General features: G+C 41.9%; 1 protein-coding gene across 7 annotated transcripts; it reads left to right on the top strand.

Annotated features, from left to right (window-relative positions):
* The first annotated feature begins 83,822 nt into the window (after nucleotides 1-83,822).
* cxxc5a (CXXC finger protein 5a) lies at nucleotides 83,823-119,516 on the top strand. 7 transcript variants are annotated; one of them, XM_080201546.1, is made up of 4 exons: nucleotides 83,823-83,865; nucleotides 84,073-84,341; nucleotides 106,526-107,485; nucleotides 116,246-119,516. In XM_080201546.1, exons 3-4 carry the CDS (start codon nucleotides 106,703-106,705, stop codon nucleotides 116,288-116,290), a joined length of 828 nt encoding a protein of 275 aa, XP_080057672.1. In that variant the 5' UTR covers nucleotides 83,823-83,865; nucleotides 84,073-84,341; nucleotides 106,526-106,702; the 3' UTR covers nucleotides 116,291-119,516. The 7 variants fall into 7 exon arrangements, with proteins under 7 accessions (XP_080057672.1, XP_080057673.1, XP_080057676.1 ...); XM_080201547.1 differs by lacking the exon at nucleotides 83,823-83,865 and adding an exon at nucleotides 97,989-98,055 and having other exon boundaries at nucleotides 84,009-84,341; XM_080201550.1 differs by lacking the exons at nucleotides 83,823-83,865; nucleotides 84,073-84,341 and adding an exon at nucleotides 84,639-84,713.
* Nucleotides 119,517-144,179: the final 24,663 nt, after the last annotated feature.

The raw sequence follows: 144,179 nt of genomic DNA, 5'->3' as shown, positions 1-144,179 counted from the left end.
TGGTCTACTACAGAGGCAGCTTTGAGACTGATAAGGAGGATGCAGCTAGCAGAGAAGGTTCCAGGCAAGAATAATTTAGAACAGGTCTTCATATTCTAATTTATTTGTATTTGTTGCATCAACTTGATTTATTTTGTTTACATTTAGCTCAGAATTGAGGAACAAAATTATTCAGATAGACAGTGGCAAGTTCCAGAAGGATGTATCAAAAGTCAAATTTGAAGGAGGTTCTGAATAAAAGTTTTGACTTAAGCCTAATGGCCATGATGGAGACTTGAAGCCAACCAACATCCAAGCAAACTACCTCACATCTTCAACTTCATTTTCCCCTCCAAGTTTACGAACATGTTAATGCCTTCCAAATCCGTGCCGATCTTTTCCAAAAATCCATTTTGAAATTTTATTTTCATCTTGTTAGAGTTCCTAAATCGCTCTTATCAAAATTACAAGTGATATCAAATATGACTTTACAAAAGGCAAAACTATAACTCCACCTATCTACAGTATTTCATACAGTTGACCAGAACATCTTCCTCCAACACCTCTCATCATCATCTAGCTGGAGTGGGACTGCACTCGCTGGTTTCATTCTTATCTGTCTAGTCATAGCAATAGCTTCTCCTGGCTCCTGCACCATTATCTTTGGTATTTCCCAAGAATCTATCCTTGGCCTTCTCCTATTTCTCAACTATATGTGACATTATCTGAAGGCACTGCATTAGATTTCACATGTACACCCAGCTCTACCTCACCGCTATATCACTTAAATCCCACACTGTTGCTAAAATATCAAATGGTTTGACTGACATTTTGTGGTGGATAAGCAGAAATTTTCTCCAATTAAGTGTTGGGAAGACTGAAGCCATTGTTTTCCGTTTTATTTAATTAGCAGATAGATATATGTGATTGTATGTATTTGTGTTGATCTTGACCAAACAGGGGCACAGTATTCTGCTACTGAGTATGAGAGTGTGAATGCTGAAGTTTGGAGGATGGTGGTAGAAGCATCCCTAGTTTGGCACTCAAGTTGTTTCAGGACTCAATTGTGCCTTTAGGTGTTTTAAGGTGTTTCCAGAACGTCAGTGCCCTATCGAGGTCATGTTGAATTAACTTGTAGCCATCATTGGGATGTTGAGCCCTTTACTGACTTTTGCTTTGTGAAGCTGGATACCATTTTAATTCTCTTAATTGTCGTATAGATTATTATGCCCACAGATGTTAATTGACCAGGAAAACTGGAAGCCACATATTAATGCAATGATTATGTTTAAAGGCTACCAATGTACAGCCCATTTGCATGTTAAAATGCCTTTTGTTGGCATTTTCTGCACCCATCAGAGTTGAGAATATCGCAGGAACGCCAAAGTCATGTTTTACATTGGTATGAAAGCTTGCAGCAATTGTCCCCTTCCCCCATTAGTGTCAGGCCATGTTTCCCGCAGTTCAATGGCGAGAACCTCATTTGAATACACTTGTATTTCAGTATCAGGTCCATAAGCCTAAATAACTCCTTTCTTCCCCAAGGGACTGATTCTAAGCAGAGACTTGCTCAAGCTGAGGAAGAAATTATGTTGCTTAAATTGGAATTACTTAACTCAAGGACTGCATTCAAGAAGTGTTTGAAGGAAGTGATGCTAGACCACTCCCACTGTGATTCAAAAATCTGAGAGAAGAAGAGTTGGTGAGACAGGATGCTTCCATCACTCTAATTCGTCATAGAAATCCAGTTCCAGGTTTTCCATCAGATCCTAAAGCTTGCGTGTCAATATCGACTGAGACAGACCTGCTGTCACCGATTGAATCGGATGGGCTTGTAGAGGATGCGTTAGATCCCCATCCCTCACTCCTTTTAGTCAATGAGTCAGAAGGAAGGCATTTTGTGAGAAATCTTATTGACCAAACTGTAAATGAAATATAGGCTTGTGTCAAACATTTAGGGAAAGTCAATACTGGAGGTGATTCTCTTTCTGTGAAAAGGCATTTTGTAAACTTTAATCAAGGTCATTCAGAACTGGAAGGTAAGTTGGTAAGGAAAAGTACAGTTCCTTCTGCAGTTATAAGGGGAGAACTTGTCAGTTTATGCCCCAAACCAGAAATAGAATCCAGCTCTGAGTCAACTTATGACACCTCTGTAATTTCCATGGTCCCTACAGTCATGTATTTCCCCCCCGCTCTCTGAGAAAACTCCAGCTTCTGCCTCTATAGCGTCTGGGGATGCCTGTGAAATGGTAAATGAGGAAGAATGGAATGTTCCTCTTTCTCAAGCCATGGGCAAACTTGTGTTATGGAGTTAGGAACAGTCAAAGACAATCAATCTCTTTAAGTGCATTGGAAATGGGGATACATCAGTTGGGGTGAATCAGGATTGGAAGATATTGCGTTTTAAACGACTTGGAGCAATACTGGATAAGTTGCAAAAGAACCTATTTGTATTTATGTATGAATGTAATTATAGAGTCAGTTAAAGTTAAAACATGTAAATAGGTTTACTTTTTTTTGGTTAGTAGTTTAGGTTTTTTTAATGTGACCTCTTACAAAGAGGAAGTTTTTGACAGCTATGATTGTTTATGTATAACTCATTGGGTTCCTGACCAGAGCTACAATAGATTTTTTTTTCTTCAGGTACCAATAAATCCAGTTCAGTGTAACAAATAGAAGAACATATTCAAGTTTTCCTTAAATATGCCCAAAGCCAATAAAGATATGTCCACACCTTTTCTAAGAGTGGTTTCAATTATTTATGAAAAAAAGTGTTTCTTTTGGAGAAAACTACTTTAAACAAAAACAAAACCGTAATTTGAATTCTGAATAATTTTGAATGCAAAATTAGCCAAGCATAATTTAATAAATTGCTTTTAAGAAATGGAAATGTAATCTAATATAAAGAATAAATAAGCAACATAGCAATCTGTGATTTCTGCTTCAATGATGTTATGAGGATATTTTATTGAAGTATAAAGTTTTGTCAGGGCTCAAAAATGAAATAAAATGGTAACTGTTACATGTGTAAAATAGTATAAGGAAATAGAGTTAGGGAAAATGGATACAGCATCAAATGGGAGTTGGAATAATTCAATTGGGTGTTGTTTAATATATCAATTTGGTATTGATGTATATTCTGGTGCAAAGAGAGTGTAGATGAGATTAATTAAATTAATAGATTCCCCTTGTGTCCTTGCCTAGGACAAGTGAGAAGTGAGTTTGATAGCATGACCGCTACCTGAAACATTGGGGCTACATATGGAGATATGAACAAAGACTTCAAGATCTTTTGACAAAATCATTTGAGAGCCAAGAATGTGTTGGCGTGGTATTGAGACATTGCATTATTTTACATGTGAAGTAATCAACAGAGTATGAAAAAAATCAGTTCAAAAATGAGCTGGCTCAAAGATCAGGAGATACTTAGTTGAATGCTCTGAAAAACAGGTCTCAGTCATGTGTAACTTTCTGACAAATGGCATGAAATGGTTAATGTGGTCAGTAGGTTGAAACTACATCCTGAATGATCAAAGCACTGAAACATACTCCATCGGGAAACAGACTTTAAAACAACCAGAATGGTATATTCTATGATTCTTGTCAAGGGAGCCAAATTTAAAGTGAAAAGAATTTTGGATTGGGACAAATGAAGGCTACAATGCAATGATATTAAATAAATATTCGTAAACTGAATATAGTTGTAAAGAGCTGGAGGATCTTTTAAGTTTATTTCATTTGATTTGGTAGTTAAGACATGAATACTGATAGGTAAATAACTTTGAATAAGTAATTTTTACTTTTTGTAAGGTATCTTATTGATCGTCCCCACCTTCAGATTACTTCAATCTCTGAAGATACATAGTGGTCAAGGGTCCAATTTCACCTGAAAGAGGTCACTTAAATGCTAAAATTACTTGGAATCGTGTACAAACTTTACATCAAGCACCATCCATTGTCTTCTGGGATGGTGGAGAAAGGGAACATAACTTTAAAGGCAAAATTGGAAAACTGTACACAGATTATTCCACTCAATAGGCAGAGAAAAGAATTGGCACCTCATTAATCAGCTAAAATCTGTGAAAGATTAAATATTGTCCTTCATTTTGTTGCAGATGTATGTCCTGATATTTAACATTCTGGTACACATGGCCTGCTTAAACTTCTCCTCAAGGATCAACATCAGCAGGAACGAAAGACTCGGAAACAATGTCACCTCCCAAGAGACAACGTGAAGGATCAATTTTGCTAATTTCACCAGACATCGTTATAACTATTGCAACATGATTTTACACTTTAAAAACTGTGATAAGACAATAGATGAAGTTTCATGTGTCATCTTGATGTTAGAATCCAGGGAAATCAGTTCATGTGTTCACTTCAGATCATCGGTCACTAACCCGCAAAATGTGTTTGCAGAATTCAAGTGGCCCTGATTGGAAGTGAGGTTCCAATCCTGATACCAACTCACAATGTCACTAAACTAAGAATCAATTTTGGAATGTAGAAGTGTAATGAAGCATTAACGCAGACTTCATTAGTAACACGAGCCATTTATTAACAAAAAAACAGCAGCTTCATGGCTGCAGCCAGCTCCCAAAATTTTTGTTTGCCTACGGGGCTTTCTCACCATGGGGTGATTCCACACTGAGTTCCAATTGGTCACATGGGCCATGTGACCCTTACTCTGCTGTGTTTCCCTTAAAGGGACAATCACTACATCCCTCCCCCTTTGTACAAACTACAATAACTAATTTACTCTCTTAAATAGTAACTAAATATTATGTACCTGAGTTGGACAATTATAAAAATCATAAGAATTAGAAGCAGGAGTAGGCTATTTAGCATCTTGAGCCTACTCCACTATTTAACATGATCTTGACCTCAACTCCACTTTCCTGCCTATTCACCATAACCCTTCAAACCCTTAATTATTGAAACAAGAATCATAAATTGAGTCTTTGAGGGTGTTTTCTATTCCTTATAGGGTGTCACAATTCTGTTGTTTGAGATGTTTCCACGGGATCAATGTTAACAGGAACTGCAATATGGGTATCTCTTTGTTGAATAGCATCATTGTTCGCACTATAGACTAACCTATCCCACAACATGTAATTTAGCCACGTGTAGTGGCTCCAAAATCTCAATACTCCGACAATTGCTTTGGTTTAGCAATGTATGTTATGTATGTATGTATGTATAATAATGTAACGTATGTTCATCTGGGGCTCTCACCCTTGAATTAAGTCTGAATCGCTGGAGTTTGATTGATGGTTGAGGTTGGAAATGAGCCTTCACTAAATCCACAAGCTCGCTAAATGATTTGGAGTTGGGCGTGCTTTGGACTGTAGGACTCTGTGGAATACCAAAGACCCTTGACATATTTGTCCTCTGCCCTCTCTGCCCAAAAACGGGCATTTTTTAGACTTTGATTAAAACAGGATTCCCACAGGTTGGGATATCCTCATTGCCAGGTGTAATGAAGCCCTTTCACAGAATTTATTAGAAACTCAGAGGTATTTATTGACAAAGAAATAGCAGCCTCATGGCTTTAGTTTCCTCTCAAAATGTTTCTTTGCCTAGAAGGCTTTCTCAGCATGGGGCAACTCCGTACTCTGATTCCTAAATGGTCACACATGCCATGTGACCATCTGTGACCATTACTCTGTTGTATTGTCCTTAAAGGAACAGTCGCCGGGAAGAGCAAGCATCAAAGGCCATAATTCAGCTAGGTTGGCCCAGAAACTTTGTCCATGAATTGGAAATACATTGCCAAAAGAACTGAAGTTTCCCAAACGTTTGTAGTTAAGAAGCAGCAAGATAATGAGAGACAAAGAAAGAAAGGAATTTGGAGATAAGAAAACTCACTGCTGGCAAACTGTGGTCAGTGCAAGTGAACACCTCCGATTAAAAACTATTTCCACCACCTTTGTGATCATACAAATGTAAACCACACTTGTCATTCTTCTCATCCTTTTTTGCTTGAGATTACTCACCGTTACAAATTCATACAGCTGATTTGGATTGGAAGACAGTTCTGCTGCCCGTTCATTGATATGAAGGATCAATATATGTTGACAATATATATTTCACCCTCAACCCAGAGACTGTTGTAGTTTCAAAATCATCAGTTTTATTGTGATTATCATTTTGTAGTTTGAGTTAGTGTGTTAAGCATTTTCTGCTAAAATTGATGGAAGCCATTTTAGTAAAACTAAGCCCGTATTATTGGAAACTAGTCAGGTTAGTTAAGTGGGCAATTTTAATTTTCTAGGCAATTAAAAAATAATTCATTAATAGTTATGTCAGAAAGGCTAGAAAGGTATTCTGGAACACAAAAAATTATAACTTTTATATTTAAAATAATTATTAAAACTTGATTATTGATACAAAGTCTTAAAAATACTGTGGGAATTATAAGCTTGTGCCTTTCTCAGGCAGAAAAAAAGATAACATGACTTGTTAAGCATGACTAGAGGGAATGAATAGGCTCCTATTAAAGGTGTTGCAATTATTGGTTGACACTCAGCCCAACTCAAAATAAGAGATAGTCTAAGAAGAAGCATTGTGTTAAAGATGAGACAGCATGCATAATTAATAAGAACATAAGAATATAAGAACATAAGAACTAGGAGCAGGAGTAAGCCCCTCAAGTCTGTTCCACCATTCAATGAGATCGATGCTGATCTTTTCATGGACTTAGCTCCACTTACCCACCCACTCACCATAACCCTTAATTCCTTTACTGTTTAAAAATCCATCTATCTTTGCCTTAAAACATTCAACGAGGTAGCCTTAACTGCTTCATGGAGCAGGGAATTCCTCAGATTCACAACTCTTTGGGTGAAGAAGTTCTTCCTCAACTCAGTCCTAAATTTGTTCCCCCTTATTATGAGGCTATGCCCCTAGTCTGGTTTCACCTGCCAGTGGAAACAAACTCCCTGCTTTTATCTTATCTGTTCCCTTCATAATTTTATATGTTTCTGTAAGATACCCCCCTCATTCTTTTAAATTCCAAAGAGTATAGGCCCAGTCTACTCAATTTCACCTCATAAGCCAACCCTCTCAACTCTGGAATCAATCTGATGAATCTCCTCTGCACTCCTTCCAGTGCCAAAATATTATTTCTCAAGTAAGGAGAGCAAAACTGTACACAGTACTCCAACATCTTATACAGTTGCAACATAACCTCCCTGTTTTTAAACTCTATCCCTCTAGCAGTGAAGGACAAAATTCCATTTGCTGCTTTAATTATCTGTTGGACCTGCAAACCAACCTTTTGTGATTCATGCACAAGGACACCCAGGTCCCTCTGCACAGCAGCATGCTCCAAATTTTTACCATTTATATAATTGTCCATTTTGCTGTTATTCCTACCAAAGTGGATGACCTCACATTTACTAACATTGTACTCCTTCTGCCAGACCTTTGCCCACTCACTTAAGCTATCTAAATCCCTTTGCAGACATTCAGTGTTCTCTGCACACATTGCCCTACCACTTGGTGTCATCTACATTTGATATTACACTTGGTCCCCAACTCCAAATCATCTACATAAATTGTAAATAATTGCGGTCCCAACACTGATTCCTGAGGCACACCACTAGTCACTGATTGCCAACCAGAAAAATACCCATTTACCCCCACTCTTTGCTTTCTGTTCATTACCCATAATGCCGTGCATCTTTATCTTATGTAGCAGCCTTCTGTGTGGCCCCTTGTCAAATGTCTTCTGGAAATCCAGATACACTACATTCACTGGTTCTCCATTGCCCAATGTGCTCGTAATGTCCTCAAAGAATTCCACTAACTTTGTTAAACATGACCTGCCTTTCATGAACCTATGCTGTATCTTCCCAATGGGACAATTTGTATACAGATGTCTTGCTATTTACTCCTTATGATAGATTCAAGCATTTACCCTCTACAGAATTTAAGCTAATCACCCTATAGTTACCTACCTTTTGTCTATCTTTTTTAAACAGTGGTGTCACATTTGCTGTTTTCCAATCTGCTGGAACCGCCTCAGAGTCCAGCAAATTTTGGTAAATTACCACAAGTGCATTTGCTGTTTTCTCCTCACATCTCTTTTAGTACCCTGAGATGCATTCCATCAGGTCCAGGAGACTTGACTACCATTAGCCTCATTTGTTTAGAGTTTAGAAGAATGAGGGGAGATCTCATTGAGACGTATAAGATGATGAATGGGATGGATAGGATAGAGGTGGAGAGACTATTCCCGCTCAGAAAGGATAGTAGGACTAGGGGGAATAGCCTCAAGATAAAGGGGGGGCGGTTTAGAACTGAGTTGAGGAGGAACTTCTTCACTCAAAGGGTGGTGAATCTCTGGAATTCTCTGCCCGTTGAAGTGGTGGAGGCTGCCTCGCTAAATATTTTTAAGACGTGGTTTGATGGGTTTTTGATAAGAGAGGGGATTAAGGGTTATGGGGAGAGGGCGGGAATGTGGAACTGAGCCACGACAGATCAGCCATGATCTTATTGAATGGCGGGGCAGGCTCGAAGGGCTAGTTGGCCTACTCCTGCTCCTATTTCTTATGTTCTTATGTTCTTATTTCACTGCTTCTTTAGTGATGATGATCGTTTCTAATCCTCACCTGCCATAGTTTTCTTGTCATCAATTTTTGGCATGTTATTTGTATCTTCCACTGCGAAAACTGACACAAAATACCTTTTCCATGCCTTCAATTAATTAAAAACCAATGGACTAACTTTTATTTAATTATTGACAAGTTATAGACTACGGCTTTTTGCCAACAATTGTCTAAGGTGGGCTTTCAACACTTTTAAAATATTAAAAAAGAAGATTTGAAAAGTCATTTTGATAGAGAGTGATATAAAGTCTAAAGTTTATTTCATTAGTGTCACAAGTAGGCTTACATTAACACTGCAATGAAGTTGCTGTGAAAATCCCCTACTCGCCACACTTTGGCACCTGTTTGGATACACTGAGGGAGAATTTACTATGGCCAATGCATCTACCCAGCACATCTTTTGGATGGAAAGGTGTTGAAAGCTGTTGGCTTTACATGTTATCCATATTTTTGGAGACAACACTTCTCATCCTGGTCTGAGAAGGGTACTGAAAAGTCTGTTCAATTGTTAAAGTTAAGCTTTCTCCTCTTACTTTAATTGCTGTTATTTATTGCTAACTATTATTAATTGACACTTTTCTTTTTATCTTTCTGACTTGTTCTTTTTAAATGGTTAATAAGCTTTCTGAATTTACCATTTAAAATGTCCTTTCTTGCCATATGATTAAGTCTCTAGAACTTGATGTGATTTATGTTTGGGGGCTTATTGCAAATAAGGGAATGCCATAAATCTTAGTTCAAATAAATCAAGCTTCTTAAAAACCTTGTTGCCTTATAGTGTTTCTTTTTGTCCTCCTTTTCAGGTCTCTGCAGTCCAAACCCCAGGCCGAAGACACTCAGAGATTGGAGACTCCACCTACAGGACAATGACACCAGTGACCCAGAGGATGCACATTGCCTGCCTCTCCCCCATCCCACACCAGAACAAGTATCCTAATCTAGGACTGCATTCTCGAGTCAAGGCTACATTTTTGTGAACACAGCAGAGACACATCCTAGCCTCTAAGGGAGGTTCTGATAGCTGAGCCCCCAGAGGAAGGAGCCATTAACAGTGCTATCAAGTGACACTTACTCAGCAATAACCTGCTCATTGACACTCAGCTCCTAACCCCATTACAGCCGTGGTTCAAACATGAAAAAAAAAGACCTACATGTTGATTTTGAAAAGGGGGGAACTTAACAGCTATTGAAATTCTAGATTTTGCTAAGGTCAACTTTCAGGTCATGTGACAGACTGACAGCAAATTGATCAAAACTGTCATTGCGCAAAACCACAGCTGAACAGTGGGAGGAGTTTAAAAAAACAGCTTAAAAAATGATCAATATGTATGTTGCTAAGAAGGAAAAAATAGACCTACCTCATAAAACAGCCATAGTCAATAAAATGAGAAGTGAAAGTGGATATAAACCTAAAAAATAGTGTAAGAATCTAAAGAACAATGCAGTTCCAGGAGAGTATGAAAGAAGCAAAGTAGACAAAAGTGGATAATAAAGGCTGCAAAACAAGAATTTGAAAAGAAATTTTTGAGGGATGCCAAGATTAACACAAGAGGTTTTTACAATTATAGTGAAAAGATAAGGGATCATCAAGGATAGTGTGGCTCCTTCAGTGCAGATTGTTATTTATTAAGTCATAATTAGGCTTACATTAACACTCCAATGAAGTTACTGTGAAAATCCCCGAGTCGCCACACTCCAGTGCCTTCAGATACACCAAGGGAGAATTTAGCATGGTCAATGCACTTAGCCAGCACATCTTTCGGACTGTGGGAGGAAACCGGAGCTCCCAGGGGAAACTCACGCAGACACGGTGCAAATACACATGCCACACAGACAGTGACAAGCCGGGAATTGAATCCAGTTCCCTCGTGCTGTGAGGCAGCAGTGCTAACCGCTGTGCTACAGGTAAAACTGTAAATGAAAATAAGGAAATGGCAGACTTTGAGTAATTACTTTGTGCAGTTTTAACAGTAAAGAAGGCGGATAACATACCTGGTATTCAAAGGAAATTAGTAACACATCACGGATTGGAACTCACTGAAGTTAATGTGAGCAAGAAAACAATATTTGGAAACATGCTGGCACGAATTGTGCACAGTTCTGGACCCCACACCTGAAAGAGGATACAACAGCATTGGAAGGAGTACAGCACAAATTCACCAGAATAATACTACAGATTCCAGAGCTAAATTGTGAGAAGTGATTACATAAACTAAGTTTGTCTTCTCTGGTATGGACAATGTTGTGGGGTGATTTGATTGAGGTAATATAGAATTTTGGAATAATTTGATAGGGTAGATAGAGAGGAACTGCTTCAGGTCATAGGTGAATCTAGGACACGGGACCATAACTGTAAAATCAGAGCCAGGCTATTTAGGAGAGAAGTAAGGAAATAATTCTTCACATGAAGGGCATTGAACCTTCACTCTCACAGATGCGTAATGCATAATTTTAAAGCTGAGATCGATAGTTCTTTTTCTAGAAGGGATATGGAGCAAGGCAGGTGAATGCAGTTAGATTACAGATCAGCCATGACCTCACTGAATTGAGGAGCAGGCTTGACAAGTTGAATGGCCTACTCCTGTTTCTGTGTTCCTACATTCTTGTGTGTGTGGTTTTTATTATCCCATGGGGCAGCAAATCATCTATTGCAATGCGAGCATGGGCTTGACATCACAGCTGCTCTGCTTGCCGATGCTTTCCTCATTGCTTGTATCTGATGCTTTTGTTTTCCGACTGGATTCTGTGCAGCAGGAGTGAATTTTAACTGAATTGGGGATCTCCGCCTGCAGCACATGTGCAGAATTGGTCTAAAGGCAAAGCAACGGTATAAGGCGCATCCTTGAGTTGGAATCGACAGTGTAAAAAATGTTCCAGGAAGGGACAGTAGTGTGAAATGAACTAGGGTGAAGAAAAAGAATTGGGGCAATGTTAACCCTTTCATTCTGGGAGGAAAAATTAAAATGGCTCAGGTACTTACCTGCTGATTTCCCAATTGCTTTGTGCTAATCATGATTTTAATTTGACCTTTTGAACAGGTGACAAAGGCGAGGCTTCCCATTTAAACTTATAGATCAGAGTTTGATGATGTCTTTGGGTCTTAGTTGCAATTTGAATTCTGCCTTGGCCCACATGAAATTGGTGAGGACAGGATCTGGAATCAGAATTCTCTTTTAACATTGTCTTCTTTTAAAAACTTTATTTGTGCGGCTAGGTACATTCATACAGACAGAAAAATTCTGAGCAGGGTTATGCTCTTCAAGCCTGTCCGGCTGTATGATAAGATCATGACTGATCTGATTGTAATCTCATATCCACGTTCCTGCCCAGAAGAAGGAGAGAACTCCTTTGAATAACAGTGGCACGGTGGCACAGTGTTCAGCACAGTGCCAGGGACCCAGGTTCAATTCCCAGTTTGGGTCACTGTCTGTGCGGAGTCTGCACGTTCTCCCCATGTCTGTGTGGGTTACCGCCCACAGTCTGAAAGATGTGCTGGTTAGATTCATCGGCCATGCTAAATTTTTCCCAGTGCACTCGAACAGGTGCCAGAGTGTGGTGATGAGGGGATTTTCACAGTAACCTCATTGCAGTGTTAAGGTAAGGCTATTTGTGACACTAATCAATAAACTTCAGTAATGTTTAGGCCTCCCATGTGAGGAAAACACATTCTTTTTAAAAGAAGTATCTACTTTGATGTAAGTAAAAAACACAAATAATAGGGAAGAAATAAGAGAGGCAGTGGCACAATGACATCATCACTGGACTAGTAATCTAAAGACCCAGGATAATCCTCCAGGTTCAAATTCCGCTGTGGCTGATGGTGAAATTTAAACTCAATAAAACATCTGGAATTAAAAGTCTAATGATGACCATGAAACCATTGTCAAGTGTTGTAAAAACTCATCTGGTTCGTGAATATCCTTTAAGGAAGGAAATCTGTCATCCTTACTTGGTCTGACCTATCTGTGACTCTAGACCCACAGAAAGCTGGTTGACTCTTAAATGCCCTCTGAAATGGTCCAGGAAGCCACTCAGTTCAAATGCAATAGGGATGTTAAGTCAAGGCCAGGTAAAATAAAATAGGATAAGTGAACCAAAGTAAAATACAGTTAACCTAGTCATGTGGAATGCATACCATGTCATATCTGGGAAATCATAGATGTTACTGGTGTCCTAGGTTGCTATATGTGCAGGAAATATTAGCAGTCACAGAAACTTGAGTTCTGGGTATCTGAGCTTGAGCAAAAGCTGGATTCACTGTGCCCCAACTGTGAGAGTGAGAGCTACATGGGTAGCTTGCTCAGGGAGGTGGTCACACCACAGTTTAGGAGCCTGGATGCAGAAAGGGAATGGGTGACCATCAGGAAGTCCAAGAGAACTAAGTAGGTAGTGCAGGAGACCCCTGTGGTCCTGCTCATGAATGTTGTTTTTGCCTCGGATCCTGGTGAGGGTGTTGGTTCCTCAGAGAAGTACAAACCCAAGAGCAGCAGTGATAGAAGATTCTTTAGTTAGGGGAGCAGACTTTAGATTTTTTTGATTTGATTAATTATTGTCACATGTATTAGTATACAGTGAAAAGTATTGTTTCTTGAGTGCTATACAGATAAAGCATACTGTACATAGGGAAGGAAAGGAGAGAATGCAGAATGGAATATTACAATCATAGCTAAGGTGTAGTGAAAGATCAACTTGATGCAAGATAGGTCCATTCAAAAGTCAAAAGCAGGGAAGAAGCTGTTTTTGAGTTGGTTGATGTGTGTCCTCAGACTTTTATATATTTTTCCCAATGGAAGAAGGTGGAAAAGAGTATGTCTGGGGTGCATCGGGTCCTTGATTATGCTGGCTGCTTTTCTGAGGTAGCGGGAAGTGTAGACAGTGTCAATGGATGGGAAGCTGATTTGAGTGATGAACTGGCTTTGTTTATGACCCTTTGTAGTTTCTTGTGATCTTTAACAGAGCAGGAGCAATACCAATCTGTGATACAACCGGAAAGAATACTTTCTATGGTGCATCTGTAGAAGTTGGTGCGAGTTGCAGAGGACATGCCAAATTTCCTTAGTCTCCTGAGAAATTAGAGGTGTTGGTGGGCTTTCCTAACTATAGTGTCCTCATGGAGGGATCAGGGCAGGTTGTTGGTGATCTGGATACCTAAAAACTTGAAGCTCTCGACCATTTCTACTTCGTCCCCATAAATGTAGAAAAGGGCATGCCCTCCACTATACTTCCTGAAGTTGATGACTCTCTCCTTCATTTTTTTGACATTGAGCGAGAGATTATTGTCATTGCACAAGCTCACCAGATTCTCTGTCTCATTCCTAAACTGCATGTCCTCATTGTATGAGATCCGACCCACAACAGTGGTGTCATCAGCAAACTCGAAAGTCGAGTTGGAGGGGAATTTTGCCACACAGTCGGTGGTGTATAAGGTGTATAGTAAGGGGCTGAAGACAAAGCCTTGCAGAAAACCGGTGTTGAGGATGATCGTGGAGGAGGTGTTGTTGCCTATCCTTACGAACTGCGGTCTGTAGGTTAGGAAGTCTAGGATCCAGTTGCAGAAAGAGGAACTGAACCCCAGGCCACAAAGTTTGGAGATGAGTCTTGTAGGAATAATGGTGTTAAAAGCTGATCTGTAATCTATGAATAGGAGTCTGACATAGGTGTCTTTGTTATCAAGGTGTTCCAGGTTTGAATGTAGGGCCAAGGAGATGGCATCTGCTATAGGCCTGTTGCGGTGATAGGCGAACTGCTGTGGATCCAGGCATGTGAAAGACAAGAATTGATATGTGCCACAACTAACTTTTTGAACTATTTCATAATGATGGATGTTAGAGTCACTGGATGATAGTCATTAAGACACACTGCCTGGGTTTCCTTTGGTACCGGGATGATTGTCATCTTCTTAAAGCAGGTAGGGACCTCCAATTGGTGTAAAAAGAGTTTGAATTTGTATTGTCTTTTGGCATTTTTCCATAAATCATATCTGGATTTTTTGTATGGATCAGGGTCGCCTGACTTGAATGCCTCAGCCCTAGACTTCAGCAGTCAGTGGATATCCCTGTTCATCAATGGTTTCTGGTTGGGAAAGATGCAGATTTGCTTCTTTGGCACACAATCTTCTACACACTTACTAATGATGTCAGTTGCTGTAGTGGATTACTGGTTCAGGGTGGTTGCAGAGTTTTTAAATACTGACTAGTCTACTGACTCTGAGCAGTCCAGTAGGAGATCATCTGATTCCTCAGACTTGGTGTCAGGTGTCTTTGTGGCTGTAGACATGACTCCAGGTTGGTATGTTCCCTCCCTGTGCTAGGGTCAAGAATACCATGGAATACCTGCAGGATGTTCTTCTGGGAAGGTGATCAGTCAAAGGTTGTAATCCACATTGCTATCAATGACTTGGGTAAGAAAGGGTATGACATCTTGAAAACAAATTTCAAGGAGCTGGCAAACAAATTTTAAACTAGGACTTCAGAAGTAGTTATCTCAGGTTTTATCCCAATATCAAATGCTACTGAGCACTTGAGTGATTGAGCATGAGGCTGGAAAGCTGGTACAGGAGAGAGGGCATCAGATTTCTGAGGCATTGGAACTAGTTCTGGGGAAGGAACGCATATATTAATATTGGAAATTACGTATGTTATATTACTAGATCTCATTCTTTGTGGACAGAAAGAACTCATACACTCATTGCACCTATTTCAACAAAACAAAATAAGTGATAACCATGTGCTGGTTCATGCCACAGGCAATGCTATAATCAATCTGAGTCAAATCTGAAAGACGTACTGGTTAGGTGCATTGGCCATGCTACATTCTCCCTTAGTGTACACGAACAGATGCCAGGGTATGACAACTAGGGGATTTTCACAGCAACTTCACTGCAGCATTAATGTAAACCACTTTGTGACACTATTAAATAAACTTAAATTTCAAACAATGTTTGGCAGTTAACTACCAGTCACCATCACCTGGTGCATTCTTCATAACACCACCTCTATCAGTTAGAGTTCACTTGCCAACCAATCAGCGCACTCTCCTCATGCTGTGTAGGTTTTTGGTTCCCCAGACATTTGTATTTGTGTGAATATCTTAATGACTGCAAGATGAAAAGCTTTGACAAAATGTATTTTTTTCAGCAATACACAAATTCTGTACTAGTGACTGAATATTACATATGGATTTGTTAAATTCTGATTTTATATTCACTGTTGCCCATTTTTGCAGCAAATTGTAATAATATTGCTTATAGCACCACCATGTGGATTAATGAGTTAAGTCGCAGTATTTTAAAATCACCATTAGGTGGCGCCTAACGTGCTATGATAGTTAACGATTTTCCATACTATGAAAGGAGAACATCCACTAATAATCATTGGGGACTAGGTGATTTAGCTATTTAGCAACTTCAGTGTGTTGTTTACAGTTCATCAAAACAGGGAAGAATATTTTTGACAATTAACCATTCTGCCTTTCTTGTTGCAATATCAAAAAGAGTTGCTCAAATATTGGCGTTGATTTCAACCTGCAACAGGTCTTGCATGAGGTAAGAGCAGGCATAATTTTGAGCCCTGGTATACTTTTAACACCCAGGCTTCATCTGCATGACACCAATCAGCTACCCGAAATGCTTGCAAAGTGTCATTTAGTCAGTGGACAGAAGCAAAAATTCACAGAGGAGAAAGCTGCTGGTTGGCACAAGAGGAAGCTTTGCCAGTAAGCAGGTAAGTTCCATGGTAGTTCACACTAGGCTAACTGGCGAGGTATGAGGCAGGCAGAGACGGGGGCATGACTTTCCTTGTGGAGTCCAGAGGAGTACTCTTAGTTTTCTGGGTGGACAGCAATGACGACAATAACTTGCACTTAAAGACTGCCTCTAATGTAATAAAATGTCTTTAGCGACCTTGTTCTTCTCACAGTGACTGCTGAACTATCTTCACCTGGCAAGAAAGCCTTGACAGTTCTTCACTTGGAACCAGGTTAAAATGAAATTGAGGCCCCATTGCTCATACATGTCCATGACTTACATAAATTTATGAATCTCCCACCAGTGTCTCAGCAATCTAACTGCCGTGAGCAGTTAATATGATGGCCAGCAGGATTCCAAGAGGAACAGCATGAGAAAGCTGATCACCACATTTTAAAAGGCCTTCCCAACCAGGCAAGGTGGGTCAAATTGTCTTCCCATCAATATTCACAGTGTGGCAACAAATCAATCAGACAGCATTTTGCAGTGCACAGACTTGACACACTAAGAAGATTGGAGCAGCTCTGAAACAAGGACGGAAATTTTGACATGGAGGAGTACGTGCTTTCGGGTATGAGTGGGAGTTGCAATCATTGAAATTGACAACATGTCAGGGATCAACTCTAACTCACCAATTTCCACATTTCAATGTATGACGCGTGCACAGAGGCCCCTCATGACAAGCAGGTTGTCAATGATCACATTTTGTTCACTCAGAGTAATATTTCCGTGCACTTTTGAGTTTAACACTGAACATAATTCTGAACTAAACATTCAAGTGACCCCTCCCAATCTCCCACCTCCCCCCAGCTACAACCACGCCCCATCATAGTTTCTGCTCCCAATTATCCCCTCACCTCCCACTGCCCATCAACTACCACACCCACCCTGCCCCCAACAGTCCCATCTACTCTCCCAACTACCCTTTCAACACCAAAACATTAAACTGTAGCCGGAAGAGATTGCAATAAGATGTAGAACACACTGCAAGTGAATCTTCCTTTACCTGTGCTTTCTGCTCAAAGGCAGGTCTGACCCAAAATGCTTTGATCTCCAGCATGGCTCGGACAAGGGGGCAGATCCCAAATCCAAATAGCAATGTGATGTTGACCAGATAAGCTGATTTTTTTTATATGATCGTGAAGAGATAAATATTGTCCAGGATACCAGGGATAACTCCCCTGTTCTTCTTTGGGAACTTTTACAGCCACCCAACCCAAACAGGCAGATAGTGCCTTAGGTTAATCTCTCATTTGAAAAACATAAAGAAGTTTATCTTGAGTTGTCTCTTGGATTTATTCATACCTATCTTGTACTTACGACGCCTAGCTTTGGTCTTACTTACAAGTGGAAATGTCCTTATGTCCAAGAGGTGGCTGGATATAGCATTTGGGATGAATATGATCAAAGGTTATGGGAAAAAAGAAGGATTAGGCTATCGATTTGGATGATCAGCCATGATCGTAGTGAATGGCAGGGCAGGCCTGAAAGGCCAAATGGCTCCTCCTGCTCCTATTTTTTATGTTTCTATGTTTCCACCCTCTCGACTATTCCGCCAACACCCGATAGCCCCACACACCCCGTCTACTCTCCAGCCCCTCCACTTCTCCCCCACACTCCCAACTTCAGTCCACAATTTCAGCCCCCCACCCCACTGACCAACCGACCTCCTGCCCCTTTCCTGCCCGCTTACCATACACACTTACCTTCTTCCTGGCTTCTGAAAGTGGCTGAGGCCGTTAAACTTACTGGTTCACAGCAGCTAGTGTTGTAAAAAGAAGGCATGGGTTCAGTTCCCCCAATGCTACTGCCTTGCACAGAGGAGTTCTAGGAGCCAGTATGCGGCACGTGGAGTCGATGGGCTGAATGATTTCCTTCCGTGCTATAATAACCTATCACTCTTACAACATCTAATTGTCTCAATAGCAGGCTTTTTCATCTCCCTGTTGGGGAAGAGTTTATTTCCCTGCCTCCTCACAGCCCACAGCAGCAAATCCGGGGAGATAGCTGAAAAACAGTGCACAGTCTTTGCTCATAGTTCCTGCCGGAATCCTTTATTCACAAAGGAAAGAAACCAGAGGTCATGTGACTCCAATCACATGACAAGCCACAGTATATAACATGCAGCAATGCACAAAGGCATCTTTCCAAACATCCCCTTTCATAAAAAGAAAAGCAAAAAAAAATGTTGCATGCAGGACAATGCCTGTTACAGGTTACCCACTAGACAATCTAGAAAGAAAGTCATCAACCACAAACAGGAAACTGTTCATTCTAGTCCTCCTGACTTTTGTCTCTCTTCACTTGTACAAAGCATAATCTTTTCAGGTCTTCTAATGGTACATTTGTGGGTTATTGGTTTTTCAACTGGTGTTTGCATGTTCCTGGTGTGCTGTTGCCACTCTGGGCAATGTCATTGCCATGGCAATTGTTACGGCTGATCCATTGCATTTGTTAGGTAGCAGTTGACCTCTGGGACTGATAGTCATTCTATTCTTTGTTCATTTGGTGAAAACAGCTGCCTGCTGTGAAGGAGCAGCTTCTCCAGTCTGCAGTCATGATAATATATCTGGCCATTCAGTTTCACTACGTACATTCAAGGTGGCAACCTTTACACAGCTTCCAAGTTGCAAAACGTGCTGTCTTTTTCGTTTTTACTCTGACCTGCTCGCCAAGTCTCAACTCTGGCAATGATTTGGCCACTTCAAAGTGAAATTTGGTTGTTATTTCACTTTGATTTTGTCATTCACTTCTGTTACTACTTCTGGCTTAAGTAACCTTTAGATATTGGAGGAGTAGGTTAGGTGCAACGTGACATTCAATGTTGACTGGACAACTTCCCATGCCTTCAGTAGGTGTGTTTCTCCACTCTAAGATTGCCTGGTACACATCTGTGCTGGATCTATTTAATTTATTCAGATCCCTTTGGCAATTTTCACCGCTGCTTTAACTTTTAAACTTGACTTGCAGCAGTGTGAAGTTGATGTGTGTTGATGATTTTCCCAAGCATTCAAGAAGTGCCTGAATTCTTCACTTGTGAACTGAAGACTATTGTCACTCTTCACAATATCAGGAATGCCATGACGACTGATGTGTACTTTCAAGCATTTGATTTGATATCAGCTTGCCTAATTCTTTATCATCTGAATAGTAGCCAATGGTGACAAGGTAGTCAGTTGACTGCTAATTGGAGATTTTGAGGAAAGAAGAAATAATGATCAGCTCACTCCCTTCAGCAAACTGTACACGGAAGGTGGTGAGTAACAGTTGACGCCTCTACTCCAGTGTCAATTAAGCATGACACCTCCACCATACTGAATTTCCAACCCAACTATTACTCTGCATAAAACTGAGCGTCTTCTTGAAACAACCTCTCTCTCCCACCTGTGGGAGAGCCAAGTAGTTTAACATAGTTTAGAAGGGGAGGCTGTTGCATTGGATAGAATATCTGTGTCTGAAATCTGTGGTGGCTGTGATTGTTGATCAGTCTCACTTGAAGTGTCCAGTCGTTTTACAATTCTAGTACTTCTTTGGAGTATCTATTGGGTGAATTGGCCATAAGACGTGCCATGGAGGTAGGACAGTAAAGACTGCACATATTCTGCAACAATCTATCGCACTTTCCTCCTCAGCCTGAGGTCTATATCCTGGTCCACACCCGCAGTCATTTCCTTAACATGGGGACATGGAGTTGGGGGTAGGGTGTTAGCGTGGATAGAGGATTGGTTGTCAAATAGAAGGCAGAGAGTGGGGGTCAATGGGTGCTATTCGGATTGGTGATTGGTGACTAGTGGAGTGCCCCAGGGGTCGGTGCTGGGGCCTCAGCTATTTACCATTTATATAGATGATCTGGAGGAGGGAACCGAGTGTATGGTGTTGAAATTTGCTGATGACACCAAGATTGGTGGAACGGCAAATTGTGCGGAGGGTGTGGAGAGTCTACAGAAGGATCTAGATAGGCTGGGCGAATGGGCCAGGAACTGGCAAATGGAATTTAATGTTGGCAAGTGCGAGGTGGTCCACTTTGGTAGGAATAATGGTAGGAAGGATTATTACTTACGTGGCGAAAAACTGCAGCAGGCGACGGTGCAGAGGGACCTCGGGGTCCTTGTGCATGAGTCGCAAAAACTCAGCTTGCAGGTGCAGCAGGTGGTCAGGAAGGCTAATGGGATGCTGGCCTTCATAGTGAGGGGGATTGAATATAAAAGTAGGGAGGTCTTGCTGCAGCTGTATAGGGCATTGGTGAGGCCGCAGCTGGAGTACTGTGTGCAGTTTTGGGCGCCGTACTTACACAAGGATATTTTGGCCTTGGAGGGAGTGCAGAGGAGGTTTACTAGGCTGATGCCGGAGTTGATGGGGTTGAGCTATGAGGAGAGGCTGAATAAACTAGGCTTGTACTCGTTAGAGTTTAGAAGAATGAGGGGAGATCTCATTGAGACATATAAGATGATGAATGGGATGGATAGGATAGAGGTGGAGAGACTCTTCCTGCTCAGAAAGGACAGTAGGACTAGGGGGCACAGCCTCAAGATTAAGTGGGGGTGGTTTAGAACGGAGTTGAGGAAGAACTTCTTCAAGCAAAGGGTGGTGAATCTCTGGAATTCTCTGCCCGTTGAAGTGGTGGAGGCTACCTCGCTAAATATTTTTAAGTCGCGGGTTGATGGGTTTTTGATAAGAGAGGGGATTAAGGGTTATGGGGAGAGGGCGGGAATGTGGAACTGAGCCACGACAGATCAGCCATGATCTTATTGAATGGCGGGGCAGGCTCGAAGGGCTAGATGGCCTACTCCTGCTCCTATTTCTTATGTTCTTATGTTCTTAATGGTAGTCGCTTTCCTCATCATGTGAGTCCCATCTTTTCCCATAATCCAGAAGATGTGGTCCCACCATCAAAGAAGCACAGCTGGGATTTGTCATTATTAAGCCTTCTTAATTCTATCTGGACAGTGCCATCCCTCACTACTTCAGTGAGGTGGTCCTTCAGCTTTGTGTCTATGGTTGATCTGAGAGATTGATCGAGGAGGACAATGCAGTTGAACAAGTTCACTAGCTCCAGGGGCATGGAGATCAGGTCCACTCAATCAGCTTGCTTGTACTTTGTAGTAACTGAGACAGGCTACTGCTGTCTCCTCAAACCAGCGCCTCGTCCTCAAAGATCTGCTGCGGATTTCTTTGAATGTCCATATCTCATCCATATGTCCATATCATGTAGGACGGATGTCAGAGGTAGGTTCTTTGCTCAGAGGGTAGTAAAGGCGTGGAATGCCCTGCATGCAGCAGTAGTGGATTCGCCAACTTTAAGTGCATTCAAATGGTCATTGGATAGGCATATGGATAATATTGGAATAGTTTAGGTTAAAGGGTCATTAGATTGGTTCCACTGGTCGGTGCAACATCAAAGGCCGAAGGGTCTGTACTGCACTGTAATGTTCTATGTTTTATGTTCTATATCTCTTCCCAGCATTTCCCAACAGATCGTCCCACAAGTAGTTCTATCATGAACTCCACTTGCTCGATCGCATTGAAGTCTTTGGATACCATGACCAATTACGTACGCATCCTTGACCCAGTCTTTAGATGCTGCCTCATTGGATGTCTCTGGCCTCACCCCAAATCTGTCCAACTTCTTACCCATTGGCAGATAGAATATCCAACCAGGATACCATGTTCTTCCTTTGCAGAGTCAAGGGAATGCACCTTTAGGCCTCATTTTGGCCTAAAGATTGGTTTTCCTTTGCCATGCCTGAACCCCACTTTGGCCTCCCTTGAAGACATCACCAGTCTCAATTCTTTCACTATATGCCCATCCTAGCAGACACCTCTCAGTTTTTCCTGCATGGCCTGATGCTATGAAATCCGACTGACTGCAGCAAAATGTAACATGCAATTAAAGCACATGGACTGAATGAGGGTTAAAAAAAAAAGGGTTCCTTTATTCTAATGACATCAAAACTGCAGAAAGTGTCAAGGGAAAGTACAGCGCCAAGAAACAACTCTTGCAATGAATATTCATTGCTGACCCTAGTATCAGGGAGATTAGCAGGATAAATGTGTGGGGGTACAGGAATAGGGTCTGGGTAGGATTGTGGGCTGAATGGCCTCCTTCTGTATCTGTAGGATTCTATGATTCTATCATATGATTCTGTAATATTCCAGATCTCTATCCCAGTCAGGGCCTCGACTCCTCAGTGCTACATTCGCCAGGAATATTAAGACCTGTCCAGCTGCCCAGCTCCTGGCTGCAGTCCTATTCCCCTCTCTCTCCATGAAGCTTCTCACATTCAGGCATACTGCCAGTCAGTCTGACTAGATCCCAATTCCCCTCTTGGCTCTTCAGCCAATCTCAGGAGTTTCAAACTGCTCTAGGCTCCTGCCACTCACAAGCCCTGCCTTTCTCCTGGCTGCTTTCTTTTTGCCTCAGGCCTACGGCTCCATCCCTCAGTTTATCAAAGACACTGCTCTCTGCAGGGAAGGGCCTACAGTGGCTGATCTGATCCCTGCTCGATGCTCTCTTCTGTCATGCCACCTGCTGCTAGAGTCCACGCTACAGAATGAAAAGGAAAGCTTAAAAAATCTTGTGAGACATTGAACAACAATTACTCCATTTCCCCACTTTGATTCCTGAGTCTGCTTTGAGCAAATAATGACATAATTCAGATTTTGTTGCAGCCAAAATAAATTGCTGATAGGATAGATTGAAAATGGGAAGACCTTTGGAAAAGTTAAGGCAATTTAAGACTGATGGTCATACTAACAAATTAATTCTGTAATTACATCCTGACCCAGGAAACAAATTTACTGTAGGCGAAGTGAAGTTTATTGTCTCTTTTTCTTCTCTTCTTTATTAATAAACAAGTAATCCCTAAAAATTAAATAGATGTGAGATATATAAAAATAAATCCATTGCTGAATGCATGATGGTGGGGTTGAATGAAAGTGAAATGATCTATCCTTTTCTCTGTTTTCATTTCAAAGACCACCGGGAACTATGAATGGCAAAGCTCCAATGGAAATGCTTTCCAGGTAAAATTTCCCAACATTGGTTTCATTTGGGAATGTGGAACTATGCAGTTAATAGAAATACTATCATCAGGGTACAGGTACGAAGACATCATCAGTTACCCTTGCTAAGGCTGAAGATACAGTCTATTAAGAAGTGGCAGGTCAAAGTGAAGGTATCCTTGACTTTAGGCATAAATCGAGAGACAGGTTACAGAGCAGCTCACCTGAGCACAGTTTGAAGACTGCTAAAATTAAGCTGCTGCTGCCTTAGCAATTAGCTGCCTTCAGTGTCATTACACAATACCAACCCAACAAAGCAACATGACAAGAAAGATGCAGATAGTTTAGCCACAGCTAATAGTCACTACTGTGCTATTCCTATGCAGAAGAAGGTCAAAAGAAAAACAGCAGACACTGGAAAAGAGAAATAAAAACACAAAAAGCTAGAAACCTGCAGGTCAGTCTGGGCAGACTGCACTTTGCCAGCAAGTGCAGCAAGCCAGTCTAAAGTCCAATGCTTTGAGTGAGGCCTCGATCCCTCCTCATTAGAGTCATGAAGCTTCCACTTGTTTTGGATAGTATCTTCAAATACCACAAAAATCCTTTCTCCTGCAAAAAAGTAAGAATGCTGATAAATGCACACTCATTGGGTGCAATTAATTTCAGCCCAATGTCTTTTTCAAGGCGGTAACAAGACAAAGATCAGCCCTAATATGTTCTACATTTCCACTCGATTCTGGGCAAACCGAGGCAGGTTTGTTGCACTGCCACTTTGAACATAACATTTTATTGCCATGGTGATACACTGTTAAGAGGAGTCTTCCAAAATCTGACTAGCCAACCGGATAGACAAGCAATCTCTGTTTTCAGACAAACATTAACAATAAAAACCTAGGTATAGTCAATGATATACTTTCAAATCACTTCTCTCTTCTCCACTTCAGTGGACACAGTTCAGATGCCCAAAATCCACAGCTTGCGAACGATGTGACAACAAGGCACTTTTGTCACAGAATTGGTATGGTGCAGAAGGAAGCCATCTGGCCCATCATGTCTGCACTGACTCTCCAAATGACTTTGTGCCATTTCCCTGCCTTTTCCCCATAATAATGCATACAGTTTCTATTCAAATAATCGTCCAATGCCCTATTGAATGCCTCGATTGAACCTGCCTCCATTATAGTTCCGGGCAGTGCTTTCCAGACCCAAACAATTCACTGTGTGAAAAGGATTTTTCCTCACATCACATTTGCTTGTTTTGTAAATCACTTTAAATCTGTTCCCTCTTGTTCTTGATCTTTTTACAGGAGGGAGCAGTTTCTCTCTACCTATTCTGTCCAGCTTCCTCAAGATTTTGCACACCTCTATCAAATCTCCTCTTAGCCTTCATCTCTCCAAGAAAAATAGTCCCAACCTCTCCAATCTACGCTCATAACTGAAGTTTCTCATCCTGGAACCATTTTTGTAAACATCTTCTACACTCTCTCCAAAGTGTTCACATCCTTCCTCTAATGTGATGTACATAACTGTACACAATGCTACAGCTGAGGTCTAACCAGTGTCTTGTATGAGTTCAGCGCAACCTCTTTGCTCTTATACATATCAATAAAGCCCAAGGTACTGTATGTTTTATTAGCTGCATTCTCCACCTGTCTTGCAAACATAGATGATCTATGCACATATACTCCCCCAGATCCCTATGCTCCTGCACCCCCTTAAGATTTATACCCTTAGTTTACATTGTCAGTCAGGTTCTTCCTGCCAAAATGTATCACCTGACAATTCTCCGCATTGAACTTCATCTGCATCTGTCAGCCCACTCCACAAAATTGTCTACATCCTTTTGAAGATCTACACTGTCATCCTCAGTTTACAGTGCTTCCAAGTTTTGTGTCATCTGCAAATTTGAAATTGCCACCTGTTTGCCAAGATCTAAATCATTTATATATATCAGGAAAATAAAGGATGCCAATACCAACCCCTTCGGAATTTCACCACAAACCTTCCCAAGCCTGAAAAATTTCCAATGACCATTATTCTTTGTTTCCTGTTACTCACTCAGCCAATTTTGTATCCATATTGCTGCTACCTTTTTTGTTCCCTGAGCTATAACTTTTCTCACATGTTTGTTGGGTGACACTGTATTGAATGACTTTTGAAAGTCTGTGCGCACCACATCAATAGTATTACCCTCATCAGCCCTTTCTGTGACCTCTTCAAAAAACTCCAGCATGTTAGTTAAATATGATTTCCCTTTTGGAAATCCGTGCTTTCATTTGAAGCTATGTGTTTCTATTTGACTACTAACTCTATCTCAAATAATTGTTTCCAGAAGTTACCCCATCACTGAAGTTAACTGACTGGCCTATAATTGCTGGACTTATGCTTTGTAACCTCTTATGAACAAGGGCATAAATTCCTCAATTTTCTGGTCCTGTGGCACCTTTCCTGAGTATAGGGAAGACTGAAAGACTATGACCAATGTTCCTACAATTTCCACCCTCACTTCTTCCAATATCCTTAGATTCATGTCATCTGGTCCCAATGCCTTGCCAATTTTAAGGACCGACAGTCTTACCAAAAACTTTCTCCTTATAAATTTTGAACCCTTCCAGTGACAAGGGGCGGGATTCTCTGGCTGTTCATGCCAAGGGGATTCTGAGCATCAATTTCTCTGTCCTCACGGGGAAGCAGCGGTAGGCATGAATGAGCGGAGAATTCTAGCCAATGTTTCCTCCGCTATCACCATGGCCTGGTTAGCATCTACATCCTTGGTAATTCAGGTGCAAAGCATTCATTTACTACCTCAGCCATGCTCCTTGCCTCCATGCATAAATTCACTTTTAAATCCCTGAGTGGTTTTACTCCTCCCTTTACCACTCTTATCATTTATATGCCCATAGAAGACTTTGTGATTCCCTTTTTATTGGCTGTCAGTCTTTTTCCATTATCACTTTTCGCTTCTCTAACATTCATTTTCACCACCCCATTGAACCTTCTGTATTCCTGTTGGTTCTCAATTGAAATTTTTACTGCACATTAGTCATTAGCCCACTTTTTCTTCTTTATGTTAATTTCCATCATTTTTTTCATTCAGGGAGCTCTGTTTCTTTTTCCACGACCTTTCTCTTTTGAGAGGATACCTTGACTGTGCCTGAACCATTTCTGTTTTGAAGGTAGCCTATTTTTCAGGTAAAGCTTTTCCTGCCAACCTTTAGTTTCAGCCTATCCAGTCTGTGTTAGCCCCATTGAAGTCAGCTCTCAACTAGTTAATTATTCTACCTCTGGACTTCTCCTGTCTTTCTCTATCGTCATCTTAAACCTTACGATGCAATAATCACCGTCTCCTAAATGTTTCCCCACTAACATTTGATCTATTTGGCCCACCTCACTTCCAAGAACCAGGTCCAACAACGTATCCTTTCTTGTTGGGCTGGACACCTACTACTGTAGAAGATTCCACTGAACACAATCTTGGCACATTTGCCCCCCTCCCCCTTTGCACTGCCACTCTCGGTCCACATTCTGCTAATTAAATTCACCCAATATAGCTACACTGTAGTGTTTGCCGCTCTCTGTAATTTCTCTGCAGATTTTTTTTTCCCCTTTACATCCTCCCCACTAGTTGGTGATCTATAGACTACACTGACCAATGTAATTGCACCTTTTTTCTTCTTTAGCTCTAGTCAAATTGATTCTATCCTTGAACCCTCTGGGACACTCCCCTTCTCCAGCATTGCAATGATCTCCTTAACCAATAACTTCTCCCCTCTTTCTATCTTTCCTATTTTTTATGAATTTAGGGACATTTAACACTCTGTTTTTGCTCTTCATCAAGCCAGGCCTCTAATATAGCCACAACATCATATTTCTACATGGCAATCTGCACCTGTAACATCCCAGTCTTATTGACTATACTCCATGCATTCACATAAATGCCCAGAAACCCTGATTTGCATTTCATTATTTTCTCTCTAACAAGGCTCCATCTATTAACTTACTATTCTCAATACTAGTGTATATGTCTCTCTCAGCATTTTGTGTGCCCTGGTATTCCTCTCTAATGTTCTATCTTGTTTCCCACACTCATGCCGCATTAGTTTAAAGTACCCCCAGCAGCACTAGCAAAATACTCCACAACGAACTTAGTCCCAGCTCTGTTCAGGTGCAATTCATCCGGCTTGTATGAGTTTCAACTTCCCCAGCGCTTGTTCCAGGTTTCTAAAGCCTTTACTCCTGCACCATTTTTTCAGCCATACATTCACCTGCCTCATCCTTCTATTGCTTTACTCACTTGCATGTGGCACAAGGAGTAACCTAGAGATTACTACATTTGAGGTCCTGCTTGCTAATTTTATACCTAGCTCCCTAAATTCTGATCGCATGGCCAAATCCCATTTCCTAATTCATTGGTACCAATGTGGACCATGACTGCTGGCTGTTTAACTTGTCCCAGAAGAATATGCTGCATGGTTTGCCATTGATCTCTGCAGCCCCGTTCCTGTCCCTACCACGGGACTTGTTCCCAGATGAGAGAATTCTGATGTGCAATGCATATGCAGACACTGACTAGTAGAAAAATGGTTGCTAATGCATGAAAATGGTGGGTAACTTGGGCAACTCACAGTCACACAGGATCTTGCATACAAATGTGTTATTTGTTAGCTAGTAAAGGCGGATGTTATGTGAAAAAGGGGATGTTTGGGTTTGGAAAATGCAATGTTACGAAGTGTACTACCTAGCTTACCCTAGTCATATGACTATGCCATGAGGCTGCCTCTGGAGGCAGACACCTTCAGTTCAATAAGACCTCTAGCTGAGAACACACTGATGAAGGCTGCTGTCCTTTACCATGAAACACTGACTAAAATGATGCCAAGTGGGCCTTCTATCCCTAGACTTAAAAATACTGATCAAATCGCAGAGTAGAGGGAAATGCCGGTACGGACACAGATGGCTTGGTTTTGGAAACTGCATTGCATGATGCCTAACTTTAGAGCCTATCATTCCAACCTTGGCTGTGTGTGGGGCTGGGTTGCGGGTGGGGTTGGGGCGGGTAGGTGCAAAGGTGCATAATATCAGCCCTCACTGTGAGTTTGCAACTGGGGAGTCCAAAAACTTCAAAAATGTTTCCCATCTAAAGTAATTGATCCCAGAGGATCTTTGGAAGACAGGCATGGTTTCTTCTCAAGCTGAAGAAGGAACAATTTGCATTGATCTTTTAACCCAATTAGTGTCTTTAGCTTCCACCTTTGTGGTGGTTGTGTGTCACCTGATTTTTTTAAAGAGTACACCTCTTGAGTACCTGTTGTTAGTTAAACAACCCTGAAAGTGGAATGGAGTCCACATCTTCTCCTACTGGTGGCCAGTGCTAGGGCAGGAAAACTAGAACTTTACACCCCAGAATTATTTTGTTCCATGTTTCAACAACTATTCAAATTCGCTGAATTAATGGGTCATAGAAAAAGTTTATATTTAGTTTTGATTAAGAAGGAGGTAGCCTCAATACCTGTATATAATATCACACATGCCATCTTCTTCATAATGCCACTGAAATTGCAGTCAACAAGTTAATCGTGCATTTGAAGAGTACTTAAATTAACACATTATTATTCACTCTGCATTACTTTTGTACTATTGTGTAGAAAATCTCAAATTTAAGGAGCATGCCAGTGTGCTATTGATAAATAGAATTACACCCTCTGTGAAACAGGTGATTAGCTCTGATCAGTGAAGTTGAGTTTTTTGTTGGGGTTGTTAGAAACACATTAGCTGGGGAAGAAATGTGTTCTAAGGTTCTGGAATTTGAAAATGTGTCCATTGGCCTGGAATGTCTAAAATGTGTTCTTTGTGTTTGATGCACATCCAAAAGTTTATATACAGTGGCTTCCCCAGAATGGCAAGATGTTTCCGCCTGAAGAAGATGATACCATTCCCTTTTTTTTCAATTAGAGCAGAATCTTGTTCTGCATTACAATTGACTTTAGGTTGGTTTGTAACGATAGAAAAATGGAACGGTTACAGCACAGATGGAGGCCATTCAGCCTTTCATATCCATGCTCACTTTCTGCAAGAGGATTTCACCGGGTACCACATCCTATCTTCTCCCCATAACCTTGCAAAATTTTACTTCTCAGACAATGATCCAATTCCCATTGAATGCCATGATTGAATCTGCCCCCATCAAACTCTCAGGCAGTGCATTCCCAATCCTAACCACTCACTGCATAAAAATGTTTTTCCTTTTGTTGCATTGCTTTTTTTGCCACTCACCTGAAATCTGATTCCTCTGGATTTCACCATTGGCAATAATTTCTCTCTATCTTGTCCAGGCCCCTCATGATTTTGAATACCTCTATCAACCCTTTATTCAATCTGCTCTTCTCCAAGAAGAATAGTGCCAGCTTCTCCAATCGATCTATGTGATGGAAGTTCCTCATCCCTGGAATCATTCTCATGAATCTTTTGTGCACCATCAGTAATGCCTTCACATCTTTCCTGAAGTGTGGGTCCCAGAATTGGACACAAAACTCCAGTTAAAGCTGAACCTCATTGCTTGAGTATTCTATGCCCCTTCTTATAAAGTCCAGGATCCCATCTTTTATTACCTGCTCTCTCAAACTGTCCTGCCATCTTCAATGATTTGTGCAAAATGCACCCAGGCCAACTGCTACAACCTCTTTAGAAGTGTGTCCCTTATTTTATACTTTCTCTCCAACTCTTCTGACAAAAATGAATCACTTCAGGTTTACGTTCATAATTTTGATTTCTAAGTAAGAAAAACCTTGTAAATCTGAAGATACCACAAGGCATTTATAAGCTTTTGTATCTGATGAGTTAAGGTATGGTTGGAGATGGACAATGTTACAAAGGTGAAATGAGTTGATCTTTGTGATGGAGAGGCTAATGGGTTGAAAACTCAATGTAGAATTGACCAGGGAGCTGGATTGCTCAAATAGTAGCTAGGAAAGAGAATAGAAAATTTATGATGAAGTCAGAGATGACAAAGGTTTTAGCCATCACAGTACTTGTGTGAAGGAAACTATGATTCATCACATCTGGATATTAGAAAAGCAGCTCAGTAGAACAAAGACAATAGGTAGTCGAGAGAGGTGATGAGGGGATTATGACCTAGTGGTATTAATCCAAAAACTCAACTAATGTTTTGGCGACCCGGGTTCAGAATCTAGCTAAGGTAGATGGTAGAATTTGAATTCAATTAAAAAAATTCTGGAATTACTAATTGAATGACCATGAAACCATTGTTGATTGTCAGAAAAACCCGTCTGGTTCACTAATGTCCTTTAGGGGACGAAATCTGCCTTCCTTACCTGGTCTGGCCTACGTGTGACTCTAGAGCCACAGCAATGTGGTTGACTGTCAACTGCCCTCCAAGGGCAACTAGGAATGGACAATAAATGCTGGCCAACCAGCAACGCTCATATCCCATGAATTAAACAAGGAATAGCTGACCCCCATGCCTATGAATGATGTTGCCAATGGACAGCATGAGAAAAAGGAGTGGACAAAGGATCTTTTATGATTCTGGAGGTGATAGTGGTGATTCATTACTCTATTGGAAATGCCAATTTTTCTAATGTTCAGTATGCTTTCAGCTTTAGGTCAAGCTTTTATGAGCTTTCTAGATTAAGAAGTATGAAGATGCAATCTGACCCAAAGCCTCAATTTCCTTCATTCTAGTTTATAAATGCTGATTATAGGACTGGGAGTTAGAATTCCATTTTACTGCACATTTCCTCTTGACGTATAACTGTCTGACTCCAGAGAAAATTGTGAATTTAAGGCACAAATGTAATTAACGTAAAACCAAGATAATAAATCCAGATTTACATTTGTATATGATACTTTTGAAATATTGATTTATGTTCTCCCATCACATGCAATACATAATTTTATTTTATGTGCTTCACATCACCACTAGATTGTCAAGTTATTTATGAATTATTTGCAGATAACTTGTACTTTGTGTCTGTTTGCAGGTGCTATTCAGCAATTGTCTGTGGCAACAGTAACATATATTTTCCATGGAGTTATGCAGAGAAACAGCACATAAAATTTAATTCAACTTTGCTGAACAATCATATTCCAAAATGGCCCATGTCTTCCTGTTTTCAAGGCATAGAAACCCAGGAGAACACATTCTCAGAGGAATTACAGACAGCAAATTTGTACAGACCTGTCAGGTACTCACTGCTCCTGCAAATTAAGATTTAATAAGCAGATGCAACAGAATCTGTGCAAGTAGATAAAAGGGGAATTAATCACTTTCCCACAAATTTTGTCTTGTTACGATCAGAAAAGGTGACTGCAACAATCACCACTCTGACTACTAATACTTTATTGATCCCTGACGGTCCCATTACAGGCATCAGTTGTCATCAGTGTTAACCTACTTTTCTCAGATCATTTCTCTATTGCTGTGGAAAGTTGATTTCTTTGTCTATATCTGTCCCATCTTACAACTGCAAAATTCCTGTGCAATGTTGGCTATAGCAGGTGCCTCTTTGAATAACGGTGTTGAATTCAGAAATTGTAAATTTTTAATGCTGTGATGCTATAACAGCACTATTTGCAGTTTCCCTGGCTGCATCTTCACTATGCAGATTATTTAAGCTCGGAGAAGTATTTAATGTCAGGTTCTTTGAGAAATAATCACTTATCCATATGTTCTATTTCTTTGCATAAGTAGCAAAGTTACAACGTGAATCAGTGGTTTATAAGTTAACAAACCTAAGTCCAATTGTCAAACACATTAAGCAATCTGTTTCTACATTATCCAAAATCAAGTCATAAACAGTTCAATGTTCATGAAATACAAAGGCCAAAATCTTATCGCTTGTTCAAGCCAGCAGGAATTTCCTATTCTGCAGAAATGAATGGAGTTTGACTTGTTGCCAAATTCTCTGACTTCGCTGCAGCAGAAATGAGGCATGAATGGCAGGTAAAATCATGCCCAAAGTCAGCAATAGTGAAGCTACAATCAAGTCATAGGTGGCTCAATGTTCATGGAACACATTGTCAGCAATAGTGAAGCCGTCCTCTTTGGTTATACCTCTAACTCCAGCTTTGATAACCTCTCACCTGCCAAACATTAAGCACAATCTCAGCTCATTGCTATAATCCTTAACTACACCTTCAACCCTTGAAGAAGTATTTATCAAATGCTGTCCTTATACACCTTCATTGCATTCCCACCCCTACTCCATCTTTACCACTGTGCTGTCCTAAACACCAACTGATCCAGAACTTCAGAGCTCCAGACATCTTCTCTCACATCGATTCTCTTTCCACCTTTGTCTTTATGTGATCATAGAGTCATACAGTGCAGAAAATGTCCTTCAGCCCATTGAGTCTGTACTGACAATAACTACCAATAAAGTTGTGCAATTCGCATTTTCCAGTACATGTCCCACATTCTTGAATGCTATGATGTTTCAAGTGGTCATCCAAATACTTTTTAAAGGTTGTAATGTTTCCGGCCTCCACTACCATCTAAGACAGTGCATTCTAGATTCCCACCACCCTCTGAGTGAATTTTTTTTTCAAATACCCTCTGAGTCTTCTGACCCTTACCCTAAAACTATGCCCTCTTGTGATTGACCCCACAACCAAGGGGAACAGCTGCTTCTTATTCACCCTCTTCATACCTCTCATAATCCTATAAAACTCAATCATGTTCCCCCTTTAGCTTTCTCTGCTTTACAGAAAGCAATCCAAGCCTAACCAGTCTCTTTGTATAAATCAAATGCTCCATCCCAGCATCCTGCTGAATCTCCCCTGTACCCCCTTTAATGCAGACACATCCTTCCTATAGTCAGGTGAACAGAACTGCGCTCAGTACTCCAGCTGTGACCTAACCAACATTCTGTACAGCTCCAACATTACCTCCTTGCACTTTTACTCTATGCTACGACTAATAAAAGCAAATGCCCCATATGTCTTCTTAACTATCCTATTGACCTGTTCTGCTGCCTTCAGGGATCTGTGAATAAGTACCCCAAAATCCAATTGTTCCTCTGAGCTCCCTAGTGCCCTGCCATTCAATAAGTAATTCCTTGTCCTGTTACTTCTTCCAAAATGCATCACCTTGCTATTATCAAAGTTAAATACCATTTGCCACTATTCTGCCCATCTGACCAACCATGGTTATTTTCCTATAATCTACAGCATTCTTCTTTACTATTAACCACCCTAGCAATCATGGTATCACCTGCAAACTTACTTATCATTCCCCCACTTTATCAACTGTATCATTTATGTATATAACAAACAATAAGTGTCCCAGCACTGAACCTTGTGGTACACCTCTGGACACTGACCTCCAGTCACTCAAACAACCTTCTACCACTGCCTTTGTATCCTATTACTAAACCAGTTTCAGATCCATCTTTACAAGTTTCCCTGAATTCCATGTGCTTCAGTTTCCCATGTAGGACCTTGTCAAATGCTTTGCTAAAATCCATATAAACTACATCAACTGCATTATCCTCATCCACACACTCAACCACATTTTTAAAAAATCAAATGTGTTAGGCATGACTTCCCTTTAACAAAGCCATGCTGACTATCTCTAATTAACCCATGCCTTCCCAAATGGAGTTGAATTCTTTCCTTCAGAATTTCCTCCTATAGTTTCTCTCCCTGACGTGAGACTCATTGGTTTTTAATTTCCTATTCATCTCTACTAATCTTCTTGAAAAGTTGAATCATGTTTACAGTCCTCCAGCCCTCTGGCACTTCACCTGTTGTCAGACAGGAACTACAAATTTGTGCCAGATCCCCTGTAATTCCCTGCCTCAACCCCCAGCAGCCTGGAATACAGTTTATCTGGGCCAGGAGATTTGTCCATTTTTAAGCCCTTCAGAGCCTCCAATACCTGATCATTTCCTTTGTCAAACTGTGCAGGTTCCTCACAATCCTCTTTCCTGAATTCTGTACCTACATTTTCTTTTTTGCTGACCGATGCAAAGTATTCATTTAACGCCCTTCCAGTGTCTGGTGATTTCACAGACAGATTTCCCCTTTGGTCTGTAATGGGCCCTACAATTTCCCTGGTTAACCTCGTCCCCTTAATGTATTTTTTGAATATCTTATCCCTAATCTTGTTCGCAAGTCATTTTTAATGCCTCTTTTTACTCTTCTAATTGTTTCTTAACACCTACAGGTGCCAACTGCTCAAGTGATTTGAACATCAGTCTTATTTTCAAACTCCTGCACGGAATCTCCCATTCCTTTGAAATCCTTTTTTTAAGATCAACTCATTTTTTTTTAACCTCTCCATGACTTCAAAGTTCACCGAAAAAATGACCCATTTGTGTCTTCTTCAGTTAATCGTGGGAAAGTTACTGGAATCTATTAACAGAGACAGAAATGAGTGAGCATTTAAACAAGTATAAGCTGATCAAAGAGAACCACCAAGGATTTTGAAGGGTAGGTCATGTCTAACTAATCTAGTTTTTTTTAGGAGTTTTCTTTTATGGTGGATAGAAGTGCATTTACGTTGTCTGGTCTTGCTGAAGGTGTTTCATAATGTTCCAAGGCAGAGACTATGAGCAAAAACAAGAAACTGGAATTGGATATAATCTTGCAACATGAATTGGTAATTTGGTAGGAAGTGAGGGATAGGGAACAAAGAAAAAGGGCACATTTTATGATATTTGGTTTGGAAGTGGTGTTCCTTTGGGTTCAGTATGAGAGCCTTAGCTCTTCAGTGTGCATATCAATAACCTACATGAAGAAATACATGCCAACATCTTGCTGCCGTTTATGCTTGCATGATCTTATGGTCTCGCCAATGATGCATTCCTACCATGGGTTTCCTGGCAGCAAGGGGTACATCAATGTGAAATCCCATTGACAATGGTGAGAAACACATTGCACAGTGGGAGGCAAATACCACCCAGGGAGCTGGATCTCCAAGCTTGCAGGTGATATTAAATCAGGAGAAACATTAAGTTGTGTAGACAGGAGCGGGAAGTACAATGACTGGGATTTTGCACCCTCGTTCACATTGAGCACGAATGGTAGCAGGAGCACAAACTATCTTGAGGCCCAAATCGCGTTTGATGTTGATGGGATTTCCCACTGTGATTGTCCCTGCTCCCCCGCCAGTGACATAATGGGGTTCCCTCCTTGCTACGTTGGAAACCCCATTATAACATATTAGCATCTCATTATCAGACCTACCCGCAGCAATCACCCCTCCCCCCACATTCAAATGTTCAACTTTGACGGGCAATCTCATTATGGCATTTAAAATGATAAAGGAATTTGATGGGAGAAACTAATTCTCTGGTGTGAGAGTCCAGACTAAGGCAGTATAATCTTTAAACTAGAGTCAGGCTATTTAGGAAATTATCTCATAAAGGCCAGTTGAAATCTGGAACTCTATCCCTCAAAAATCTATAGATCTTGGCTCAGTGAAACATTTCAGGATGGAGCCTGATAGGTTATTTGTTAGTTAAAGATTTCAAAGGAAGGGAAATGGAGTTATGATACAGATCAACCATGATCTAATTGACTGACAGAACAGGCCTGAGAGGCTGAATGGCTTAGTCCTGCTTCAATGCTTCCAATGTTTTCACTTGTCCTTTAATTTTTTTCACTTCCACTTCTTTGGTCACCTTTCCCCTGTGAAGCACTTAAACACTTTTACACAAGGGTGCTATGAATAGAATTATTAATGCTGGCTATGTTAAAAGCACACTTTACGGAATTAATGGTTCATTTCTGTTTATATTTTCCTTATTATTTTCTGTAATAGGTAATCAAATTATTAATAACTGTCGATTTATATTGTGTTGCATATTAAATTGTCTGTATGGCTATTGGGAAATTTTTAGCACTGGAAAATGCAGCATGGTGGTACAGTGGTTAGCACTGCTGCCTCAAAGTGCCAGGGACCTGGGTTCTATACTGTATGTGTGGGGCTTGTATATTCTGCCTGTGTCTGCACGGGTTTCCTCCGGGTGCTTCAGTTTCCTCCTACATTCCAAAGATGTATGGGTTAGGTTGATTGGCCATGGTAAATTTGTGTTAGGGGGATTAGCAGGGTAAATATGTGATGTTACGGGGGCCCTGGGTGTGCTTGTTGTCAGTGCAGGCTCAATGGGCCAAATAGCCTCCTTCTGCACTGAAGGCATTCCATGATTGTATGATTCTAGCTTGCCATGTCCATTCTGGTTCTTTGCTAGAATAAAATTAACGTCCACTGTCATTCCTTCTGGTTAACCCACATCATACTTAGTTTAGTATTAGTTGATTTCTTAATTTGCAGCATACAGGAGCTGCCATTTTATGACACATTGGTGGATCTGTCCACCAGCTAGAAAGTCGGGGCAACTCCTCCTCAATTGGTTGTGGAAGCAATGACTGGATATTCTAATACTCAGATAATGAATTGCTTGCAGTCAGGGCTTCTTTCCTTTTACAGGATGTGTTCCCACCCTCCGGAACTGCCAGCCAATTGAAGGTCAAGGGGATTCTTTCTGTGGAAGAGCCAGAAAGCCCTCAAAGGATGTCCAATCAGCAGGCCACCACTGCACCATTCCCCCATCCATGCCACTAGGAGCCCACAGGGATGTCACTGGGGCACATGTACTTGTCTCCCCATGTGGCAAAGTTGCCACCTGCCACAGATAAAATACCATTGGAAACATAAAAAGGCCCTTAAGTGGCCTTAAATGTCCCTGTGGCTCCATAAATAATCATGTCCAGTGACTTGAAACTAACTCAAGTCTTCAGTGATGCAGAGGGTCTCAATAATTGAACCAGGGCAACATAATTTAGACCTCATTTTAAGTCATAGGTACCAATATTAAGTGAAAGGTGGGTACTGAGTGGGATGGGTACCCCAAGTGCCAGGGAAAATCTTAAAAGTGTTGGGTTCTCCAACTGACACGGGCTGATTCAAATGTTCCTTTTGCATTTTGCATCTCCAGGTTGCAGATTCAATGTGATGTCATCTCACATGATGTGATCTCAAGTAGATTATTTAAAGGATCAATGACAAAGTGGAGTTTTAAGAATCTAGAAGGTATCCAACATTTATTCACAAAGGTCAATACCAGCACCCAGATACAATGATGGTCCCTTCAGTTACTGCTGCATGTTATCAGCAGGCACAGGGACATAGTTTTCCCCAGCAATAAAAGGAAAGTTGTTGCCAAGGAAGTGTGGCTGGCAACAGTTAAAAAGATGAACAGCTGCATTCTGTACCTGACCTGGATGCAGTGCAGTAAGACCTTCAATGATCAGGTCAGGAAAAATAAGTACATTTGCTGACTCGCTACATCCCTCGATCAATAACATTTCCCCCAACCCACATTCTATCCTACCATGCATGGTCCCTCAGTTAACACCTCAAGCCCACAAATTTCAGCAACATCCATTTTTCACTTTGTTGGTACTTTCCCATCAGCCTAAGTATCATCCAGCACTTCACTCACTCCAAACCTTTGAAATATTATTTATTTGTCACCTGCAACAAATTCGATGCATCCACCAAATGAATATGTGATCATCAGTCAACAACAAAAGGAACAACTTGTAATTACATAGCATCTTTAACAAGATAAAATGTCCCTCAGCCCTGCAAGAGGCATTATCGAATGAAATATGATACTGATCACAGTAGAAGATTTTAGGCCAGACGACCAAGAACCAAGACAAATAAATCCTTTTAATTGAAAATCTTAAAGGATAAAGAGACAAGTAAAGAAGCAGAAAGGTTTGGGGAAAGAATTTCAGCGCTTAAGGTAACTGAAGAGGCAGTCACAAGTAATGGAGCAATTAAAATGGGGGATGTTCAAAAGGCCAGGATCAGAGGAGTGAAGATATCTCACAGGGCTGAAAATCTACAGGCGAAAATGAGGAAAGCGAGAATAAAGTGAAGGTATTTCTTAACCAGGAGCCAGTGAACAAAGGGTTGAAGGTTGTTTGGGACTTGATGCAATTTCAGAAACGGACAGCAGAGTTTAAGATGACCTCAAGTTTGCTCATGGAAAATGTGTGAGGCTGGCCAGGCAGCCATTGGAAACCTAGAGGTAAGAAACACATAGATGAAGTATTCAGCAGCAGATGAGTGGAGACAAGGATCTTGTCGGGGGTTGTTATTGAGGTGAAAATAAATGGGTTTTGAAATGTTGTGGGCAAGTAGTCAGATGTCATCTCAAGGACATGGGGTTTGCAATGTAGGATAACCTGCTTCCATCCTTTTTGATTCTGGCAGCAAGAGAACGGTGCTGCCTGCTAGTTTAAGTGTTAGCAGCATGCAGCCCAGCGCTGAATACACTGCTAAGTGGCTGCACTCCTCCATGGGGAGCCTAAACATGTTTGAGGCTAACAACAATTAAAGCTAGCCTGCATTGCTTAAAGACAGCCTGAACCTTTTAAAGAGAAGACATTCTGAGCAGAAAAGAGTGAGAATGGTGAAATAAGGCAGACAGCATGCTCCAAGTTTCTCTGATGCGGCATTGAAAGCAGTGGTGCAGGAGTTGGACAGGAGGAGAGATCCCACTTCCCAGAGGAGGCCAGGAGACTCTGAGACAACAATGGAAGCAGATGGCCATCAAGGTCAATGTCAGCAATTTAGACCTGATGACCGAGAGGCAGCATTAGAGGAACTTTCATGATTGGACAAATCGTAAAGGACAGAGTAATAAATGTCTCTTTAAATTCATTGTTTGGGACTTACTGTGAAATGCATTAACTGTGTTAATAGATGTAAAAGATGGCACACACCACCCAATGGCTGCAACAACACGTTTCCATATTGTATCATGCAGTAACTTGAAAGGATCAATCGAACCAATCAACAGTTCACGCAAAAGTCAAACAATCACCCTCCACCTTCTCTTTATGCTTTTGCCTGGGCCCTTAATGTCCAAAGATTTCTAGATTAGGAGGATTAGTAGAGCAAATATGTGGGGTAATATATAATCTCAATCAAAGGTCATGCAATCTCAGTTTTCTGTCATGCAAACTCAAGACTGATACCATTAGGGCTGCAAATACCAGTGCACAAAAAGGTTCTCACAGCAGAACTGCAATTTGTCCTCTAACAAATTACTCGGATTGCTGAGGTGCCAACACAGGGGAGTAGCAGTAGCTCCATTGTGTGCAAATCTGCTGTCCACTCTCAGGATGAGATTATTTGTTTTCTTACCACTGTCACTCTGCCAGTGCCCTGCTATTGCCCATGAGCCCCACAGACCAAACTGTTGCTATCCATGCAGAGGCGGGACAGTCCAGAGCTGGAATTTCTAGACCCAGAACAGCTCAAGGCCAACATCTTGAAAGGCCATTTGCAGTCTCCTGCACTTCTGCCTAAGAGCATTGGGCCAGGCAAAGACATTAAGGAGAAGTGAAGGATGATTGGTTGATTTTTGCATGAACTATTGAGTAATTTGTTTGATAAGGTTTGATTGGAATTGTTGATTTGTGGTCAATTTTATTCCAACATTATAGCTGAGAGGGTGCTGGAAAAGTCCATGAGGGATAGAAAGTAAGGTATGCGATTGTTGAGCAATGGGGATTTGAGGTAGCTGGATAAGGCAATCATGGATATCTGAGCCAGGAGGGGCTGTGTTGGTTGCCTCCTTACTTCCTCCTGCTGCTCTGCTTCCACCTTCTCCACATCATCATCTTCAGCTGCTCGGTGTTTCCATGGTGACAGGGGCCGGTGTGGTGGCAAGGTTATGCAGGATGTAGCAATGACACATCAAGAGACACACTTCAGAGTAAGATTCCTCTAGAGCAAACTAAGCAATCCGAATGCTGCTTGAGCATCCCAATGATCTACTTGACGATGTTTTGTGTGGCAGCATAGCTATCATTGTACGCTTGCTGCCCATATTTGCTTGGGTTGTTGAGTGCCAACTCCTCAGTGAATTGTTTCTGCTGCCCAGTAGTCACCCTCTAGTTTGGCATGGTGATTCAAATATTGAGGTAATAGTGGAATGTTGAAGAGTGAATGCATCAGGATATCAGACATTCACCAGGATGATATGTTGGGCATATCCTCACACCAAATGCACTTCTAGGCAGTGAAACACTTTGCAGCTGTGGTACATCTTTGTATTTAGATACAGTGCCCAAAAAGCCATGTCAGTGCAGTTAATGAAGCCTGCAGCAGAGGAAAGCCTGTTATCTTGGCAGAGCCATGAACATGCGCTGGTTGGAGACTCTCTTCTGGTGTAAAGAACATCAGTCACCTCTCTTCTACAGCAGCGAATGGCAAACAGGAAAATGTTAACTGATATTGCCTGTTGTGACTTGAAAGGATCGTGAAGTGAAGGAATTCATGGCTACACTAACCTTCTGGCAATGCTGTTCTCACCACTCTCTGATGCTGCAGTTCTGCCTGCAAGAGGTAAAATTTTAATGAGCACCTCCTTCGTAAAAGAAAGACAATGCACGCTATGTTCCTAGCTTAGTTTGAGATGAGAAATGTTCCCTGAAGACTCTGGGAGCATTAAAGTTCTGCTGTCAGTCTTCTCCCTCTTAGCCTTCACTCTTCTGACTCCGCTAAATCTCCGTGCAAGGCAAGGAGGGTGGAAATTATGCTACCTCAGGCTGGGAGCAAGCAGTCTGACCAGAACCCTTGAAGTCTGGCTGTCTCATGGGCAGCACTACTCACTCATAATATGAGAAAATTATGTAATACTGAGAAAACACAAAGCATTTCAGCAAACTCAGAAAGGACTCAGTAGAAATCATAAAATCCCAACAGTGTAGAAGGTGGCCATTTGGCCCATCAAGCCTGCACCGCAAATGCACCCAGATCCCATCCCCATAACCCTATGCATTTACCCTGCTAATCCCTGGCACGAAGGGGCAATTTAGCATGTACAATCAACCTAACCCAGATATCTTTGGAGTAACAAATGAATAGCAACTCATCTCAAAATATTCAATGATCCCTTCAAAAAGCATGGTGGTGGGGGTGGGGGGGGTGTCATTTCTGTTCTTGAACACATTTGCCGCTTTGTTTGTTAAAGAGAGGACATGAGCTGGAGCAGTGTGGTTAAAAATCACTGTGAGGTGCCAAATCAGTGTGCACACTGATAAACATCAGAATCTACCTACTCTGCATACTCTGGTATACACTCCTAACATCCAAGTTAATGGACATCTGCAAAATGGCATATGGTATTAGCCACACTAGAAGAGAGTAGAGAGCGTGGCCACCATTTTTGGAGCCCTTAACATAAGAGCAGGAAGGAATTATACAAGACACAAGTTAGACTGCAGCTAAAATACTGCATAAAGTTCTAGTCACCACATTACAGATAGGGTGCAATCACATTAGAGAAGGTACAGAAGAGATTTTATCATCATCATCCAGCCATAGCACAAAGACATCTCTCTCCATTGAAAAGAGACAACTTGGCTACTCATAGCTTGAGGGATGCCACTCTGCAAGTGTGGAACATTGTGAGGCCACAGGACATCCACAGCTGCTATAGGGACTGAATGAATGCTGTCAAGCCAACTGAACTAACCAATCCTACACAGAAGAAATTTACAAGTATATCAGCAGGAAAAGTTTAGTTATGAGGAAAGATTGAATAGGCTGAGATTGTTTTCTTTGGAATAGAGGAGGCGGAGGGAAGATTTAATTGAGGTATATAAAATTATGAGGCGTGCAGACAGCGTGGATAAGAAAGACCTATTCTCTACAGCAGGGATGTTAGTAACGAAAGAGCATAACTTTAAAATAATCAGTAGAAGAATTAAAGAGGAGTTGAGGAGAATATTTTTCACCCAGAAGTTGGTGGAGATCTCAAATCTGTAGCCTGAAGCGGTGGTAAGGGTAGAAATCCTATTACATTTGAAAAGATACTTGATTATGCACTTGAAGTGCTGTAACCTGCAGGGCTACAGACCAAGTGCTAGATAATTCTTCTTTTGTTGGTATGTATGTGTTAGGTAGAATTGTCTCCTTCTGTGTTCTATGAAACCGCAGACACTACCAAGTCGAATTTTGCATTTTATTCAAAAACCTGAAGTCATGATGCTTTGAGGATTCATGTGATTGTATCATATGTGAACAGAACTATGTTGGATGTGTTCTTTCCCTCCCTTAGGTATCGCTGGCCAAATTATTTAATCTGATGCTGACAGCCCACTTACAGTGAGAGCTTCATTTGTGGTACAGTAAAGTTGAGACTTCAAAGTAAATCTCTAGGCTCTCGGCAACTTAAAATTAATATACACTTCTCTAAAATCTAACCCTTAGCAATAATTTAACCTCTATCATTTCACCTAGCAGAAACAAGTTCTAAAGTGATTAATTTTCATTTGCAGAGGGCAGCCACTGATTGCGGCTGAGAGAAAATGCTCTTCACCAATTCATGATGTGACTCATCTTACTGAAACTGGAGTTCAGGGAGCAGGAATGGCTGAAAAGGACGGGCACAAAGCTTCCAGCTGCTTTAGCCCAGCTGTAAGGTGAGCCATGCTTGTAAAGCCTCTCGCTAGAAGCATGCAAGTTGGACAAATTGTGATATTTCTCAGGCGCGTTGTTGGCACAATATACCGATTTGGACTGTGCAGTTATAGTTAATGCCTTCTCTTTATCAGTCCCGGAGGAGCGGTGGCGGGGTGGGGATGGTCACAGGTACATGTAGGACACTCTGACTAGCACAGCTTTAAAGGGCTTGGCCTCAAGGTGTAGCTTAGGTGCTTTTGACTTACTAATGCTGTTGTGAAGTTTGTGGAAGCACATTTCTTGGAATCTGTGGAAATACCGTCTTGTGTTCTTGGATGAGTTTGATGATTTGTCGGACTTTTGAAGGTACTGTTACTGCATCATTATAAGAAAGCCAGAGGAACTTTCTACTTGTGTGAAGTAAGCTCACTGAGGCAGCAGTGCTAATGACTCTGCCAACATGCTGCCAATTTTTTTTTAGAATCTCTTCAGTACAGAAGGAGGCCATTTGGCCCATCAAGCATGCACCGACAATAATTCCACCCAGGCCCTATCCCCGTAACCCCACGTGTTTAACCTACTAACCCTCCTGACACTAAGGAACAATTTAGCATGGCCAATCAGCCTAATCCACACATCTTTGGACTGTGGGAAGAAACTGGAGCACCTGGAGAAGATCCACTCAGACACAGGGAAGAACGTGCAAATGTTTGTATATGGTGGAGTCACCTTCATCAGCCTTAGTAATAATCTGATGGAGGACAGATTGCTGGATTGCTGTGGTACCCTGCTTGCCCCCGTGAGCACTGAGACTCACAGCCATGATGGCAGAGACTCAGCCTGTACGGACCTCATAACTTCAGTCTGAGTTTCCACCTGTGATACAATAGTAATTAAGCTCTGGGGACTTATGGGGATTTAGTTGCAGTTCCCTTTGGGCTACAACACAAAAGGAGCGGTGGGGGGTGGGGGTGGTCACAGGCTGCAGGGAGAAGAAGATGCATGCACATAGAAACTGAGAGCTCTCATCGCAAGGCCAAACTCACCAGATGTCTTCAGGGAGAACTTCTGGGAGAACTCCATCATGGGCAGCACGGTGGCACATCGGTTAGCACTGCTGCCTCATAATGCCAGGGACCTGGGTTCAACTCCTGGCTTGGGTCACTGCCCATGTGGAATCTGCATGTTCTCCCCATGTCTGTGTGGGTTTCCTCCGGGTTCTCTGGTTTCCTCCCACAGTCTGAAAGATGTGCTGGTTTGGTGCATTGGCCATGCTAAATTCTCCCTCAGTGTACCCAAACAGGCCCAGAGTGGGATGACCAGGGGATTTTCACAGTAACTTCATTGCAGTGCTAATGTAAGCCGACTTGTGACACTGATAAATAAACTTTAAACTTATCTCTACCTCAGCCAGGAACAGTGTCTGAGATGACCTCACTAAGATGGTGCTAACTGAAACTGTGCCACTTCCTCTAACAGGCCCTATAGCTGCACAGCAGGGTAAAGACAGCATCTAGATCACCATCACCCTCAATTTCCTTGCAAGCAGATCCTTCCAGAGTAGGCGACATAAACAATTTTTTACAATTTGTCCTCCATAATTCCACGAAAGAGCTGACAGAGGATCAGCGCATCAGAAATGGGCACTTACTCGCCTTCTCTCTTATCAGAAAGGAACAGGAGGAGTGGGTGTGATGCTTTGCCAGGATACTGGGTTTCCAATAGTATAGGGCACCACGGCAGCTGGCAATGTTTAAATTCAATGAATAAATCTGAAAGATAAAGGTAGTCTCAATAATAGTGACCATAATAGCTATCATCAATTGTCGTAAAATCCCATCTGCTTCAATAATGTCCTTTAGGAAAGGAAGTCTACTACCCTTATCTGTCTGGTTTACATGTGACTCTAGATCCACAATAACAGTGTTGACTCATAACTGCCCCCTGAAATGGCCTAGCAAGCCAGTCAAGGGCATTTAGGGGTGGGTAACAAATGCCTACCTTGCCAGCAAATCCCAAGTCCCATGAAAGAATAAAGGACAGAAAGTCATCATCTACATTGCCCATGTCTCTACGACCATACATATAAACAGGGAGATGTACTAGAGCTGCATAACTATCAGTCCATTAACATGCAGTTGGGCGTGCAGCATGGCCAAAACATCAAATCAATGAATGTTCACACTCCCAACAGCAGCAATAATGCCTTCAACCTGATGCAATTAGGTGTTCCTACCATCTTTGGACTTGCATGACATATTGGAGACTTGCTGTTTGATGACAGGGATACTTGTTCTACACTTAGATTTAGGATTTCCCATGCTGGCTGACCACAAGATAAATCACACCAATATGAGAACTATACAGCCACAAAGAACATTGTTGAACAAACTATTGTCCTGAAGTAAAGGTTTCCCTGTTCAGATCACACAGGGTGAGTGTCTGCCTAAGTTTGTGGCAGTTTACTGTGTCCTCCACTATCTGGCTATCATAACGGCACAGCTATTGCTGCCAGGCATTTAGAGGCCACTTTGGGAGGAGGAAGAGGCAAAGAGAAGACTTCCAGGTTCCCTTTACTCCAAACAGCTGTTTAGATATTGAGACTCCAATTCTGCTAAGGTTTTTTAAAAGTTTATTTATTAGTGTCACAAATAGGCTTACTTTAACCTTACAATGAAGTTACTGTGAAAATCCTCTAGTCGCCACACTCCAGTGCCTGTTTGGGTACACTGAGGAATACTTTAGTATGGCCAATGTACCCAACCAGCTTGTCTTTCAGACTGTGGGAGGAAATGGAACACCCTGAGGAAACCCACGCAAACCCAGGGAGAATGTGCAGATTCTGTACAGTCAGGGACCCAAGCCAGGAATCAAACCCAGGTCCCTGGCACTGTGAGGCAGCAGTACTAACCGCTATGCCACCGTGCTATCCCATTATCACCATTGCTTCCTTACGTGTCAATCCATTTCCTACAAACCATCACAGTGCCCTCTTGGCCAAGATCCTGCAATAAGAACCCCCAATCAAAACCATTCTATAAACCTTTACGTCATAGCATATCTAATAATCTGTATCAAACTGAACTATTCATCCTTTTACAGTCCTTTAGTGCCTGCCCTACTTCTGCCTCATCCATTTTCCCGCTCAATACAATGCAGTCACTGGATCATGGTTGATGAAACGTAGCTGCCTTTCATTGGGGGATGCAGCTGGCATTGCAGAATGTCCTCAAGAAGATATTTGCCTTGAGGGCTTGGCTCTGACTGCAGCAATCTGGGCTGGCTAGCTAACACGCAACAATATAGGCATTGGTGAAGGGCCAGCAGTGGGACCACAAATGAGGTTATCCCGAGAGAGATCTGCAGGTTTGAATCATAGAATCCCAACAGTACAGAAGGAGGCCATTTGGCCTGTTGAGCATGAACTAACACCCAGGCCCTATCCCCATAACTCCACGTATTTACCCTGCTAATCCCCCTGACACTAAGGGGCAATTGAGCATGGCCAATCAACCTAACCTGCACATCTTTGGCATTTGGGAGGAAACCAAAGCACCAGGGGAAACCCACGCAGACGGGGGAGAAAGTGCAAACTCCATACAATCACCCGAGGCTGGAATTGAACCCTGGTCTTCGGTGCTGTAAGGCAGCAGTGCTAATGACTCTGCTTCCATGCTGCCAATTTTTTTTAGAACGCCTACAGTACGGAAGAAGGCCATTTGGCCCATCAAGCATGCACTGACAACAATTCCACTCAGGCCCTATCCCCGTAATCCCACATGTTTAGCTACTAACCCTCCTAATACTAAGGAACAATTTAGCACAGCTAAACAACTTAATCCACACATCTCTGGACTGTGGGAAGAAACTGGAGCACCTGGAGAAGACCCACTCAAACACAGGGGAAGAATGTGCAAATGTTTGCATATGGCGGAGCCACCTACATCAGCCTTAGTAATAATCTGATGGAGGACAGATTGCTGGATTGCTGTGACACCCTGCTTACCCCTGTGAGCACTGAGACTAACAGCCATGATGGCAGAGACTCAGCCTGTATGGACCTCATAACTCTCAGCCTGAGCTTCCATTTCAGCACTGAGACATTGGGTGGCTTCTACCTGTGCTACAATAGAAATTAAAACATTGACCACCAGACACTGCTTCACAGGTAAGTCTGCAAGTGTTGTCATGCTGTTGTCTTTCTATACAGTAAAAGATGGGCACCAAGCTCTATGTCAGTTTGGAGCTGGACTCCTCCTTCACAATGACAAAATGCTGTCTGGTAGGCCTGCGAATGCTGCAAGCATCTTGGTGTACATGCCTGTCAGTGTTCTCCTGTGCACTGCTCCTTTCAAGTCTTTATCTGAATCCCCTGTAGCCAAACAGTCTGCAACTTTATCTTTCAAGAAGCTGATCTGCTTAAAGTTTAAAGTTTACTTATTAGTATCACAGATAGGCTTACATAACACTGTAATGACATTACTGTGAAAATTCCCTAGCCACCACACTCTGGCACCTGTTCGGGAACATTGAGGGAGAATTTAGCATGGTCAATGCATCTAACCAGCTTGTCTTTCAGACTACCAGAGGAAACCCATGCACAGTCAGGGAGAATGTGCAGAGAGTGACCCAATCCAGGAATCAAACCCAGATCCCTGGCACTGTGAAGCAGCAGTGCTAACCACTGTGCCATACTCATGATTGGTGATTCACCAAAACAAATCCTGAAGTTATACTACTCCCTACAGTATGCACAATGCCATTATCTGAGCTGGAGGCTGCTACTGTTATTTCAAGTGATGGAATTCTTCATCAAAGGTTTGGTGTAGTTCTTGCCCTTCCTCATGAGACTGAGTGCCATTTCTTGGGGTATCTGGAAATTAAATGGGGAAGGGGAGGATTAGAGTTTGGGAAAGCAGTTGGGGTGGAAAACCCAAGGATCATGACCACACCATCTGCAGCTTGCATTTCATGCTTGATAGCAGCATGAGGTGAGGTCAGATTTGAGGTGGAACACAAGGCAGGAACATACCTTGATCCTAAATATTCTTGGCCAGATGTAGTACTCTCTGTCACAACTTTTACCATGAAACTGATCACCATTCCCTCCAGAGGTGGATCTATTCCCCTCAGCTTCTGCTCTGCTACCTCCTATTATAATTAATCTTGTCCTGCAAAAGAGAGAGAAAGATGTTAATCTTTGATTTACAAAGTGCCTGGCTGAATGGACTCAAAAGAATGGAAAAAACCATAGAAGATACGAGCAGAAGGAGGCCATTTGGCCCTCCAAGCCTATTCTGCCACTCATTATGATCATTACAACTTAATAGCCTAATCCTGCTTTTCCCCATAACTTTTGATCCCATTCATCCCAAGTGCTATATCCAGCTGCCTCTTGAATACATTCAATGTTTTGGCATCAACTACTTCCTGTGGTAATGAATTCCACAGGCTCATCTCTCTTTGGGTGAAGAAATGTCTCCTCACCGCCATTCTAAATGGTCTATCCTGAATCCTCAGACTGTGCCTCCTGGTTCGGGACTCCCCTACCATTGAGAATATCGTCTCTGCATCTCCTTGCATCTGCATTAGTGAAATGTTGATGTGAGGTTGGCTTTATTGGTGTGTTAGTGAGGATGAGACAGAATCTCTGAACATTTGGTATAAATCCTGATTGTTGATGGTTGACTGATGGGGCTGTGGTACATTGAGCAATGTGAGAGATCACTGGTGGGTGGATATGAAATTTCCTTTGAAGGTATGTTCACTGATCTTGATCACTTGTGTGGAGTCATTGAACCTCTTCCTGCCCAGTGCCAAATTCTTAAGGTCAAACTTGGGGACTCCCTGGTTACTCGCACCAATTTCTTTCTCAGCTTGTGCCTTGAGGGCCTCCTGGTCCCAGGCAGAAACATTGCTTCACCCATTCTTTCCACCGCCTCCACTACATCTGAAAGCTCTCTCTCTCTCTGTGTCTCCTTATAGCCACAGTCAGCAGCAACTCCTGTAATAATGAATGCGGTTCTCCTTTAAGAGGGGCAAGCTGGATGTGCAGGCTGACTGAAATATACGTTGGCCGTGCACACTATTGGGCCTCCTTCCATGCGTGCAGCCAGCGCACACTGCAATCATTGAAATGAGGAGGTAGCATGAAATTTGTATGCTGTTTACCTCAAAGGAATGAGATGTGTGGTAATCACACATCACGACCACCGTGTCTGAAATTGGATCTAATTCATTTCCCCCCTTTCATAGACTCTCAAATAAAATAGACCCTGTTCCTAATGTTTATAGTTTCTTTATGCTTTAGTTAGCAGTAACAAGCAGTGTGTCACACCATCTGGTGACATGGGGCTTTTAAGCAAATGTTACGACGCTGTTACATCTATTCTGGTTTAATGAAAAATAAGCATTTTGATTTATTTATTTTGACTTTTTTTTACAAATTAGATGAAATTATGAATTAAGCTGGTACCGGGGAACCAGGCATTGAACGAGTTTGTTTTATTAAAATGCAATCTTTCAGACCTAGTTTCCCTTAAAATAATGAAGGTACACTGGATGGTAGCAGTCAGTTGCTGCAAGCTAGTGAGGAGAACCTGAAGAAGCTACATGCATTAATTTGTTAAGGCTATGTAACAACAATTCGAGAAGAAGAATTGTGTAATTAATATATATTTAATATATACATATATGTCTCTGTTAATAGGAGATGAAATAGCACTCGTGATATCTCTTACTGCAGTGCACAGTGTCTGGGAATGGGGTCAGTCTGCAGGTGGGTGGAAAGGCACAGCTGCAGTCTACTGCAGCCTGCCCATCTGCAAGAAAAGCCGCACAATGTGTCTCCACTTCTATGAGGAGATTTTTATTTGTAATTTTTATCTGGTTGATTCTTAATGGTATGATAACAAAATGATTTTATGCCCTGCCTCCTAAAATTTACATCTGATTAATATCCATGTTTTGAACGTTCATTTATTTTCCTTCCCTAGTCCATCTCCCTCAGCCAAGAGCTGTTCCCAAGAGCTGTTTGTAATCAGATGCCTGGAGGTGCGGAACAGTAGTGCAGATCTCCAGATTTTCACTTCCTTTCAGTGAATAAGCACCTGATCTGCGCTTCCCCCAGATGAAATTAGTAAGGCGTCATGTTTGGAATTTGAGCCCGAGCTCTTTCTTGACAGATCATGACAGCAGTGAAAATACCCCATGCCCTTTAAACAATAGTGCCCCTTTTAAATAATATTGTTCATGCACAGGTAGATCCATAGGGAGGTTTATTATAATGCTTCATCAGACAGCCTAGAACAGCGAAGAGGCTTGACCCTTACTACAATGTTGTAGGGAACAGTGGAGGCCAGGATATAAATATACTCATTAGTTCAGTGCATTGGTTAACAGCAGTGAAACACGACAGATAATGCTGAGGGAAACGAGACAAAGATCAATTAGTGGCTGGCCAGTACGTGATAAAAGAAAATAGAATTGATCTGTACGATAAGGAAAAAGGTAGTTTAAAAAAAACTGGATGCAGGAAGATCATTATCTATTTTCAAGCCCATAGAAAAGAATACAAGGAATCCAGATTTTAAAAACCATTGTGACACAAATCTAGCAAAATTTAAATTGCACTAAAACTCAAAAAATGTAAACTATTCTATATTTTGAGTGTGTGTTGCACAATATTCCGAATTCAGTTATGGGAGGGAGTGGGGGAGGTGGAGCAGATGGGGAGGAGAGGTTATCTCTAAACTCAGGCATACTGATTGGAATCTGTCTTATGGTGTGTGGACCCTACTGTGCAATTTCAGCTCTAATACTCAGGACTGAATCATATATAGATAGGGTACTGAAAGCTTATTGATTTTGACACGCAAAGACCAATGTTGCCAGTGTAGCTGCCAAATCACTGATAAGGTAAGGTAGCGCAGCTTGTGTGCAGAAAGAAAAATGTACTTTCTACCATATAAGGAATGGTTTCAGCAATGGTCTGTTTCTCACAAAGAAGTATCTCCTGCAATTATTAATCATCAATTGCATTGAAAGGTGCAGCATAATAAATACAATTGATCCTGGTGGTGCAGCATGTTAGTGTGCAAGCAAGCTGTTTCACAGAGTGGCAGGATTTCAGTTTGAACACTGATTTCCTTCACAGCAGGTAGCCTGGCCTCAATTAGTCTGCCAGGAAGAGCTGTTGAGGTGTTATCAGGTACTTTCTCTGAAAAAGAAAAAGAAGTGAGGGAACAAATTGCAGCCCCTGCTCATTGGTAATGAGCAGCATTCATGCAGAACTAGAACAGGTGACTCACTCATCTTCCCACCAGCAGAGTAGTAAGCATATTTTCATAATTATGCGAATATCTATATTTTGCTGAAAAACTTTTGTGTCTAAAAAGACAATCGGGTAAGTTATAAATCTAATCTAGATAGATGAGAAGACCAAAGTCTGTAATCACCTATCATTAATAAGCCACTGGCAGTATGTGGTTTTAGAAAAAGAGGGACTAGGATTGTGATAATCAAAGTATCCTCCAACAAATGAAAAAATAAAAACTTTAATTAAACAACAAATTAAATTAAAAAGATGCCTTGCCCATTCAGAGTAAGGCTTGAATTTTGATTTGAAGAATCGGTATCAAAAGTTGTCTGGTCTGTGTTGTTTTTCTTCTCTGATGATATGGGAGATTCCTCAAGGGTCCTTTCGATCGACTGTGAGAGCTTATGGTAGAAAACTGGCAGCAACCTACTTCCCTATATATCTGGGTTTTCACTTAAATGGCTAAAATGGGAACTCTGAAGAAATGCCCAATGCTTATGTCAGAATGTCAACATCTGCCCAGTAATGCACTGGTTAATTTTCAATGCATTGTAGGGAATTGGAAAAGCAAGTTAAAACCTTTCAATTTATGAAATATTTTTATTATTAACTTGAAATATTATGTGAACACTAATTTAATTTTATAAGTAACTTATGTTGTTTTAATCTTGTTGCTGCTAGCTTTAAACAAACTAGTAATTCACATTGTCCTGGTTACCAACTGGAACAAAAGCCTGACCAGTAAGACTTAATTGGCGAAGAGGCAGCAATGTCTGTATGCATTGATGAGCTCTACTTCATTGCAAACCTTGCATGAAGTGGTGAGTTCAGCTCTTTTATCTCCTATAAATCTGAAGACCATATCCTCACCTAAGCATGTTATGCCCGAACTTTGAAGATTAACTTTAACTATAAAGCTATTGCTCATGGTTCTTGTGGAACTCAGCACGAACTGGATGTAACTCATTGATATCAAATCTGCTATTGACTAATCAATTGGCAAAATCGGCCTCAGTGTCTCTGGGTTCAGTTAGCTTGAGTTCCTGACTATTGTCAGATAAGGACAGGATTTAACTCAGCTGTCAGCAGCTTGATGCCATTCACTGCATAGCTATGTCTCACCCGTCTACAATAGCCTTTTGGACAAGGCATGGGTGAACAAACAAACATGCGGAACAATACCAACATAAAGGGCCCAATGTTACCATCAAGTTGCGCCTGGGCATGAAAACTTGGTAAAATCGGGCGTGAGACGAGTCGCGCGATCCACGCCCGCCTCCACGCAGTTTACCCTTTACCAAGACCTGAAAATGGTCGCGATCGGGACCACACCCAAAACGGGTGCGATGGCCATTTAAATGCATTTGCATGCGTTTAAATTGACATAACGGGCTGCATGCCCAATCTTACTGGCACTTCCCCCTTTACAACCACACTCGTCCATCCAGAATTGGTGTGAAACAGACATGCCCCACAGAAGTCCGATTTGGGCACTCCAGTTAGTAAACAGGTAAGTGCCGAGCATCTGCCAACTCGCGGCTTGAGATCAGTGTTGGAGGGTGGGGGCACTGCCACTCTGCTTGAGATCTGTGAGAGAGAAGGGGGGCCTGATGCCACTTTGCCTGAGATTGGGAAGGGGGAGTCCGCTGCCACTCTGCCTGAGATTGGTGGAGGGGGAAGGGGGGCCGCTGCCACTCTGCTTGATGTCAGTGAGGGGGAAGGTGGGTCCACTGCCACTCTGCCTGAGATCGGTGGAGGGAAAGGGGGGAGGGGTCCGCGATCAGTCTAGGTGGCGGAGGGGGTTGTGGGATAAGGGGGCCAGTAATGTTGTGAGGGTGGGAGAATGTCTGTGAGGGCCAGGGGGACCCATTATCTGGCCTGGGAGCAATATGGCAAGGGAGCCGCATTCTACCTTTTTTTTCTAGAAGTCTAAAAATTGAATCTGAAACACTGTCAGTTTCAAGTCCACCCAGCACTTAGAATCAAAATGATAAATAGGGCTCAAAGAGTAATTCTGAAAGCAAAAAAGGAGGGAATGGGAACATTGTGGAGGAAGATATTTTTCCCAGCAGTAGCACAATTCGCAAATAGATTTTCAGGGAGTTAGATTGGATAGCCTCTGGGAAAAGGCACAGGGATCACAACACATGATTGTCAGTTGTCCCTTCCTTCCAATAGACACAGCACATTAACTTTGTGCTGCCCACTGTTTTGAGTGATTTCAATGTTCTGCAAACATTGACCGCACTGTTTGTTGCCTGGATTCATCAGCAGGAGGCCAATATTTTGAGTGTCTAGCCCTACTTAAAACTAGCCTGCACTTCTTAAAGAGAAGATGCACTAGTTGGAGCTGGAACTGCTGCTGGCAGTTATGCAGGAAGTTAATCTGACATGGGAAACATTGGAGGCCTACAGTGAGCCTGGAGGCTCTCCACATTTCTCAAAATTAAGCAGAAGATAATCAAGTTTGTTAATGAATCAAACCCTAAGGAGCTGGATGCAGTGCCGCAAGAAACTCAATGATCTCTGTGAACACATGCCATATACTTACCAACTTGCAGCAGCCATAATCCCAAAATTACATCCTATCTGACTGTGACAAAGGTAAACTTTCCCTCTTTCTCCTTCTCAATCCATCTGCAAACTTTTACACAGTTGATCAAACTCTTCTTCAACACATCTCCACTGTTATCCAGCTGGATGGGGCTGATCTCACCAGGTAATTCGATTTGATTTATTATTGTCACATGTATTAACATATAGTGAATATATTGTCTCTAGCATGCTATACAGACAAAGCATACCATTCATAGAGAAGGAAACCAGAGAGTGCAGAATGTAGTGTTACAGTCATAGCTAAGGTGTTGAGAACGTTCAACTTAATGCAAGGTAAATCCTGACAGCAGCAGGGAAGAAGCTGTTCATGAATTGGTCGGTACTCAGACTTTTGTATCTTTTCCCTGATGGAAGATGGTGGAAGACAGAATGTCTGGGGTGCATGGGGTCCTTAATTATGGTGGCTGCTTTGCTGAGGCAGCATAATTCATTCTTATCTATCTAATCAGAGGCAGCGAATCATTTACAATGGCTTCTCTTCTATTCCCACAATGTTACTTCTGGTATTTCCAAGGATTTACCCATGGCCACCTCCTATTTCTCATCTCCATGCTGCCTCTCAATGATATCATCCAAAAACACAGCATTAGTTTTACTATGTACACTGATGACAAGCAGCTCTACCTCACCACCACCTCTCTTGATTCATCCTCTGTTGTTAAAATGTCAGGCTGCTTATCTGACATCCAGTTCTGGATGAGCAGAAACTTCCTCCAATTAAATACTGGGAAGAATGAAGCCATCATTTTCAGTCCATATTCCAAAATCCATTCCCTCCTGATTCCTTCCCCACCCGGCAACAGTCACAGATTAAATCCATCTGTTTGCAACCTTGCTCTATCACATTTGACCCCATGATAACCTTCTGACCTCATACAAGCACATCATTTCTGTGTATTTTCACCCCTGCAACATTGTTTGACTCCACCCCATCTCAGCTCATCTGCTGTCAAAGCTCTCCTTCATACCTTTACCTCTGAACTTAATTATTCCAATGCACTTGTAGCTGATGTCCCACACGCTATCCTCTGTAAAGCTGAGGTCATCAAATACTGCAAGAAATGTGGAAAGTGGAATCACTTCACAAAATGCTGCAGATCAAAATCGCAGCTGCTGTCCTTTGGAAGAGCCACGCTGCAGCGGATCAGTCCTCCAAGGTTATGAGCATCAGCAAAGTGAATAAACTGGAGCTCAGTTTATTCCAGACCACTGAACCTCCAACAATTCTCTATTGTGAGAAAAGGATGACATCTTCACCATCCTGAACGTGCTTTGCAACAATGCAAAACTGAAGATACAGACAGGCATTGGAGCAAAGTGCAATGTATTGCCCAGGTGGATGCTACATGAACTAAACCCATGTGCAACATCTGATTCTAGTACCTTTTGGCCTATGACGAACAAATGACTTGCACTGAAGATGTGGTCACTCTCCATTGCACAGGAGGCAGTTTAAGTTTCATGTAGTTGACCAGAATGTAAGGCCTTCGGAACAGCATCACACTGGAGCTCATCCAACACAGTCTAGAGGTACATTCTCAAAAAACACCAGGCCCTAGAAATAATACAGTATAACGGCCTCTTCAACTGTGACGTCTTTGGTAAGCTACCAGTAATATACCACATGAGACTAGATGACTCAGTTTGTGCTCCGGGCGGCATGGTGGCACAGTGGTTAGCAGTGCCTCACAGCACCAGGAACCCAGGTTCAATTCCAGCCTTGGGTGATTGTCTGTGTGAAGTTTGCACATTCTCCACGTGTCTGCATGGGTTTCCTCCGGGTGCTCTGGTTTCCTCCCACATGCCAAAGATGTGCAGGTTGGGTTGATTGGCTATGCCAAAGTGGCCCCTAATTTCAGGGAACTAAGCTTAGGGTGGTAGGGCCTGGGTAGAATTGTGATCAGTGCAGACTTGATGGGCCAAATGCTCTGCTTCTGCTCTGTGGGAATTCTATGATTCTAAGAGAATCAATAGCCATAAAACAAAAAGTAGTCAATGAGCTGCATTGGATGACGACATTGGGTATCAAAACTCCCATAGATGAGGCAACATTATGAGATTCAGCAATGGTGGCTGCAGTAAAGAAAGATGGCATGGCCGGGATATGCATTGACCCAGTTCACTTAAACAAGGCACTGCTCAGACCTCATCACCTGATGAAGACATTGGAACAGGTGATAGCAGACATGCTTAACGCCGAAGTTTCAGCATCCTGGAAGTGAATTGCAACTTCTGGCAGATTCAGCTGGATGAAGAATCTTCGAAACTTATAACATTTACATTGCCAGTAGGTAGATATCATTTTCTTTGCCTACCCTACGAAATCTCCAATGGCAATGAGGTCTTCCAACAGTGCATGGAGCAACTCTTTGCTGGCCAACCCTGTGAAATCATTATCAATGACACCCTGGTCTGGGGTCATACTGAGCAGAAACACGATGCACATCTTCGTCTTGTCTTCGACAGAATCAGGACTATACAGCTAACCCTGCTTATTGCAGATTCAGGGTCAACCAGGTTGCCTATGTGGGTCACTTACTTATAGCTGATGGCGTGAGGCCAGATCCAGACAAGACATCAGCTGTACCACAAATGGCCATCCTTGTGGACAAGCAAGCTTTTTAATGTTTCCTTTGTATGACAAATTATCTTTCTATGTTCGTCCCTTACTACAGTTCAGTCACTGAACCTCTTCATCAGCACTTCCATGTTGAATGGTATTGGCAGAAACACCATACAGCAGTTTTCAATTAACTCAAACAGACACATTTTAGCTCCATTTTGACATTTGAGAATCCATACTCATATCAGAACAGACTTGGTGCAGACGAATAGCCTTTGCCTCAAGCGTCCTTCCTAAAACTGAGACTCGTTATGTTCTGAAAGAAAAGGAGCTCCTTGCTCTAGTTTTCACTTGTCAGAAATTTCATGACTTCATATATGGTCGTCCCACAACTGTTGAAACTGACCATCAGTCACCCATAACTATCCTAACAAAAGCCTGTCCACATTACATCTGCATGACTGCAGTGCATGATGCTTAGGCTACAATGCTACAATCTCAGCGTTGCCTATAAACCTGGTAGAGAGCTGTACTTGGCTGATGCCCTTTCTCGTATCTTCCTATCCATTACCAGACAAATTGTGAGGAAAATGTAGACATCATGACAGTAGAGGTGCTGTCCTTTCATACAATCCAGAAACTCAAAGATGCCTTACATGCAAATGTCACATGAAGCCAGCTGCACAACGTCTTCACGAGGGGCTGGCCACAGTCCTCAAGGGAACTTCTTCACAAGCTCTGAATGTTCTTCACCATCAGAAATGAATTATCCACAAAGGATGTCTGATATTGCGTGGCTGGCGATTCATCATTTTGATTTCTCTTCAGAGGTACTATACTCAGGAATTTCACCAGGGGCACCCTGGTTTGAAAGCAGCCAGATACAGGGCCAAGGAATCACAGTACTGGCCTACATGTACACAGACATAAAAAGGAAATTCTCCAGATGTGCATCATGCAATGCACTCAAGCCACATGAAGCAAAAGAATTGCTGCACCTACATGAGGTCCAGAATCGCATAGTCATTCACAGTGGCTAACATTTTCAAATGGAATGGTAAGAACAACATTTGGTCTTAGTTGACTCATATTCTGGGTAATTCGAACTCAGCTTCCAGCCGAACATGACGATTAATACAGACACCGTCAAGACCAAGAGACGCTTCGCGACACACGGTATCACTCAGAGACTCACAACAAACAACGTTGCCAATTCATCTCCACAGAATTTAAAACTTTGCACACACGGGACTTTGAATGTATAACAAGCAGCCTCTGTACCCACAGTCCAACAGCTTGGAGGAATGGGCGGTACGGTCAGTTAAGCATCTCTTAGAGAAATGTGCCCAGGGATCACACAGATTACTATGCTGCACTCCTCAGCCTACACAACAAGCCCTGGACCCATAGGCATACCAATGGAGTGCTGTACATTGTCCATACTGAGGACACCAGCCCAAGAGCATCCAGAGTACAGACAACTGGCACAGTCATGTGCACAGGACGTATGACTAAACCAAACACATGGTTCCACGATTACATAATGAACTAGTCTACAACTGGCCTTTGTCTTTCTTTTTTATACACAAAACAGGGAGGGGGAGGAGATGGGATGGGCTATGCACTAGCTGCTATGGATTAATTTGTGTTTCACACTCCGTAAATAGTTATGTATTGTTAGCCTGTTCAATCTGTATGCTATAAAATGGTTTTGCACACAGTTATTGCTTCCACACACAGTTACATCTCAATACCACCGGGTTGGCCCAACTTAAAGGGGGAAGACGCAGACCGGGTGGTCACATGATGATGTGGTTACTTAAGAGGTCACATGATGTAAGCGTGTGCGTTCTCCCAGAGGGCAGGCAGCATACAAGGATGTAAGAGCTGCTCAGTCTAGTGAATAAGTTATTGCTTGTTGTAAGTCCTTGGTCTCCAGTCTTTGGGAACTGAACACACCTACAATATACATGCCTCACCTGTCTTCGTTGGTTATGCACTGAAGTCATCAACCCTTTGTCACCTGGTAGGTATGCTTTAAATTGTCACCTTGGCTCATATACAGCTGGTAATATGAACTGACACTGCGGTACAGTGTTTAAAAGTGCTGCCTCACAGTGCCTGGAAAATAGATTCAATTCTGGCCTTGGGTGACAGTCTGTGTGGAGTTTGCACATTCTCCTGTGTCTGCATGAGTTTCCTCCTGGTGCTCCAGTTTCCTCCCACAACCAAAGATGTGTGGGTTAGGTTGATTGTGCCTTACTGTCAGGGGGATTAGCAGGGTAAATATGTGGGGTTACGGGGATAGGCCCTGAGTGGGTTTGTTGTTGGTGCAGACTCAATGGGTCGAATGGCCTTCTTCTGCACTGTGGGGACCCTATGATTCTATGACACAGAGTAAAGGCATCTGTAAAGGTGTCTGTGGCCAAGGTACCAGACATGAACCTTCATGATTCTCTATATTTGATCACAGGCCAGAATGCTGACGATCAGAAATCTCTCTCTGTTCTGGTATATGACAGTGTTGTCATGTGCCTCCCACAAAGTGATGCACTTGCAGTCATCGGTACCTTGCACCATGGGGAAGCCTGCAATCCCAGCAATCTCTTTTTCTAAATTTTTCCTCTCTTCCATCCATTCCCCACCCTCTCCTTATATCTTCATCTGTCACATCTTACCCTCTGATTTCAGCTTCTCTGCCATTTGGCCATTGACACCCATTATTCTCTTCATGGATAGCCATTAGCAACATTTTCCCCTGACTATGACTCATCTTTCATCCCCTCATCCTGCAGTATAAATATCTCCCACTTTCTATACATTTTAGCTTTGACAAAGGGTCATCTGGACTGGAAATATCAGGTCTTTTCTCTCCTTACAAATGCTGCCAGACCTGCTGAGATTTTCCAGCATTTTCTCTTTTGGTTTCAGATTCCATCATCCACAGTAATTTTCTTTTATACTATATTCTGCACCCACTCCTTTCCTTCTCCTTGATGCACTCTATGAACAGTATGTTTTGTCTGTATAGCGCGCAAGAAACAAGACTTTTCACTGTGTCTCAATACATGTGACAAAATAAGTCAAATCAAATCTGCTTTGCGTGGGATCTGTGCATTTGCCAAGGGGAATGTTAACCAATGCATCTATGCCTCGAAGCAACTGGTTTGCCCATTAGCTTTGAAGTCAGCCAACATTCTTTCAGCATCTACCATAGCACTTCTGTGACTTGAAATAATGATAGAAAGCAGTAAACACTGTGGGACCATAGCAACAGCCAGAAGAAATCGACCAGCAGCTCACTGGCAAACGGTTGATGATAAATGTTCTCTCTTAACTGTGTGTATGTGCACAGCCATGCAGCAATTGGCAACCCGCGGCACACAGCAAACAGGCCATGTGCAAAGTTCCCTTTAAGATGCGTAATCATGCAACAACTTTCAAGGAACCGCCTGATGCAATGAACAGGTCACATGCAACAAAGAAAGGTTAAAGAGGACCCAGGACTGATGATTTCTTTAAATAACACTGGTGGAGTTCTTTTCTGTAACTGTAGATGTGTTCAGCTGTGTGAGATTAAATGACGGTGTTAGCTGGAGAATTGAGCTTCAAAATGGCACCACTGGTGTCAAATCAGCGTTTCATTGATCTGACTATTCTTTATGCTTCTGGCAGACATTTACTGTGCACACACTAACACCTGCACTAATATGGTTCTGCTGTAGTTCATTCCAAAGAATGCGTGTGCCACAGACAGCATTTTGGAGTTCCAAGGGCAGTTATAGCACCCGAAAAATGGGTGCTAAGGAGTCAATTTTCTCACCCTCACACATTTTAAGATTATATGGATCAAGTGGCTTATTAGCCACTTCAGATGCAAGATAAGATCATTATTACAGGGTATTCCTAATTGACTGCTACTTTCGCTTTGACACTAAGGAAATCACATTTATCACAGTCAGTTAAATACTCCCATTCAAGGTTTACTGTTTCACTAAAATATATTTGATTTTAAGCTAATTTTGTTGAATAGAAGAATGTAAGTCCTCATGGCACTGCTTATCTATCCGTGTTCATTTTATTCATTTTTAAGTTTTTCAAATGTTAGTCTTTAGTTGGCCGAAGTGCTATTTCAGATCCCTGATGATTAACTTTTTATTATCATAATCACTCACAGCAAAATATTCAACAACCCATCACTATGGCACAGCTGGTTTCATTCCTACCATCCAGACCAGAGTATTTTCAGCCATGGTGTTGGTGGTAATGCTCTCGGCTGAGTGAGCTGGTTGTGAGCTCAAGTTGTGGTTGGCGATTGATTTACTACTGAGGGACTGCTGCACTGTTGGAGTTGCTGCCTATTGGGTGAAATATGAAACTGAGTCCCCGTTTGCCCTTTTGAGTGGCTGTAAAAAATATTTTGAAGAAGAGCAGGGCAGCTATCTCTTGTCTCTTGGCCAATCATTTTCTGTCAATTAATATCACAAAACAGATTATCTGGGCATTATCTTATTATAGTGGGAGCTTGCTGTGTGCTATTAGATTTCTACATTACACCAGTGACTACACAACATAATAACTTCATTGACTGTAAAGCGCTCTGGGACAGCCTCAGGTTATGTGAGGTGCTATATAAGTGCAAAACTTTTTCATTTATGTTAGATTGCTGCCAGCAGCTTCTTTACTCCATTCTTGGCTCCGCCTCCTCGTCATCTACATCTTAACCATTTATAACATCACCTAGAACTACTTCATGAAAGTTAATAATATTCCCTTTCCACCTTGATCAGCAGTCTCGATGCTATTGTTATTTCTCCAATTACTTATCCACTGTTGATTCCAGATGAGCCAGTGCAGTAAAAATCAAAATAATTCTCTTCAATTCTCCAAAACAGATACATCACTCCAGTCTCAAATTCATCAGCTTGCCCAGCTGTCATGACAGGCAGAGCCAAAAGGTGCAGAACCCTGGTGTACTGTTGCACCCCAAGGGAATGCTGCATCATCTTTCCTTCTCATTTCAATCACACACTTGCCTATTGCTGCTACCCTCACAACAGACATGACCAGAATCCTATATCTGCCTCGTAGCTCCTGCAAAGAATGGCACTCCTTTGCTGATTGCTTTCAGATTCCACAGTGGAACCACTTCCGTGCACATTACCATCTCCCTAATCGACTCACAATTTTCCATTCCTCCCCCTCACATCTGTAAGTCTCTTAAAAGAACCTTACTCATTTAAAATTCTTTCTGCAGGTCAAGATGGGACACAGCTGACAGAAGGCCAGAACCGGGTTAGGGCCAGCCTTCATTAATGTCCTCATCCAGATAGAAGAGAAGTCCTGCTGATCCTATCTGTTGGCATCAGAAGGAGCAGCTGGCAGTCACTTCCAGCAGCTGTCTGCCTATTACTCTTTAACAATTCTGTTTCCTCAAGCAATCACACATAGACAAGCAGCATGGCAACCTGGTGGAGTCATTCCACCCCAATGTTACCTGGTGGATATAATGCAATTTGGCTCCTGGCCTCTCAAACATCATTTGAAAAAAAAATTAACATGTGACAGGTACCTTTTAGAGTCATAGGGGTTTACAGCATGGAAACAGACACTTCGGCCCAACTTATCCATGCTGCCCTCTTTTTAACCCCAATGCTAATCCCAATTGCCTGCATTTGGCCCATATCCCTCTATACCCGTTTTATCCATATAACTATCTCAATGCTTTTTAAAAGACAAAATTGTACATGCCTCTATTATTACCTCTGGCAGCTTGTTCCAGACACTCACCACCCTCTGTGTGAAAAAAATTGCCCCTCTGGACACTTTTGTATCTCTCCCCTTTCACCTTAAACCTATGCCCTCTTTTAGACTCCCCTACCTTTGGGAAAAGATATTGACTACCTACCTTGTCTATGCCCCTCATTATTTTATAGACCTTTATAAGGTCACCCCTCAGCCTCCTACGCTCCAGAGAAAAAAGTCCCAGACTATTCAGCCTCTCCTAATAACTCAATCCATCAAGAACCAGTAGCATCCTAGTAAATCTTTTCTGCACTCTTTCGGGTTTAATAATATCCTTTCTATAATACGGTGACCAGAATTGCACACAGTATTTCAAGTGTGGCCTTACCAATATCTTGTACAACTTTAACTTGTGTATTCAACTCCTGTATTCAATGTCCTGATCGATGAAATCAAGCATGCTGAATGCCTTCTTCACACTCTGTCCACCTATGACTCCACTTTCAAGGAGCTATGAACATGTACCCCTAGATCTCTTTGTTCGTAACTCTCCCCAGCACCCTACCATTAACTAATTATGACCTGCCCTGGTTCAATCTACCAAAATGCATCACCTCGCATTTGTCTAAATTAAACTCCATCTGCCATTCATCAGCCCACTGGCCCAATTGATCAAGATCCTGTTGCAATTGGAGATAACTTACTTCAGTGTTCATTATGCCACCAATCTTGGTGTCATCTGCAAACTTATTAACCATGCCCCCTAAATTCTCACCCAAATCATTAATATAAATAAAAAAAAACAGTGGGCCCAGCACTGATCCCTGAGCACACCGCTGGTCACAGGCCTCCAGTTTGAAAAACAAGTCTCTACATCCACCCTCTGACTTCTGTCAAGAAGCCAATTTTGTTTCCATTTGGATACCTCACTCTGGATCCTGTGAGATTTAACTTTATGCAACAACCTACCATGTTGTACCTTGTCAAAGGTCTTGCTAAAGTCCATGTAGACAACATCAGCTGCACTGCCCTCATCTACCTTCTTGATTACCCCTTCAAGAAACTCAATTAAATTTGTGAGACATGATTTTCCACTCACAAAGCCATGCTGACTGTCCCTAATCAGTCCTTGCATCTTTAAATTCCCATAGATCCTGTCTCTCAAAATACCTTCCAACAATTTACCCACCACAGATGCGAGGGTCATTGGCCTGTAGTTCCCAGGCTTTTCCCTGCAGCTGTTTTTAAACAAAGGCACAATATTTGGCACTGTCCAATCTTCAGGCACCTCAATCATGACTATCGATGATTCAAATATCTTGGCTAGGGGACCCGCAATTTTCTCCCTAACCTCCTACAAATCCTTTAGAAAAGGAAGTTTTAAACAGATGTAACAGTGGTAGGCAACATCCACTTCTATCTGACCAATATCTCGGTGTGGGGTTGTGAGGCAGGGGAAGTTCTTTACTCAAACTAAAATGCTCTCACAATAAAGGCCCACATGCCACTTGCCTTCCTAATTGCTTTTTACACCTGCATGTTAGCTTCCAATGCCTTATAAACAACGACACCCAGATCCTTTGGACATCAGCAGTTCTGAATCTCACACCATTTAAGAAATAGTCTGTTTTTTCTGTTTTTCCTGCCACAGTGGTTAACTTCACATTTTCAACATTATACTCCATCTGCCATCATGTTCTTCCCCACTCCCTCTGAAATCTCTTTCCATCCTCCTCACATTCCCACCTAGTTTTGTGTCATCCCCATATCCGACTCATTGATATATATTGTGAATAGACGGGGCCCGAGTATTGATCCTTGTGGTACCCCATTAGTTACAGCCTGCCAACCAGAGAATGACTTGTTTATTCCTGCTGTCTGTTTTCCATCCATTAACCAATTCTCAATCCATGTCGGTATATTATCTCCAATCCAAGCGCACTAATTTTGCTTACTACCTTCTCTGTGGGGCTTATTGAAAGCTTTCTGAAAATCCAAATGCAGCACATTAACTGGTTCTGCTTTATGCATTCTGCTAGTTATGTCCTCAAAAAAATTCCAACAGCTTTCTCAAACATGATTTCCCTTTCATAAATCCATATTGATTCTGTCCGATCCTACCATTATTTTCCAAGTGTCCCCAGTTATCACTTCCTTTGTAATAGCTTCTAGTGTTTTCCCAATATTGATATCAGGTTAACAGGACTGTAATTTCCCATTTTCTCTCTCCCTCCTTTTTTCAGTAGCAAGGTTACATTTTCTATCTTCTAATCTATAGGAATCTTTCCAAACTCCATGTAATTTTGGAAGATGACCACCGATGCCTCCAATATTTCTGCCGCAACCTTTCAACACTCAGGGATGTAGATCATCAGGTGAAAGAGGATTTATCTATTTTCAATCCCATTCATTTCTCCAGTGCTACTTTTTACGAATACTAATTTCTTTCAGTTCCTTATTCTGCTTGTCCCTTGGTTTTTTATTTCTGAGAGGCTTTCTGTATCTTCCTCCAGGAAACAGATACAAAGTGCTTAGTTTCTCTGCCATTTAATGTCTAGGAATGCCTAGCATTCGATTAGCAGATGTTTTCTCCAGTTAAATATTAGAGGACTAAAGTCCCTGCTACAAACTCCATTCCCTGGTCATCAGCACAAGCGTGACCTCAAACGTAATAATCTCTGGGTTAGAATCCTAGAATCCCTACAGTGCAGAAAGAGGTCATTCGGCCTTGCACCAACAACAATCCCACCTAGACCCTATCTCAGTATTTACCCTGATTATCCCCCTGACACTAAGAATCAACTTAGCATGACCAATCCATCTAACCAACACATCTGGACTGTGGAGGAAAGCAGACCATCCGGAGGAAACCCATGCAGACATGGGGAGATTGTGCAAACTCCATACAGACAGTCACCCGAGGCTGAAATTGAACTCGGGTCCCTGGCACTGTGAGGCAGCAGTGCTAATCACTGTCCCACCATGCTGCCCAATGCCGCATGAAGGTGAGCACATAGATAGGAGGATAAAGCAGATGAATGTGTAGTGGAAAGATGGTGCAGGAGAGAGGACTTTAGGTTCCTGGGACACTGGGACTGACTCTGGAGCAGATGGCACTTGTACAAGCCAAACGGGTTACATGGGTTGCACCTGAACAAAGGTTAAACATAAGAACATAAGAAATAGGAGCAGGAGTAGGCCATCTGGCCCCTCGAGCCTGCCCCGCCATTCAATAAGATCATGGCTGATCTGTTGTGGCTCAGCTCCACATTCCCGCCCTCTCCCCATAACCCTTAATCCCCTCTCTTATCAAAAACCCATCAACCCGCGTCTTAAAAACATTTAGCGAGGTAGCCTCCACCACTTCAACGGGCAGAGAATTCCAGAGATTCACCACCCTTTGAGTGAAGAAGTTCTTCCTCAACTCCGTTCTAAACCGCCCCCCCTTTATTTTGAGGCTGTGCCCCCTAGTCCTACTGTCCTTTCTGAGTGGGAAGAGTCTCTCCACATCTATCCTATCCATCCCATTCATCATCTTATACGTCTCAATGAGATCTCCCCTCATTCTTCTAAACTCTAACGAGTACAAGCCCAGTTTATTCAGCCTCTCCTCATAGCTCAACCCCCTCAACTCCGGCATCAGCCTAGTAAACCTCCTCTGCACTCCCTCCAAGGCCAAAATATCCTTGCGTAAGTACGGCGCCCAAAACTGCACACAGTACTCCAGCTGCGGCCTTACCAATGCCCTATATAGCTGCAGCAAGACCTCCCTACTTTTATATTCAATCCCCCTCGCTATGAAGGCCAGCATCCCATTCGCCTTCCTGACCACCTGCTGCACCTGCAAGCTGGGTTTTTGCGACTCATGCACAAGGACCCCGAGGTCCCTCTGCACCGTCGCCTGCTGCAGTTTTTCTCCACGTAAGTAATAATCCTTCCTACCATTATTCCTACCAAAGTGGACCACCTCACACTTGCCGACATTAAATTCCATTTGCCAGTTCCTGGCCCATTCGCCCAGCCTATCTAGATCCTTCTGTAGACTCTCCACACCCTCCGCACAATTTGCCTTTCCACCAATCTTGGTGTCATCAGCAAATTTTGACACCATACACTCGGTTCCCTCCTCCAGATCATCTATATAAATGGTAAATAGCTGAGGCCCCAGCACCGACCCCTGAGGCACTCCACTAGTCACCAACCGCCAATCCGAATAGCACCCATTGACCCCCACTCTCTGCCTCCTATTTGACAACCAGTCCTCTATCCACGCTAACACCCTACCCCCAACTCCATGTCCCCTGACCTTAGACTGAGCGCTGTTAGAACAGCTTTAATCTAACTCGGCAAGGGTATGGAAACTAAGAAGAAATATTAGAAAGTTACACCAGGATGCACAAAATACTGGGAGAATAGGAAGGACTAGTACACAGAATTGTGAGTTACTAAGTGAAACCAGAGTTACGGAGAAAGTAATTACATCTAAATCAGTGTCACTATGCATGTATGTGAATGCACAATTGTAATAAATAGATTGGGGAGTTACAGGCACAGATTGTATTTTGGAAATATGATCCTGTGGCGATAATAGAAACCTGGCTCAAAGAAGAGCAAGACTAGAGTTAAATATTCCTGGATACAAAATGTTCAGAAAAGATAGAAATAGAAAGGGGAAGGGGTGTGGTATTGGTTAAGGAAAGCATTGAAGCACTTTTTCTTCCTTATCTTAACTTCTATCTCCTTTTTCATCCATGGAGCTTTGAATTCATAGTCATCTCTTTCCATTTTAAAGGTTGACTGTGTTCAAACCATTTCTGTTTTGAAAGTAGCCCAATGTTCAATTACAGTTTTTCCCTCCAACCTTTAGCTCTAATCTAACTGGCCCAGTTCCATTTGTGCCCCATTGAAGTCAATTCTCCACAAGAATTTTTACTCTGGATTGCCTGCTGTCCTTTTCAATCATCATCCTCTGGTTTCACTTATTAACTTACAACTTTGTGTATTAGTCCTTCCTATTCCTCCCATTATTTTGTGCATCCTGGTATAACATTCTAATATTTCTTCTTAGTTCCCATACCCTTGCTGAGTTTGATTAAAGCTGTTCCAACAGTACTCAATCTAACCTTTGTTCAGGTGCAACCCGTGTAACCCATTTGGCTTGTACAGGTACCATCTGCCCCGGAGAAAGAGGATGGCCCAGAGGATTCAAAGACAGAATCAATTTGGCTTGAGCTAAGGAACAGAAAGAAAGGATGCAATTACATTGCTTGGTGTTGTCTATAGGCTGCCAACTAGTGAGAAGGATGTAGAAAAACAAATCTGCAGGGAAATGACAGAGTGACGCAAACATTATAGAGTAGTTTTAAAGGGGGACTTTAATTTCCTGAATGTAGACTGGTCAGCGTTAGCGCAAAGGGCAGATTGGTGCAAAAGTTCCTAGACTGGGCTCAGGAAATCTTTTTACAAGCGTATTTGTCCAGTCTAACAAGAAGGATGTATTGTTGGACCTGGTTCTTGGAAATGAGGTGGGCCAAGTAGACCAAGTGCCAGTGGGGGAAATTTAGGAGATAGTGATCATTGTATTGTAAGGTTTAGGATGATGACTGAAAAGGGCAGCAGGCAATCCAGAGTAAAAATACTGAACTGGAAGAGAACTGGCTTCAATGGGCCAGTTAGATTAGAGCTAAAGGTTTGAGGGAAAAACTGTAATTGAACACTGGGTTACCTTCAAAACAGAAATGGTTTGGACACAGTCAAGCCTTAAAATGGAAAGAGAGGATGATGAATCCAAAGCTTCATGGATGATAAAGGAGATAGAAATTAAGATAAGGAAGAAAAAATGTGTTTATGACAAGTATCAGGTAGAAAATACAATTGAGAAACAAGCTGAGTTCAAAAGGTTCAGAGGGGAGTTCATAGAGTCATAGACATTTACAGCATGGAAACAGGCTTGTCCAGACACTCACCACTCTCTGTGTGAAATAATAGCCCCTCTGGACCTGTTTGTATCTCTCCCCTCTCACATTAAACCTATGCTGTTTAATTTTAGACTCCTCTACCTTTGGAGAAAGATGTTGACTTTCTCACTGATCTATGTCCCTCATTATTTTATAGAGCTTTATATTATCAATCCTTAGTCTCTTGACTCCAGGCAAAAAAGTCTCAGTCTATCCAGCCTCTCCATCCCAGAGCACTTCACAGTCAATGACTGTAAAGTCAGGGGCAACTTTTTCACACAGAGAGTGGTGAGTGTCTGGAACAAGCTGCCAGAGGTAGTAGTAGAGGCGGGTACAATTTTGTCTTTTAAAAAGCATTTAGATAGTTATATGGTAAAGATGGGTATAGAGGGAGAGGGATATGGGCCAAATGCGGGTAACTGGGACCAGCTTCGGGGTTTAAAACAAAAAGGTCGGCATGGATAAGTTGGGCCGAAGGGCCTGTTTCCATGCTGTAAACTTTTATGACTCTATGACCAGATTTTATGCATCCAAGGATATTGAAGAAAGTGAAAATGGAAATTGCGGGGGTGCTGGCAATAATATTCCAGTCTTCTCTAGACTCAGGGAAGGTGTCAGAGGACATGAGAAATGCAAACGATACATCCATGTTTAAGAAAGATTATATTCATAGTCCAGCAATTACAGATCAGTGCGTTTAACATCAGTGATGGGAAAGCTTCAAGAAACGATTATTTGTAATTTGATTTTGGATCAATTCCTAAAAAGAAAATCATGTTTAACTAACTTGTTGGAGATTTTTGAGGAGGTAACGGAAAGGATTGATGAGGCTGTTGATGTTGTGTACGTGGATCTTCCAAAGGCATTCGATATAATGATACACAGCAGACTTGTGAGAGAAGTTATAGCTCATAGAATAAAAGGGACAGTAGCAATATGGATACAAACTTGGGTGAATAATAGGAAGCAGAGAATAATGGTCTATGGATATTTTTTGAGCTGGTCTGGAGTCCTTTGCTTTTCTTAATATATTTGATCTAGATCTTGGTGTACAGGGAATAATTTCAAAGCTTGTAGATGACACAAATCTAGGAAGTATTGTAAACTGTGAAGAAGACAGTGTAGAACTTCAAAAGGACATGGACAAGTTGGCGGAGTGGGCAGAGAGGTAGTAGATAAAGATCAATGCAATGAAATTTGAGCTAATTTGATAGGAAGAACATGGGCACACAATATAAAATAAAGGCTAAAATTCTTAAAAGGCTACAGGATAGCAGGATGTAGAACATAGAACATCACAGCGCAGTACAGGCCCTTCGGCCCTCGATATTGCGCCGACCAGTGGAACCAATCTAATGACCCTCTAACCTAAACTATTACAATGTTATCCATATGCCTATCCACTGACCATTATTTACGCCCTTAAAGCTGGCAAGTCCACAACTGCTGCAGGCAGGGCATTCCATGCCCTTACTACTCTCTGAGTAAAGACATCCGTCCTATAATTACCACCCCTTAATTTAAAGCTATGTCCCCTCATGTTAGCCATCACCATCCGAGGAAAAAGGCTCTCACTATCCACCCTATCTAATCCTCTGATCATCTTTTATGCCTCAATTAGGTCACCTCTTAACCTCCTTCTTTCTAACAAAAATAACCTCAAGTCCCTCAGCCTTTCCTCATAAGACCTTCCCACCATACCAGGCAACATCCTGGTAAACCTCCTCTGCACCCTTTCCAATGCCTCCACATCTTTCTTATAATGTGGCGACCAGAACTGTACGCAATATTCCAAGTGCGGCTGCACCAGAGTTTTGTACAGTTGCAACGTGACCTCACAGCTCCGAAATTCAATCCCTCTACCAATAAAAGCTAACACACCGTACGCCTTCTTAACAACCTTATCAACCTGGGTGCCAACTTTCAGGGATCTATGCACATGTACACCGAGATCTCTCTGCTTGTCGACACTACCAAGGGTCCTTCCATTAGCTCTATATTCTGTACTCCTGTTACTCTTACCAAAGTGAATCACCTCACACTTTTCCGCATTAAACTCCATTTGCCATCTCTCAGCCCAGCTCTGCAGCTTATCTATGTCCCATATGGATGTGTATGTGCATAAATCCTTGATGGTGTCAGGACAGGTAGTGAGCGTAGTTAATAAAGCATACAGTATGCTGGGCTTTACAAGACATGAATTAGATCTCAGCTGGAATAGAATGAAGAACAAAGAAAATTACAGCCCAGGAACAGGTCCTTTGGCCCTCCAAGTCTGCATCGACCATGCTGCCCAGCTGAACTAAAAACCCCTATCCTTCCCAGGACCATATCTCATCCTATTCACGTATTTGTCAAGACATCCCTTAAAAATCACTATCGCATCTGCTTCCATTAGCTCCTCTGGCACCCACCACCTTCTGTATAAAAAACTTGCTTCGTACATCTCCTTTAAACCTTGCCTCTTGCACCTTAAACCCATGCCCTCTAGTCATTCACTCTTCTGACCTGGGAAAACGCTTCTGACTGTCCACTCTGTCCATGCCACTCATAATCTTGTGCATTATTAAACAGTTCTGGATGCCACACTATAGGAAGAATTTGAATGCTTTGGAGAAAGTGCAGAAGAAGTTTACAAGAATGGTTCCAGGGATGAGAAATTTCAGTTGTAGCAATAGATTGGAGAGGTTAGGACTGTTCTCCTCGGGGAGAAGGCTAAGAGGAGATTTGATAGAGATGTTCTGTATGATGTGGGAACTGGTGGATCCCAGGGTCCTTCCCAGTGACCATGTCTGCAGTAAGTGCAGGTTGCTGGAGGAGCTCCAGCTCAGGGTAAATGAGCTGGCCTCTGAGCTACGGACGCTGAGGCTCATCAAGGGGAGAGAGGGTGCCATTGTCAATGGGGTGCAAGTGACATCCACCCCCCCTAGACTGGCTAACTCTAAGGGTCAGGAACAAGAGGGGGCTGCTGAGAGGAGGAAGGAGGGTGGGGAGAGGAGGAAGGAGGGTGGGGAGAGGAGGAAGGAGAGTGGGGGGAGGAGGAAGGAGGGTGGGGAGAGGAGGAAGGAGGGTGGGAAGAGGAGGCCTCAGCCTCTCAATCTGCATAACACGTTTGAGGCTCTTGCTTCCAGTGTGGACGAGGACGAGGGAGGTGAGGTTGGTGAGCAAACTGCACACGGTACAGTGATGCAGCAGGACATAGGCAAGGACAAGGTGAAAAGGAACGTAGTAGTGATTGGGGATAGTGGGTGAAGGGTTTTGACACTGTCCTTTGTCACAATGACAAAGTGCACAGAAGGGTGTGTTGTCTGCCTGGTGCTCGGGTCCGGGATGTCGCATCTGGGCTGCAGAGGAACCTGGAGTGGGAAGGTGACAATCCGGTCGTTGTGGTACATGTGGGTGCCAATGACGTAGGCAAAATGCGAACTGAGGATCTGGGGAGGGAGTATGAGAAGCTGGGAATGGAATTAAAGAGTAGAACCGACAAGGTAGTTATCTCTGGGCTACTGCCTGAACCGAGTGCAGACGGGTGTAGGGTAGATAGGATTAAGGAAGTGAATGGGTGGCTCAGGGATTGGTGTGGGAGGAATGGGTTTGAATTTATGGGGCATTGGCATCAGTATTGGGGTAGGTGGGACCTGTTCGGGCGGGATGGGGTTGGTCTGAACCGTGCTGGGACCAGACTGCTGGCGAATAGAGTAAAGAGGACTGTAGACAGGGCTTTAAACTAATTGGGGGGGGGAGGGTGCGAGGGTAGGTGACGTTACGGGGGCTAAAGTTGAGGAGAGGGTACAGGTAAGGGAAGAGGCCGAGGATGTCCCAATAATAGAGGGAGTAGGGGGCGTGAGTATGGTTGGTGGCGTTATGGCAAATAGGGTCCAGGTGAAGGCTGGGATGAAGGCACTTTACCTGAATGCACGAAGCATTCGGAATAAAGTGGATGAGCTGGTGGCGCAGATCGACACAAATGGATATGATCTGGTGGCCATTACAGAGACATGGCTGCAAGGTGACAGGGACTGGGAGCTGAATGTCCAGGGATATCAAGTGTTTAGGAAGGATAGGCAGGAGGGAAAAGCGGGGGGTGTAGCTCTGCTGATTAAGGACAGCATCAGGGTGGTAGCAAGGGATGATATTGGATCCAAGGAGCAGACAGCGGAATCGTTGTGGGTAGAGATTAGGAACAGCAAAGGGAGGAAGACGCTGGTGGGTGTCGTCTATAGACCCCCAAATAATGATCTGGAGGTGGGGCGGGCTGTTAACGTGCAAATAAGTGCGGCGTGCAGGAATGGGACGGCCGTAGTTATGGGGGATTTCAATCTACATATAGATTGGTTGACCCATGTTGGACGTGGTGGGCTCGAGGAGGAGTTCTTGGAATGCTGCCGGGATAGTTTCCTCTAACAGTGTGTGTTGGAGCCGATGAGGGAGCGAGCTGTCTTGGATCTGGTGCTATGTAATGAGGCGGGTAGAATTAGGGACCTTGCGGTGAAGGATCCTCTTGGGGAGAGTGATCATTGTATGGTGGAGTTTCTGGTGCAGATGGAGGAGGAGAAAGTGGGTTCCCGGACGCACGTCCTTTGTTTGAACAGAGGGGAGTATGGTAGGATGAGAGAAGAATTGGCGAATGTGGACTGGGGGAGTGCGTTGGAAGGTAGGTCTGCTGAGGAGCAGTGGAGGATCTTTAAGGAGATCTTTCTTGGTGCTCAGCAGAAATTTATTCCGATGGTCAAAAAGGACAGTAGGAGGAGAGGTAATAAGCCGTGGATAACGAAGGAGGTGAAGGAAAGTGTTAAATTAAAAGCGGAGGCGTTTAGAGTAGCAAAGAGTAGTGGGCGAGAAGAGGATTGGGAGAGGTTTAAATGTCAACAAAGGTTGACAAAGAAGATGATAAAGAAGGGTAGGAGAAACTATGAAGCTGGGCTTGCGCTTAATATAAAAAAGGATAGCAAAAGTTTTTATAAATATATAAAAAGGAAGAGGCTGGCTAGGGTGAACGTTGGTCCCTTAGAGGATGAGAAGGGGGACTTAGTGGTAGGGGATGGGGATATGGCTGAGGTCCTGAATAACTTTTTTGTTTCTGTCTTCACGGAGGAGGACGTGAATAATTTGCCGGGTGTTAGAGATGGAAAGGTGGTAGGACTGGAGGGTCTAAAGACATTACTGTAACTAGAGAGGAGGTGCTCGACAGACTGGAGGAACTGATTGTGGACAAGTCGCCAGGACCGGATGGAATGCATCCGAGGGTTCTGAAAGAAATGGCGGAGGTGATAGTGGATGCCTTGGTGGTTATTTTCCAGACATCGCTGGATTCCGGGGAAGTGCCGGAAGATTGGAAAGCGGCTAATGTTACACCGTTGTTTAAGAAGGGTGCCAGGCAAAAGGCAGGGAATTATAGGCCGGTTAGTTTAACGTCTTTTGTAGGTAAAATGTTAGAATCCGTCATCAAGGAGGAAATAGCGAGGCATCTTGAGGGGAATTGCTTGATAGAGCAGACGCAGCACGGTTTCGTTAAAGGGAAGTCGTGTCTGACAAATTTACTGGAGTTCTATGAGGATGTGTCTAGGGCGGTGGATAGAGGAGAGCCGGTGGACGTGGTCTTTCTGGATTTTCAGAAGGCGTTTGACAAGGTACCTCACAGGAGGTTATTGCAGAAGGTCAGGGGACAGGGAGTTGGGGGTAGGGTGTTAGCGTGGATAGAGGATTGGTTGTCAAATAGGAGGCAGAGAGTGGGGGTCAATGGGTGCTATTCGGATTGGCGGATGGTGACTAGTGGAGTGCCTCAGGGGTCGGTGCTGGGGCCTCAGCTATTTACCATTTATATAGATGATCTGGAGGAGGGAACCGAGTGTAGGGTGTCGAAATTTGCTGATGACACCAAGATTGGAGGAAAGGCAAATTGTGCGGAGGGTGTGGAGAGTCTACAGAAGGATCTAGATAGGCTGGGCGAATGGGCCAGGAAATGGCAAATGGAATTTAATGTTGGCAAGTGCGAGGTGGTCCACTTTGGTAGGAATAATGGTAGGAAGGATTATCACTTACGTGGCAAAAAACTGCAGCAGGCGATGGTGCAGAGGGACCTTGGGGTCCTTGTGCATGAGTTGCAAAAACCCAGCTTGCAGGTGCAGAAGGTGATCAGGAAGGCGAATGGGATGCTGGCCTTCATAGCGAGGGGGATTGAATATAAAAGTAGGGAGGTCTTGCTGCGGCTATATAGGGCATTGGTGAGGCCGCAGCTGGAGTACTGTGTGCAGCTTTGGGCACTGTACTTACGCAAGGATATTTTGGCCTTGGAGGGAGTGCAGAGGAGGTTTACTAGGCTGATGCTGGAGTTGAGGGGGTTGAGCTATGAGGAGAGGCTGAATAAACTAGGCTTGTACTCATTAGAGTTTAGAAGAATGAGGGGAGATCTCATTGAGACGTATAAGATGATGAATGGGGTGGATAGGATAGAGGTGGAGAGACTCTTCCCGTTCAGAAAGGATAATAGGACTAGGGGGCACAGCCTCAAGATAAAGGGGGGGCGGTTTAGAACGGAGTTGAGGAGGAACTTCTTCACTCAAAGGGTGGTGAATGTCTGGAATTCTCTGCCCGTTGAAGTGGTGGAGGCTACCTCGCTAAATATTTTTAAGACGCGGGTTGATGGGTTTTTGATAAGAGAGGGGATTAAGGGTTATGGGGAGAGGGTGGGAATGTGGAACTGAGCCACGACAGATCAGCCATGATCTTATTGAATGGCGGGGCAGGCTCGGAGGGCTAGATGGCCTACTCCTGCTCCTATTTCTTATGTTCTTATGTTCAAAATCATGAGGGGGCTGGACACAGTAGATAGGGAGAAACTGTTCTGGCTTGTAAAAGGATCAAGAATGAGACAACATAGATTTAAAGTGATTTGCAGAAGAAGCAAATGTGATCCGAGGAAAAAAAGTCACAATGAATGGTCTGGAATGCACTGCCTGGAAGTGTGGTGGAGGCAGGTTCAATTGATGAATTCAAAGGGCATTACATGATTACTTGAATAGAAACAATGAGCAGGGAATTGAGCAAAAGGCAGAGGAATGGCCATCATGCTCTTTTGCCCAGCTGGTGTAGACATAATGGACCAAATGGCCTCCTTCTGCACTGTAACAATTCTGTGATTCTACCCTTCTTCCCAGCAACTGTCTGAGGCTGAACCAATTATGTTCACAAACTCAGCATTTTATTCAAGCCTGGGCTGAACTTCTGACCACATATTCTGTCCATCACTAAGATTTCTAACTTCCACCTGTCTGACTTAACTTGTGGGCTACTGTAATCTTCACTTATGTCTTTATTATCTTTATTACCTCTAAACTCAACTATTCAAATGCTCTGATGAAGTGTCATTCAGACTTGAAATGTTAGCTCTGTTCTCTCTCCACAGATGCTGTCAGACCTGCTGAGATCTTATATCTTCTTTTCTTAGATTCTAGCATTCGCAGCAATTTGCTTTACTCAATTCCTGTTACGACCAACCTCCCAACTTGCAGCCTCCATAAATTTGAGTTGATGCAAAACTCTGCTGCATTTATCAAAGTAACAGCAAATCCTGTTTATTCATGAACATTGTGGTCAGTGACCAAATTAGCAATCAGCTGAGCAATGCCTTAAATATAAAATTCTCATCCTCAAGCTTGAGACCCTTCAGGGCAAAGCATCTGATGGAGTTTAGAAGAGTAAGAGGTGCCTTGACGGAAACACATAAGATCCTGAGGGGTCTTGACAGCATGGATGTGAAGAGAATACTTCCTCTCGTGGGAGAATCAAGAACTAAAGGTCACGTTTAAAAAATTTAAAACAGAAATGAGACAAAATTCTTTCTCTCAAAGGGTTGAGAGTCTTTGGAACCCTCTTCTTGAAAAGGCAGTGGAAACAACGTCTGAACATTTTTAAGGCAGAGATAGATGCTTGGTAAGCAAGAGGGTGATGGCTATCAGGATTAGGTGGAATGCAGATCTGAGATTGCAATCAGGTCACAATGATCTTATATGGTGGAGCAAGTTCAAGGGGCCAAATGATCTACTGTCCCTTGTCCATATGTTCACATGTCCAGAGTTTTACCAAAGTAACCATTCATTGCATATCTCGACAATGAATGCCAGCAACCAATCCGATCAGAGATACTTTTGCATCAAAGCATGATTCTGTCCTCATCTAACATTTGCACATCTACATTTCCTGATCACTTTCTATCATGATCTGATTTTTCCCTTCTTAATCCAGGTTCACTCAGGTCAGTTGTAATGCTCCAGCTATTAACCTGACTGAGATGATGGGATGAAAAATGAGACTTCCTATTGTCATTCTGACATTATCATCAGCGTTGTCAGTCATTGGGGAAACTCAATACCAATTCAACTCATTGTAAGAGAGAAGGAACACTTGGAACTAACTGTTCAGGTGATATGCCAATTGTTCCGCAAGTCATCTTGCATTGCCAAAAGGAAGTTTATCAATGAACAAAACTTACACATGTCCTAACTAATCCATGATGTGGAGATGCCGGCGTTGGACTGGGGTAAACACAGTAAGAAGTCTCACAACACCAGATTAAAGTCCAACAGGTTTATTTGGTAGCACAAGCCATTAGCTTTTGGAGTGCTGCTCCTTCATCAGGTAAATGGGAGTTCTGTTCACAAGCAGAGCACATAAAGACACAAACTCAATTTACAAAATAATGGTTGGAATGCAAGTCTTTATAGGTAATCAAGTCTTAAAGGTACATACAATGTGAGTGGAGAAAGGTTAAAGAGATGTGTATTGTCTCCAGCCAGGACAGTTAGTTCAATTTTGCAAGCCCAGGAAAGTCATGGGGGTTACAGTAGTGTGACATGAACCCAAGATCCTGGTTGAGGGCATCCTCATGTGTGTGGAACTTGGCTATCAGTCTCTGCTCAGCGACTCTGCGTTGTCGTGTGTCGTGAAAGCCACTTTGGAGAACACTTACCCGAAGATCAGAAGCCAAATTCCCATGACTGCTAAAGTGTTCCCCAACAGGAAGAAAACACTCTTGCCTGGTGATTGTCAAGCGGTGTTCATTCATCTGTTGTTGTAGTGTCTGCAAAGTCTCCCCGATGTACCATGCCTCAGGACATCCTTTCCTGAAGCGTATCAGGAAAGGATGCTGCAGGAAAAGATGTATTGGCTGGAGACAATACACATCTCTTTAATCTGTGCTTAACCCTTTCTCCACTCACATTGTTTGTACTTTTAAGATTATTTACCTATAAAGACTTGCATTCCAACCATTATTTTGTAAATTGAGTTTGTGTCTTTATATGCCCTGTTTGTGAACAGAACTCCCATTTACCTGATGAAGGAGCAGCACTCTGAAAGCCAGTGGCTTGTACTACCAAATAAACCTGTTGGACTCTAACCTGATGTTGTGAGACTTCTTACTAACTAATCCATGCAAAGGAAAACCTGTTTGCCAGCAGTGTGAGCAAAGAGGACCAAGATACATTGCTATCGTGCATCAGTCACTAATCAGTATGCACGCATAAGCACACATGTAGAATTCTGTTTATCAGCCTCTGACTGAATCTGAAAAATCAGCGGGTGGTTCATGAAATCTGGCAAGCATTCTGCCTGAATAGCGTACCTGAAAGCCACATAAACACATTTGCATAAAAGGGAGAAAGTGTATTGCTGATCTAGGCAATACACACATAATTTTATACCAACAGATGCATCATTCTGTTTGCAGACAGCCATGACCAGCACCAGCGAATGTGCACAGTAGGTAATATACCAAAGCCAAAAGCCTGTGTCTCCTTGTGAGGAAGATTCCTGGCAATTCAGGCACTAGGAATGGGGACAAAGAGATTGGAACCTTCCTTCAGAACTGAGGTTATTATCCTCCTTTGATTTTCATTCTTTATTTATTTATTCACTTATTAACATTCTAATATAAACTGTAATATCACAGCTTAACAGGAAGAATGTTCTGCTATGTCAAGTTCTGTTTGAAAGGATGTTTTACTACAAGCATTCTGAAATACATTCTCTGTTCCCCCTAGTGCTATAAAGGAGGGATGATTCAAATGGACAGCACATTGAAGTATTATATTGCACCCCTGTTTGGCTTCAGTTGGGAAAGTGGAAATTGTTGATGTGTTGCAGGTGATAAAGTACAACTGAGAGGAGAAAGCACAAGTGGAATTCTTCTGTCCAAAGATTTAGCTTAAGGGCTTCAGCAGCTGTTGACCCTGGGGTTTTTTGAGGTCACAGGCTTGCTCACAGGTTGGTAGGTCAGATCAGCAATTCAGAGTTTTCAATCAGCTTGCAAATGACAATAGAAGGTAACAGCCCCTCCTGTCTCTCCTCCTTCCCATGCCATCTTACACCCCATCTTCTGTCCCTCCTCCCTGTACCATTCCTGTCTGTCCCAGTTGTCTTCTGTCTCTGGTTGCTTCTCTTTCTTTGGTGGCTTCATGGCAGGACCCCCTTGCAGCAAGACTTAACTATCATTTTGAACACTGTACTGTGACATATCCCCAGTTCATTCCAAGAATCTAAATCTTTACTTTCAGGATACCAATGGCTTGCCTCATTAATTAAAGTCATTGTCATAGAACCATTACAGCACAGGAGACCATCCAGCCCACTGAGACCTTGCCTGCTTTGTACAGGGTAACCAATCAGTCCCATTCCTCCATCTATTCCATAACCCTACAAGTTTATTTCCCTCTGCCAGTCATGTTCAAATGTTCATTAATGTCTTATTTGCACAAACTCTTTCTGGCTATCAGATTAAAAAGCAGCTGGGAATACTATATATGTAAGGCCATATTTCTCTGAGATTGATTGATTCCCTTCTTCCAACCACCCCCTCCCCCACCCTTCACCCCTCATTTGCGATAGAACTCTTGCCTTGCCTTGAGTTTCAAGAAGCCTGACGAATTAATGGATTCTATGTTAAACTTCATACTGAAATATCACTGTCATGAAATGGTTATGTTATTAGGCAACTCACCTCTTCTAAGGCGATCATATGCAAGCAACCCAATAGCTCAAGTTAAACATGCAGGTTGGCTGGTTGGATCTGGTTTCCCAATGTACTCTCAATTTGATCAAATTTAACCATCCATGAAGGATCTGTACCTGAATGAAGCAATTGTTTGCTGCTGCAGCTTAGATTTTGCAGAGATTTTCCACTGCCGCTTTAAAGGATATAGTGGCCTAAAGGTTTGGTACAGTTGTTATGTTCTCAGCTGCTGATGGTCATCCCTGTCCTGGAATTGGTTCACAGAATGGACTGCAGTGTTATGTGTGGTTCAATGGCAGTTTTAAGCAAGCATTGTCTTGTCACAGAGTCATGCAGCACAAAAAAAAGACCCTTTGACCCACCATGTCTATCTCTTCCATCACCCTCTCAGACAGCACGTTCCATATTTCCACCATCCTCTGGGTCAGAGAATCATAGAATCTCTACAGCGCATAAGAGGCCATTTGGCTCATTGAGTATGCACCAACTCTCTGACAGAGTATCTTACCTGGGCCCTCTGCCACCCACCCCTCCCTCTCCACCCCGCGCATCCCTATAACCCTAAACATTTACCATGGCTAATCGCTAATCCAACTGACCTACACATTTTGGGACACTAAGGGCAACTTTGCATGACCAATCCATCTAACTTGCATACATTTGGACTGTGGGAGAAAATCGGAACACCCATAAGAGCCCATGCAGACATATGGGGAATGTGCAAACTCCATACAGACATTAACCCAAGATTGGTTCCAGGAGTTGTGAGGTAGCAGTGCTAACTACTGTGCCACCATCCCACCCCTAAAAATGTTTTCCTCAGATCTCCTCTAAACCACTTACTCTTCACCTTAAAGCTTTCACCTTTGGTCCTGCAATGGGGAAAGAATTCTTACAATCTACCCTATCTATGCCTCTCATAATTTTGTATATCTCTATCAGATTCCCCCTCAATCTCCACTGCTTCTGGCTAAACAAACCGAGCATATCCAGTCTCTCTTCATAACTGAAACTTTCCATCACAGGCAATATGCTGGTGAATCTCCTCTGCACCATCTTCAGTGCCACATCCTTCCAATTGTGTAGCAACAAGAACTGCACACAATACTCCATCCATTGCCGAACCTATGTTTTGCTAAATTGTACCAAGATCACTCTGCTCCTGCATTCCATGCCCCAGTTCATGAAAGCAAGCAAATTATATGTCTTCTTCACCACCCTATCTACTTGTGCTGTCACCTTCAGAGATCTGTGGACTCATAACTTTGTTCCTCAATATCCCTTAGGGTCCTATCATTCATTGTGTATATCCTCATTAGACCTCTAGAAATGCATCACCTCACACTTATCTGGATTAAATTCCATCTGCCATTGCTCAGCCCAATTTACCAGCTGACAATATCAGTCTGTAGCCTAAGACTATCGTCCTCATTATCAACAACACCACCATTTTTCATGTCATCTGCAAACTTACTAATTTACCTTCTACATTCACATCCAAGTCATTATTGTACATATCAAACAGTAAGGATCCCAGCATTGATTCCTGTGGTGCAACGCTAGTCACAGGCTTCCAATTACAAAAGCAGCCTCCACCATCATCTTTTGCATCCTATTAACAAGCCAATTTTGGATCCAATTTGAAAACTTGGATCCCACGCGCTCTAACTTTTGGACCAATCTTCCATATGGGACCTTGTCAAAGGCCTTACTGAAGTCCATATAAATGCTACCTTCATCAATCTATTTTATTAACTTTTCAAAAAAACTCAATTAAATTAGTTAGATAGGATCTCCCACCAACAACTATCACTGATCAATCCCTGCCTTTCTAAATGTTAATTAATCCTGTCCCACAGAATTCCTTCTAATAATTTCTCTTCCACTGACATTAGATTAACTGGTCCATAATTACTTGGTTTATCTCTGCTGCCTTTCTCGAATTAAGGCACCACATTAACTATCTTCCAGTCATCTGGCACTTCATCTGCTAGTTCTGCCAATGGTGCCAAATAAACCTTTAGGACTTTAACTTGGTGTTGTGAGATTTCTTACTGTACTTCATCTGTGGTCAGCAAAGATTTAAATATCTTTATCAGGGCCCCTGCAATCTACTCCTTTGCCTCCTGTAGCAGCCTGGGATGCATCTCATCAGGCCCAGGGGATTTATGCACCTTTATGCTCACTAAAGCATCTAATACCTCCTCCTTATTAATCTTAACATGCTGTAGAACTTCACCATCCCAAATGAAAGCTCTAGCTACAATGTCTTTCTCCTCAGGGAATATAGATAAAAAATATTCACTTAAGACCTCACCCATGTCCTCTGGCTCCAAACACAGATTGCCCCTAATGGACCCCAGTCTTTGCCTGGTCATCCTCTTGCTCATAACATACTTACAAAATACTTTGGAGTTTTCCCTAATCTTATCTGCCATTTGTCACTGCAAATATCTTTGAACACAGGTCCAACTCTTTAGCCCAGTACACATGTGTGTTCTTTCCAAGAATCTGAATCTTTAGGATGCCAATTGTCTGCTCCATCAAGACATTTGGGGGCATAAAGGTGAGTCTTGAATGCATGTCTGAAGTGAAAACACACCTGTCTGGCATGTCACATCTACCCATCCACCCAGCTTTTCCTCTGACGTCTGCAAATATGGGAGGATTCCCATTTTGAATAGCATGCAATGACATACCCCATGGAAAATGGGCAGAACTGGCAGATGGTATTCCACTAGAGGAAACTGTAAGCTTGTTTATGTGGCGGAAATAGCTGAGCACCAAAAAAGCAGGAAAGTAATATCAACTACAAAACAAATCTACTTCTAGAACAAAGACTCAACATAAAGGAATGGTCTTTTCTTGTAGTGGTCTTTGCTTGCTGAGTTTTGAAGTGCTTTCGGGTGCTGTAACCTAGCATAATATACCTATTCTTCAGGCCTCAACAAAATTAACTGCTTATTATGTGTACAGGTTCTTTGTGCTGGAAGCATTTTTCAGTGTATTGTACCTCATACAAAGAACAAAGTACAGCAGAGGAACAGGCCCTTCAGCTCTCCAAGCCTGTGCTGATCATGATTCTCTAACTAACCAAATAGAAAACTTTCTGCTCTTACTCAATCCATATCCCTGTATTCCTGCCCCCCCTCCCCCATTCATGTACCCATCCAGATGCCTCTTAAATGTGCCTGCTTCAACCACCTCCTCGGGCAGCACGTTCCAGGCATCCACCACTCTGTTCCCCCACACATCTTCCTTAAACTTTTCCCCTCTCACCTTGAACCTGTTTCCCGCTCTCACCTTGAACCTGTACAACACATGGCAAACTTTAGCATCCATCATTCAGAGTGTGCAGCACAAAACAGTGCCACCGGCACTGAACATCAGCTCCATATTTATTCCAATTGCAGCATTAGTAACTTGCTGCTTTAAAAACTCTTAATTTGTCATACAATGGCTTGAATATTTAGCTATTTGTCCATTTGTAACCTAGGACCATGGAATCACTGAATCCCCACAGTGCAGAAAGAGACCATTTGGCCCATTCAGTCTGCACCGACTCTCTGCCCCTATCCTCATAACCCTGCCTGTGGCTAAACCACCTAAACTACACATCTTGGCGCACCAATGGGCAATTTAGCATGGCCAATGCCTCTAACCTGCACATCTTTGGACTACGGGAGGAGACTGGAGCAACCGAAGGAAATCCATGCAGACTTGTGGAGAACGTACAAACTCCACACACAGTCATCCAAGGTCGGAATCAAACTCCCTGGCGCTTTGAGGCAGCAGTTATCACTGTGCCACCTGCTCCTTAATGTATACTCCTTAGATTCTCATGTGAGAAAAGTTAAAGGTTATTTATTAGTCACAAGTAGGTTTGCATTCACACTGCAATGAAGTTACTGTGAAAATCCCCGAGTTGCCACACTTTGACACCTGTTCAGGTCTACCAAAGGAGAATTTAACATGGCCAATCCACCTAACTGCACATCTGTGGACTGTGGAAGGAAACTGGATCACCCGGAGGAAACCCATACAGACATGGGGAGAACCTGCAAAGCCCACAAAGACAACAACCTAAGCCAGGAATTGAACCAGGTTCCTGATACTGTGAGGCAGCAGTGCTAACCACTGTGCCACCATGCCACCCACTTGCAATTAGCCTGCTCCTCATCACTACCAATTTTCCAAATGGCTACAAAGGGAATTCAGAGAACCACCACAATTTTTCTTTTCTAAACTGAAAATCCTGGTAACAAACCGTTGGAGCAATCTTAGTGATAAAAGCCCTCTTGCAGATCAAACCATCAACAGTAATATTCAAGGAGCCTCATTCTGCCTGGTTAGATATTACATTTGACTGCCGCCTTGAAACAATCATTATCCAGAAAACAGTGGCTATTAAGAACGCCATGGGAAAATCAATGCTGACCCTGCCGAACTCCCCAACAGAATATGATAATAGTTGTTATTAAAAAAAAGTAATGTAAAAATGTTGAGGAAAGTGTTTTTTTTCAAGTGAAATGGAAATGAGTAAAAGTTTAGTTAATGGCTATGAGTTTTCATATTGACAAGAATGCCCAGGCTCTCTGCTGAATCAATTTTTCCCACATTTGTTAACAGGGCGAGACTGAAATATGCACTTAAGTCACCTCTTTACACGTGATTGGAAATCTGAATTGGGCTGCTCACTCAGATTTTGTCACCAAGGCCAACAACTCCCCCTCCCACCCGCCCCCAAACCCAGGAGAAACGGGGGAGCGGGGAGGGGGGGGGGAGTGCTGGAGGTTTTATTTCAAAATGCACCGTGTGCACATTGTGTGAAACTGGAGGTCGGCTGGGAAAATATGGAGACTGCCTGAAGTGAGAATGTAGAGCGGGTCTGTGTGTGTGTGTGTGTGGAGGCGGGGAGGGAGGGAGGGAGAGGGAGGAGCAGTGGGGGCTGAGGGGGTGGGGGGGGGGAGGTGGTAGAGAAGGGTTTCGACAGTCCGACTGTGAAACGAAAGATTAAGGCAGTCAGTGCGTGCGGTGGTGGTGGCTGTGTGTTGATGTGTTGTTTGCTCGTTGCAGAAGCTCAGCCCGATCGATGCTCATTGATTGTCCCTGACGACCTGCTCCACTTTCCAACCAATGTCAGCGTGTCTCCGGCTAGCCAGGATGGGGGAAAAATGAAATTAAGGAAAATCTCTGCCGCCCTGGCGGTGTCGTTTCCACACACTTCACTTGGCAGCCAGCCAAATCCGAGGAGAAGCACATCGAAAAGATGGACTGGTAATCTGTGTTAGGGATCAGAAGCGTTCCAAATGCTCCCCGCAACACGAGCACCCACGCATTTGAAGGTGTTTTACCTATTACTGCCCTTGTTGTTTCAGTACTGATGTTGCGAACGTTTGTTAGTGCATTTAGATTAAAATGAAAAACAAAAGCGATTTGCAACAATCCTGGCCAAACTTTTGGCCGCGATTACTAAACATTCATACATTCCTGCAGAGGGAATTTCGCGTTTGAAGGCGCGGGTGGAAGGAAAAGTGGGGGGACAAAAGTGATTGCTTTTGATTGCATTTTTTTGTTTTGGTTGGAAAGGTTTGAGTCTTTGGTTCAGTGAAGATCCACTTCGCTTTTTGCGGCGCGCTCCAAAAATCTATGAAATGTATTTGCATGTACTTCCAGAGCGATCTGGGATGTAGAGGAAGGCTTGCAGGAATCGGAAGGTTGTAGCCCCCCCCCCCCTCACTTTGTGTTATTGAGTGAGTTTTTGCAACACTGTTACCTTGTGGCAGAGTTCTGCACGGATTGTTACCGCTGCTTTTTTTTTGGTCAAATTGTGATCTGTGTCTCTGGGCTTGTTTGATCTTCAGCGCTGCAGCTGTTAGACACTGGCTGGACTGGCACATCCCTCCCTCTGTTGGATCTGCCTTTGGTAGGTGCTGTTGGGGGGGGTGTTTGTTGTTGGGGGGGGGGTGTAGAAAGGGCCTGTGTTTGCAAATATGCAGATGTTATCATTGCTGAAATCTTAGTGTGCTGTGGCGGTTCAGAGGCAAAAATCAAAATTGGCTTTTTTTTGTGATTTGGATGGCCGGTGGTTAAGGAAAGTAGTTGGTTTTCGAGCGGATGGTGAATGTTACCCTGGTTGCTGTTAACATACGGGTTTCAGTTCATTGGTGGAAATTAAGGGGAAAAAAAGAAATGAAACAAAAGTATTTGGTGTGAAACATTGCAGGCAAATAGTCAATGCTCCAAGCCTTTGCAACTTGTGTAGTTTGTAATTGGCAAAGGCGTGTTTACAGACAACATGTAAACATCTGCTTTTTTTCACTTGAGTCTCTTTCTTTCTTCATTTTTCTCCCCCCCCCCCGTTTACAGTCTATCGAGGGCAAATGTTTGCCAGCTCCACTTACTTCTGTTAAACCAGTTTTTCTATCTTTCAGAGGATGTAACCTGTATTTATTAATCGAGAAGTTGCGTGTTGTTATTATCAATGGAAAGAGAAACATACGCTGGTGTGTGATCGTTTTGGTTTTTTTTTCTCAGCCGCAGCCACTCTTGCCTTTTTGAAACTAATGTGTTAGTTGTTGGAATGCTGCTGTAGTTCAGTTCAACAAGATAAACAAATTAGCCGGTAGTTTGCTAAACCGGAATAGGGCGCTGGATCAAAGCAGCGTTTTCCCGAGTGCTCGTACAAAAAACGCTAATGCCACCTTTTAGTGGACAGCCTTTTGTGTGGATCAAGAAGTACTCCAGAGGTATAGCGGACGATTATCTGAAGTTAAATTGTAAGAAAGACTTGGAAATAGAAATGGAATGGATATTTATGCTACGCCGCCGAGTACTTTTTGTTTAAAATGTTATACCTCATTCCTGAGAGAGAAATGAGCAGAATTTCTGACTGGCCCCAGTGGCCCTGGGTTCCTGAATCATATCACTATGCAATAGAGCAGTTGATAGGTGGGGACAGTTGGCAAATGCTGATATTTGCCAGGCAATGAGGTGGATATCGGAGCAGTTGTTCTGTGGGAACAGTGGGTAAAAGGTTCTACCAGATTATGAATTGGAAACAAAATATAGTTTTGGAATTAATTCATATTTTAGTTTATAAAACAAAAAATACAGAAGTCAAAGTTGAGATCCTGTGTGATTATGGTAATATTACATATTTTGATGTGTTACCTGGTTTTAAAAGGTTACCTTTGATCTAGTGGGACATTGGATGCAACTAATTTAAGCAGTTCATACTTGTGATGGAAATGTGCTGAAACATTATTGTTAGTTATTACACAGTTAACATCAAATAAAGAAACATTTTTAAAAGTGTTGAATTTTGACAACCTTTAATGGGTGAAAAGTTGCTATGTCATATAGTGCACTGAGCAAACAGCCTAGAAAGGTATGATTGGAATGTTGGTCTCCTTGGTTGTTATCAACTAGCCTGGGAGTAGGAGTACTATTGTCCTCTACTCTTTGGCTGGAAGGAGATTAAAAACAGAGTTCCCATACTTCATCAATATAAAGAGATGACTTGTTTTTACAAAGGACATGTGTGTGAATGTCAGGTGAGGGAGAACGGGATCAAACTTGGTTATGTTATCCTTTTCCCTTCGCAATGGTTGGGTGGCCTATCAACACTCAGTTGAAGAATGTTTATTTGAGTGTGGTTTCAGAGGGCAGCTGGAGTCCATGTGCTCCTACAGGAGAACTCATTGGCAGAACCACTGTCTTTGGGATGGAAGAAAATTAGAGACAAATTGTAATGAATCTTGTTGTGTTCCAATAAAGAAGATTGCAGTTCAGATTCTTACTTGTTTGTGAATGTTTTTACTTTGGCTCATTGGTTTGGCTGGTAAAGGAAAGTAGCAGAAGGTAAAGATCAGTAACACGGGGAGACAACCTTTACTCTGGCAAGGCCTGCTTTGGTGGATCAGCTACATGATATATGCACTATCAAACTGTCTCGTTGATTTGAACGGAAAAGAGAATTAGGAAGGACTTATAACTGGAAGTCTGATCCATTACTGCTAATACTACTGCCACTACCATCACAGAAAATGATTCCCATTGTCTTTAGGCAACCATATTTTTCAGTAATGGCAAAATAAACGAAACACACATTTTTACCATTATGATTGAATATGTCCATTTCCTTCCAACAATAGCAAAACTTAGAAACAAATATTCTATGCATCCACATTTAATCGTTGGAAACCCAAGTTACACTGTTGCTGTTGTAGCCCAATGCTTGTTGAATGCTTACATGATCGTATGACCTGTGAATCCTGTTTTAAAAATGTAACGTTTTAAGAAACAGCAATGTTCCAAGTAATGGCTAGTTAGAATGACTTGTCTTATCATTAGCTTTCTGGGCTGAAAGTGTTAGGACCAGTCAATTGGAAAAAATATTGTAATGTAATTGTGATTTTTTATATTGGCAAATGGATGGTCAATGTGTATAATTAATTCATATATTAAAATTATATACTGTTCATAAATGTAATTGCTGCATTTTGCTGTAGTCTCTTAGTTTTACATTGATTTTACACCCTGTCTTTACTTATACTCTTTGGTTGCTGTGATTGCACAGAGATCTCTTCCAGTGGTTGTGATTCAGCTTGTACTGACCTCCACTACTGATTAGCTGTGTCTGCAGCAGAGGGAATGAAAGGAGAGCTCTTACCTCTCATGTTTTTTGCAGGACTCAGGGCTTATGAGTCTAGTGCTTCAGTGCTAATACTGGATGAGGTTTCTTCCTATTTCTAAAGATCTCCAGGCTTTATGTGACAAGAGGTACTTTATTACCACTTAACATTCGTGTCTGTACTTTTGTGGGTCTATTTCAGATTGGTATTTTTAGGGAAATAAGGAATCAGAAAAGCTGTTCGGGCAGAGATATCAAGTAGATTATATTGTTGTGGGCAAATATTTGCATTGTGAAGCATATTTGAAAAATACATGATCAGGAACCTGAATGAAAGAACATCTTCATTGGAATAGATTATATAGAATACTTCTGACAGTTCTTCTGCATTGCTGGATGTAATAGCTCCTCCCTGACTGTGGTAACCGTTTTGGTGTGAAACCCAATACAGTGTCAAAAGAAGCAGCTCAGATTGGCTTTTTTTTCTCCTTGACCTTATTTGAACTGGTATTCATTCATCAATCACTGAAGACTACCATTTCTCACTCTGAAATGTACATAGAGCTTGAAATTCATTTTGATATTTCTTTTGTTAAGGCACCTGTTTTACTTTAAATTGAGAAAATTATTAACTGGCCATGACGCTCAAATTAGTGGTTTTTGTAAAATCAAAGAAAATTTTTATTTGGTGCAAAATATTTAAAAATCATTGACTCTTGATTCCTATCTATAAATTATGATATCTGTCCTAAAGTGTTTGAAGGTGGGGAGACAGTTTTTCCATTTAATTAACCCAGGAGCTTTCAACCCTGTGGCAATGATACTATATTTCCTCATTTATGACAAATAAATGTGGCCCACTTTTAAAAATTCTTTCCTATTGACAGCCATTTACTTGTCAACATTTTTTGCATTTAAATTATTATTTTTCAACAATGAAGCTTCTTTATTGAGAAATGTATCAATATCCCAAGCACTACAGATAAAGTTTTGCTTTTAAAACTGACAATGTTTTTGTGTTGTTCATGGAACTCAGCTAAGATATAAAGCAGGAAGAAGTTGGTAATCCTAGACTGTTATTTGTAAGCTCAGACTTACATAATACTGATTTGAGAGGTTTGTGATTGCAATGTAAATATACTCTTTCTGCAGGTATTTGTTTTATAGTCAAACTGGTGTATGTGTCAGATGTTTTTAGTAATTAGTACCTGTTAATTGATATGTAATTTTAAATGTCATGAATATAAAAGATATTATTACAGAAACAAACATGTTGCAATAGCAAAACATGACCCGAAGGATAATTGGGCATTGCAACATTGCAACAGTTTTAAATTGGTAAAAATAAATATAAGTGCAATCTGCAAGCAAGGAAGCATTATTGATAAATATATAAATCAATTGTTCTTTTAACATCAAGAAGTACTTGTGGATATGTAACTCAAAGCTACAGTTTTGCTTAACCAAGCCAGTAGCGTTTGAGATATTGATGCTGAAGCTATTCACCAAATACAAAAATTCTCTAAAATACAAAACATACTATATTATTGCTATTTGTCATCACAGGCGACTTGGTGGCACAGTGGTTAGTACTGCTGCTTCACAGTGCAGGGACCTGGGTTGAGTGGGTATAGAGTTTGCACATTCTGCCTGCGACTGCGTGGGCTTCCTCCAGATGCTCCGGTTTATTCCCACAGTCCAAAGATGTGCAGGCTATGAGAATTAACTATGGTTAATGTGTGGGGTGATGGGGATTGGGTGAGGGAAAGGCAGATTCAAAGGGCCAATTGGCCTCTTCTGCATTGTAGGGATTCTATGATTCTATGACCTCTGCAGTCATTATAATTTAACACAGAAATGCAAACAGAAAATGCTGGAATACTCAGCAGGTGTGGCAACATCTGTGGAGAGAGAAAGGGAATTAACATTTCAGCTCAAGGATCTTTCTTCAGAGTTTGATTCTTCAGGTTCAAAAGGCAGGTCCTTAACCTGAAACGTGAACACATTAATCCTTCCACAGACCTGCTGAGTATTCCAGCATTTTCAGTTTTCATTTCAGATTTCTAGTGTTTACAGCAACTTCCTTACGTTATAAGTTTACACAGGTCTATTTTAGTTCTAGATTTTTTGCATTGAATATGCTGAAGCAATACGCAAACTTAAGTTTGCATGTTCAGTGCAAAAAATCTGGAACTAAAATAGATCTGTGTAAACTTACAACATGAGGAAGTTACTGTAAACAGTATTGCTCTTTAAGCAATAGAATATTGGGAAGAAGTAAGAGAAAGCTGCATCCAAGCAAAGGGCGGTGCTGGTTAAATAGTTTTCCTCTGTCCTTGAGTCAAGACGTGAGAGATTAACTCAAGAAATTTGTTCATCAGTCTTTTTTCCCGAACGGCCCTGTGGACTATTGTATCTCTATATCATATCTCATGAGATCACTTTTTTAAAATGTGTTTAATGTTTTGTCTTAAGCCTGAAAAGAATAAAGTTATGTACGCGATTGTATGGTTGCCAAAGGTCTCCTGCAAAATTAGTTTTGAGCTATTTGTTCTAATCGAAACAATTAAACATTACACAATAATCCTGTTCCAAATGTTTATTGAAACATTAATTAAATGTCATGGTAATTAATTATGATATCTGTTCATTCAATGTTAAATTATTGCTTGAAATGGTATTTGAAATAGGCAGCGGACAAATTTTCCCCTCTCCAGTGACCTCTGTCAGGTCCTACAAGTGTGTGCCCAATGCCTCATATAAGAGTTTTTTTTTCAATTTGTAAGCCTAGATTGTAGTTGTTGACAGGGAATATTTTATTTTATCACACCCAGACTGAATCTGCTCCCAACCAATGCTCAAATTCACAATTTCAATAAGAAAGAGACAAGCTCACAACTAAGAGCAGGAAACAAAAACTGAACATTTGATTTTATTTATTATTGTCACATATATTAGTGTACAGCGAAAAGTATTGTTTCTTGTGCGCCATACAGACAAAACATATTGTTCACAGAGAAGGACAGGAAAGAGTGCACAATGTACTGGGACAGTCATAGGTAGGATGTAGAGAAAGATCAACTTAATGCGAAATAGATCTATTCAAAAGTCTGTTGGCAGGGATGCTGGTTCGCGTGATGGATTGGGCTACATTCACGAGCTTTTGTGGTTTCTTGTGATCTTGGGCAGAGCAGGAGCCATACCAAGCTGTGATACGACCAGAAAGAATGCTTCCTATGGTGCATCTGTGAAAGTTGGTGAGAGTCACAGCTGACATGCCAAATTTCCTTAGTCTTCTGAAAAGTAGAGGCATTGTTGGACTTTCTTAGCGTCGGCATGAGGACAGGTTGTTGGTGATCTGGACACCTAAAAACTTGAAGCTTTCGACCATTTGTACTTCGTCCTGATGATGTAGACAGAGGCATGTTCTCCACTACGCCTCCTGAAGTCGATGACAGTCTCCTTTGTTTCGTTGACATTGAGAACATGCTGGAGAAACTCAGCAGGCCTGACGGCATCGGTGGAGAAAGAATAGCTTCAACATTTCAAGTTTGGATGATCCTGTGCTTGGGCTGGTGCCAGCCCTAACAAAAGTATATCCATAGAGCTGTCTTAGATGGGGGTTCCAGGATGTTGACCCAGTGACAGTGAAGGAACAGCAATAGAATTCCAAGTCAGGATGGCATGTGGGTTTGGAATGAAACTTGCTGGTGGTGACGTTCTCATGTATCTGCTGCTATTGTCCATCAGGTGTAGAGGTTACGGGTTTGTAAGATAATGTCAAAGGAACATTGGTGCATTGCTGCAGTGCATCTTGTAGTTGGTGCACATTGCTGCTACTGTGTGCTGATGTTGCAGGGAATGATGTCAGAGGTGGTGTGTGGGATACCAGTCCAGTAGACTGCTTTGTCCTCGGTGATGTCAAGCTTGAGTGTGGTTGGAGCTATACTCACTACGCCTAACCAACCAGTTCCAGTACAGCCACAACGCTCATTCTCTATGCAGCGATGTGGAAAGCTGCCCACGTATGTCCTGTTCACCGTCAATCATCTCAGTTCCAGAACTTCACTGCAGGAGTTCCTGAGGGTAGTGTCCTTGGCCCAACCGTCTTTAGCTTCATCAATGCCCTTCCACCCATCATAAGGTCAGAAGTGGGAATGTTCACTGGTGATTGCATAATGTTTGGGACTCCTCTGATACTGAAGCAGTCTGTTTTTATATGCAGTAAAGACCTGGGTAGTTATGCAGGCTTAAAAGTGGCAAGTAATCTAGTACTAGGAGAGTATTCCATCACACTTCTGACTTGTGCCTTGTAAATGGTGGACAGATTTTGGGATTCAGGAGGTGAGTTGCTCACTGGAGTCTTCCCAGCCTCTGGCCTGTTCTCAGAGCTAGAGTGTTTATATGGCTGGTCCAGTTCAGTTTCTCGTTGATAGCGGGGAATTGACTGATGAAAGTGATATAGAATGTCCAGGGGAGATGCTAGATTCTCTCTTCTTGGAGTTAATCATTGCCTGGCACTTGTGTGGCATGAATGTTTCTTGCCACTTTTCAGCCCTGCATGTTACCCAAGTCTTGCTGCATATAGGAACAGATTGCCTCAGTGTCTGAGGAGTCCTGAGCAGTGCCGAATATTGTGCTGTCATCAGCAAACATTCCCACTTCTGACCTTATGATAGATGGAAGGTCATTGATGGAGCAGCTGAAGATAGTTGGGCCAAGGACACTACCCTGAGGAACTCCTGCAGTGATGTCCTGGAGCTGAGATGATTGATGTTGAACAGGACATACCTGGGCAGTTTTCCACATTACTACATAGAGAATAAGTGTTGCGGCTCTACTGGAACAGTTTGGTTAGGGGCACAGTTAGTTCTTTGCTGGAATGTTGTTGAATCCTGTTGCCTTTGTAGTATCCAGACATTCCTTGCTATCACATGTAATGAATAGCATTGGCTGTTGATGCTGGGGATCTCCAGAGGAAGCCAAAATGGATCAGCCAGTCAGCATTTCTGGCTAAAGGTTGTTGCAAATGCTTCAATCTTTTCTTTTGCACTGATGTACTGAGCCTGATCATTGAGGTTGGGGATATTTTTGGAGCCTCCTCCTGCAGTTAGTTGTTTAATTGTTCACCACCGTTCATGACTGGATGTGGCAGGAACCTCAGCGCCTCGATCCATTCCGTTGGGATCACCTTAGCTCTGTCTATCGCACGTTCATGTCAGCTGTTTGGCATGGAAGTAGTCCTGTGTTATAGCTTCACCAGGTTGAGACCTCAATTTTAGGTATGTATGATGCTGGTCCTGATGCCCATCTGAACTTTTCATTGAAGCAGAGTTGATCTCTAGCTTGCTGGTAATAATAGAGTGGAGGATATGCTGGACCGTGAGGTTATAGATTGAGGTTGAGTGAAATTCTACTACAGCTGTTGGCCCACAGTGCTGATGTGGATACACCGGCTTTGGACTGGGGTAAACACAGTAAAAAGTCTGACAACACCAGGCTGAGTGTACTATCAAATAAATCAGTTGGAATTAAACCTGGTGTTGTCAGACTTTTTACTGGGCCCACAGTGCCTCATAGTTGCCTAGTTTTGAAGTGCTAGATCTGTTCAGAATCAATTCCATTTAGCATGGTTGTAGTGCCACTAAACCCTTTGGATGGTTTCCTCAATGTCAAGGCAGGACTTCATCTCCACAAGAACTGTGTAGTGGTGACTCCTTCCAATACTGTCATGGACAGATACATCTGTGACAGGTAGATTGGGGAGAATAAGATCAAGTAGGTTTTTTTCTCTTGTTGGTTCCCTCGCTATATGCCGCATAGCCACACTCCAGTAGTTATGTCCTTTAGGACATGGCCAGATCAGTTTTTTTTTCATTTATGCATTGGATGTGGACATCATTGGCTAGACCTACATTTATTGCCCATCCCTAGTTGCCCTTAAGAAAGTGATGATGAGTTGCCATCTTGAAATGCTGCATTCCATGTGTCTAAGTACACCCTCAAGCTGTTAGAGAAAGTGTTGCATGATTTTGACCCTTAGCCAATGAAGGAGTGGTGATATATTTCCAAGTCAGGATGGGGAGTGACTTGGAGGGCAACCAGGTATCTGCTGTTCTTGTCACGGTTGTGGGTTTGGAAGGTGCCGCTTAAGGAACCTTGGTGAGTTTCCGCAGTGTATTTTATACATGGTATACATGCTGTCACTGGTAATCAGTGAAGGAGGGATTGAATGTTTGTGGAAGGGGCAGCAATCAAGTGGGCTGCTTTGTCCTGGATGGTATTAAGCTTTTTGAGTGTTGTTGGAGCAGTACTCACCCAGAGATGTGGACAGTATTCCATTACACTCCTGACATCTGCCTTGTAGATGGTGGACAGGTTTTGGGGAATCAGGCAGTGAGTTACTGGACACAGGCTTCCTCGTCTTTGACTGCTCTGGTATCCAGAGTAATTATGTGGCTGGTCTGGCTCAGTTTCTGGTCAATGGTCACTCCAGAAATTTGATAGTGGGATAATGCCATTGAATATCAAGGGACAATGGTTAGCTCATCTCTTGTTGAGGTTGGCTATTGTCTAGCACTTGCGTGGCACAAATGTTTCTTGCTTCTTGTCAGTCCAAGCCAGGATATTGTCCAGGTCTTGCTGCATTTGGACATGGACTGCTTCAGTATCTGAGGAGACACAGATTATACTGAACATCGTGCAGCCATCAGTAAACATCCCCATGTCTGACCTTATGATGGAAGGAATGTCATTGATGGAGCAGCTAAGATGTTGGGCCTCGGACACTACCCTGAGGAACTCCTGCAGTGACGTCCTGCAGCTGAGATAATTGACATCCAATCATCTGCCTTTGGCTGACTCCAACCAGTGAAGAATTTTCCCAGTGATTCCCATTGACTCCATTTTTGCTAGGACTCTTTGATGCCATACTCAGGCAAATGCTGCCTTGATGTCAAGAGCTGTCACTCTTACCTCATCTCTGGCATTTAGTTCTTTTGTCCATGTTTGAACCAAGGTTGTAATGAGGTCAAGAGTGTGACCCTGGAGGAACACAAACAAAGCATTAGTGAGCAGGTTATTTCTGAGTGAGTGCTGCTTGATAATGCTGTTGATGACTCCTTCCATTACTTTACTGATGATTGAAAGTAAACTGATGGGGTGGTAATTGGAAGTGTTGAATTTATCCTGTTTCTTGTGTATAGGACACACTTGGGCAATTTTCCACACTGCCAGGTAGGTGCCAGTGTAGTTGCTATACTGGAACAGCTTGTCTGGTTGCAGCAAGTTCTGGAACCCCCGTCTTTAGTTCTATTGCTGGAATATTGTCAGGTGCCCTAATCTTTGCAGAATCCATGCCTTCACCTGTTTCTTGATATTCCATGGAGTGAATCGAATTGGCTGAAGTTTTAATATCTGTGCTGATGGGGACCTCCCGAGGAGGCCGAGATGGATCATCCACTTGGCACTTCTGGCTGAAGATTGTTGCGAATGCTTCAGCCTTATCTTTTGCACTGATGTTCTGGGCTCCTCCATCATTGAGGATGGGGATATTTGTGGAGCCTCCTCCAGTGAGTTGTTTGATTGTCTATTATCATTCACGGTTAGATGCGACAGGACTGCAGAGCTTAGGTCTGATCCGTTGGCTGTGGAATCGCTTAGATCTGTCCATTGCTTGCTGCTTATGCTGTTTGGCATGCAAGTAGTCCTGTGTTGTAGTTTCATCAGATTGACATCTGATTTTTTTTAGAAATGCCTGGTGTTGCTCCTGGCCCTCCTGCACTCTATACTGAACCCAGGATTGGCTAGGTGGTATTGGTAGAGTGGGAGATTTGCCAATCCATGAGATTATAGATTGTGGTTGAATCCAATTCTGCTGCTGCTGATGACCCACAGTGCCTCATGAGTGTCTAGTCCTGAGGTGCTAGATCCTTTTGAAGTTTATCCCATTTAGCATGGTGGTAGTGCCACACTACACGATGGATGGTATCCACAATGTAAGGTTTGGACATTTGCTTCACAAGTATTGTGCAGTTGTCACTCATACTGATACCGTCATGGACAGATGCATGTGCATGCAGGTTGGTGAGGATGAAGTTGAGTATGTATTTATCTCTTGTTGATTTCCTCACCACCTGTCCTAGTCGAGCAGCAATGCCCCTTTATAACCTGGCCTGCTCAATTCATGGTGGTATTAGCGAGCCACTCCTGGTGATGAATATTGAAGTCCCTCCCCCCGAGTGCATTCTGCACCCTTGCCACTTTTAGTGCTTCCTGCAAGTGGTGTTCAACATGGAGGAGTACTAATTCATCAGCTGAGGGAGAATGGTGCGTGGTAGTCAGCAGGAAGTTTTGTTTGACCTGATGCAATTAGACTTCATGGGACGCAGAGTTGATGTTCAGGTCTCCCAGGGAAACTCTCTTTTGACTGTATACCACTCTACAGCTGCCTCTACTAGGTCTGTTCCGATGGTGGAACGTTGCAGGGTTGACAGGTGAACCAGATGGGTTTTTACAGCAACCAACAATGGTTTTATGGTTATCATTAGATGTTTAATTCTAAATTTTTTTAAGTTGAATTTTTAAATTCCATCATCTGCCATGATGGGATTTCAACCTGGTTTCCCAGAGCATTACTCTGGGTTGCTGGATTACTAATCAAGCAAAAATACCACTGTGCAACTGCCTTTCCGGTGGTGGTGACCTGCGACTTCATGGGTTCCAGTGTTGGTTATAGAACATAGAACACTACAGCACAAACAGGCCCTTTGGCCCACAAGTTGCATGGATCATATCCCTACCTACCAGGACCATCCATAACTCTCAATCCCATTAAATCCCATGTACTCATCAGAAGTCTCTTAACAGACCCTAGTTATGAGTGGAATTAGCACAGCTCTAGGATTCAGGCTGGTGCTTGCTCTCCTTCTGTGGAGAACAATTAAAAAGAAGTTTGAGTACTTGTCCACATGAGCAAAAAATGCCACCATGATATGACATGGCAAGTTCAGGAACACAGCGCAGAAATAAATATTCAAAGTAGGTAGAAAATAAATGTTATTATTGGCACAACTTAATTGTCAAGTGGAACAGCTTAAGCGTATGGTAGACATTAACCTGTACAACTGAAGAGAAATAAAAACTTCCCAAAATGAGACTAATCGCAATCTGAATCAAAGCTTTGGCTTGAGCTGTGCAATAAAATCCCAAGTGAATTAGGTTGCAAATGATGCTTTGTACATGAAAAATAGGAATTGTAAAACAATGAGAAAACATTCTTTTTTAACAATAACCTATAGTAATTGTAGAACATATGGGGCAGAATTTTCCTTCTGGGGTTAGGAAATGGACATATGGACTGTTTCTGGGTTCCAGTCCAGCCCCTGGGGGAAACAGTCACAACCCACGACTTTCATAGAGGCAGACTGTTAATTGGCTAGAGGATAGATTAGGTCTCCAATTAGCAGCTGCAGGAAATGCAAGTGGCTCTTAAAGAATGCCGGCCTGATTTAACAACTCCCACCACATCAGCTATTATTGTGGCTGCTGTATTTGCTGGAGCAAAGACAGGGGACGTCTGGAACCTATGGCAGGGCTACCTCTCATTTTGTGGGTGGAGATCTGTGAGTATTCCTCAGAGAGAGTAAGGAGGTTCTCTTTCCTTAGCATGATAGAAGGAGGCCAGCTCTCCCAGATTGAGCTAACCTGAGTGGAAATTGTTGCAACAAGTAGATAAAGCCTGACCGATAGGAACTGGGCCTGGTACAGGAAGAGGTATAGGGACATTTGTTCTAGCAAGGTGACTTTAATGCTGAACCCTCAGGACAGGCTTCGGGGTATTCACCTTCCAGCATCACCCCAGCCAACGAGCCTTAGGCCTAATACAGCACCTGAATGTGGGAGGAATGTGTACCCAGGGTAGTTAATAATTTTTCGGTAAAGCTCAGTGCTGCTGGCACTGCCAGCACTGGCACATGCAGTTTCTCATGTATATGAACTGTTGGCATTGGTCATGGAGTCCAGAAATGTCTTATCTGTTTTTTTGTCCTTGGAAAAGAAACAGGCACATGCTGCCATGAGAGCCTAGGTGGGAGGAGGGATTCCCTACCTGTACAATGGAATTGGGAGCCATGGAGTTCGCCAGGGTTGCTGATGAAGAGCAAGTTGGGGAAGGCAAGAAGGACATCCCTGATGGAGATGGTGAATACAAACTGTGATACTTGCATTAGGAGGATGCATGCACTATAGTCCATCTGACAGCATGTTCAAGACTCAGCTGTATCGGGAAGTCTCTGCTCTGCAGAGGCTTCCGCTCCTCCAGGCTAGCTCTCACGATCTCTCCTTGTGTTTCCCATAGGTGCTAACATTGAGGTGATATGACAAACTCCTTCATCACCACCCGAAAAACTGATGGCAGAGTGGGGGTCAGATCAAGCACCAGCACATCTTACAAATGCACCCTGCACCAGCGCAAATACAGTACCTTCAGTGGGTCCTCGTGCGTGATTAGATAGGATGGCACAGGGTGATGAGTGAGTATTGTCATGGATGAGCAGGAGGAGGTAAGAGAGACAGCTGTTAACATTTCTCCCTCAAGGAGAGAGCACATCAACAACTCGGTGCAAATGCAGAGCCTCAGAAGTGTCAGAAAGGGAGGCTCTGCTTAAATCAGCAGCAACAGATGTGGCTCCACATGTTGGAATTCTGTGAGGCATGGGATGAAAGTGGAGGCGTTCATTCGGCAGATATGAGCCAACATGACTTGGGAGCTTGAGTACATGAATCCTTCCATTGAATGAGTGACCAATCTCATGGAGAGCAATATGCAGCAGCACTTGGAGTGTAGGCAGGAACTGCGCACTGACTTTCACCACTCTGAGCCCATGATCAGTCAGTAGTGCGGGTGATGTAGAGATGTTTGGAGGGAATGCCAGTTGTGCCTGAGCTGGTGGTCCCTTCCAGCGATCCAGAGTACCAGTCAAGGGCTGAGATTGCCACAAGAGAGAATGAGGTTGCTACATCTTCTGGGTGCCATTATCATCATCAATCTTCTTGGATCCTCTTATTGAGGGAGTATCCTTGCAGCAGGGCCCATGCCTGATGGAGGCTGTCACTCCAGTGATGCCAATGGAGCAGCCTCTGGAGATGTTCCCCTGCCTGAGGACAACTGCCACATGTGCTGCCACTGTCAACGCAGTGGCACATGGAGAGTACCACATAGAAGAGGCTAAAAGCGGAGGCTACCATGTTGCCTCACAATGCACTGCTTGTCTTCTTGAGCACTTGCCTTCTCAAAAGGGAAGTCAGTGATCTGTAAGATGATGTGGTGTGCAGCTGTTTGAGAGACACCAACAAGGTCTGCAACTGTTTGTTGGAAGGAGCCAGCGGTGAAGAAGTTCAAGGACAGTAACTTTGGCTACAGACGGGGCATGAAGAGCATTGTTATGAGATGTGCAGTCTTATGCAAATCTGTGACCATCTGCCTGTTGATTTATAGAGTCATAAGAGGTTTACAGCACAGAAACTGGCCCTTTGGTCCAATTTGTTCATGCCGCCTTTTTTGTGAACCCCTAAGCTAGTCCCAATTGCCCACATTTGGCCCATTTCCCTCTATACCCAGCCAAGTGCAGCATTGGTGCTCAGTAATCTCCAAGTAACTCAGTCTTTGGTGGAAAATCCTATGCTACTGTATTGTCACCATTTACTTATTGCCCCTTTGTCCCCTTCATCTACTTGTCTGATGCCCAGGGCTTTGCTTCTCTGTGGAAGATTTGTTTATCATTGGCATGGACCAAAAATCAGAAAGTCACAGTCCTGTTGACCCTCACCCCTCCACCCCTTCCTTCTGCTCAGCTGGTCTATCAATTAAGATTGGAAGCTACTTTATGCCCCCATGATGGCAACATGACGACTGTCCTTGCACTGCCCAAGCACTTACTGATCACTTTCCCTGCAACCTGTGCTGTGCTAATGGCTGAGGTCAGCTCTGCGCCATTCCAGCTTGCATGGGTTCACTTGATTCCCTGTGTTGTCCAAGACTGGCTCCCCCACTGTGAATCGGCGTCCATTCACTTAGTCTGCCTTAGATGCAGTGTGCAGCCCATGTACCTGCACTGAAGCCTGAATATAACCCTGAATGATCTCTTTAATGATCTTAATTACTGTTATTGCCGTTTTGGGGCCACTGCTCCCTCCCCCTGCACTGGTGAAACATGGCGATAATGGGAAACCAGGGCAGTTATCATCGGCAGTCTTTCTAATCCAAGCGTGCCTCACACCTTGTCAGGATCTAAAATTCTGGCATGGTTTTTAATAGCTTGATGTTGGGCTTTCAATGCTTTTCATTTGAACATAAAGTTTGGCAGATGTTTATATTCAGAAACTGCAACCATCAAGATCATTTTAGCCAATATTTAAAAAATAATTATGCAGTACCTTCTGAAACATCTGTTAAATGTCTGAAATTCTTTATTTGAGTTCTATACTCTCACTGTATATCCACAGCCTCACTTTATTTATTCTTGCCCTGACCTGGACCTATTTAAAAATACCCGGGATAACCATCAGAAATTTATGTGGCTACCAATCAAATCTTCACCAAGAGGTTTTCATCTGTTGGAAGACGAGTACAGCAACATTTTAATTCAAACCTTGCACAGATTGTGAGACAGCGTCAGTCACACTATCACCAATCTATACATTTTCAGAAGAATTTGCTGGATGAGGAATTTAAGTAATTCGAAGGAAAGCTTTCCACAGGGAAGATTACAAACTAGGAAGGATTTTTTTGACAATTTCTCAGAAGTTAAAAGTGTGTTCTACTCCATGGAAGAGAACAAGGTTCCCACTGACATTTATTATTTTGAGTCACATTCACTCACAATCTGCCCATTGTTTAAACAAAACAGTCCACATTTCAAATTAAAAAAATGATTTTTCTAATTCAGATTCTGAAATGCTATCCTAAAATTGTTAAGATTGAAATACTTACTGAACAGCATTTACAGTATTCCTGGTCCTTATATAATCTAAAGAGTAATAACCATGAGGCACCCTCTCAATATGACTGCACGATGGTTGCTTTTAAGAAACGCTTTATCCTAAAGTTTGGTCTACTGATTAATTCTGTGCTTCTTCAATTAAGTATTGCAGAGTCCTCCTCCCAGCTTAAAAAAAATTTAATCGTTTTGTTAACCTGCCCTGATTATCATATTGCCTTCTGGATAAATGGCATGGTGACACAGTGATTTGGACAGCTGCCTTACAGCGCTAGGGATCCGAGTTCAATTCTGGCTTGAGGTGACTGTGTGGAGTTTGCATGTTCTCTCCTTATCTGTGTCGGTTTCCTCCAGGTGTTTTGGTTTGCTCCCACACTCCAAAAATTTGCGGGTTAGGTTGGAAGGCCATGCTAAATTGCCCCTCAGTATCAGGGGGTCTTGCAGGGTAAATACATGGGGCTATGGGCATAGGTCTGGGTGGAATTTTTGTTGGCGCAGACCTGATGGCTGAATGGCCTTTTCTGCATTGTAGTGATTCTATGAAAATTCTATCACAGCATATTTATATTGAAATGACAACATCTTTTCCAAATGTATTAATTTTTAAGTAGCTCTTGTATTGAAACAGGACAATATGTTATTTAGCAGATCAAAGCATTTCTTAGTCACATCGTTTTGTGTATGATTGTCCACGCTCATGCCTGTAAGCAGTAACATTTATGTACTGTCTTTATCAGAAACAACATTCCAAGATACTTCACAGATGAATGTCTGGTGAACGTGGAAGGGAGATTTTGCAGGAAATGGCTGGACATTTAGTTTAAGAGATGATGGGTTTTAAGGGAGGCCCTAAATGAGGAAATAGTAGTGGAGAGGTTCTGGGGGGGAATTTAGAACATAGAACATTACAGCGCAGTACAGGCCCTTCGGCCCTCGATGTTGCGCCCACCAGTGGAACCAATCTAATGACCCTCTAACCTAAACTATTCCAATGTTATCCATATGCCTATCCACTGACCATTTGAATGCCCTTAAAGTTGGCGAGTCCACAACTGCTGCAGACAGGGCATTCTACACCCTTACTACCCTCTGAGTAAAGAACCTACCTCTGACATCCATCCTATAACTACCACCCCTTAATTTATAGCTATGTCCCCTCGTGTTAGCCATCACCATCTGAGGAAAAAGGCTCTCACTATCCACCCTATCTAACCCCCTGATCATCTTGTATGCCTCAATTAGGTCACCTCTTAACCTCCTTCTTTCTAATGAAAACAAGTCCCTCAGCCTTTCCTCATAAGACCTTCCCACCATACCAGGCAACATCCTGGTAAACCTCCTCTGCACCCTTTCCAATGCCTCCACATCTTTCTTATAATGCGGTGACCAGAACTGTACGCAATACTCCCAAGTGCAGCCACACCAGAGTTTTGTACAGTTGCAACATGACCTCACGGCTCCGAAACTCAACTCAATCCCTCTACTAATAAAAGCTAACACACCGTACGCCTTCTTAACAACCTTATCAACCTGGGTGCCAACTTTCAGGGAGCTATGCACATGTACACCAAGATCTCTCTGCTCGTCAACACTACTAAGAGTCCTTCCATTAGCCCTATATTCTGTACTCCTGTTACTCTTAGCAAAGTGAATCACCTCACAGTTTCCTGTTTGGTGGCGTGGGCTCATTGGGCCGAAGGGCCTATTTCCCGTGCTGGGTTGTTCTTCGTTCTTTGTATTAAACTCCATTTGCCACCTCTCGGCCCAGCTCTGCAGCTTATCTATGTCCCTCTGCAGACTGTAACATCCACCCTCACTTTCTACAACTCCTCCGACTTTGGTATCGTCAGCAAATTTACTAACCCATCCTTCTACACCCTCATCTAGGTCATTTATAAGAATGACAAACAGCAGTGGCCCCAAAACAGATCCCTGAGGTACACCACTTGTAATTTGAAATCAAAAGTGGAGGCATGACTGCATTTGGTGGGATGAAGGGACTGAAGGATGCTCAAGTACAAGAGATGGTGATATCAAATATTTTTTATTTTGTTTCTAGCCAGTTATCTTCTCTCTGAAAGCCATTAACTTTGGTTGGAGTGCAGTTCTATGGATGCTGGTCACTCCTTGCTACTTTGCCTAAGTGACTACAGGTGTGAACATAATCAGTAGTTATAGATTGAGGTCATGTTGGAAAGTGACTGTTGAACCTATTTTGACCTTCCCCCAACATTGACAGGCACCCACACTTGCCAACAAATGCCTTATAGTGGATGATTTTCCCCTCGCCTGCTCAGGGGATGCTGACACCAAATGTAACATTTTCTACCACAATCGTTTAAATTACTCCTTTATTACTTCAAGTAATAAAGCTGTTCCTAAGTTATAATATTTAATTCGAGGACAGTCCGGCAAGACTGAATTGTGCATCATCATTTTAATGATGATGATGTGCATCAATTGTGCATCATCATCATTATAACCACGTAGTAGAGATGAAAGAATTGGTTTCTACCACAATCGTTTAAATTACTCCTTTATTACTTCAAGTAATAAAGCTGTTCCTAAGTTATAATATTTAATTCGAGGACAGTCTGGCAAGACTGAATTGTGTATCATCATTATAACCAGGTAGTAGAGATGAAAGAGTTGGTCTGACTGGAGTTTATAATGCCAATGTTTCAACTGTAAAGTCATCTATGAATGGAGTCCAGAATACTGAAGTATCAGAATGTTGAATTTGGACAGTGAAGGAAATTAGTTTTGAAGAGGAAAGTCTTGAGAAAATATTCTTTACCTTGGCTTTAGCATCAAAGGCATGTCTACATTCAGCAGACATGAGTTGACCAAATTTGAATAGAACATTCTCTAGTTCATTAACTGGGTGGAAAAACGTTTCTGATAGTTTACTGTTGAGCAGACATTACATTTTAAAACTTATGAATCTTTGGATGAGTTATGTAAATCTTCTGCTTAGCTACTTCTTTAAACTTCATCCTGAAGCTTTGCTATTACTCTTAGGACTGTATTTTATGTGCCCCTGCCTGGTGTGCTTTGGAAGGGGGAGCAGAGGCATGTAAAATAAGTCTATTATGTGAGTGATAGGGAGCAGCCTGATTTTGCTCCACTGCACAGCATTAGAAGAGAATGGAAACTATCTTTGGGAAGTTCTTTTCAAATATCCAGCAGCTGGTTCAGTGGCACTTTGGAGGAAGTTTCCTGGCTTCTGGGTGCAGCTTTGTACAGCCCAGAACCACTATCGCAACTGGAAGAAATCATACTACATCATCAGCTACTTTTCTTTGAGAGCTCCATGATTAATTTCTGACTCAATTTCACCTGTTAGCCCATTTCCTCAAACATCTTGGATTTTATGGACTAGGAAGTCACCAAACCTAAACGCAAAAATAAACTTTGGGAGTGGAAATAATAAACTTGGGCAGGATGTACACCCTTTGTGATAATGGGTCACCTTCCCACTATACAGCTAGTCTGAGGGGTATTATCTTTGGGGTGGGGCCCTTTGCCTATCAGGGGCAATCATTCCTAAGACAGTTCCCATCCCATTTCTTCCTATCCACCTGTTGGATAAAACACACCATACCATCCCCTTCCATTCTCCTTCCTAAAGTGCCTAAATCCTCCCTAAGCCAAGATCCTGGACTTTCCTAACTCAGTGTTCCATGGGTCACCTTTTTCCTGATTGCAATCCCAGCAGGGCCCACGAAAGTGCTCTTGGCACTGCGAGGACAGCTGCAGCTGTCAGCCAAATCTGATTGATTGGCAGCTCCCTACAGCACATTAAGGCTATGGATTGGCTCCATGCTGGCTTTCCATCAGTTGGGGTGTGCACGATCTGTCTGCCCCCTTGTAATATGCTGCCCTTACGTAGAACATAGAACCCTACAGTGCAGAAAGAGGCCCTTCAGCCCATCGAGTCTGCACCGAACACAATCGCACCCAGGCTCTACCCGCATATCCCCACATATTATACCCACTAATCCCTCTAACTTCTACACCCCAGGACACTAAGGGGCAACTTCTTAGCATGGCCAATCAACCTAACCTGCACATCTTTGGACTGTGGGAGGAAACTGGAGTACCCGGAGGAAACCTGCACAGACACAAGGAGAATGTGCAAACTCCACACAGTGACCCGAGCCAGGAATCGAACCCAGGTCCCTGGAGCTATGAAGCAGCAGTGCTAACCACTGTGCCACCGTGCTGCCTTTAGTTGTTGAGGCAATTATTCTACCCAAACTGCTTTGGTTTCAGTACATTGATTCAGGTATAACCACAGCAAAGTATTCTCTCAATAAATGTATAAAGACTCTCCTAACTCAGATAACAAGTAGTCCAAACTAAATGGGTGTAATTCACATTTTATGAATCAAGTCACGTGATACTGAAGCTGAAGTAAATCTTATGAGATAATCTTTTGTTGATCTAGAGAAAGTAGTTCTCTGGATGCCTAAACAAAGCCAATTAAATTGAATTCAGTAGGGCTGCAGCATGGACTGCAGTGGATCAGGTGCTTATTATAACCTGTGCCCCATTTTGCGTTCCATAATAAATCAAATCGGACTAGCTGTATAGTGGGAAGGTGACCCATTACCACAAAGGGTGTACCTCCTGCCCAAGTTTATTATTTCCACCTCCAAAGTTTATTTTTGCGTTTAGGTTTGGTGACTTCCTAGTCCACAAAATCCAAGATTTTTGAGGAAATGGGCTAATGGGTGAAATTGAGTCAGAAATTAACATGGAGCTCTCAAAGAAAAGTAGCTGATGATGTAGTATGATTTCCACCAGTTCCGACTTTGGTTCTGGGCCATACAAAACTGCACCCAGAAGCCAGGAAACTTACTCCTAGGTGCTATTGAACCAGCTGCTGGATATTCAAAAAGAACTTCCCCAAGATAGTTTCCATTCTCTTCTAATGCTGTCCAGTGGAACAAAATCAGACTGCTCCCTATCACTCACGTAGCTGATATTTAGTGGAGGTGATGGCCTGGTGGTATTATCACTAGATTAATAATACAGAAATTCAGGTAATGTTTTGGGAACCTGGGTTCGAATCCTGCCTGGCAAATGGTGGAAATTGAATTCAATAAAAATAGCTGGAATTAGGAATCTACTGATGACCATGATGCCATTGTTGATTGTTGGAAAAACAAATCTGGTCCCTAATGTCTTTTAGAAAAGGAAGTCAGCTGCCCTTACCTGGTCTGGCCTACATATGTCTCCAGAGCCACAGTAATGTGGTTGACTCTCACCTGTCCTTGGGTGATTAGAGAAAAGGCAGTAAATGCTGGCCAGACAGCGGTGCACACTTCCCATGAATGAATTTTTTAAAAAATGAGACCTCATGAGTGAAGAATTAAAATACAACCCCAGTGCTGTAAATCCAAATATTGGTGATCTAAGATGTTGTATAAGTATACAATCTGCATTTTAAACAAAACAAGTAGTTAGTGACAACAGTTCATTAGTTCCTCAGCATGAAATAAGGTAAATGCTATAATAAGTAGCTGCTCTGAAGTAACAATCCGAGATAACTAATTTCTGTACCTTACATTTTGAATTGAGAATTCAGTTTATACCACAGTTATTGTTATATTTTTAAACTAATTTCATATACAATTTGTTGCCAAGTCAGGAAAATGTAAATACATAAACGTGTCGCTATTTCTGAAATACATTGACATATAGGATATTTAAAAAGTCATGAACAGCAGCAATGAATGTTATCATTACAAAATTGTGAAATGTTTAGAAAATTACTTTCATAGTGCAGTGTTTTATTACACCAATAGCACTGCAGGCTAGTAAAGTAATTTTTAAGATTTTCTTAAAAGTAAGGCCAGGGATAACTATTTCTTATTTCCTTTATTTAAAGAGCTTCCTGGTCCCTGGGGTAACTGCAGTCGGTGCCAAACAGAAGGTACACAGAGGTTTTCCCATCAACCATTGAGTTGGTCAAGATTTGCAAGAGTTTTCAAGTTCAAATTGATAAGAGAGCTGCTTTACATAGATTCTTCCTAATTTTGATTTTCAAAACACTTCAGAATCTTTAATGATGTCTCATGCCAGCAAACTTATTGAGCAACAAATCACTCAGACCACAGGTCCATTGGAAAAAAGTAATGCGAAGGATGATGAGCTAACTGCTGACTTAGAAAAAAGGAGCAGAAGTGGTATAATAAATGAGCCAATAAGCAAAGTTCTAAAGAAACCTCGTTCGTCAACACGCTTTTCTACATTTGGCAGTTCCAGCTCAATGAATGGGCAATTGCAGAATGGAAGTATTTTAGTATATGGTAAAGAATCAACAGGTGTTCAAAACAATATTACCTCAAAGCATAAAAGAGTCTCTCATATGCTAGACAAATCTCTGGAAAGCTCATCAGAAGTACAGAATGAAGTACACATTGCTTCTTCAGATCTTCAAAAGCAGGTGGAACCTGACCATATTTTCCTCTCAAGTGAGCGAGAAGCTGGCATTTCTGACATGGAAGTGGTATCCGCTGCTGAAGCAATAAGCAGTCCTGTTGATCTACCCTTCATGGGTGGCATTCCCTTGAATCCAGGTGTTTTTATTATGACTCCTGCTGGGATATTCATGGCAGATAGTGCACTTCAGATGGCCGGTCTGGTAGAATATCCGTTGCAGAATGACCTTGCTTCAGCCATTCATTCTGGAAAAAAGAAGAGAAAGAGATGTGGCATGTGTGAGCCCTGCAGAAGAAGATTAAATTGTGAGGAATGCAGTAGCTGTAGAAATCGCAAAACTGGCCACCAAATTTGCAAACTGCGAAAATGTGAGGAACTTAAAAAAAAGCCAACAGCAGCATTGGAGGTAAGAGCAGCTCTATAAAGGTTTTTGTTCAAATAATCTTTTCTTTAAAAGTGAGAAAATTAGGATAAAATGATTCAAATGCATCTGTGTATGCGGAGAAATAATTTCAATGTTGTGAAATACTGCTTTTTAATGGAAATGCTTGAATGATTTACACAGTCCTCAGCATATTGGGATTGTGGTTAATATCTTCCGTATATCTCTGACAATTATATAATTAATTATACAGCATATGTCTTTTAGGAGCACAGGTTCTGTTTAGGTGAAAACTTCATTAATTCATGTATTTGTGCAGAAGGCAAGATGTTCTGCTTCTAGAATTTATTTTCAACTTCCGGGTGGCATCGGGATGTTAATACTTTAACATCTCATTAAGGGATTAACATACCAGCATGGTGGCACAATGGTTTGCACTGCTACCTCATTGCCAGGGACCCAGGTTTGATTCCAGTCTTGGGGGACTGTTTGAGTGCAGTTTGCACATTCTCCTTGTGTCTGCATGAGTTTTCTCTGGGTGCTGCGGTTTCCTCCAAAGATGTGTAGTGTAGGTGGATTACCATGATAAGTATGTGGGACTATAGGATGGACAACAGGGCCTGAATAAGCTGCTCTTTCAGAGAGTCGGTACAAACTCGATGGACCTCCTTCTGCACTGTAGGGGTTCTATGGTTCGAAAGTTCTGTAAAACCACATTTTCTTGAGATCTGCAGTCTGTGTCAGAAATGCTGGGCCCTTTAAGAGCACATCAGAACCAATTTAGTAGGTGATGATCATTGAAACTTGTGTTTAAGAATTTTTTTTTTCTCAGTGTTTCTGGACTGAGGGAAGATTCTGAAGGGTTGAATGGAAAGCAGTGTGTGCACATTGAACTACAATATCACAGTAGAACAGTTGTGAATCATCAGGATGTTTTCTATTGCCTTACTCTGTAAATGGATATTCACCTGTTTGGCAGTCTGAACCATTAACTACTAATTATTGATCCACAGTCATATAAGATATATATATATTTAAAATCCTGAATGCTGTAAACAACTATTCCTGAAAAGATAAGTTCAAATAAAATCATTTTCCTTCAGCACCAGTATTGGATCCTTGTTGCTACATTGTTCTATTTTGTTCAATAGACAATGCCTTCTTTTGATGAAAGGACTATATTTTAAAGGTTTAATTATTTGAAATTTTATATCTACAGACTAATTTGCCATGTGTCAAGTGTTACTTCTATTAGTAGTAATGGAAAAATGTATTCCCAAGAATAGAAGAGACATGCAGTATGTTGTAGCAATTGCACTTGTTACTGAGAAAATTATAACATACACACATGATTTTTAAAATGTGAACAGTTATCAAACCCTAACTTCCAGTCTTGAATGTCTCTTTTTGTCATTGAAATTTCTGTTTCACTTTCCAGCTGTATATTTCGCTATTTGTTTCATATCTTCTGCTCACATGTTCCCAGTGGCACTCAAATCGCAAGGAAATAATTTGAACCCTGGACGATGGTGTATATCAAGTGATATTTGTTCTTTATACATCGGTCGGGATTGAAAATTGGGAGATTTTTGTGGGGTGGGCAATCAAATAGTACCCTTTTGCACTATTGCTCAAAGTCACTAACATCCTTTTTAGGAAAGGAATTCTATCGTCCTTAGCTAGTCTAGCCTACATGTGAGTTCAGATCTCAGAACTGTGGTAGACTTTTGACCGCCCTCTGAAATGCCATAACAAGCTGTACCAAATTTCTACCAAAAAAGCATAACAAAAACAAAACCAGCAAGATCGTTTGGCTTTGACCTGCGCATCTGATTCAAATACAACGAAGTAACAGTCAACCCGATGAAGTCCCCCTCACTAACATGAGGACTTGTACCAAAATATTGGGAGAGTTGTCCCATAGACAGACAAAAGCAAAGTATTGGGTTGCTGGAAGTTGGGGAAAGAAAACAGAAAATACTTTTAATAACTCAGATCAAGCAGCATCCATGGAGGAGTTAATGTTTCAGGTCAATGATTTTTTGTGATGAAAAGTCATAGAAATAAAACATTAACTGTTTTTCTCTCTCCTCAGCTGCCTGACTTGCTGTGTGACAGCCTGGCAAAGTCATGCTCACACTTTATTCTTTCTCCTCCATGACCATCTCCGGGTTTGACTTCTCACATCAGCAGAACAGAGTCGCCAGAGTTGAGGGCACTGTGGTGTACCATAGTGAAGGTGTCGCTCTGGGAATCTGCAGTTTTAGCTCTACACACCTATGAAGTTTCATGGCATCTGGTCAAACATGGGAAAGGAAATTTGCTAATTACCATTTACTATCGTCCTTCAGCTGATGAATTAATGTTCCACAATGTTACAAACCACTTAGAAGAAGCATTCACGGCAGGAAGGGCACAATGTACAGGATGGTGGGTGGCCTCAATATTCATCATCAAGAGTGGCTTGGTACCATCACTACTGACCAAACTGTTTGGGTTCTGAAGGGAAAACTGGGCCTGTGGCAGTTGGTGAGACAACCAAAACTAGAGATAAAATGCCTACTTGGCCTCACCTTCACTGAACTACCCATTGCATGTGAATCAGTCTACAATGCTATTGTATGAGACCAAATCCCATTTTCACACCAAAGACACCTTGCATCATGTTGTTTGACACTAGCAGTGTGCTAAATAGAATAGATACGGAACAGATGCAGTGACCATGAGGCAAATGCATTTCATTGCAATCTGTAACCACATTGCCCAACATACCCTTCATTCTGCCATTACTATCAAGCTAGAAGATCAACTCTTGAGCAATGAGGAGTGTAGAATAGCATGCCTGAGGAAGCAGCCAACATTCCTAAAGATGAGGTGCCAATCTGGTGAAGCTACAAGGGAGGATTACATACATGCTAAACAGCTGAAGCAGCGTGACGTAAACAGAAGTAAATAATCTCAAAGCCATTGGATCAGATCAAAAGCTCTGCAATCCTGCCGTAGTTCTGGAGCAGTAAACAACAAACAGGAGGAAGCTCTGTGAACATTTAGTGATGGTGAAGCCCATCATGTGAGTGCAAAAAAAGGGTTTGCAGTTAGCTTTAGCCATAATTGCCAAGTGGATGGTCCAACAATGGCTTTCTCTCATTAATATCAGTTTTCAACCAATTCAATTCACTCGACGCGAAAGCAAGAAAAAGATGTGTGGCCTTGATACATCAATGGCTATGGGCTTTGACAATATCCTGGTTGTAGCACTCAAGACATGAATTTGAGAATGAACCGCACCTCTAGCCAAGGTGTTCCTGTACAACTACAACACTGTAGAAAATTACCCAGCTATGTCTTGTCCACAAAAAGCAGGACCAATTCCAATCTCATCAGCTGATTCTTAATTATCAACAAAGTGATGGAAGGGTTGTTGACAATAAGGTGACACTTGCTTATCAATAAACTGTTAACTAATTCTCAGTTTGGACTCCACCAGGGCCAGTCAGCTCCAGATCTCATGACAGCCTTAGTCCAAAAGTGGACAAAAGAGCTGAATCCCGGAGGTGATGCGAGAGTGACTGCCCTTGACATCGCGGCAGCATTTCGTTAAGTGTGGCATCAAGGAGTCCTAGTAATATTAAAATTCATGAAAATCAGGAAAAATTCCTCTACTGCCTGGAATCATCGCTAACACAAAGGAAGATGTTGAGGTTGCTGGAGGCCAGTCAACTCAATCCAAGGACGTTTGCTCAGGGTGCTGTCCTGGGCACAATCATCTTCAGCTTCTGCATCAACAGCCTTCCATCTGTCAGAGGTGTTCACTGGTGACAGGAGTGTTTAGCTCCATTAAGCACTTGAATAATGAAGCAGTTCATGCTGGCATGCAGCAAAACCTGGGTGATATTCAGCTTTGACTCGTAAGTGGCAAGCAACATTTGTGCCACACAAATATTACTATCTTCAAGAGTGAGTAAAGCCACCCCTCCTTTTACATTCAGTGGCACTGCCATTATAGAATTCCCCATCGTCAATATTGCAGGCATTGCCGTTGACCTAAAATGTAATTGGACTTGCCACATAAAGGTACAGTGGTTACAAGAATAGGTCAAAGGCTGGGAATTCTGCAGTGAGTTACTCATCAGTTGATTCCCCAAAGCCTTCCCCAGAGGCACAAATCAGGAGTGTGAAGACTCTCCACTTGCATGGATGAATGGAGCTCCAATGACACAAGAGGTTCAATGTCATCTAGAACAACGCAGTTTAGTGGATCAGCACCCAATTCCCCACTTTAACCACTCCTTCCCTCCACTGCATTACAGCAACTTGCCATGGCTTCTTCTGCAAAACCTCCCAAACTCATGACCTCTGATACCTAGAAAGGTAAGGACAGCAGATGCAAGGGAATTATCTCCAAGTTAGACTCCACCCTGACATAGAAGTACATCCTTGTTCATTCTGAATCAAAATTCTGGAATTCCCTACACAACACAGCCTACAATGGTTTAAAAAGATGGCTAACCACCACTTTTTCAAAGATAATTGGGGATGGACGATAAATGCTGGTCTTGCCAGTGACTCCCAGATTCTATGAATGAATAAAAAAAACTCATTGCCCTCAAGAAAGAGATAATGTGCAGTGGCAAATGTACAGGCCAGGTGCATGACCCTGGAATAAATAGAATGTGTTGTGCATTTGCCAATTCACTCTTTTTTGTAGATGATATTGCAAAATTTTACTAGACTAGCTTCTGGAGTAAGATAATTTTACAAAGAAATTAAAAAAAGATGATACACCAGTTTATGTTTGTGCCGTGTGATCATGGTGACAGAACATATTGATGTGATAGCATGCAACACTGCAGTGTTAGGACAAGGATTCCTGATGGTTCTCCCACAAAGTGATCTTTGCCTGGCCACCTGTAGAGCTATCAAATGTAGCAGAATTGCCAGAAAGGGAAAACGGTAAGAGAAAATCGAACTGCCACAGTTGTGAAGATGCAGAAGTTAATTATTCATTTGATATTGGAGAGTACACAACAAATCTGTATATATTTTAATGTTTACTCATAAGAACAGAAATGTTGGTTCATAACACTGTTTTTGCACTCCTAAATAATTTAAAGAGAATCTGAGGAAAACAATTTATAAAATACACTAATGTTTTTATTGACTGCAATTAAACAATTATATTTCGGAGTAGAGTCTCTAGCCACAATCAGCAATCCGGGTGCAAATTGCACCCAAACTTGTACTGGTTTTGAGAAGTTTCTTTTTCTTCCAGTTTCCACTCAAACCTATATGCATATCACCAAATGCAAAATCTGCCCTGAATTTACACAAGTGGGAAGTATTTAGAATTTTTTTCAAAAATTGCTTTAAAAACACTGAGTGGCATCTTGGTAAGTTGTTTAATACAGTGCATATGTGGTCATACAAATAATCATGATCATTTTTGTCCAATTGCAACTTACGAGCAAAGCTCTTTTGAATAAGCGAGAACAGTTTTCACAGAAATTAGACAGAATCATTTACGAGTGTGCACAATAGGCAGTTTCCTCATCAAAGTTTGTTATATATTCAAACTCTTGCCATCTTAATTTTAAGAGCCTCTTCAAAGGATCGCAAACAGATGCATTTAGTAGGAGTTAACAATCTCGATTAATTCAACATGGAGGCAAGGCCAGTTTTGTGGACAGGGACAGCCTCTGGTGCAATGTTTTTTTAAAATCAGCATAAAGGGCTGATTTACACCAAACTTAATTTATGCGTGAAGTTCTATAATCTTCAGAACCTTTTTGGTCGACTGGATGAATTGCACTGAACAATGCCACATGAAACTCCAGATCCCAATCACTTGTCGGTGGAGATTTAGGGGGAGCCATGAAATTACACAATTGTCATGTTCATTCAGATTTTTGAGACTAAAATAAAAAAGAAGTTTAAATGCAATGGTTTTATTGGACTTTATGATAAACTTAAACAAAAATAGTTTGAAATTTGTATTTATTAATTTTCCTGACACTGCTGTACTTGATTTCAGGAAAGTGTTGACCAGTTTATGTAGACTATGGCAAATCATATAATGTTTATTTTGTGCTGAGCAAAGTAGAAAAGAAGGTTAATTATTGTCACGAAACCTTGTGTCATTGAAGCCAGACTACTTGACATGTTAACAAATGGTGTAACTGTTGTTGCAAAGCATGCCATTGAAAATAAAGCAATTGTCATGAGGTGCAACTGGATTTTATCAATTACTTGCAAATCTTTCATGGTGCTGCTCTATACTAGAATAAGGATATTCTGGATATCCAATACCTGTCTAAAATGAAAATCGCATCATGCATTTTTAGAAAAGAGTTGATTTTAAAAGGCTTTACCTCCTATTAGTTATAAATGAGGTAGAGTTCTGGCCTTGATAAGTCTCATTTCTAATTTTCTTTTTTCAGTAGTTTTGTTTTTGTTAGTGGCTCAACAAATACTGGAGACAGAGGATGGTATTTTACCGCTTGTGGAGGGAGGGACCAGAACATGCAGCAAGCGTATCAGAAGTTCATTGACTTCAGCGGGACTGGAAGATCCCGTTGGCAGGAGGGGGGTGGGAGGCGTAAAATTCTGCCCAAAGAAATTGGAAACAATTCTTTGTCTGTGCTGAGCCACCTTCAACTGATCATAGTGAGTGTATTACAGTTCACTCCCAACACACTTGGGTTAGAGACAGGAAGTCAAAACATTGTGGAGGATATTAAGTAAGGTGTGGATCAGCTTTACGACTCCTTGTGTTCGAATAGTCATCAGTGTTCACTGTTAAAGCTCATGCACAAAACCTAGCTACTTAGACAAGGTGTTGAGGACAAAGAAAAATCTGTACCTGTGGCACCCTTAGGAACCATCTCTTACAAGGTGGAGAGAGGTGAAATTGGCAAGAAAACTTCATTTTTAAGCAGAATCGAGCATTGCTTGTTGCAAGCGTCTTTAGCAACCTGAAATTTATGTTGTACACTAATGTTAAGCTAACTCTAAAATGAAATTATATTATTCTATTAAGGATACTGTCATGAGAAAGAACCTTTTTAATGATGTGACAGAATCTGTTGCCTCAACAGCATTATTGTATTGCTTATTGCACCTTTACTTTAGAAATACAGGCAACAATAAATAGACATCAGATACATTAGAGCTTTCTTTTGTGGCTAACTTTGTAATGTTTAATAGTATCTTCACAGTCAACTCTCTAGGAACTAGGGGTGAAAATAGTGATGCCACCCCTTTTTAATAGATGGACAATGTTTTCCATGCAGGCTTTAGCAGGGTCAACTGTTTCATTTACAGTAAGGAGGCTGTAGCCCGAATGAATTAGGGAATATTTTTAAAGCACATTGGATATAGATCACTATCTATTCAGCTTTTAAATTGACACTTATTCAGTAGTTTAAGGACACAGCATGTGAGAAAATGAGTATAATGTTCCAAACAAAACTCAAGTACAGCCTGATATTAGAGTTTGTTCCATTCTTCTGCTTATCGATAATCTGGACTCAGATCTCTGAATCAATTCATCGTCAACAAAGAGGGAGAAATAGGCCAATCTATTTCAACACACTGTTTACAGATGACTATTGATATCCATTACTCTGCTGCTGTCTAAAGAGTAAACTCACTGTTAAGGCAATGGAAAGCCAGACCGCCAAAATCCTGGCTGTGTCCTTGACCAAAGTGATATCAATATTACACAGCAATCTGCAACACCGTTCTTCAACATGCCTTTTAACAAACATTACTGATTGGGACCAATTTAGCTTTGGAATTTAGTGCCCATCATAGATAAATGTCTTCACCTGTGTGGCATTTGTCCCCCATGGAAGGATCACCTTGACAAGTTATCTCTTGGTTAAACACAATTATGTCGTTGCATAGCCAGTACTGAAATGTGCAGAACACCTCGTTAAAAGAAAATAAGTGGATTACTTGATGTTTTTCTGCTTTCATATTCAAATAAAGATCTGCTACACGTTTGTACTATGTTCCTGAGTGAATTAAGGTTGAGCAACATTAGAATGGATTAGAAATATGTTTGATGGTTGGACAATTTATCTCAATTCTCCAGGACTACCATAGGTAAATCGCATCTTGAACATGCAGACTACACATTACAAGGATTATTATTGGTGAAATCAACTACAATTCAAAATATATTTGTGCAAGTCTGATTTTTTTTTAAAATCTGTTATAGCTGCACTGTGTGGTACTGTGTTTAGGTGGCCATTTTATGGGGAGTTCTGGGGGAGTGAGTAGTGGGAATGGTGGTGGCGAGTTTAACTGTAATTTCTCCACAAACTGCAGACACCCACTTACTAAACTCTTACATGAAGAATCTTTGACAAGGGGCAGAGTCCTCATAAATTAGATGCATACCTCTCCTGGATATGGACACAGCTTGTGATTGTGAATATTTGTGAGGAAGATTGGAAGCATTTTCTTGGTGGTTGCAAAATTTCATTTTTATCAAAAATTGCGTTGGCGGATTTGCTACTGAAAATATACTCTTTGCTCATGCTGGAATAAGTGTATCCAACATACGAATTTGTTTTTTATTGTGTTGTGGTAAAATCTGGATCATTACCCGAAAATAGTTTGGTCGCAGCCTAGTTTTGTTAAGACACCTTCTGTCCAAGATATTGAACATAGCATTGCAAAGTGAAGTCCTGTTAAGAATATTGCATGCAGCCTGTTAATGGTTACTACTGTTTATTATATTAAGTAATTGTTTCCTTTTTACTTTTCTTCTGTTTTCAGAAGGTGATTCTTCCTTCAGGAGCAGCATTTCGATGGTTCCAATAGATGTGAGCACGCAATTCCCAGAGTTGTGTCATTAAGTGCAATGTGTCTGCTTGCTTGTATTGTCTCAGGCAAACATTGTCGGCTGAAGTAAATGGACGCACCCTGTGTTTTCTTAGAACCAAAACTCTCTTTCTGCAACTTTCATTCCAATTTTTATGGAGGTGAATTTTATGTTGTAAGAATGAATATCTTTAGTCATTGTACAATGTGTCAGTGCTATTACAACAAATCTGTAAAATGCAGTACCAAGACAAAATGGGCACAGTATGGACAATCAGATTTTATTTGTTTGATGTTAATGTCTGTTGCGTATATTGGAAAGTGCTAGGAGTGTTTAGAAAGTTAATTTTACAGATATCTTTTAAGACTAGTTGACTGAACACACTGTTCTAGACATAGCACAATGGTTAAATTACATGCCTTTTCCAATCTACCTTTTATTCTATACTTTATTGCATATTTCCCCAGCTGTTATTGAGTTGATCGTTGTATCATGGCACCTCTTGACATTGTAGTCTTGGACACTTAAGTAGACACTAGAATATAATTTTCATAATTTTGTTTATAAACATTTTTTTGTAAATTGCTGAAATAACATCACTTCTGTTGTGGTCATTAAGCCACTGGTTTTCCTGTCAAATCACCAGCTTCACACCTATTGCATGGTGCATTTTGTAATGATTTGGCTGTTTTTTGGCTGTTTTGTGTAGAAAATTAGTGTTTGTTTTTTTGTGTGTCGAATTTCAATTTGCAGTTCATAACTTTGCATGTGGCACTTGGCATCCTTAATGATGAGCAGACTGATTTCTGGAAATGCCATCTCGGGAGGTTAAGCTTTTCACGATCTAACAAACTTTATGTTGCTTTCTGGTATGAAGATACACTTAACACAATTGTTTTAATTGCCTGCAAGAGAAAATCAGTGCCCCATTGATATCTAGGCATGGTGGATGACTAGAATCCCATGTTTGTGAAATCTTTCAAACCTTGTGGCTGTCGAATCACAAAAGCATGCCTTTTTAGGGACACAGCATATTGCAAAAATGCATTGAAGGTGACCAAGGAATTAAGGTTCTACACTTGCGGGGAAGGAATCTTTTTTCCAGCAATCAAATGCAATTTATCTGGCAGGAAAAGTATTTTGTTGAGTGATTAACAAAGCAGAGAATGGTATTTATATTTATACAGTTTTTGTGGAAAGGAGAAAGAACTGCAGTACTTTGAAACAAATGATGCACAAGTTGGCTATAATAATATTAGCCACTTAATAACATCACACTAAATTGAGCACTGAACGTCTAATGTATTACCAATCCTCTCCACACAGATGTAGAATAAAGACACATACGCATAAAATAATTTAAAATAAAATATATGGTTTTACCTATATTTGCTCTGTGCAAGTATAGCACTCATGTGACCTGATTTAAGCTTCATGATTTAAACTACCCAGTTTAAGTGTAAATCCAGAGACAGGGTTCAACCTGACCCTAGAATAAATTGGAGTGAAGTCCTGCGGATTGGGCAGTCTCACCCTTGACACCGAATGGAATGTAAATTCACACCTGCCTGGGTGCTTTATACGCTTACTTAACATCAATAAAAAAGGTTTAGAGAAAGTTCCCCTCCTACCTTTCTTGACGTTCAAATTACTAGTTCTTGTGGGAGAACTGTGAACATGTGTCTATTCAGAAATGCATGGATGTCTTATATAGGACAGTTGAAGTTCCAGCCAGGTAGAAGCCAAGAAATGCAAACAGGAATTGTAAACAAGTGTGCATGATGTAAACACACCCTTTAATGCATGCATTTGTGCTACTTAAAATGAAAGAGCCAAAATGTCTTCTTGAAAAGCACTGGTCCCAGTAAACATCTTCTATCTGAAACACTAGTCGGGGGAAGTTGGTGAAAATCCATTTGAAAAGTAATACAAAATGGGCAGTAGTAAATGGAAATAAAAATAAGCCAGAGTGTAAAACAGGCTGCAGATTTGCCATCGTCCATTTTGATCACCCTCCCAAGAAAGATTGCACCCCCAGGGAGTCCACATGGATGACATCAGTCACCTTTGTTTGGTATGTTTAAAGTAAAAACAGATCTCTGTCTGACAGGCATTACAAATGACTGCTAAGCTGCACTGGTGAAAATTAGTTCTGACAAGAGCCAAGGTCTAGAAACAATTAACCTGTGATGATTCCAGTACTGTTGCTGTGCCACGTCTTGAGTTTGCTTTTGTTATACTTTTATATAATATCGGGACACCAAAATATAGTGAAATGTCTTTGTTTTCCGGAAACAAAAATGTTTTAGAGTCCTCATATATAAGCAAGACAAAAAAAAGAATGGCTGTTATAATGCATAGATTCTAAAGAATGTACATGTTTTTCAGTGATTTGTATGAGTCAATGCTGGTTCAGGGTGAATCATATGACACTGTGCAAGAATCTGTAGCTATATAGACAGGATTCAAGCTACTTTGAAATAATCACTGTTTAGGGCCTTTGGCTGTTTTGTCTCAGCTTAAGCACTGATTTTTTTTCTGTTTAATTCTAAAATGCCTTCCAGATATTGTGAGATAACAATGCAAATGATTTGCAAAGAAACACGCAAAATATCCGGATATGGTTTTTTTTCTAGTTATGTAATTCATTTCAGTGTTGTAAACTGGTCTTAAGATTTGTTTGGTATGTTTAAAGCAAAAACAGCAGAAGAAAATGGAACAAATTATATGCATCAGCAATATGGTGTCTCGTCTGTAGCGATTCTGTATACAAATAAAATAAGTACTGTAAAATTTTTAAGTTTCTCATTTTTGACCAATTTAGCTTTTATATTGTTTTAAATTCAGCACTTAAAGTATATGAATTTGGAATATTAAGAGTGGTAACAAGCTAAATTCTGGCAACAAAAAAACAAATAAGCATTGAGTTCAGTATGTGCTACGTCCATGAAAATGGCTGATATTTTCGGTCTGGCAGTGATCTTGTTATGGTTGTTACAACTCTGAGGATCAACTAGTCACTGAGATGTTTGTTTCTACAGTTATGTTCTTCTGAGGTACGACATATTGTTTGCAATTCTCTAAATGTCCTATGTAATGATTGTTTCCAATTAAATATCTGTTTGTAAATTTGAAATAAGGGCTTCTAATACAAAAGGATCAAGTTAATGCCATTACCGTTTGTCATTTTCAAAACAAAATATAACTTTATTCTCTGGTGGTTAAAAATGAATAACAACATAATTTCCGCACACAGCAGGTAATCTTTAAGTAATTAAACATAATAAAACCAATATATACAATGCTTTTCTGACTTCTTTCAAACTACAATTCATTGGGGGTAGTTTTAACTTTAGATTGTCACCCATCATTTCAGTGTCCTCACTGACTTGCATTGGCTCGTGGTGTGGCCACACATTGACTTTAAACGGTTCATGCTTGCTTTTCAAATCCTTTCATGTCCTTATCCCTCTTTATCTCTGAAACACCTACAACTTTTCACTATCTCTGCACTCCTCCAATTCCAGCCTCTTGTATGTCTCCAATTTCAATTGCTTTGCCATTGGCAGCTGTTTCTCCAGCTGTCTGAGTCCTAAACTCTCGAATTCTTTCCCTAAACTTCTGCACCTGTAATTCTCCTTTCTTTAAGATGTTCTTCACAATGTTAAGGGTGATATATAAAGAAAAGTTGTATACTACAAAAATGGCTGCAAATCCAAAATACTCAATTAACTGAAATGCTTTGGGATGTTCTGAAGTTACAAAAGGCACTATATAAATGTACAATATTTATATTGCAAGTTAACAACCTTTTTATTTGTTTTCACTGTGGTTAGTTTTCTCAAATATTTTGAATTTGTGAATTGGATAGAATTTAATGCAACTGGTCAGCTAAGCAATACATGAAGATAATCAATGTATTCTATCAATGTAAGTTTTAATGGAGCATTATCTTCTCATTTGTTTTTCTTAGAATTAATAATTTTATTGAATGTATGAACCTTTATGAAAATCACATTCAAAATACAGGCGCAGAGTTGGCCAATTGTGGCGTGAATCATAGCTACAATTTCACCTTTTTTCACTGAATGCAAAATATGCCAAAAATTTCCATTTTTATTTGAAAAATGTTTCTTTATAAAGTGGTAACTTGGTGAACTTTGTTGAAACAGATGAAAATAGATTTGTCATAAATGATCGTTTTTACAACAGTAACTTATTTACATTGCATCTTTAATATGAGACAACATCAAAATATACTTCACAGGAACATGATAAAATAAAATATGACACCAAGCCGTATAAGGAGATATTGGTTCAGATGGTGGTAGATGTTGGTAAACAGGATCCCAAGTTTCAGATTAGTATTGCCTCAGGTCAGTGATTGTGATAGTAATGTGGAGTGGTTTAGGGAAGTGTGGATGTTGAGGAACATGGGGATTGCGTCAAAGAAGTGAGGGATCGAGTGAGTAGAGAACAGCAGTGATGGGGAATAGGATTGGGAGCAGCTATCAGACCTGAGAGAAACACTCCTCAATTCCATATTTGGATAATTATCATCTTGGTCACTAGTTTTCCTGAGTAGAAATGGTGTTAATGTGGATGCCTTGGCAAACAAATCTTACAGATCGGTGATGCAAACAGGTGTGATGACCTTCCATCTGGTAAGGAAAATTTTTAATTTCTTTTAAATGTCGGTGGAAGCTGTAATTGTTCTAAAAGTATTTGAAACTGACTTTTAGGAGAGTTTGCATCAATTGTAAAGGCATTAAATGTAATTTTCTCAAATAAAAAATACTGATTCACATGACATGGCAACACTTGACCTGGAAACAGAACCAATAGGAAGGAAGTTAAGGCAGAAGTCACGTGGCTGAATTGCAAGACAAAGGACAACTGTGGACAGAAGGCAATCTCTGCAGAAATGCAGACAAAGAGAAAACAGGCAGAGACAGTAAATAAAACCCCAAATTCAAGTGAGAGGAAACCAGCAAATGAACATTTCATAGGGTAAATCTATATGAAACATTGATTCTATTTGGAAGTAAGACAAAAAGGGGTGGCACGATGGTTAGCAGTGTTGCCTCATAGCGCCAGGGACCCAGATTCGATTCCTGGCTTGGGTCACTGTGAGGAGTTTGCACGTTCTCCCTGTGTCTGCATGGGTTTCCTCCAGGTGCTCCGGTTTCCTGCCCCAGTCCGAAAGATGTCCTGCTTAGGTGCATTGGCCATGCTAAAATTCTCCCTCAGTGTACCCAAACAGGCGCCGGATTGTAGTGACAAGGGGAATTTCACAATGATTTAATTGCAGTGTTAATTGAGCCTATTTGTCTCAAAAATAAAGTTCAAATAAATTCCAGAAGCTCTTGGGGCAAAAAGGGACTGAATTTTAAAAAGCAATGCAAATAGCTTAGGCAAGCAAAAAAGTTGCATCAGAGGATCAAATCATGTGCCAGGTTTGTTGGCTGACAGGCTGAAAAGGAACTCGAGGGCCAAATTGGCTGAATGAAAGGCTATGTACTAGAAACTGGGTTGGAAAGACTGAAGGCAGAATTTACCCAAAAAATTCAAAGTGTCACAAAATTCTGAAAATCGGAGAGTTTCGCTCAGCGGGTGATTGGAAGAACTCACACTGTACTTACGGACTCTCAGACCATAGTCTTCAAGGGAGTGATTCTCCGAAAAAATTTGAAGTGTAAAATTAGCATAAAAACTGAAATAAGTCATGCTGTTTTCTTCAGTGGAAGTTTCAAAATGAACCTTCCACACTCTGTACACTGCTGAATGCACCAGCATAGTCACTCCAAAAACTGCTCTATGCCCGGTAGGCAATGCCAAGGTAGCAATGCCCAGGATCCACCCTCCCAGTGCTCAACTGTCTGGGGGAGGCCTCAGTTGCCCCCCATTCACTCCAATGGGGTCGAGCTGCCAGCTCCCCGTAAGTGTGGAGCTGTACTTAACCTTCTGCAGTGAAATACTCATGCCTGGGGGTTAGAGGCTAGTGGGCCCGCATATTTCAGTCACAGGCCCGCTAATTGCATTTAAGACATACTCAAATGAGGACCAGTGTACGTTATGCAGCTCCATACCATTTTCTGGCATGGAGCTGGCGGCACCGGAAAACTGACTGCCCAAGACGCACAGAGGCTGTGGTGCCCACTGGGAGGCCCCCAAAACAGCTTCTGTTCGAGCAGCGGGCTGGGAGAATGCCTTCCCCCCGCCCCCATCAATCTCTGGAGAGTGACGTCCACATTTTGAAGGTGTTCTTCATCTCTTCCTGACTAGGATGTCATCCAGGTAGCACTGCTCAGAATTTGATCTATGCAGAAGCAGGTGTGATACCAAATGTCAATCTTCATTACCCGAGCAAGCCTTTAATTTTTGTCCATATTCACCAGCAAGTATGCTTGACTTGGGTCAGTTTTGCTGTGATTTTAGCCTCTTGTCACTCCTGCAAACAGGCCTTCAATACAAGTTAATGGGTACTGTTCAACACAAAACCTTTGAAGTCTCTGCAAACCCTTACAGATCCATCTTGCTTGATGGCTGGAACAAAGATGTGGCCAATTCATTGATGCTGACAGGTTCCAGAAATTAAGCCTACATTAGCTGCCTTCTGCCTAATAGCATATGGTACAGACCTTGCCTTCAAGCATTTCGCTTGGCTTCCATCTTTTATTTTTAGTTTGACTGAATTGTTGTTTCCCCCTTGCTGAAGAATCACTGTGTCTGTAGTTCAGCCTCTAGCTCATAAACTCTGGTCCAAAGCTGGAATTCTCTGCCCGTTGAAGTGGTGGAGGCTGCCTCGCTAAATATTTTTAAGAAGCGGGTTGATGGGTTTTTGATAAGAGAGGGGATTAAGGGTTATGGGGAGAGGGCGGGAAAGTGGAACTGAGCCACGACAGATCAGCCATGATCTTATTGAATGGCAGGGCAGGCTCGAAGGGCCAGATGGCCTACTCCTGCTCCTATTTCTTATGTTCTTATGTTCTTAAAGCTACTAGAATTTCAAACCCTTACTGCAGACATGTTTGTCCTGGATCAAACGCATCCAGGTGCTCTCACATACTGCAGCTGTGACACATCACCTGTCCTGCCATCCTTAATGTGTTCTAATTAACCATTTTAATTGTTTTATTCAATTATACATTTTTGTTTTTATATAATTTAACCAATTGCTAGACTGCTGTGAACTTTAGGAATAGACTAAACCACCATCACTGACCAGGTACTCATTAATTAGTAGCTTCCTGTCCTGTAGCAGAGTAAGACCACATCCTGAAGGCTGAAAAAGTTTGAAAGAACAAAAGCAAAGAGTAAAAACAACAGTGCTGGAAAATCTGAGCAGATCTGACAACATCTTGTGGAGGGAGATTAGAGCCAATGTTATGAGTCTGGATGACCCTTCATCAGAGTTGAGCACCTCCTTCCCTTCCTTCCCTTAGTTACCCAACTCCCAACACTGTATTCCAAGTTGCACTTCTTGCAGTAACCATTACTTAAAGCACCTTTATGCACCAAATTCTCGAACATACTCATTTGGTCTCTGTCTCAGCATGAGTGGGGAAAGTTCAGCCTGAATTCTGTCCTCACTGACCGTGCACTTCTTGGTAATTTTGTGACTTGGTTGTTTTGATTTATGCTTGCCCCATAGGGATCAGAACATGAGTATTAAGTTTCTCGTATGCGTATGTTAGAATCAAATGCTTCTTGCACAGGTGAAGGATCAACAGGTAAAGGACTTACTGTGTATGATGGGTAGTGTACTTCCAGCTGGAAATGTGCGCATGATTCCTGGCTTCAACACTGGGCCTAATGGTCTAACTAGGGCCTAAAAATCATGCACGGCCAGAAGCAATCTCTAACCTGTATGCCTGAGCCACACAGACCAAAAGAGATTCCAGGTTGCATCCCTGGTTTGAGCTGAGGTAACTAACCACAGACAAGACAGCAGTACGGGTACAACAGTTAACTATATCAAGCAAGAGTTCCTGCTCCTCTGTTGCTAAGCAACAACTATTAGAAGTGTACTCATGCGTATCCGTGCCCTCCACAATCTTCACAAGCTACGGGATTCGCTGTCAAGGTTCACAACATGGATAGTGGTTCTAATGTTATTCTCTACTTCAGAGAAGGGCATTCAGAGGAGGCAAAGAATTAAGAAACAAGAAATAAAATTGGTTAAAAAAAATTGGCCTAACCAGCCAAATTCATTCCATCTGTCAATTTTGTAATTTCAGTTCATTCTTAATCCAGGTTATTGTCTCTGTAATGTTCAGGCAGTATTGGGAAAATAACAAACAGAACTGATATTTTCTTTTTTTGAACACTTGTGAAGTGAGAATCTGATCCCAATTCCCACCAGAAGGCCAACAACTCATATTTTCCTATTGGCCATATTGTAGAAGAAATATCACAGAAGTGTAATCAGAAAACATTGACACCAAATAAGAGAAAAGAACAAGAGGAGCGATTATTAAATGTTTGGTCAAAGAGGGAGGTTTGAAGGAGGATCTTAAAGAAGGAGAGAGTGGAGGGGCAGAGATGCTTAGGGAGGCAAATCCGGAGCTGTAGCTTAGGATTAGCTGAAGGTCCAACTGCCAAGTGTGGGGCCAAGGAACTTGGAGTGCAGTGCAAACTCATCAAATTGCAGATAAGACTCTAAAGATTAGATTCTGAGGGGAGAATACATAAAATAAGGATTGTCTGATTTAATTGAGGCTTTTATGTCTCTGAAAGGAATAGATAGGGTTGATAGAAACCTTATCTTCAAAAGAGTCTAGGACAGTGCTTCCCAAATTATTTTCTGTTGTGACTCCATTTTAGTACCTGAAAGTTAATGCGATAGCATTCAGTATTTAATTATTGAGGTCCTGGTATTATAGAGCAACATGTAATAATACATAATTTAAATGTGAAAAATCTGTGTTTCAAAACACTTGTAAAAATGTTATTATTTTTATGAACTCATAGAGATTTTGACCAAATCCTACTCCCTGGATAAAAGACTCAATTAAGCCATCTTCTCTGGAGATACATTGGCCAGAATTTTCTAGCCCCTCATGTCAATGGCCCTCTGAATACCTCACCACAATTTCCAGCCCAGCCATGATGGGGCTAGAAAGTCTACCCACAGTAACCATCCTTTTTCCCCCCACTATACCTGCACACAAATGGCCTTATTTCTAACCACTTTCACCCGCTACAAACGCACTCACTGGTCTCTCTTTCAACCCCTTCTCTCCACCCGACTCAGTCATTCACCAGCTCCTCTCCACCTTCCCCCTTTTGGCTCCAGTTTGCCAGGACCGAGGAGACAGAGTTTCCAGCCTAGAGTAAGGAGCCTGCAAAACAGGCAGAGAAGAGCAGGAATACATCAAAGTTAGAAGCCACCCCTCATCTTCCCGGTTCAGCTGCATGACCTCCAGGTTTTTGATGCAGTTGAGCAGCGACGGTTGCAGGTTTCTAGCTATACCACATGGGCACACGAACATCCAGGCCCACTCCAAATCACCATTGTAATTCAAGAAGACAGTGAAGTTTGGTGGGTCCAGATTTTGTTTCATCATTGTCTCTGACTGGCGTAATTTCCTCTCACTTTTGTTGCTTGGTCAACAATCAGCTCACGATCCCATTGAGGATTGTGACTTACAGTTTAGGAAGCTCAGATCTAGGACAAGGGGACATAGCTCAGGCCATGCAATAGAGAAGTTAGGAAACACTTAACAAAGGCTGAATGCCCTGTGGAACTCTTCCACAAAACACAATAGACATTCGCTTTATTATCATTTTTATTATGAATACATAAGACATGAGAAATACATTTTTTTCCTGCTAAGCATAGAAAGAGATATTGAACCAACGTGGGTAATAGAGTTATAGAGGTCCACAGCATGGAAACGGGCTTTTTGACCCAACTTTTCCATGCTGTCCCTGTTCTTTAACCGCTAAGCTTGTCCCAATTGCCTGCGTTTGGCCCATATCCCTGTATAGCTATCTTATCCACATAGCTGTCTAAATACTTTTTAAAAGAATAAATTGTACCCGCCTCTACTACTATCTTTGGCAACTTGTTCCAGACTCCACCCTCTGTGTGAAAACGTTGCGCCTCTGGACCCTTTTGTATCTCTCCACTCTCACCTTAAACCTAAACCCTCTGGTTTTAGATTCCCCTACATTTGGGAAAAGGTATTGACTATCTATCTACCTGATCTATGCCCCTCATTATTTTATAGATCTCTATAAGTTCACCCCTAAGCCTCCCATACTCCAGAGAAAAAGGTCCCAGTGTATCCAGCCTCTCCTTATAACTCAAACCATCAAGTGCCGGTAGCATTCTAGTAAATCTTTTTTGCACTCTAGTTTAACAATATACTTCCTACATTAGGGGGATCAGAACTATATACAATATTCCAAGTGTGGCCTTATCAATGTCTTGAAAAACTTCAACAAAATATCCCAACTCCTGCATTCAATGTTCTGATCAATGAAACCAAGCATGCCAAATGCCTTCGTCACTACTCTGTCCACCTGTAACTCCACTTTCAAAGGCTATGAACCTGTACCCTTAGATCTCTTTGCTCTTTGTTCTATCTCCTAACGTCCATGTCTTTCTCAACAGTAAAGAAAGACATAGAGAAGAGAAATATTCATTTAGGATCCCACCCATCTCTGTGGATCTGCACATAGATGACCTTGTTGATCCTTAAGAGGCCATACTCTCTTCCTAGTTACTGTTTTGCCCTTTATGTATTTGTAGAAATTCTTTGGATTGCCCCTTGCCTTATCTGCCAAAGCAATCTTGTGTCCCTTTTTGCCCTCCTGATTTTTCTCTTAACTCTACCCCTACCCCGCTATACTCTTCAAGGGATCCATTTGACCCAACTGCCTATGTATGTCATGTGCCTCCTCTTCTTGATCAGGGCTTCAATATCCCGAGTCATCCAGGGTTCTCTAATTCTACCAGCCTTACTCTTTACTCTAAGAGGAATGTGCTTACAGTGAACTCTGGTTAACATACTTTTGAAAGCCTCCTACTTACCAGATGTCCCTTTGCCTGCCAACAACTCCTCCAATTAACTTTTGAAAGTTCCTGTCTGATACCATGAAAATTGGCCTTGCCCCAATTTATTTTGGGCCAGGCCGATCATTCTCCATAGCTATCTTAAAACTAATGGGATTATAGTCACTGGCCCCAAAGTGATCCTGCACTGACACTTCTGTCCTCCACCCTTCTTTATTTCCCAAGGGGAGGTCAAGTTTTGCCCCCTCTCTAGTCGGGCCATCCACATATTGAATGAGAAATTCCTCCTGAATACAGTCAATAAATTTCTCTTCATCCAAGCCTCTAATACTATGCCTGTCCCAATCTATGTTGGGGAAGTTAAAATCTGTACTATTACTACCCTATTTTTCTTGGAGCTATCTGTAATCTTCTGAAGGTGGATGGAGTTAAGCTACAGATCAACCGTGATCTCACTGAATGATGCAACAGGCTTGAAGGACGATATTGCCTTTGTTTTGTAAGGACTGTAAGACTGGAGGAGGTTAGAGTTAGGGAGGGACAAGGTTGTTCAGTGATTTGAACATTAGGATTACATTGGTTGGTGATAGTTAAACAGAACTCAATGCAACTAAGGATACAGCAACCAAGTTCAGTATAACTGAAGGGTAATAAAGGATAGACTGGCCAGGAAAGCTTTGGAATAGTTAGCTGGGATATTTACTGGGACATGTTGAGTAGAAGTAACTTTCCCTCTGCGTCTGATTTTGCCCCTGCTGGGGTCATGGATCAGAGTGTCTGGTCCTTTAGCCTGTTCAGGAAACCCCCTCTCTAGCTAGAAGCCAATCTTTCCAATCAGGGTGTGTGCCTGATGAGGAACCTGATGAAGGTAAAGGATGCATGCTCTAGAATTAAAACACCTCAGTCTGTGAGGAAACCCGGACTTCGGGATGTCTCATCTGAACCTCTTCCCAGAATCTTTCTCTGGTGGTGGCCAGGGGAAGCATGTTGCTTCAGCTGCCAAGTTTCCTAAGACCTGGAATAAACAGTTGCAAAACAAGTTAAATCAGACATGTCCAGCTTCATTAACATATTTAAATACCAGTCTTTCTCTTTGGATTGAGTTGGGTGGCTGTCTCTTGTCACATCTCAGTAAAACCTGGAAGCAATTTGGAGCTGGCTTTCCAGCGCACTCAGATCTTTTAGCCTATAAACTCCACCCACAATCAATCCCACACGTTGACCGATGCAAAAATTCTCCTTCCTCGTTGAGTTTGATAAGCTGTGAATAGAGGTTTTAGGCTGAATAAAGGCAGACATGAACAATGTTGTGGAGGTGGAATTGGATGTTCTTTGTGACAAAGAGGATATGGAGATAGAAGCTCAACTCAACTCAGTGTTGAATAGGATAAGCTTGCCAACTGTCAGCTTCATAAAGGGTTAATAGCTATTATGCTAATAGCTAAGTCATGGTTCAGGTCAGAAACTCCAAAGTGTTTAATGAAACCTGCCTGAATCATTAGTTTTGTATCTTGAATTTGGCTAGGAAAAGCATGAGATGCTTCACTTCAGGTGTGATTCAAATGATCCAGTAGGAAGTTTTTAATCAAACAAAATTTAAGAATATAGTTAGCATATATAATAAGAAAGTTGGCAAGAACTGTTACAATTGCAAACAAGAAACAAAACAGCCGCTATACTGTGCAACTCTTAATGAATATCTCTACTGTGTTCTAATTAAAACCAAAACCCGTAGACAACAGAAAATCCTTTTCACAGGTTTAACACAGCACAAATTAATGCTCATTTGATACTGGGATCAGTTCTTTTCCTTATGAGGCTGCAGTCAAGTATTCTAGTGATTCAGAGCAGTTTGAAAGCAGGACAGGTTTTCAAGACACATGAAAGTCTCTGCTTCAGCCCCCAAAACAGCAGACTTCCACCATTCAGGAAAGCAAGATCTTGTTTTCAATTAACCAACAGAATTTCTAAAAAAAACAAAACAGGGAGGTCAGGGACTTGATGCTCCATCTCACAAGCTGAAACAGAAAATAAAATCTCTGTTACCTGAGCTCCACTCCGATTTTCTCCTCCTATAATGACATCACTTAAGGCATGAGCTGCAGAGATCATGATTAAAAAAAACTCTTAAAGGGACACTAACGTCACACTACTCAATATCATTAGTGATGTTAGGTTACATGTCATCAGAACTTTGAGAAAGTTTCTTCGGAAAGAATCCCTGTATTTAGTTGTGTATAATTAATAAATGTTTGGAAATTCTGCTTTCCAGTATTCTATGTTAAACGTACCCTGGTATTTCTTTATGGTTGCAGCAGAAAACTTGTCAATTAACAAGGCTCCCTATGAAACTAGTGGTGGCAGGAAAGGGAAAGTCATTAAAGCTAAAGCAGAATTTGAAATGAAAGTACCGACAGAGTCTGAAGATAGTTGCTTAACAGACAATCATGGAAAAGTTCTAACTCTTCCTGAATCCTTTGACCACATGGAAGGACCTAACCCAGCAGTACACTGGCAAAACTGATACTGCACATTCAACAGGTTAGGACCACTTCAGGGTGAGCACAAAAACATGATAAAGAACAGGTCAGCATACTCCTTTATTCCACTGACAGCAATTCAGATGATATTTTAACAAGATGGGGGTATTAATGAAGACACAGCAACCAATGAGGTGGTTATTAAAGCCTTTGATTCATTTTTCAGTCTTCAGAGGAACATTATAAATTAGGTGAGGTTTAACAGACACATTCAAGAATGGGCAGAAGTATTGATTTTTTTTATTAATGGCTTATATCGTGAGCTAATGGCTTATAGCGAGAATGGGGAGCACTGCATTGTGGGGGATTGTTAGATGAAACAAAATAACATCTGATTTTTCACAGTCCAGAAAAGAGCAAACATTATTCAAGGTAGTTCAATTAGGCAGACAGGCAGGTCTATGGAAGCAGAACTGAGTTTTAATCCAGGGTGACAGAGTTCCCCAGGGTTGAAGAGCCAATTACCAAGGGACATAGGTTTAAGATGCAAGGAGCAAGGTTTAAAGGAGGTTTATGAGGCAAGTTTTTACACAGGGTGTGGTGGGTGCCTGGAGCTTGCTGCTGGGAGAAGTGGAAGCAGATATGATAGTGACTTTTAAGAGGCATCTGGACAAATACATGAATAGGATGGGAATAGAGGGATATGGTCCACGGTAGGGTAAAGGTTTTAGTTCAGATGGGCAGCATGGTCAATGCTGGCTTGGAGGGCCAAAGACCCTGTTTCTGTGCTGTAATTTTCTTTGTTCTTTAACACTCTTTAAGTTATTCATAAGATTGCTCTTTCTTAAGCAGGGCCATAGAAATCTAAGTTGCCTCAGAATGGTTTGAAATAGTCTCAATATAGAAAACTCTGCACCTGCAGTTTCAAGAGGACATCCTGGAAATTGTGTTCCTCTTTGAGGAGAATGCGGATGAAGAAAGAGACCATGACTACTGACCATGGACCTCAGCCAGATGAGGAAAGTTTGGGCTCCATGGTACTTTTTGAAGAAAGGGCAGGTGAGGATGATAACCAAGATACCACTCTTGAGTGTGACCAGAGCATCACAAATAAATGTGACCAGGATGCCTATCCACCTGTCTATTCTGGTAATGACACTGATGACGTAGAGGTAACTGGTGCATAAAGTGTGGCCAAAGAGACACTTGCAGAAAGCAAAGTTGATTCCCCAAACTCTGATGTCAAAACTGAAGTGGGGGTGACTGAAACACCAGCCACTGATCTCTCAAACACACTTCAAATGTACAAGGAAATGTAGTAGCAGAGCTACTAATCCAGTAAACTGCTATACAGAACAGAACCTGAGGTGACATTCATTTCCATGTGATGTTAGTTGCTGAAGCCCTCAAAATGCCAATACTGATGTGAAAGCAGAACGTGAACATGCTGAATAATCACAAGCAAAAAAGAAAAATAACATACACTATTGACAAAAGTAGCACTAACTCCACTCATGAATAATTTTCATTCTTCTGTTTGTCCATCTGAGTCATTCTTGAAGGTGACATCATTCCAGGTCCTGGAGCCAGTGAATGTGCTTTGACAACAGAAAACCTTTGCTTGGCAATGAAATTATTGGATCATAAAATTGCACATCCAGAACCGTAATACAAACGTTCACAGAAACTGACCAAGTCTCATTCCTTTGAGAAAGAGTAGCCAGCTGCACATTTTATAAAATAGATAAAAGAAATATAAACTGGGTATAAGAAATAAGAAGATAAAGAGAATGCCACAGCTGCAAACAACTGTAGGGGTAATGGGGTAAGGGGTGATAGGATGTGTAAATAGTTAATGTTAATGAGTAGAATGAAAGACTTCAGGAGGCCATGTAGTATAAAGAGTTAATGGCTATTATGCTAATAGCTCATACATCATCAGTGATGTCAGATCACATGTCACTGGAATTCAAAAGCGAGAGAAGCTTTAAGAAGGATCCTTATGCTATCTATTCTTGGTTGTAGATAGTTATTGTCAAAAATTAATAAAGGTTTGAATGTTTCCAAAGGCCTTGTTCACAGTAGCCTATATTAGACATATCCTGGAATCATTTGTATTACTTCAAGCTTTAACTTGAGACAGTGGCCAGTGAGGGGAATGGAATCCAGAATGGGCTTTAGAATTTATGGTGGGGCCTGCAATCAGTAGCCACAGCCTTCTCAATGTTTAACTTGAGGAAATTTGCTACTGGAATTGAATATGGATGAAATAGAGGAGTGGGTGTAAGTACTGCAGAGGTAGAGGAGCAGGTGTGGAAAAATTACTGGTGATATTTATGTTGGTAAGAGTGGAACCTGCACTCAGCTGGACACCACAGGAGAGCAATGAGAAGGACTAATTTGGACAATCACTTCAAAAACTAGAGAGAGATTGCGGTGGACCAAGCAAGATAGAGGTTATCACTGGAGGATATTATTCTGACTGATTAGGTTTAGATTCTTCCCATGTCTGCATGGATGCTCTGGTTTCCAAAGATGTGCAAGTTAGATGGATTGGTCATGCTAAATTCTCCTTTAGTGTATCTGAATAGAGCTGTTTCAGTGCTCTGACTGGAGTTAGACCTGATTGCAGAGATTCAAACATAGAATTATATGGACTTGGGAGGTGATTAAAAAAAACTTCAAGGACCCTGGGGAGGAAAAGGATGTAGAAGTGAATTGTAGTTTACAAAACAGAAGGGTAAAGTGAGGAGATGGTTGATGGTGCAAGATTGAAAATGTGAGGGACAGTACTTAAGAGGTAGCTTTACAATGCCGTGATCAACATAGCAGGGTTAAAAGATCAATATGTGTACCAAATGAGCAGTTGACACAAGTTCAAAGTAACGATAGAACTGTGTTGTGATTCATTGAAGCCTGCCAATCACCAATGACAGATCACAACACCTCAATTCTAGCTGCAGAATTGGAAAGGAAACAACTTTTTCTCTGCATCTGGTACTCACAAAGGGCACTCAATAATAGATTGTGGTTTCCCTGCCTTACAGCTGTTGCAAGCTTCAATTTTAAGCTGCTAAACTGACCAGGCAGCAAGCAGGCCTGCCTAAAGATAGCGAGTTCTTTTTTAATTTGCATTTTCATGTTGGGTCCCGAAGGTACCATCATGACCGCATTGTCATTTTTTTTTTAGGTTGTGTTCTCAGCTGGAAGCAGCAGGAAGATTTCTTCAAAATGAAGAAAACAAAAAAACTGAATTGGAGCCAAAAGAGGGCCAAAGAAGTATTTTTTTTAGTTACAGGGTCAAAGAATCAGGAGTACTCACTGAACTGACACCTCCTCTGTATGGCCCTGTCCCCTGTCTTAGTTATGTGACCCCCTCACCCCAACAACATGGCTTAGCACCCTATCCCGCATCTGCTCACTTATTAATAGGTTATCTTCCAAGCCACATGTTTTCTGGCAATTTGTGCCTTGGAATGGGATTTAAATGAAACCTGGATTACCTGGGCTGGAGGGAGCGGGCAGTACATTAGCTCTGATATTGGAGTGGAAAGATGGGGTGGTATGGAAATTCCTGAGGCTGGTCAACTTGCTGGTTCTCCACCGTGGTCCTGACTCCTGGCTGTTTCCTGGGGACAGGTTTGGGAGAGGAATGGTTGAAAGCAGCAGGTAGCTTGTAGAGCTAATTAAAAATTAAGACCATTGACCAGAGAGGCCAGTTGGAATCTTTCAAGTTCGCCTGCAGGATTCCCGCAGAGTTCGGAGCATGGTGATGCCTGGAGGTGGCATCATGGTGGCAACTCATGGGTCAACACACTGGGATTGCATTGACAAGCCCTCCCCCCACTGCCCCCCCACCCCCACCCCCCACCCCCACTCACACCTACTTTGTTATAGCTTCAGCCACGGACTGCTCTCTGTGTAGGGCTTCTCCTCCACATTAGTAGCCCGGCAGTTGTGGCTATATTTATTCAAATATGTTAAAACTGCTGTGAGAGTGCCTCAAGGTGAAGGCACCCCTCTCTTGCCTTTACTTGCCATAGGTGTTTTCAAAGTATTTTTGTTCATGGAATGCAGGCATCACTGACCAGGCCTGGCCTAATTGCCCTGGAGAAAATGGTGGTATATTGCTTTCTTGAATCACTGAAGTTCACGGCCTGACACACATCCCTATCAACTCTGGTTACTCTGTAGCCAATTTAAGCTTAGATGAGCATTGATTGGCAGTAGCTGGGACTTTTGCCTCTCAGTTAGAGGAATACTACCTCAGAGAGCTGCTATTCTAACTGGCCAGCAGCTCTGCAATTCCTTCAGCAACGGTGCTGCAGTTCTCACAACAGGAACTGTAAAGAAGTGCCTGAGATGAATTCCTAGGGACCAAAGACACAAGTAAGTGTCAAGGATCCGAGGGAAGGCCTCGGATTTGAGAGGGGAGTGATCAGGGTCTCCGGGGATGAGTTGGAGGGCAGAGGAGAGGGAAGTCTGGAGGTCACCAGACCTCAAGGGTAGGTCGTCCCCAGTCGGAAAAGGACTTCTGATGGAGGAGCACCCCCCCCTCCCTCCTCCTCTACTCCTTTCCTCCCAAGATCTGACTTACAGTCATAGAGATGGAAACAGGCCCAACTATCCATGTTGCCCTTTTTTTTTAGAAACCCCAAAACTAATCCCAATTGCCCACATTTGGCCCATATCTCTCAATACTCATCGAAACCATGTAATTATCTAAATGCTTTTTAAAAGATAAAATTGTATCTGCCTCTACTACCACGTCTGGCAGCTTGTTCCAGACATTAACCACTCTCTATGTGAAGAAATTGCCCCTCCGAACACTTTTGTATCTCTCCCCATTCATCTTAAACCTATGGCCTCTAGTTTTAGACTCCCCCTACTTTTGGGAAAAGATATTGACTATCTACCTTGCCTGTGCCCCTCATTATTTTATAGACCTCTATAAGGTCACCACTCAGCCTCCTTCGCTCCAGAGAGAAAAGTCCTAGTCTATTCAGCCTCTCCTTATGACTTTATTTTCTAGTTTCCCCCATGGAGCCTCAATCTGTCTGCCAGACTAAAGATTGAGGCTACGTGAAAAATGGCCGGCAAGTGGACATTAATTGTCAATTAAGAGCCTGAATTAGGGCAAAAATGCTTCCAATCTGAGGCATTGCTCATTCCAGTGTATAATAGCTGTATGTCAGGATTGGGTGTGAATCCGGACGCAACCCCATCCTTGCAATTTTACCCTCCCACCAACACCCCTCCCCCTAAAAACCTGCCCATGTGGAACATAAACTTCTGACTGATGTGTTGTAGGTACACCTACAGTGTTGTTAGGGAGTTCAGAATTTTGACCCTAGCAACAGTGAAGGAATGGTGATCTATTTCTAAGTAAGGATGATGTATGACATGGAGGGGAACATACAGGTGGTGATGTTCCCATGCATCTGATTCCTTTGTCCTTCTAGGTAAGCAAGTTTGTGAGATGTTGAGCATTCAGATCTTATGACAGAGGGAAGGTTATTGATAAAAGAGCTTAAGATGGTTCAACCAGGACACTACCCTGAAGAACTCTGGAAATGCTGATGAGATGATTGACCAATAGCAAAAACTGTCTTCCTTTGTGCCAGGTATGACTCCAGCCAGTGGAGATCTTCATTGACTTCCCTTGATTTCCATTGACTTCAGTTTTACTAGTGCTCCCTGATGCCACACTCAGTCAAATGCTGTTTCGATGCCATAGGCAAAGACACTCTGATCTCACCTCTTGAGTTCAACTCTTTTTGCAATGTTTGGACCATGGCTGTAATAAGATCAGAATCAGTCTACTGCCGGAAGGCAAACTAAGCATCAGAGGGCAAATAACTGCCACTTGATACCATTATCAATGACATTATCCAACACTTTTCTGACATGGGTTGGTAATTGGCTGGGTTAGATTTGTCCTGCTTTTTGTGGAAAGGACAAGCCTGAGCTATTCTCCATATTGTGGGGTAGGTGCTAGCATTTTAGCTGTACTAGAATAACTTGGCTAGGGGTTTGGCAAGTATGGAGCACGAGTCTTCAGTGCTATTGCCAGAATACTGTCGGGGCTCATAGCCTTTGCAGTATCCAATGCCTTCAGCCATTTCTTGACACGACATGGAGTGAATTGAATTGGTTGAAGACTGACTTCTGTGATGTTGGGGTCTTCACTCAGAAGAAGGCCGAGGTGGATCATCCACTCAGTAATTCTGGCTGAAGATCATTGCAAATACTTCAATTTTGTATTTGTGTTGATGTGCTGGGCTTTCCCCCATCATTTTGCCCACCATTGAGGATGGGGTTATTTGTGAAGCCTGCATCTCCAGTTAGTTGTTTAACTGTTCACCATATTTATGACAGGATGTGGTAGGACCGCAGAGCCTAGACCTGATCTGTTGGTTGTGGGATCATTTAGCGTCCGCTATTTAGCATGCAATTAATCCTGTATTGTGGCTTCACCATGTTTGACACCTAATTTTTCCGTAGGCCTGGCACTGTTCCTGGCATGCCCTCCTGAACAAGCATTCATGGTAATAGTAAGTGGGAGATATGCAAACATGAGGTTACAGATTGTGGTTGAGTATAATCTGCTGCTGTTGATGGTCCACAGCACCCCATGGATGCCCAGTTTTGAGTAGTTAGATCTATTTAAAAACTATCCCATCTAGCACAATGGTACTGCCACACAACACAATGGAGAGGTATCCTCAATGTGAGGGTGGGAATTTGTCTTCACCAAGAGGTGCTGTCGTCAATACTACCGACATTGTCAAGGACAGGTGCATCTTTAGCAGGACGATTGCTGAGGAAGACGTCAACTGTGTTTTACTGACTCGTTAGTTCCTTCACTACCTGTCACAGACCTGGTTATGTCTTTTAAAGTTCGACTGGCTCTGTAGTAGTGGCACTACTGCACCATTCTTGGTGATGGACATTTAAGTCTCCCACCCAGAATACATTCTTCATCTTTACCACCCTCAGAGCATCCTCAAAGTGGTGTTCAACGTGGTGAAGTACTGATTCATTAGCTGAGGGGAAATAGTAGGTTGTAACCAGCAGGAAGATTTTCTTGCACGTGTTTGACCTGGTGCCATGAGACTTCATTTTGAGGACTGCCAGGGCAACTCCCTCCCAAATGTATATCACTGTACTGCCACATTTTGGTGAATGTACTGATGGTGGTATCTGCGACATTGTACGTAAGGTATGATTCTGTGAGTGTACCAAATCAGCCTCTTCTTGCTTGACTAGTCTGTGGGAGGTCACTCAATTTTGCCACAAGCTCCCAGATGTTAGTAAGAAGGATTCCTTATGGTTGACAGGTCTGGAGGTGCTACTGTCATTTCTGGTGCCTCGGTTGATGTTATTGATGTGGTGTGTCTGGTTTCATTCCTTTCAGACTTTGTAGTGGTTTGATACAACTGAGGGGCTTGCTAGGCCATTTCAGAACGCATTTGAGAATCAAACTACATTGCTGTGGGGCTGCAGTCACATGTAGTTTAGAGTAGGTAAGCATGGCAGATTTCAGCTAGTTTTTAATTCCAGCTTTATTTATTGAATTTAAATTCCACCAGTTGCTATGATGGGTTTCAAGCCCATGTCCCCAGAGCCTTTGTTTGGGTCTCTGGAATACCTGACATTATCATGACACCACTGCCTCCTTCAGTGCTGGAGAGCTTTCTAATTGGGTGATGAGTGCATGTTAGCAGTTAATTAGATAATCTTGCAAAAACCAATGTTGGGTTACTACTCCGGACATGATATGGGTTCGGGACCCACATTTGCCACTGATGTCAAGGTTCCAACATAAAATGGAAAATCCTGCCCTCCCAGTCTCATTTGTGTCCTAATAATTTTTGTGCAAAATCATTGGCATCAACATACAGAATTGCCACCTCCTTTGACTTAGAGGGCATTATCCACATGTCAAGCCTGGATCTGTATTACTTGCTTCTAGGTTTTTATCCTTCTAAAATAAGATTTTCTTTCCAGATTGCCATTCTGCCCATGAGTAAAATGAGTTCCTGTTGCAAGAACAGCCTCCTTGCTTTTCCACTGTGTTTGTCTCAGTTTATTGCTGAGATAGTTTTGACAGGCCTGTCAGAATGATTCAGTGCACTGTCTTTTCATTGTGAACTGCTCTAAATTTCCTGAGGGCTACTAGCCACTGTGCAACTCAGATGTGATTAGTTTTGTTAACTGAATTTTAGGCCAGGAATGTATGAAATGCTTCTGTCACTGGACTGAAATCTTCCTTGACAATCATTTTTACCGGATCCATATTTACTACATTCATACATGGCACCAGGGGTGGAGTTTCCTTTGTTGTACGTGCAAAGGTTTGTTTTGAGACCTCTGGATTTTCTGAGGCAATGCAGAGTTTACTGGACCCATTTGCAGAGTGCTGTGGAATTATATAGGTTTCAGGCTTCTATTGCCAACTTGCACTTTTCAGCTCTGTCCTTTGAACACCGTTGAACTGTGTGGCTGATTCAGTCTCTGACCTCATCAGTACTGAACATCTACGAATTGTCACCAACTAGCGGTGCACATGAAATTGACCACTCACTTGAAAAAAAATCATTCATGGGATGTGGGCCTTGCTGGCTAGGCCAACATTTATTGCCCATCCCTAATTGCCCTTGGGAAGGTATGATGAACGGCTGCAGTCCCAATGGGGTAGGTCCACCTAAAGCGCTGTTAGGGAGGCCATTCCAAGATTTTGATCCAGTGACAGTGAAGGAACAACGATATATTTTCAAGTCAGGTGGGTGAATGATTTGGAGGTGAACTTCTAGGTTCCCATACATCTGCTACCCTTGCCCCTGTAGATGACAGTAATTTTTTTATTCATAAGACATGGGCATCGCTGGCTGGCCAGCACTTATTGCCCATCCCCAGTTGACCTTGGAGGGCAGTTGAGAGTTAACCACATTGCTGTGGATCTGGAGTCACATGTAGGCTTGACCAAGTAGGGACGGCAGATTTCCTTCCCTAAAGGATACAAGTGAGCCAGATGGGTTTTTCTGACAATTGATAATGGTTTCATGGTCATCATTAGACTTTTATCCAGATTTTTTTTATTGAATTCAAATTTTTCAACATTAGCAGAGTTTCTGGATTAATAGTCTAGTGATAAAACACAAGGCCATTGCCTCCCAGTTGTGGGTTCAATGCAATGCATCTTGTTTCTGAAAAACACTTCTGCCACTGTGAGCCAAGGGAAATGTCAGAAATACAATTGGCTTGTACAGTAAATTCAGTTCAAACATCTTGGGCTCTCACTGAGAATCCAGATTAACTAAGAGATTTATTGTAAAAACACTGTTAGCCCCTTGCCCCAACCAGATTATTTCAGTTTCCACTCTTTTGCTCTTAGGTAAATGCTCTAAGACATTTTTATTATCAGAAGAGTCCTATGAAAAGACATGTTATAGGAATAGGGAACAGGAGAAACATGAGGTACACAAAGTTGGTGATATAATCAAAATTAAAATATCTTGGTTGTTTTTGAAGGCAGGGAGGGAACTGAGACGATGGAGCAGTTTTGGAAGAGTAAACAAAAGGTAAGAACTAAACAAATGAAGATGATAAACATACAAATGCCCCTCCAACTTGACTTCCAAATTTTCTGATGATGCCATCATCGTGGGTCAGATCTCAAGCAATGATGAGACACAGTACAGGAAGAAAATAGAGAATCTGGTGAACTGGTGCCATGACAATAATCTCCCCCTCAATGTCAACAAAAAAAAGGAAATAGTCATCGACTTCAGGAAGCATAGTGGAGGACATGTTCCTGTCTACATCAATGGGAATGATGTAGAAATGATCAAGAGCTTCAGGGTTTTAGGTGTTCAGATCACAAACAACCTGTCCTCATCCCTCCATGCAGATGGTATAGTTAAGAAAGCCCAAGCCCACTAATGCTTCTACTTTCTCAGGAGACCAAGGAAATTTGGCACGTCCACTACAACTCTCACCAATGTTTACAGATGCACCATAAAAAGCATTCTTTTTGGTTGTATCACAGCTTGAATGGCTCCTGCTCAGTCCAATACTGCAAGAAACTACAAAGGGTTATGAATGAAGCCCAGTCCATCACTCAAACCAACCTCCTGTCCATTGACACAGTCTACACTTCTTGCTGCCTTGGAAAAGCATCCAGCATAATCAAGGACCCTACGCATCCCGGACATACTCCTTTCCATCTTCTTGGATCAGGAAAAGGATACAAAAGTTGAGTTCAGCTTCTTCCCAGTTGCTATCAGACTTCTGAATGGACTTATCCCATATTAAGCTGAACATTCTCTATACCCTAGTTATGATTGTAACACTACATTCTGCACTCCCTCCTTTCCTTCCCTATCTATGGTTTGCTTTGTCTGTATAGCACACAAGAAACAATACTTTTCACTAATACATGTGACAATAATAAAGCAAATCAAATCAAAATAAGCCATTCTACCCATTGAGCATGCTCTGTCATTCATTAAGATCATGGCTGATCTATTTGTCAACATCCTTGGGGTTACCATTGACCAAAAACTCAACTGGACTTACCACATAAACACAGTGGTTACAAGAACAGGTCAGAGGCAAGGAATATTGTGGCAAGTAACTCACCTCCTGACTTCCCAAAGACTATCCCATCCAAAATGCCATATAAAGTGCAAGTCAGGAGTGTGATGGAATACTTCACATTTGCTTGGATGGGAGCAGCTCCAACAACACTCAAGAAGCTTGATACCATCCAGTGCAAAGCAGCTCACTTGCTTGGCACCACATCTAACATCACTGACTCCACCAGCGACGCTCATAGCAGCAGTGTACTATCTACAAAATGCACCGCAGCAATTCACCAAAGACCCTTAGACAGCATCTTCCAAAACCATGATCACTTCTATGGAGAAGAACAAGGGCAGCAGATACATGGGAAAACCATCACCTGCAAGTTCCCTGCCAAGCTACTCACCATCCTGGCTTAGAAGATGGGGGCAGGAAGAGGCCATTTGACCCTTTGAGACTGCTCTACCATTCCTTACAATTATAGCTGATCGTTCAATTCAATAGCCTAATCCTGCTTTTCCTCCATAATCTTTGATCCCATTCGCCCAAGTGCTATATTTAGCCACATCTTGAATAGATTAAGTGCTTCCTGTGGTAATGAGTTCCACAGGCTCAGCACTCCTTGGGTGAAGAAAGTCTTGGAAATATATCGACGTTCCTTCGCAGTCGCTGGAATCCTGGAATTTTCTCCCAAACGGCATTGTGTGTCAACCCATAGAACACAGACTGCAATGATTCAAGAAGGCAGCTCACCGCCACGTTCTCAAGGGCAACTCGGGATGGGCAATAAATGCTGGCCAGCCAGAGATACCCACATCCCACGAATGAATGAAACAATTTCACATTCCACATTCTTTTCTATCATGAATAACTTTTGAGTCCCTTGCCTAACAAGAAACTATTTATTTCCATCTTAAAAATATTCAATGACATTGCTGCCACTGCCTTCTATGGCAGTTCTCCATTTAAGTAATACTTTTCTTTTTTACTCTTCTTACCAAAGTGAACAACTCCCTAGTCTCCAACCTCATACTCCATTTGCCTGATTTTGCCCATACACTCAAGCTGTCTATATCCATCTACAACCTTCTTCTATCCTCTTCACTACCTATTTTCCTACCTATCTTCCTATCTCCTGCAAGCTTAGCTACCATATCTTTGCTCTCCACATCTAAATCTTTGATAAAAATTGCAAAAATACGAGGCCCCGGCTCAGACACCAGAGAACTATACTTGTCACGTCTTGCTAATCATAAAAGACCGATTTGTACATGCTCTCTGTTTTGTCTATCCATGTTTTATGTTACCCTCACACCATGAGCTTTCATTTTCCGCAATTACTCTGATGTGTCACTTTATCAAATGCCTTCTAGTTTTCCATGTACTGTAAGTTAACAGGCTTCACTTTATCCATAGCTCCTTCAAATAGGTTGATTAACTATGAATTCCCTTTCACAAAACCATGATGAATCTTCCTGGTAACCGTAACATTTTCTAACTGCCCACTATAACCTTCTTAATGAAAGATTTGAACACCTTCCCTCTGACAGACTTCAAGGTAACTGGTCTATAGTTTCCTGAGAACAGTTCTAATATCAAGTCGAGGGTACAAGTGGTGACTACAAAATTAGTGAACAGTGCATACAGGAGATATGCTGTAATAACACAAATGAGGGCTGTGGGGGGATTTGACAAGACAAGGATCTTGGAGTCACTTTGCCCGAGCATAGGGACCAGTGGGGCTGGGATGTAAAGGATTTAATGAATGAAAATACAAATCCAAGAGTTGTGATTTTGTGATACAGGAGATCAGCAAAAAATGAGAGGATTAAGCACACAGGATAGTGAAATGATGAGATAGCTCTTACATTATCTTACAATACTATATCTTTTTTTTAAAGAAGGCATGTTAGAATGGCCATTCAGTGCACAAGTTTCTCAATAAATCACAAAAACATGAAATCTCACAATAATTGTCAGTTTTTATTATCCCATTCACAACATCCAGTCAAGTGTTAATCTTACACACCAATTATATTGCACAATTTGTACTGGCAAAAGTCAATTTCAGTTTCACATTGGTGTGACCTATATCATGTGACTCCTCAGGCAATGTCATCCAGATCGAATTCTTCCAAGGAAGCACCTTCAATAGCGAAGCTCAACAAGACAAGAGCTGTGTTACAAGTGTGAGCAAAGGTTTGCTTTTGGGCCAGATCCACTCAGGAACATTTGCAATTGCACCAGTTGCACAGCCCTAAGGTAGGTACTGATCTATGGTGGTTAACTCCGGTGATAGGCATTCCTGGAGACCTGATCATGTGACATTCTGACCATATGATGATGCAACCTAATCACATGACATCTACAAATCATAGAATGACTAAAGCATAGAGGAGATCATTTGGCTCTTCACACCCACATATAGAACTTGAATAATTCTTTTTCCAACTCAATACAGAAGGAAGTTTAATTCAATGGGTGAGCATTTGGGGGAGCAATGATCATTATGTAAGTTTTTAAAAAGTTAGGATGAAAAAACTGGGAAAAAACAAGTATAAACAGTGGATGAGGGCTAACATTAGTGATTAAAAGGAGATCTAGACTGGGGATTGGAATCAAATACTGGTATACAAAACAGTTACTAAAAAATTGGAGGCCTTCAAAGCAGAAATGGTTTGGGTACAGAATAGGCAGATTCCATGAGGGAGAAATAAAGAGGCATTCAAAACTAAAGTTTCCTGGATGGCAAATGATACCATGATTAGGATAAGACAGAAAAAGTAGGTCGATGATAGATACCATAAATCATAGCCTATAATATGACCTTTGAAGTGTCAAAAAATTACTTGTAAAACTGAGGTCAACTTATATGCCAGTGTTGGTGTAGGTGGTTGCCATTTTGAAATGTGAAAAAAGTACACCAGTAATTCAAATTGAATGAATGTGACATGTTTTATTGAATAAGTTAGTTTTACAAGCATACCTTTAACCACAATCAAAATATTTTTAAAAACATCAAATTTTGGCATTAAGGTCTTTTGCTAGTCTCTGAATGATATTGGTCTTCTGCCAAAAACACTAGATATTTTCATTCCATAAAGTGGCTATGCCAACAAGCTGTTGCTCTGAAATCTTTTCTGGATTCAGGCTTTGATATGGCCTGCTTATGTGTACACATTGCACTTCTTGCAATGATGCATTCTGATGATTTTTGAGGACCTGTGCTTCTCAAGTTCAGACCAGTGACTGGTTCCTGTTTTCATGGCACATATGATCCTAGGCATCTTCATCAGGTTGGATTTCTTCTTCTTCCATTCAGTTTTTCAGTAACACCGAATCCTCTTTGAATGTGTTAAAAGGAGAACAAAGGTTAGTGCAAGAAAAATTGAGTAAGGGAAAGTTGACCTGTGGAGGAGGAATGGGATGGTACTATGGAAAGCCAAAGGAACCAAAAACATTTTGTTAAACCTTAATAAAACAAGGTTTGGGCTTCAGTTGGAATTTGTATTGAATCCTGGGCTTTACCCTTTCAGCAGGATATTGAGGGCTTGGAGGGAAGACAGAAGAAATATTCTGGAATGGTCAGAGGGTTAAGGGAATTTAGTTATGTGGGAAGCAAGGGTTGTTCTTCCTGGAGAGCAAAAAGGCTAAGATTTGATTTAGTTGAGCATTCAAATTCATGAAGGATCTTGATAGAATAAACAAGGAGAAATTGTTTCCTAACGAAGAGACGTTAACCAGAAAATACAGATTTACATTAATTGGTGAAAGATCAAGAGGTTGCATAAGGGCACT

Source organism: Carcharhinus amblyrhynchos, chromosome 13, assembly GCF_965287045.1.
Source record: "Carcharhinus amblyrhynchos chromosome 13, sCarAmb.v2.hapA, whole genome shotgun sequence".
NCBI classification, from domain to species: Eukaryota; Metazoa; Chordata; class Chondrichthyes; order Carcharhiniformes; family Carcharhinidae; genus Carcharhinus; species Carcharhinus amblyrhynchos.
Note: the sequence above shows the minus strand (reverse complement) of the source record. Positions and strands in the feature narration are given on the sequence as shown.

Excerpts from the sequence above, each read along its gene's own strand:
- cxxc5a (XM_080201546.1), top strand. The coding sequence starts at position 106,703 with ATGATGTCTCATGCCAGCAAACTTATTGAGCAACAAATCACTCAGACC. Across the intron at positions 107,486-116,245 it reads AGCCAACAGCAGCATTGGAG|AAGGTGATTCTTCCTTCAGG; the intron begins GTAAGAGCAGCT and ends TTCTGTTTTCAG.